This window comes from Ischnura elegans, chromosome 6, assembly GCF_921293095.1.
Source record: "Ischnura elegans chromosome 6, ioIscEleg1.1, whole genome shotgun sequence".
NCBI classification, from domain to species: Eukaryota; Metazoa; Arthropoda; class Insecta; order Odonata; family Coenagrionidae; genus Ischnura; species Ischnura elegans.
The window spans coordinates 5,052,123-5,196,301 of record NC_060251.1 but is presented as its reverse complement, the minus strand read 5'-3'; the positions used below and the strand labels follow the sequence as shown (position 1 = coordinate 5,196,301).

The following is a 144,179-nucleotide window of genomic DNA, read 5'->3' as shown; positions in this document are numbered from 1 at the left end:
GTGAGTTTATGAGCACGGCGAGTATAAGCTCACACTTCACAGTTGGTTCATAAATTTTTGGCCAATTCCCTGATGCCACGTAATGGTTAACGGTAAAATAGTAATATTTAGAAGATTCTAACGGCTTTGGAATCCGTATTTAACATGCAACGAGTTTGGCAAGGGGTCACTTGAAATTGCGGGAGGTTGAATCCTGTGATCTCCATCCCGATGGCTATGGCCTTCATATCTAACCAAGCATTTAAAAGTACGTCTGGCGATGGAAATAATATCCAGGTCAATCTTCATGTAAATTAATATAAAAATAAAAAATGTAAATCTACATCAATTCAGTACCTATCGTATTGTGCGTTCAGGTAAAGATAACTTATTTATTGCTACTTCTTCATTTTAAAATTACCGCTTTTCACCATATAATTTCATACTTGGACACATTTTGAGACTTTCGCCTCGTTTTAGGGTTTCTGACTCAGTCGTTAACAAATACGTAATTACAAATTTTAATTCGGCCCGTGCTGAATACAATTTTTCTCTTTTCTTTACACTTGGAGTGCTGGAGTGCAAAAACAAAATTACAAAGAAGTATGCAAAAACTCTGTAAATTTGAGCAACCAATTTTTTTTACTGACTTAGTGAACACATTGGCAATTTTGTGCATTATTTGTGAATTTTCAATGCTTTTTCCACCCCGAGTGCAAATAATCTATTTCAAATGAGTGGATCGTTCTCTGATTTCTTCGCCGCGATGCGGTCAATTCTGAAAGGCGATTGAAAAACGGGCGAGGTGGCAGTTGCACTAAATCAAGGTTTCTCCGTTGGATTACTATTACTTATGCCATGTCTTTTTTGTAACGAAGCGACCCGGGTTTCAGCTTCACACACCAGTCCCCAGATTATCATTCATTCAACGCTCACTTTTCTTCCGCCTCCCCTCACTTCTTAATTCCCTTCCTCCGGGTATTTATTCCCTATCCCTTTTTAATTTAATCCCTTTTCCCTATCCCCGAAAGTCTTTCCTAACCTGGCTCCATCTTACCTCTCTGATCATCAATAGCAACACCTCCCATTTCTTACGAATGCTACAATTTTCTTCAGCTTTATGTACTTGTTAATTTCGAGGTTTTGATTCTCGTTATATTTTATGTACTTTATTCTCGGCATATTTTAGGTATATTTGATTCCCGTTGCATTATATGTATTTTGTTTCTTGTTATATAGTATTTATTATCTTGTTATTACGCCACTGTAAATTGGAAATAATTGATGTGTGTGGGCTTTTGAAATAATCATTATCAACAGGTGTGAATTATTATGTTTTTTATCGTAACCTTAGTTACGTAACAGAAGAAGAGATGAATTTTTAATAGCCAGGAAAACAGTCTCAGGAACGAATATACCCATCTCTTTCCTCTATTCTGGCATCCGCTTCAACACTTAGCACTTGGCCATTTCGGCTGGCGTTGGCCATTTTAAGAGCTTTCAAATCGCTTAACGGTTGCATCCTGCATCTAAATTTATGGTTAAAATTTTATAAATCTAAGGATGTCCATTTTGAAAGACAGGTTTTGTAGATTCATAGGTTTTATAACTAAAGAGGTTAAATTGGTTATTTCAGGTGTGACTCTATGAAATCTACTTGGCATGATGAACATTAAAGTAAACTTTGTAATTCCACATAAATATTTAATTTACAGCCGAGGTTTGGACGTGGCGGGTCATCACCTGGTGTTGACGTACCACGTGCTTTCCCGCCATTATTCATTAAATGTTTATGCGGAATTACAAAGTTTTCTTTACTTCTCAATAAGTTAAAGAGATAATAAGTTACGCCTCGTGATTATGATCATTCAATGAAACACGGTTCGCTTTATTATAAAAATCGAGTGGCATTTTGAAGTTCTCTCAAGTGACACTATATGCTATTGTTATTGTGAATTACCTACGTAGTGAATCTTGATAATGATTGTATATAAGTAATCGATAATCACCTTCTTCATTACGAAAATTTTAAATGGGATCCGCAAAGATTCACGATTTCACTCACGATGTAGCGGTTCCACCATATCTAATCTTAAACGACTAATTTATATTAAGGAACTTAAAAACATTCTGGGCACTAATGTGATTTGAGTTTTCGAATAAGGCCTAAGTTATGGTTATCCAATGATTTTGTGAATTTTCATTGGCCATGTTGGGAGCTTTAAACTTGCAAAATGATTTTTCCTGAATCTAATTCTGTGGTTAATAAATGCATGTTACAGTTATCCAAATATTTAACTATCCATTAGTCGGTGACTTTCGAGGGCAAAGCAAGCTTCTAAGAAGACGGTGATGGCCCTCCTCTGAGTGTGGTCCCCAATCTTTCCCCCAACCGCTCTCTCGCGTCTATAATTATTCGTTTCGGGAGGCACGCGAGCAATGAATGTGCCGTATATAAGGCGCGCGCGTGCATCTCTGGGTGGGCTGCGCTCTGCAACTGCTTCTTTCCCCGCAACGGCCTTGCCCCCCTCCTCTTCTCCGTTCACTCTCTAAGCTTCCCCCCCACTCTGGCTGCTGCTGCTGCTGCCTCTCTGTTCTGGCTGAGGGATGGGGAGGGGAGGGTGAGGGTGAGAACAGACTTCGTGATGGCTACGTGACTCGCGGCACGCAGCTGTCACACTCTGAGAAATCCCTGGGAATCGGAAGCCAATCGAAAGTTGAAAAAAAGGGCGTCAATTACTTGGCGATACGGTAACTTGCTTACATTTGCAGATTTTTAAAACTGGCATTGGCTATTTTAAGAGCTTTAACATCGCAAAATGATATTTCCTTCATCTAAATTTATGGTAAAAAATGGTATGTATAAGGACGTCTATTTTGAATGAAAAACCGTGCTCGTAGATTTTATAGATTTATCAGCACCGGTTAAAAACATGAAAAATTCATAATAAAAAACCTGAATAGGTTTTTGGAAGAATGAAATATGTAATCATTTGAAGATTCCACTGAAGTAGCACTCGACGCATTTTGAAGTTCTCTCTAGTGACACTATGTTATTCTTATTGTAAATTACTTACGAAGTGACTCTTGATAATGATGTGATATGATCGATTCTCACCTTCTTCATTACGAAATTTTTAAATTGGATCCGCAAAGATGATTTCACCCCCTGTGGAGCGGTTCCACCATATCTAAACTGAAACGACTAGTTTATTTTGAGGAATTTTAAGTATACCGGGACTAGCCACGGTGATAACTTTTACGTGAGTCACCCGCAATGCGCAAATCCTGCGAAAAATCCGCAGAGAAAAGAATCATTCGCCTTAACTAGGATTCGAACCCAGACCCCTCTCCTAGCACCTAGTCTGGTTGTATCCACAAATACACCCTGAGAGAAATGACGCCTCAGTAGACGCCTTAACTGGCTAAAGCACTGAAACGGAAATCAGAAGGTCCGGATTCGAATCCTGGTCAAGGCGAATGCTTTTTTCTCTGTGGATTTTTCGCACAATGTATTTAAGGAATAAAAAAAATCAAGGAGCTAATGTGATTTGAACTTTCGAATAAAGCCCTAGTTATAGTTTTCCCATGATTTTTTGAATTTGTATTGGCAATGTTGGGAGTTTTAAAATCGCAAAATGATTTTTCCTGAAGCTAATTCGGTGGTTAAAAAAATACACGTTTATTAATGTATATTTTGACTAATAAACCGTGCTCGTAGATTTAGTATATTGATCAGTACTTGTTAAAAACATTAAAAATTAACATTCAAGGGAAAGGGTTTTGGAAGAATAAATGGTTCGAATTTTCAAATGAAATCTATATTATCCAGTCTACTAGTTTTGAAGTTCTTTCATCATTGTCAAGTGCACTATATGCTATTCTTGTTGTAAGTTTAGTATAGTGAGTCGTTGAGTTAAGTTTCAAAGTTTCGTAGTTACATAAATCTTGATATTAATGGCCATGGAAAAAACAACACCACCGGGAGTTGCACCATGGACCTTGGGCTTTCCTGACCGGATCTTTTTTTCAGAAAGCCGTAGACACATGAGTGCCGAAGTCTCTTCAACCCTATTTATTCTAAGCTACAGTTTGGACTCCAGTTTGAAATAGACATTTTCCAAAATGTCCATTTTTCCGATTTTTACCTTAACCTGACTTATCCGCCCATCCTTTCGTAGATACTTAAAAAAATAGGAAATTTAAATGAAATTATCGTGTAAAAATGTTGCCGACATGAGGTTAAAGATAATTGCCATGGAAAAAATTACATCACCGGGAGTTGCACCACGGATCCTGGGCTTCCGTGACCGCGGTTTTTTCGGAAATCTTTCGTTAAGTGATAGTGTGAATACCGCAATCAGTTTGCATGTCGGACCAATGAGCGTCGCTGAATTTGAAGGTCCTTATCTCGGAAACTGCAATCAATCGCGGAATCCTTATTTCTTACTTCACTGATTTCGCAGCTGCGTGGTTATTTCCGCCCTCGAAATCACAAAATTAGTCAACAGGCCCACGGATCGTAATTTATGGTTCTCGCAACGTGCTGCGGAATTAATTGAAGCAAGTAGGAAGGTTACTTGGCATTATATGGTCAGTAATCACATTTTCGCAATCTTTTGGTCACTTGAAAATGCCATACAGCTTCTTTTAATGATGAGGAATGGCGAAATTTTGGGATAATAATTTTCTGCATAAATTTATCTGGGTACATTTTGAAAATATTGCATTGCATAAATAGCTGCGTGATAATAATAGGCTTCCTACTTAACTAATCAGCTCTAATGACTCATTCACTAGGGATAAATTATAAAACCTAATTCATCACAATAAATTGTAGTAAAGCTAGGAATTAATGATTTCATATGATAATCTTTTGCATAGAAGAACCGTTTTTGCATCTCCAAAGTTTAGTTTCTTCTATTTTTACCAATTCGCCAATTTCCAATTCAAGCCAGGATGATTGTACATCAGTTGCTATGACGATCAATATGTGGAGCGTTTTTCTGCAATTCAAAGAGATTCTAAAAAATAACTATTGTACTACCCATGCTAATGAAAAGGAAATCTTCGAAAAATTTAATCCCCATTTGAATGTGATCCTTAAACTGAAAAAGTGAATTTGAAAGGATTTGTGAAGATCTTAACTCCTTACTGAAATGTTTTCGAGGTGTTGGAGCTTAATTGCTACGCATAAAGTCGACTCACGTTATTCATATAAAAATGGTCTTGCAGTATGCTAATAAATCTCGAAAATAACATTAGTTAAAAAATAATAAGATCAGTGGTTTATTTCATTTTGCTTTGTAACATTTGTGGGTGCAATGCAATGTCATCGGAACGCATTTTCGCTAAATACTCTTCAAAGTCTTCGACTTGTTTGCGTTTGCCTTCAATACACGTGTTATTTTCATTTGATTGTTGGAGAACTCGTTTTTAAATAGGCTGAATATATCATTTTTAAATTTCACCTCTTGGGCAGAATAAGTATAAATTCATTATGCTTTCCACAAATCAATGGATTTAACTTTTTTTAATGAAATTCAGGTGGATTCTTGAGTTGATTTTCTTTGGCCGTTCATGAAGAAATATTTTGCTGAACCGTTGAGTATGTGCTTTATTTAAATTTTTTCCAGGAGATCCAGTTACCGTAAGATGCCCCTCATATTTTTTTTCAGTTTCTCAAAAGTTGGGTGGGTTGTTCGTTTCACGCTGTCATTAAAGCTTGCTCATTTGGTATGGCTGTTATATAGCACACTATAAATGAACTATGAGGACAAATCCCTTATTATCATGGGCTAGTCACCATCATAGGTAAATCAGGAGTTATCGCTTAACTTTGTGTGTTTATTCTTGCTATTTAAAACACGGTAAAATTTGGAGTAAATCTTAAGCTTGCGTAAATAGGATGGCTAGGAAGGTTTTACGTTGATCACTGAAAACAGTTCCATGGATCTCAACGGGTATTCATTTTCACGATCGAATAAATGAGTTTTATTTTCATAGTTTTTTTACATTTTTCATTGTAATTTCCTTTGGGGACACTTTGAGAAATAATCTGATCTCAACAGAGAGCATTAGCGCCCGCGATAAGTGATTCCACCGACCCTTCCCAAAATCCGTGATTCGTATCATAATGTTTAGCATTTCTTTATTTATATTTTCTTGATCGTTTGATTATAGTATAAAAATACCTTAACAAGGTTTCTATTTGTATTTTAATCATCTCCGGGCTTGATAGGGATACTTTGAGCCTGGGTGTGTTCTGCAGATGATGTCACAAAAGCACTTTTAAATTCTGTTGGACGCAAACTTAAGTAAGATAAAAAAAGCTAAAAAAAACAGCCCAACTAGGGAGACGTTACATTCATTGTTACAGAGGTTTAAAGCTTCGATATGTTAGGCCCCTTGCACACACACCGATTTTGGACGGCCGGTAAAATATCGGCCGATGCTTGCACACACGCCGAATTTTTGCCGGTCAAACGATAAGTTGCTATGTTTTTGAGCCGGCGCCGACGATCCACAGTGGCAATGGCCGGCAGCTAACCGGCATTTTGCCGGTGCCGGCGCGTGATCGGTGTGTGTGCAAGCTCCAATGCTCTCCCATTGGAATATTACTATTGGAATGTGGACGGCCAATATTTTACCGGCTGTCCAAAATCGGTGTGTGTGCATGGGGCCTTAGTGTTTAGTTGTAGCTATATTTTTAAAGCCTTAATATTTATATGTAATTGTTTCATTGTTAATTTGAGGCCACTGATGTTTGTCGTATGCCATATTAGAATCGTTTCAGGTTGTCACAGCTTCTTCTCGTGCAATTTTCCTAGAATAGCACTTTTGCATGTTGCATCCTTGCATAAATGCCTACTTTTTGGTGCTCTCTTGGATGTGAAGAGGTGAATATTTTCCAAAAGGGCTATCGATGGCTAAGTTCTAACGACACGCATCTCAAAAATAGGAACTTTTCGAAAGAGCAAAAAAAACGATTAATTTTTTCTAAATGTACGCTAAAATTAAAAACCAAAAATTTATGAGACTGAAAAAGAAGCACTTACCAACAAAGAGTGATTTTTTTGCTTTAATTTTATTTTTTAATGTTATCACACTTTGTTTAAGATACGTGTGTTAAACCGGCCAAATTTTGAGATACGTGTTGTTAGAACTTAGCCATCGATACATGATTTTTGATTTGAGGAAACTAAGGAAAATTCTTAGCTTTTTATAAGATAACTTCTCATAATATCATAGTGGGTTATTAATGAATTCAGCTTTTAACACTTTCAGCCCGAAGGTAAAAGTTTTAACTTTGACCAGATCTGAAAATTTTGCCGAGCGAAGCCTGTCTCAAAGGTGATGTTTCACCCCCTAAATCTTTTCAACCCCAGTGAAGTTTGTCTCTCTCTTGACCCTAATAGCCTTAAAACGTCAGTTTTTTTCAATCAGACGTAGATAACATTAGTAAAAGTCCCTTGAAAAGCGATAAGTTTAGATAAGGGGTTGTTTTCCCCAATTTAGGGGTTGCGTAAAAATGGAGAGTGATAGAAAAAAACGGAGGTCATTTTCGGATTCAGCGACCCAAAATTAGCCAGAAACACCCTAAATTGTAAACAGTGTTATAGTTATATACTGTGTTGTTACAGCTGTTCAATTTTACGTAATTGAAAACGCAAATTTAGATATTCTATGGCTCAATTACTCCATAGTTACACTGAAATAGCCGACAATTGCCGAGTTGTCTCAAGAGACGACAATCTTGCAAGAAGTAATTTTAATTTACTGATTTCTTTTAAAATTATTAATTTGTAATCGTAATCGATCGCTTTTTTACGAAGTAATCGTTATTGAGTCCAGTTGTGTTATTATTCTAAGTGCATTCACCGACCCCGAATTTATGGAACTCGGACTTAATAGTTGTTCACAGCCAACAAATTAAGGCCTAACCTCGTAAGAAACCCTAGGTGCTGTCTGATTTCCCATTATCCGTACGTTGCTGATATTTAAACATTTTCAGTATCCATTTTTAAAATGCGCTCCACGAGGCTAAGCAAATCAATCCACGGTCCTTTTCTTTGTGGTTCATGCCCCTCGTTCATCGTTTTGAAAATCCACTTTCGTCAGCTCACTGTGTTGACTCAGGGCTGCCCTAATTCCTCCTCAAATGAATATAGCCACCTCGGCGATCACGAATCGTCTTCGGGAGCCGTGAAACTAGCGTGGCGAATTCCTCGGCGATAGGGATAGTCCGATAGAGATAAAACTCCGACTCGAAGCGCGGGCAAGCATGGATTTCTACCCGTCAGCTCATTCTCTCCGCGTGATTATGGCCCTTTTCAATCCTTCCGTCGCACCCGAGGAGGAGAACTGGCGAACACTACAGAAGGTTTTTTCATTGGCGGCTCGTGTGCAGAGAATAAGAAATGTGTTCCTCTACTCTACTCACTCCTACTTTCTCTATAAAATGTGGAAATTAAACCCGTATTGCACGATCATTCATTTTTCCGTTCATTAGCGTCAGCTTATCTCCAGCAATAGAACTCCAGTCACCAAACAACTGATAACTCGACTATACAACTGATAATGAAAAAATCGATTTCGCCTAAAATCGAGTTTAAGTAGTCAATGCTCTAGGAAATAGAGATCGAGTCATTATCTAATTAATTCGATCTTAACTCGATTTTTTATTTACATTTAGTTTGATTTCCGCATCGTCCCTACCAGTTTTTCGAATTTTTGGATAATCAAGCCGTCGATCATCAAGAAAGCATCGAAAGCAGTTGATCTTCCTCAAACATTGTAGTGAGGCCGAATCCCAAAACTTGAATGTGATTTCATTTATAAATGTTTACTCCTTACAATAGAAGAGTATCTTCTCATTAAATTTTTCTCAAATGTGGATTTTGAGTGCAATTGGAATGAATAATTACCATGTTTTTCTACAAACAGTTTTTTTTAAAGAACCATCGAATCTTTTCGAATAATTGATTTTTTTGTTCAAATTTCGATTTTTCTGGCAAAGTCGAGCTTTTCTTTTCGATCAAGTATCGATGGCTTAAAAAATCGATTTCGACACACATTTCCCATATCGGTACACTCGACCGGTCTTTTTCTGAATCGCATAATGTCATTCCCCCATAATGTCATAATGTCATGTCCCTTTGTCCATCGCTTTCTCCCTCACTTTCCGTGTTTACAACCGTGATTCTATTAAAAGCCAAGCGTGGCGTTACAATCGCTGTAGGCACACGAGCGTTCTGATTGGCTGAAAGACGACAGTTTCAGCGATTGGAAAAGGGACTCTCCGAAAAAGGGATGAGATTGCCATCTATGGAGCCATCGCAAAAAATGTTCGCGTGAAATGATAATTTTGCGATCGCTGGATAAAAGGGCTGAAACAATGATCGTGATTATTCAGGCTTTAGTGCAGTGCTTGGTTAAATCATTGAGTAAGTGAAGCTGTCCTCAAAAGTATGCCTTAAAAATGTTTTCACAAAGCAGATAGTCCGAGTCCAGGAAGGGTTTGACCTTTAGGGTCTCAGAGTTTTATCAAAATTTTTGAATGGGTGCATATTCTCCTGAGAATAAATACTCTAAGATGGTTTCGTGAATGAGAATTGTATGATTTGAAGAGTGCACGCTTTAATATTCCATGCTCATGGCTCCATGAAGCGTTTTATAAGATTTCCCCACCACCTGATAATTTAAAGTAATACACCGGGACTAGCCACGGTGAAAACTTCACGGATTCACCCGCAACCCGCATAAATTGCGCGGAATTCGAAACCTAATGAATGTCAACGGAGGGGAAAGACGCTTGGATACGAGTGGTTTACCTGGATAAAGCACTCGACCGGAATCTGGGAAATCCGGGTTCGAATCCCGGTCCCAGCGAATGTTTTTTTTTTACCCTGTAGAATTTTTGTACAACTTGATCAATATTTGTTTTCCACCGCCCAATCTAGTTTTGGGGTAAAATTATCCCTCACACGCTTAAAATCGTTCAATTTATTAATAATCGCTCATGTTATTAGTAATCGTTCACGTATAATCTCCACATGCAAGATGCACTACCGAATATCTTCGTTTCTCCTTCTCGTGAAAGTTATTATTTTTTATTTTCTCGTATTAACATCCATTCTATTGGCCGTTATCCATCTGGATAATTTATGGAGGTCATTTTTAAGGGTACATCAGTCATAACTGTTTTTGATACTTCGGTAGATTACGCAATAGTCTGCAAAAAGGCGTATGTTGGAGTAAATTCCCTCGAATGTCATATCATTAGAAATAATAGAGGATCCGAAATGCTTCCTAAAGGGATGCCCGATGTTACGACCCATAATTTAATCCTAGCATCTATTTGTAGTCTATTTACATTCTCTATCAATTCAGTTTGTGGTACCGTATCAAAAGCTTTTTGATGGCAATTATCGCCGTATCATTCTTACTACATTCGTACCTTGGGTCACGACTTCCGCAACAATTGCGATGACCCCAGTAACTGGGTCTCTCAAGAAAAGCCTCCTCTGAAGCCATGTTTATATGTGGATAGAAAGTTTTTTTAATCCCATAATTTGCACAAATAACTAACTTTTTAATTAATTTGCACAGTGCGGACTTAAGGCTTACTGGTCTATAATTATCTACTTAAGTTTTGAAAGTGGGTACGAGCATGCGACGAACCATATTTAAATTTCATTTCCTTTAGAACAAATTCCTCTCATATCTATCTGAAATTAATTTAAAACGATCTAGTTAGGCCAAAACTAAGCTGCGGTGTGTTCTGTTGGGTTGAAGCCTATTATAACTCCATTATTGTGCTATAAAAAAGAATTTTCAAGCGTGATCCTGAAAAACCTAGCAAGTTTCTTACCTTAATTTTGCTGGTTAGGTTCATTCTCATTTCAACAACTCTTTGTTTAAATAACTCGATATTTCTCATTCACGCTACCTTCATTAAGTACCAAATTCGAGTCTGGCAACCGTACTTCGACTATTTAAAATGACCAGTCTCAGTTGTTTTCCAGACTTAACAGCTTACTTTTGAATTAACTAGGGCGTTATAAATGCGTGTCTTGCATTCCCAGAAAGTCAAAACAAACTAAATTATCTAGCCGACGTGGGATGAAACTAAACATTTTCAATACCTACACTCGAGCGAAGTTCTCGGAATGGCATTCAAAAGTGACTGAGGAGAAGACGAAATGGTTTGCTGCATCCGTCAAAAGAGATAACGGCGATTGTTTAGAATGGCGAATGATGTTTCCAGCAGGCGCATGCAGGTTTATGTTTTTTATTTTTAATGGACTTCCTTCACTTCGAACCCTTTCCTTTGAGGGGGTATTCGTAGAGAGTGACTCACCAGCATTTCGAACTGTAGAGTAATAACATTCGTCGCCGCCGCTGATAACACCGTTGCTAAGCAATACCCCCCCTAACCCCCCTTCTGCCTTGGTGTGGTTTAGGGGTGGCTCATGCTAAATACGTACGCACTAAACGTCGGTGGAGTCCAGTCCCGCAGAAGAATTCGTCGGAGAAACATCTCCTAGTGATTCCTTGTGGTCTCTCCCTCGTTGAACAGCAGTGAACCCGTTGCATCGGTCAAGATCATCTGTGAGCCCAGCCAGTCTCATCTGCTCTCTAGGTTAGCTATTTATTTAAATATTTTGCTTTCTCAACTTCAAGTGAGCTCCTTTTTCCTTTTACTTTGTTACATCCCACCGCTCTGCATCGTGTGGAGGCGTTTTCTTATCATTAGTCTTATCGTTGTAGTGATTCGATCTTCTTCGTAAGTTTTGCGGATTGTCATGCTTTTGGCGTGTCACGTGTTTAATAATTGTATCTTGCCTACTTATTGATTGACTTCTGTGTTATGGAAATCCATTTTGGTTGACTTGAATAATTCAAAATGTCGTTTTGATTATGTTCGTGTTTGCAGTGTGAATTTATTTGGTGGACTACAATTTCATCGTATCTGATCGTGAAATATCCTAAGTTTCTTCAGTTTTCCGTGCAATGTGCCTTATTTTCAAGTTAGTTAAGGGACACGTGCTGAAAATGTTCGTGCCTTTGTGGTGATTCGATTCGATTATGTACCTCGAATTTAGAAGATAGCACTCTATTATCACTATTTATTGAAAACCATTCGCATTTTACAATTGTGAGCCTCATATTCCTTTATTTATTTTGATTTGCAGTTCAAATTGTGTTTTGCTAATTCTATTCCGATAACTCTGTGATAACTCTTTCACGACAGGAGATGTTTGCTTGTCACTTGTTTCCCATTTGCTATCGCCGGAAATTTCCAAAGAGTAGGAAGTATCTCGTGTTTCATATGTTCATGCTCAATGTGTGATTTTATTCTGTGAATATTAGTTCATATTACTATGAATATTCCAAATCATTCCAATTCTCTTCAGATTTCCATTTTTTATTTCTAATCATCTAACTAGTGTTGTGACACGTGTGAAATATTTCCGTGCTCTGGAAGTGAAATCGATGATTAATTTAGGCAAACTTTTTTGCACGTGAACTATTCCGAAATAATTTAATACTTATCGATAATATTGATTGAAACTTCTATAAATTGAGCATTATAAATAGAATTATCTTCATTCAGAGCTTGCCTTTATGCCTTGGAGTATTTTGTGAAATAATTCAATATTTTTAACTTTGCATATTAATTTTAAGGTATTTGAGCTTTCTTCCTTACTATGCTATGTGATTTAATTCCGTTAGGAGGTGTATATTACTTGTACGAAAATTCCACAGCAAAAATTATTCGCCTTGACCGTGATTCGAACCCGGATCCCCCGATTTCCGGTCGAGTGCATCCCCTTGCTCTGCTTCGCGAGGAAACATTTGGCTATCATATTTCCATGATTTTCTTTTACATCATTGCTGATTGTCATACTTTTGGTGTGCCGCGTGTTTCATAATATTGTACCCAATTATTAATTGTGTTAATTAATTATTGTGCTGTAGAGATTCGATTCGATTACGTACCTCGAATTTAGAAGATAGCATTCTATTATTGCTATTTATTGAAAATCATTCGCATTTTATAATTGCGAGCCTCATGTTTATTAATTTTGATTTATCTATGGTTATCTGCGTACCATTCATTCTTTTTTTTACTATTATGGTTAACTTGAGCCATGCATTTTGATTATGTTCGTGTTTGTAGCGTGAATTTATTTGGTGAAGCGCAAGTTCATCGTGACTGAGAGTGAAATATCCAAACTCCAAAAAATTTCGCAAAGGGAATGGATGCCTCGTTTTTTTCTCTGTGAAATTTACGCAAAATTTGTGTGACTAGGTAAAGTAATCACCGTGGCTAGACCGGGTATACTCATATTACGTATTTGACTATCATTTTTCAGCCATTTTGTGCATCATCATCGAAGAATCACTCGATTTTGACGAGTAGCGCTTTAGAGCCTAATTCGTGATTTAATTCCGTGATATTGCAGTTTCATCGTGCTATCTTTCGGTGTCCAAAAATTCCCGTTTTTCAAATTCATGTGCTTCTTTATCAAGTGATCTTTTACAGTGATTTGCCATCTGAACTAAAAAAAGTGGAATGATTTTGCAATGCACCTTTGCACTGCATTCCTAAAACTATGCAACGCAAGCGGGAGTGATTGAACCCAATTTGGAATTACAAAAAACACTATTTATGTGAAAGATAAGTGCAATTTTTGGCGAAAAAATGTCGTTTGAGATCCAAGAAATGATAGGCCTGATATTTCACGTTCTCATTGAGGTTCTTTTCAAGAAGAGCAGATGCTCAATTTCTTCACCTCACTTATCATCATTCCATTGTTTTGAGTTCAGCGGAAGCGACTCATTTTGAATATATTCGTTCCGGGAAATTTGTGGAATCCGTCAACCTTTTACGTAGGTACATGAAATGTTTTGAACTGATGCAATGGCAATAGATTACATTTATTGAGGTGCTTACTTGACTCTCTGTGCACCATTCATTCTTTGTTTTTTTCAAGTAATTGGAAACTTATTTATAATTTCATAGCAATGGGCATTGAATGCTTTTATCCATACGAATTTATCAAATGGAGGAATTAGAGCTTAATTAGGCGTTGGCTATTAAAAACTGTTAAAATTTGTTATTGTTCATTGAGAACAATCCTCGTACATTAATAGTTAGTGATTCATCTCTTTACACTTTACTTTCATATTCAAGTAAATAAAAATTATTATTACCTCCATAGTCCTAAAAATAACTCATTTTGATAAAGTACTAATGTAGTGTGCGCGTGAAGTGACGTTTACAGTTACAGGCCATCCATCCCAGGAAGTGACTCATGCTGATAATTTTCGTATTTGTGATGGGAATTAATTCGGCGTTTAATCATGTTTACACGTGGAGATTTCCAAATCGATTCAATGCGTAACGTCAAATCGTCTCATTTTATCCAAAGAATGAAGTCACGTGTGTTGAATATTTTTCTGCCTCTTGGCAATTTTTCCCGACTTCTCCAAGTCGAGTCTCCCTTTTTTGTTTTCAATATTGTGGTCGTTCGCTATTTTTTTTGTCGTGATAGATTTTTGAAAATAAAGAGACTCATATATTTCCCATTTTTAAATCCTTAGCCTACTCCTTAAGATTTTCGCGATATTTACGAAAAGTTGATAGCTTGAACCCTTTCATAGGTAAGGTGATGACGTCGCACGGGTAGCTTCTTCTCTCCATTTCCATGAGACTGATTTGAGGACCTGGTTGTTTCCAATGAGTTATTTGCGGGGGCGAAAATTGCGACGCCACATTTTTTGAAGAACTAATCAGCTAAGAAAGATGTTTGATGTGTTATTTTTGAGTTACCTTTTTTCAACTACCCGAAAGTTCTTCCTAAATATTGGTTTTTATACTTGCACTTATATTTATTTCGAGAAAAGAGGTGTTTTTATAAAGGAAACGCTCATTTAATTCTGAACCACAGGGAACCACGTGAGGATAATGCACGATACTGAGAAGCGGTGACCCGCACCGCAAGAGTCGGTGACGTCATCAAATTATCTGCGGCAGGGTTAAGGCAGTTGATTTCTCGTCGCCAATGCCTCAAGAAGTTGGTGACGCAACGGAACTGATATCGGAATCCTAAGGCGTTTCTTTTTTCGGCTCCGCCAATCAGCGTGTTCCAATCCGTTTAGGGTGCATGAACACTTTCACACTCTTTTTTACCATTCCTCGCGATACGAGCGTCATTGTTATTAGCGACAGAGTTGCAAGCTATCAAAATTGAGGAGCGGAATCCGGTGGCGGACCGATGGCCAAATGCAGTTTTTTCTTGTTGGAAATAAAAAAAAACGTTTAATACTGCGAAAATTCCACAGAGAAAAAAATCATTCCCCTTGACTGGGATTCGAACCCGTACCTTCCGATTTCCTTTCGTACGTTGAGCTATTATGACAACCAACGTGTCGAATCATATATTCAAAGGTAATCAGCTACGCAAATCACAGATCCGTATTGTTAATTTTTTGACCTCCGAGGGTCATAACGTGGGGCCAAAGGCCAAAGAGGTATGTTTTGAATTATGAGAGAAACAGTGATACAATCACCATGGTTATAATGGTGATTAAATGCTACAAAGGATTAACTACGGTGTAATAACGTAGTAAATTACGACGTAGTAAAATAAAGAAAAAATTGACTTAAAATGTTTAGCTGCCACGCGTTCTTGTGTATCTTGTAAGTTGATAGTAATATTCATTTTTTCCAGGATTTTCTTGCTACATCTTCGGGAAGAAGAAGGCGTCTTGTTTTGATTGCGATCGTCGACTACGCTGTGGGAAGGCCATGGCTCCCAATTCGTCGTCGTCGCGCTCCCGCCCTCACAAGGTCCGCTTCACCTTTAATGTTGATGGGAGGCCCAGGAAATCGGAGTCCCAGAGGACAACTGCGCCCGTGGCCCCAAGGTCCGAGGAAAGGTAGGCGTATCCATCAAATCATTAGCATTATTCCGTTTGATGATTGGACTTATATGGATAAATAGCTCTCTTTCGCCCCATCATCATCGTTGGTCAACAATCCTAAGATTGGTTTGACGCAGCTCTCCATTCCTCTCTCCTACCCGCTAACCTTTTCATAGCGACGTATTTCTTCTCATTTAGGTACATCCTTTATAACCCTTTGTCCTATGCAACTCATTCGGGGCCGTCCCTTGCCAATTCTTCCCTTCCACCTGTCCTTCTGCGATTGTTTTCATTGCCTCTAAATGTGGTCAACTAAGTTTTCTCGTCTTCTGCTATGACCACTTTTCTCCCACTATTCTGAGAACATCCTCATTTACGTGTGTATAAATCCTCAGATTATTTATATATGTTTACAGTTAAATATGCAAACATGAAACTTGGTCATTTATATCGCACCTTAACGGTATGTTTACGTGGCCAACTGGGGTAACTTTGGTCCAGAGACGTAAAAAGATTCATATTTCTCTATTTTGCCATTTGCATTGAGTTATCAACTTGCATCAGTCGAAAGGTGATAGAAACGATTCTTCTTGTGATTAAGGTTAGGAAGGAAATTTGAAAATTAACTGGTTATGAATACCTCATTGATATCTTATATGATTTTTCCGAAAAGAAATGTTGTTTTTCTTATTTTTACCTGAATTACCGGAATTTATAGGTTAAACTCAAGAAACACGGAAGTTTTATATGCACATATTTTGTACGGGATTCTTGCTCTTATCTTTGCTCCCACTCACGGTTTAGAGCTAGATTTGTAAGTTAGTTTAGACAAATGTTACCCCAATTCATTGTAAACTTGGCCCGATTGTTTGAAAAAAAAATCCTGGTTTGTAAAATACTTTAAAATAAGAGGCTCAGAAACAGCCTAAATTTAAGGTACATGATATGCCAATAATTTAAACCTCTTATTACTTATTAATTTTAAAATGTCCATCAGATCATTCAAGAGGCAGCATCGAAAATCCATCTTCTGAATCCCTTTTTTTCTTTTTTTCTTTCCTTTTTATAGTTTATATTTGTTAAAGCTGCAGATTTTATGTATTCTATCCATTGTAAATTCCGTTTTGGCTGTTTTTTAATAATTCAACAAATAAATTAATGAATTAGATCGGTTTGTTTCCAGGAAATCGTGAAAAGTTGGGCCAAAGTTGACGGTGATCATTTTCTCGCATTGTGGTTTCCAGGGCAAGCGGTCGCAGGGGAGGCAATCATGCGACTTGTAGCGGTGGTCACCGCGCCCACTCGTGCGGGAACTCGAGGAGGACCCCCACCCCCTCCGCCACCCCCGAGAGGCCAATTGGGGGGGGTCGCCCACCCCGTCTCGTCTGTCTCGACCCAGAGGCCTTCTTCACCACGCAGTCTGCAGCATGGTACGAGCCCACGGTACTCCTGGAGATATCCGACATGATCTCCTCCACGGGGAGGTCGAGGGTTTACCAGGAGCTGTACACCCCGGTGGTGCCCATGAGCCCCCTCCCCCAGTGCCAGTACCCCTGCCCCGAGGTCACCATCTTCTTCTACTTGCCCGGCGGGCGCTACTTCCTGCCCGTCTACTCCTTGTCCGATGGCCTCGAGATGTGTGGCTACGTGTACCAACGCAGCCACACCCCACCCCGCGCCCGCATGTATCCCGCCGGGGGGCAAACCGGGTCCCAAGATTACCGCTACCACTGGCAGCCGATTCCTTGCAGCCCCCGTGATGGGGTGCCTGATGGGGCCCCGGGACACATGGAAGACGCGCACTATCAGGCGGCTCAGGAAGAGTACTACGCGCATCACAACGTCCAGCAACTGATCCTGACACCAGCTACCGTATTGAACGGAATCAAATACTTCTATTTCGCCTAAATTTTGTCAATCGGTATTGGTTAAAATGATTCTTATGATGTTTGCTGAAGAAAAAAGTTAGTTTTGAATAGGTGTAGTCAGAGGTTTTATATTATCTGAGTTTCTTCTTCTATCCTTCCAATCCTATCATACTACATTCCCCAATTTTCGGCTAACTTTCGTTTACAATTAACATTCCTATCGGTGAAAATGTTCTCCTGAATTGGACGACGTAATTTAAATCCACCCAATCTGTTTCCGCTGGCTTTGATTGCTATTCAATGGCTTCATATCGTAATGTTTTTTGGTCAATACGATTCACAATTGTTCTCGAACATTCCCAAGTTTTCCATTAATTTACAAACAGCACTAACGTTTCTACCGGCGGAAACTTAACATTTATTTTTCCTAATTTTGTCAATAGACATTAATAAAAGAAAATGCTTATGCCGAGTGGAGAAAAATGGTTCAAATTAGGTGAATAGTTTATGCCTTCATTAAATTTTCTCCTTCTCATCCGTTATCTTCTTTGTTTTCTCTCTGGTTTATTCATGGTTGTTTAGAATAGATAGAGTAGTAGTAATGATATTTTCAGTTGTTGTTCAATTACGACTAACTTTCACTGATGTAAACCCCCTGAATTGGGAAGAGGCAATTTGGAATCACATAAATCTGCTTTTGCTTGTTTGAATTACATTTTAATAATTTGGAAATATGAGCATCAAGCAATGCTATTAAAAACATGTATGTAGTGATTAACCTTTATGTCATACCAAATTACCTATCTTTTAAACAATTTCCAATTAGTATTAATGTTTTTACCTGTGTTAAATCCATCTCCTGAAAAGAGAACATTTTTTCATTATCTCTAGTATTGAATTCATTTTTTTAAATGGTTTTGCTTCCATTATATTTTGCTGAGGTTACACATTCCCAAGAGTTTTTAAATATCTAATTGTACTCATCTTAATGAAATGTTGATCTCTATATTCCTCTTCTAAATGTTTCAATGCATTTTTCTACGCTTGATTTTCTTAAAAAAATTCATTTTCTTTTAGATTGTTTTGTGATTTGAACTGCACCCAGATGTGTTAGATTTACTCAGGTTTTCATTTATTTTCCAACTAGTCATGTTTTCAATAAATTCGCAAAATTATATGTTCCTTTTTCACACTTTTTGTTTATAGTTGCTAACGGTAGAGTATACTATTTACATTAGAGTTAATATTTACAATTTTCTTTACACTCTGGTGATGTTTATTGACGTAGAGAATGTAGGATATTATTTTTTTAAGATTCTTTGAGGTTTTCTACTGGTTTCAACTCAAGTAAGTCAACCTTGCAGCCTTACTCTTTTTTCCCTATTTTCTTCAGTAAGCTAATCTTCTTTCTATGAGGTTGATTTGAATTCTTGTTTATGGTTTTGCTTCCATTTCATTTTTTACCCCTGGCCACCATAACCATCTGTTTTCTTCTCTGACATTCCTGAAACACGGCGTTTCATATGCCACATTACCATTTTCTTTTTGTCTGGCTTTGAGGTTACTTCACAGCCCATAAAGTTTTCTCTGCAATTTGTGATTTCATCCATATTTTATAAGATTATAAATAATACCTTTTTCATATAGGACTTTCTGTAATGGTTGAAAGAACTGGTTGATGTCGAAAACCTTTTTTTTTATTTGACATGGGTCTTTAATTCTGCATGGATCTAATCCTGCTCTATTTCTGGAAGCCTAATATGTTTCCCCGTGCATTCAAACAATAATATCTAGCGCTTATTTGCATGCTCCTAATTTTTACCACTATGTAAGCAATGAGAAAACACATTCTTGTGAAAATTGCTATACATAAGGCCAAAATTTATGTCAACATATTGGCCTTTTGAGAGAATGTAAAATAGTGAGGAAATTTATTTTGCCCTTATTGTTTTCATCTTTTTTAGCCATTATTTCGATGCAGGAAACGGTTCTCCGTTTTTTTTGGAACCTCCTTTTCCTTTCTAAAATTCGTTGCATTTGCTGATGCAATTTGCTCAGGTTATTTGTTATGGAAATTTGGAAATTCACTCAAAAATAATATCCTACATTGCTATTCAACACTAAGGTAGACTTCTATTCCTTCAAGTGCAATAGCCTTATTCTCATTTCATCTCTTTAATTGCCTACTTCCAGTTACTACAGTTCCACTTATGATATTTCTTATTTCAATGTAGTTTTTGTTTGTTTTTGTATTGTAGTATACAGTTGATGTATCTTCTGTCATTTGTACTAAACCATTAAGTGGAAGTTACCGGACAGGAACTTTTCATATCGATATTATAAATCAGTATTGTGTATTGTATTTTGTAGTTTTTTGATATTAATACCTGAATATAAGGCAAATATTGCCTATCTTAAGCATCTATTTTTAGCCGATGTCTTGTAAAGCAATGGAGACAAAAATTGAAAATAATTTCACATGATATTAATTATTTTAAATGAAATTCAATTTGACTTTTTTGAACTAACATTTTTGTGTAATTTCACGGCATTGTAATTTTGGAGGTTTTTTGTCGTTGTAGGTAATATATTTTGTAGTGTTTGTTGCATTCCAATTTCGCGAACATGTTTGGCTTTTTATTTAATTGTCCATTATTGATATTTTAATGTTATTACCTCCAGTGTTGGTGTTGATACATTTTTAAAACTGCTCCATTGTTCATGAGTTGCTCATTACTGATCTCCTAATTGCATATTGCTTCAATTTGACTGATTTCATTTGTGATATTTTGTTTTTTACAATAGAACTTTTTCATTAACATGTGGCAATTTTTGGCATTTTATGCCTTTGTATTATGTTTAGTTTTTAGTTCATAGAGTTATAGTTTTAGTCAGAGAGTGACAATTACTAAAGATAGTATATTTTTCTCTCCACCTATTCCATTTGTATTTTTTCGGAGAAATAAAACTTAACTGTTAACTGCTCTAAATGTTGATTTCTTAAATATTTTACCTTTCCTGATTTATTTCCATTTCCTTAGCTTACCTTTGATGTTGGTCAAGGTGACACCACAGTTTGAAAAAGTAGTTTCCATTTTAAATTATCTGAAATAAGCTAGTTCTATTAATCTAAATAAGCTCTTAAATCATCCACTCAGTTCCCATGCTCAGTGGTTTTAGTATGTACCAAGATTAATATTAAATTTCAGTAAAAACGTCACTATTACGAGGTTAATAATGTTTTTTAATGAATTTTTACTTTAGTTTTGAGACAGGAAGGGCGTCACCCTCAGGTGACGTTGGGCATTTAGCTTTATATTTTTAATGAAATGAAATATGAGAGTGGATTTTTAAGATTTATATTGATTTTTATGACAAATATTTCAAAAAACCATTCATTTCTAATTATTTTTAACCAACACTTTTTGTAAAATTCTTAAAATTCACGAATGATAAGTCAAGAGCTTATTGAACTAAAAAACCGAAAGAATTATAGTTTCCTGAAATAATATTCTCTCATGGAAGAAGCAATGAATATGAAGGCCAACTTAACATTTTGTGCACATAATCCTTGTCCTCTGGTGGTATTTAAGCACAAAGACATTGATAACAATGTTGTCTGACATGACCAAATCAACACAAAGCCGATCTTCATGGGAAAATTCTTCGGCCACAGCTCCTCTAGCAGTACTTTGTGAGGGTGGATTATAGTATTAGTATAGTCCACAGTATTTCTTCTTGCTAAAGTCACGGTACTAAGTCAAGTAATGGAATACTCCATTTAATGAGGTGCTCTGTGCATAATGTTTTAATTGCATTGACTGTATATTTTGCCTGCGGTGATTTATTGTTTCGGCACCATTGTTCAGAAAATATGCTTTTGGTAATATATTCTTCTGCTGCATTTTCTTTGAGCACTTTTTCACATACCGGTCCAAAATGTTGGAAAATTGTTTATGTATTCCTCCTCCGCCTAACTTTTAGCAACTTACGCGGTGAGGCTTAGAGCGGTTTCATCTGCATCTTCACCCATCACCCAAATAATTGAGTGATGTATTTAGAAATTTTGGATAGATCATGCTGCTTATACCTATTTTTCGATATTATGTTTTTATGCTATTTTTACTGAAAATCCTAGAATTCATTTTATTCATTCATTTTATTACGACTTTTAACTTTAGAAGGACACTTTTTGAGAACGAAATTTCTGAAGCGAGAAAATATTAGTGATTAAAATCTTGGCTATTATTATTTATTCTTACGATCATCGTGGTGGAGTGGGAAGTAGTTTCTGATTTAGAGGTCCTGGGACCCGACCCAGCCTGAAGCAAAATTCTGCGAGCGGTAAATGGAACTCTGGCGTATTTGGTGAACATAGAGAATTAATAGAAATTAATTCATGAATATTCAAACTATTTTTCATCGTTCCAACTAATGTCTCTTGATTTTATTATTTAGAAATTTTCAACGGCATTATGTCTTATTTTTCAAAGAATAAGTCAACCGTTGTATATAAATGCGTTTAAAAATTAATGCTTTGTGTGAATTGTAATGAGGAAATTCATTTTTGACCTCAGCACGATACTCCATTTTATGATATACCCTATGTTTAATGTTTTAATTGCATTGGCCGTATGTTTTGCCTGCGGTGATGTATTGTTTCGGCACCATTGTTAAAAAAAAATGCTTTCGGTAATGTATTTTTGCTTTATAGTTATTCGGAATCACAAGCCGTGTTAGCGTCTAAAGCATGAGTTATTGTATTGTCTCTATTTGCAATGTCAGATTTGGAGAATATTAGTTTGTGTTTTGAAACTGATATAACCTGAAGTAATGTGTACCTTTTTTACGCTATCTGTACGTATATAGAAGTACGCTATATTATTTTCACGCTGATTATTTATCTATTAAGCTCTAATATTGAAGCTCCAATAGTATTCCGTAGAAGCAATGATTTGGAAATATATTAAGAAAGGAGAAAAAAAATATGAGTCGCAAGTAATGTAATGAATAATGCACATATATTATTATATTCGTATACATTTCTCGCCAATCTTTACTCGCCATTCTATAAACGCTATTGCTGTTAGAAATTTTTTAATTGAACAATACCGGTGCGATTCGGAGAGATTTCTGGATTAGCTTCTGCTCTTTACCGACCTCTGCGGTGAAAATGTTGAACTACGTGGTGTTGAAATCAAATTTACCCGCCAGGAGTTCTTTCCTTTCATATTTCATTCCCAATTTCTAACTTTAAAGTTTAAACCAGGTAGGTATAAACCTGAGTAATATAGATGTCTTATTTTACGGAAGTTCTTCACCTCATAAGTGGAGCTATTCTTGCACTGGCCTATTAAATATTGGATTTGTACGTAATATTGAAAATTCTCATTTCAACAGGTTAGCGTAGATTCATGGACTGATTCAAGCCATGGAAATAAGTCTGTAACGAATACGAAAGGATATCTAAGACATTTTTTCCATAAGATAAAATTGATTTTATTATTGTTTTAAGTTAGCATCTTCCTTTAATTTGAATTCGGAATACTCTTCAAGTAAACCTAAAGATTAAAAGTTGGTCTTTCTATTGCAGATCATCTCTCACAGGTGCATAAACATTTTAAAACACATATGACATATGCGCTAGATATGAGTAAATATTTCACTAATGCGTGAAAATCATGAATGATGTTTCCAACGGGTCAATCCGTGATAACTTTACTGAGAATAGCAACAAATACTCATATGAAATATCTCAATGAAGTAAGAAATGAATACACGTGTACAACTCATGAAACATTTTCTCCTTACTTTTTAGGAGGGGAGCAAGATAAATATAATTTAATGGTAAGTTATTTTTAATAAGTACATCATATAATATTTACATAAAATGTAAGTGTGAAATTAAAAAAAAAATACGATGCTGATGAAGAGTTGATGGTACTCAGTTATTTATTAACGACGAGTGGTTGACAGTCTAAACGTAAAAGATTTTCTTCGTATTTGGGAAGACTCTTTTTAAACGCCTCAAAATAGAAGTTTTATGCATTTGCCACTCTCCTGTAGCTCAACAAGGAGGCAAAATTCCGAACAAACAATTTCTAATGAACAGCTTGAGTAGGGTCCTTTTTTACCGAGTCTCTGGCCCATCGTATGTGTTTGGAGAAGTAGTGGATGGGTGAAGAGAGGGACGGACGGATGATGGTGTTCTTTCGCTTCAGTGACTAATATCCACGTTTTCTCTCTCCAGCGGCAAGATAAGATTCAAGGGCTCCGCACACCGTTCACGCCTTTTGAAAAACGAGAATTTTACCCTCAATTCTGCCGGCATGAAACGCATTTTTTAACGAGGAAGAATAAGTAGCGTAATTCAGAATACTTTGTTGAAACGCGTAATAAATTTTAAGTAGCCAACGCTTCCGCAACCAATAACAAAGCAAACTTTTTTTCACTATTTATTACAGCCCATTTTATCCACAAAAATGATATAGGTGGGATCAGGAGAGCAGCCAAGTCAAGGTGAGACAACTTCTTGCTTCTGAGGAGAATACATTATTGAGCATTATTGTATAGATATTTTATCAAGGTTGGTTGCTGTCTTAATTTTAATTGAATTATTTAAATTTATTATGTAGCTTTTAAGGCTTTTTTATTGTGTAGTTTTTTTATGAACCAAAGTGCTCTAAAAGAAAGTGCTCGTAAGAGAGACTTTCAAAATTATGGAGCCTAGAATATAAATTAAGGATGGGTCGTCATTCCACTGGCTAGGTCACTTGGTAAGCTTAGTTTTCGAAGCTTTAACAGTGGAAAGTGTGGCATAAATTAATGAATTCACTCAAAAAAATTGTGTTATATGGTATTGGTTCGCCGAAGAGTGAGAGTGGAAATGAATTTTGAAATGAATATTTCAATTCTCAGTTTTGATTAAGTTGTTCAGGATTCACCGGGTGTAATTGAAAGCACTGCATGCAACTATTATACTTAGAGCGCAGTCACGCGCAAAGTTATAAACACCAAGGATGTAGTTCGCCATGAATTCCGGCTAAGCCAAATATTTTTTCATCGCGATAGGTGAAGTAATGAAGCCCGTGAAATAAGTTTTGGCTCAGCCAAAGTAAAAAAGTGAAACACGGTTTAAAATATTTTTTTAGAAGTTTTCCACCGCAGGTTATGCTATTTTTTAGGAAATTAAAAATGTTGAAGACTAACGGAACTAATCATTCATGCTTAATTTTGTGCCTCCTATAGAATGCTTATAAAATCAATTATCTAGAAGAAAATACTCTTCCCTGACTGAATGGCTTTTGAAAAAAACTTCTGGAGTTCCCGATTGGGTTTGATATATTTTTACCCCCGAAGTTTTCGGGCTATGAGTCATTTCTAAAAATTAAGGCGACTAATTGTCACTCGTCAGTCACTAAGTTTCACTGATGATGAAAAACAATCGGGGCTCTAAACGTTGGCAGAGACACAATTTGTGGCTCATTGTGAGTTGAAGAAGCCAGATGGATTTTTATTCATCGTATAACTAACCAAGCACTTAATTACGATGAAGAGTTTTTTTAAATTTTCCATTGTGTAGACTGAAGCATATTTGCATACAAATGAGAATTAAAACGCAATTGAAATTCAGTGAAGGTTTTTTAAATCCATATTTGGTTTATGAATCCATTAAGACCATGCAGTAAAGCTTTGCCCCGTATTGTTTGTAAAGTACGAGGTTTGCTCAGAAAATAACAATTCAGCGGAGTTTTTTACATGGAAAATAATTTTAGTACAGCAATTGTAATTCTCTGTTGCCTGTTCCTGAACATTCCTCATTATAAGATAGTGATTAGTGATTAGGATTCCAAATCCAAGTAATTTTTTAAAAATTTATTCACTTTTATATCCTACATTTTTTCGAAATTATCTATCATTTGCCATACCATGGCTTACCAAAATTTCATACCAATTCCCAGAAAAAAAATCAGACCCGACCGAAGGCACATACCAGACCGTGGTAAGACAAATGGTACCTGAAATCGGTCAGGTCTGATTTTTTCTGGTAACTGGTATTTCAGAGCAAGCAGAGTAAATTGTGATCAAATATTCCCTTTGCCTCCAACGCGAGAGTTTTTTCTCCTAATTATTTTCTCAGATGTACGAGGTATGCTCAGAAATTACCGGGACTTTTAGTTTTTTGAACAAAATATTTATTTTTCCGTCTGCATTAATTTTGTCCACGTTAAAATAGAACCCATTACATATTCGTTGGATATACTATACTGATAATAAACATTTATTTAACTTATTCCACGTTTTCATCGTTTATTGATGTGCTGGGGCGTCTGGTGTGGACCTTTGGACATTTTCAACGTATTCACGGCCACCTTGGAAACATTCATACCACTCGTACATTCTTTTTTTTTCTTGGGGATTGTACTTTATTTGCTGAACATTCTTTGCTTTGCTGGAAAATTTAAAATGGTCTCAATCCCGGATCCCCTGATATGCGGTCGAGTTACTCGGGTAAGCCTCTGTTGGCTGTTGCACTCTGCCAGAAATTGGGGGTTCCGGTTTCGAAGCCCGGTCACAGCGAATGATTTTTTTCCTCTGTAGGATTTTCACGCACTTTGCGGGTGACTCCAAAAAGTTATCACTGTATACTTGAAGTCGTTCACATTGTAAAAATTTGTATTGGGATCAATGAGACTGGAAAACATAGCGGTCTGTGAATGTGCTAGAAAGCCAAAGGTTCGATTCCTGTTCGGGAAACTTTTCCTATTGCATTGAATGTGAGTTTTATCGCCGTTTACACATTAAATTCAAATTTGCAGCAATTTTTCTATAAGACTTACGAGTCCATTAGTTTTAAAAATGTATAGACTGACTTAATTGACTGTCTTACATCCGATATCGTACGTCTTTTGGATTGACTTTCAACAAGATTTTTCGCGGCATATATTCTATGGAAACCATCTTCTAAGCTCAAATTCTACTATCATTGTGATGTTAATGATATGTACGTTGGCTCATTTTACACAGTGTTGCTCTCGTTGGCAAAAAATAAGAAAAGATAGTAAAAACATGAAAAAAGATATAAATAAAATTGATTCTTGCGATACAAAGAAGTAATTAAAATTTACTTGATTTAAAAACTGTACAAAATAATAGAAAGTGCAAAGTTTTTATAATCAATCCTGACACACACACTCCCTCGCTTCGCAACTCTTCCATCCTGGTGGACATAATGCTCCTCTGGAAGATCTAGATCCTAGCAACCCATCGTCGATCGGCTTTTATCCTGTCCATCAGGGAATAGAGTTTCATTTAGTTAAAAAGGTCAATAAAATACAAACAACGCACTATCCATACGACACAAACAAACGCATAGTAATTGCTCTGGTAACTGGCTGATTGTGGTAAACTTGTTGTACCGGTACAGCGGAAAGGCGACTGCGGCGCGACAAGTCATGGCAGTCTCAGTTCAGTGTTTTTGTATGATAATGAATAAGGTAGTTCCGCAGTTGGGCTCCAGGGAAATTTTTCCCATCTCAATCAGTTTGAGGGTAACTATTTTTATTATCTGCCCAAACAATGTAGCAGTATCCGGAAATTTTGCACTATATTTTCTGCAAATAGTAATTTCCACAATTAAATATAAAATTCCACTGCCAACCATCGATCGGCATTCTAGGTCAGTAGCTTAATCATTTGTTTATCATTTGTAATTTATATTTTACCGTGGATAGTCTTAAGAAGGGTCATTTGGTTGACCGATAGCCTATCGTCCGTAGTCGGGCAGTGGGGGAGGGGGAACAGACATCACCGGTCGACCTCGCCCTCCTTTCCGTGAGGTGGCGCTCCGCAGAGAACTCAACACACTCATCCTCTTCACCCACACCCCCTCTCCTCCCCTCTCACCCCCCAAAAAACCCTCCCTCCCCTCTCACACATCTCTTCGCATTCTTACGCACGCTCCCACAGCAACGAGACGCAAAATCCTCACACGCTTCCCTCGCTTCGCAACGCATCCTTCCTGGTGGGCATAGCATCCTCCTCTGGAACATCCAGCTCCGGAGTATCCTAGCAACCCATCGTCGATCGGCTTTTATCCTGTCCATCAGGGAAAAGAGCGCCCGCTACTACCTCTGGTGAGAGAAAATTTAAAGAAACACTCTAGTTCGTCCAATGGGATGAGTTTTAAAAAAGGCGGGAATTTGGGTTTGAACAGATGCACTCAAACCATTCGATTTTTTAAGTTACTGTGTTGTCCTCCAGCTTTCTCGTCTTTCGTGGATGTTCTAATTTCTAGCGGGGATTTCAAGAGGGTATGAGTAGTCTGTGCTAAATAATTTTTCTTCAGTCCCATGTTTTACATGGAATATATCTGTATTTTCTTTTCGCGCGGTTATTTTAAATTTTGTTTGTATTTGACCGGGTGAAACTCTCGATCTCTCTTAATTTGTTGATTTATTCTTCGATACATAGGCAATATATCGTATGAAACGAGAGCAGAGCCGATAACACCTTAGCGTGCATTTTCGGGGGAACAGTGTTCGAATCCCGATCAAAAGGTATGGTTTTCTTCTAGTGAAAAGTGAGAGATGAGAGTAAGCTAATCATCAGGGTTGTATGATGACTTTCTGGTCATCAGACTGCCTTAATGGCGATGAGTAGAACGATGGGTGAAGAAGAAAAAACCAAAAATCAGAGAGCAATACAACAGACGTATCTACAGGAAAACTTAAATATAATATGCTTTTTGATAAATATGTTGAGGGGTCTCTATAATATTAGTCCCTCCAGCCAAATTTTGCTCTTGTATCGCCCGATTTTAACCGGATAGATTTAATTACTGTGGAATCGAGTGAATGTAACAACAATTGCATGAATTTACAAATTTTTTGACCAATTTTTAATTTTCTAACTTGATGGGAAAAACTGAGGCGCAGCATACGTTTTTTAATAAATATTAAAAATGCCTTGACAGATTAGGAAAAGTAAGGAAAATTATTTTAGTGAAAACGATACTCATTAACTTATATACCTGCTATAAAGCCTAATTTTCCTTGTCAAAATCGAATCATTTAACATGAAATTGTTATTTTCGGTACATTAGTTTTTGGGTAGAACTTTTATTAATTATTTCATGGAAAAGTCGTTTAACACATTCGGTCTTTGCACATTTATCACACACAATATCATTTTATTGCATATTATGTTTGTCAGTAGATATCATCTTCGAGAGTGCTAATTCAACCAGTATACCGTTCCTTATCTTAGGAACACGGTCATTTGAGTTAACTGTTATATCGAGGATATTAAACAGAATTCTTTAGGAATAGACGTATTACTCTGATAATTTATCCTTCGTTTATGTATTGAATTGATTTTTATGCTATCAAGTTCGTGAAATGCTATCATTAGGTGTTTAGGTGTAGTCGTCATGGATCAACGAGGTAGAACATAAATTATCTCGATTAATAAAAAGCTATGATGTATCACTTAATTTCTAGATGAGTCCTGAATGTCTGCGTAGCGGTAGCGATATGTGTTAGTTGTCAGACTCGGTTTTAATTTTTTGATGGATCTAAGTTTTGGGGAGGCAAATGTGATCTGTTTGAGGCCCATCTCTTTGAAGGCCATATGGGGAATAAAATTAATGCTACAAGTGAAGAAAAGTTGAACTAAATATTACGAAAATTGTTTTAAATGCGTGCCCATATTTATGTAGACATTTTAGATGATGAAACTAATGCTAGGATATAAAAGAATAATTAGCTTGTCTCAAGGCTTTTCAAAGGAATAAAAAATAATTCACTCCGTCCAATTTCCTTTGACATTTATACCCGTCATGGAGGTGAGCAACGACTTAGAATATAAATTATCTCGGTAAAAACCCCTGATATATATGACTTTATTTACCCCGGTCGTAAGGTTAAGATTTCAGATCCCCCCTTGTATATGCCAGATGGTGATCCGGATGCTCCGCAACGCGTAAACTTAAAAAATTATATACTTTAGTCTGCAATAGTTAATTAATTACAATACGCTACAACTATTAATATATTTCATGCGCGAGGGCGTGGCCATGTCTTGCAATGCAACTCCGTTGTTGAAATAGAGACATAAAATATCACGGGGTGAATGAAAGAGATGTAGCCGATGGCCCCTTTCAGATCGAAATGAGGATCTGCCATAAATTTATTAATATTCAGTCTATTCAGCCAGTGACTAACGGTCCACATGCTGAAATTTATTAATTAATTAATGAAACTATTTGAGTCGACAGGTTCGGAAAAAACATTAACTGTAACTAATTCTGTTTTCGTTTACACCGTGTTCAAACTCCTTTTTTAAACTTGAAGACTTTTTTTTACTTTTTAAAGTCTGGGACACCTTTATGATGACTGTGCAATACAGTTTTTTAAACGCCTATACATATTACATATACATTGTTCACAAAGAAGCATTTTAATAATTTTCTTTTTAAATTTTGAATGGAGTGGCATATTATTTCAAGGGAGGAGGAAGAATGGGTTATTTAATCTATGATCCGTTTCATATGTAAGCGGAATCTGCCGATCAAAATTTAAAAGGACAAAATTTAAAATTATTACGCGCTGCCTTTTAGAAGATCCATTTTTTTTGTCGTTTGTTCCCGTCAGGTAGACTATCTCGATAAAAAAACTTTTATGTACAAATGTTTTGCTAGATCAGCCAACCAGCCAAAAAGTTTTATGCTGTGTGAATACAAACATGCTCTTCAAAGTCGACCTTAGAGCTTCAATAGTAGAAAGATTTCGATGGAGTTGCAAGCCTCGTCCTTCCACTTGACGTTGTGCCTTAAAAGGCGAAATTGCCGCCGCCGCTGTGGGTGTGTGGAGCCTCCAGGAGCGAGAGACCGGGTTTCGTCTTACATCTTGGTCGACCAGCTCATCGATACGCAACGCGCATCCTGTTGCGAAAGGTTTAAATTTAGGGAAGCACCAGTTGGGGGCGCGCGAGGCACATCTCGCGGCGGAATAGTGCGCAAACATCTCGTCGTTTTAGAGAGTCGATCGCACGCTATCTGCAAACATTCGCAAACAGAATCGTTCTCTCCTTATATATACAGAACTTCCGAGTTCTGTTCTGAATTGGCCACGTGTTGGGAGTGTGAAGAATTGCTCTGAATAGAAGTGATATAATCTCCGCCAACTGCGACTCAAAGATGCTATTTGCCTTCTAATGCGGAGGAATGGACTTAACGTGATAATTCCCTTGGGACTAGATTGCCATTATTATAATAATTTGGAAGTAATTATTTATGCTCATAATTTCCATTTTGAAGTAATGCCACAATGAATGCAATGAACTAAGTATTATTTTTAAGTTTTGTTCGTTACTTTGGGGATTTCAGTGCTAATTATTAGAATTACTGGATTTGGTGTTTCAAGTAAATTCCTGCTTTCTTTATTATATATGTAAAACATTTTTTAAATTAAAGCTTTTCTTCAATCTTCTCGTACCTAAACTTATCTTTTGACCACTTCGACATTTGCTCTTGTTTCAAAAATCATTTTAATACAATGGTTTATGGTTATATTTTTATACAATGGTTATTATGGAGAATTAGAATTATGAATTAATATGTTAGATTCAGAATATGCTAGATTCAGTGAAAGCATCATAGCAGTACCCCCATTCCTCGATTTTATTGCGTTAAACTTGATCTAAGAATGTAAATCAGCGTAGTAAGTGAACTATTCCAAAATGGTTCTTAGATGATTTATTTTAAATGATTATTGCCTTTTTATGTGCTCGAGGATCGCACATTTGATTACGAATTATTTTATGATGCTGTTTGACAGTTACAGTTTTATTTTATTCTCCTTAAATATATTCACTTGAGCAATGTTCTCGACCGAAAAACTTTCGTGTAACTTGATTGAGGTATATTTTGGCGAGAAGATCCATTACTTAATCGTCGGTTTTGTCGAGTAAATTCCGTAATGCGTCTGCTATTCGTCTCTAATCATTTTTTATGCCTCACAGTCGAAGGAAGGCTTGAACATTAGCCATGCGATGTACGATGTACGATTTCTTTTCTAATTTCATACTTTTTTCTGGATGGCATTTATTTTTTCTTGTTAATCTGTCTGAATATGACTATGAATATTTAGGTTTGTCCAATTTGTTTATTAGAAACTCATTTTGGATGTCAATGTAACTTTATTCATAAGAACTGCAAACTCAGCTTTACCTTTCTAAGTCAGTCAGTTTATGATATGCACGCATGAAACCGGAATTGATATTCTACCTCGTTGATCACTTCCATGACGGGCACAAATGGCAAAAAAATTGGTTGGCGCGAAATAATTTAAAATTGTTATCTTTAAAATTTTGGCCGGAAGAATTTAGTTTGCCTCAGATATTACGATGGCCATTGGAACTTTAACGTACACTTTTTGTGGTAAGAATTAATGAACTAGTTCATGGTCTTTCAAGCTGTGAAAAATGATGAATTTGGATTGGTTTGAGCAATGCTAGAAACTGGATAAGGCATTAGAGAAGGATATGAGGAAAATGGCCTTATTCTTGGGAAACTCTGAGTAAACTATTTATTTACCTTGCTTCAGATGCGATCTTAAAAGCGCCCGCTATCATCTCTAAAATAAGCCGTAAACACGTCAACTGAATGGGCTTCCATTGCTCTAAGCAATTCCGTAAGTGATCCTGTCCAGGTGCGGCTGGATATTGAACATATATGTAAGTGGAATAACTTGGAAGCGTTCTTTTGGCTGCATTAATTCATTATTTATTTTTACGATTCCGTGATATAAATTAAATTAGAAATATAAAGTAAATTCTTTCATGATAGTCATCATATCCATCATTTCCATCATAAATATAATTTCCAAATCCGGGTCGCGCTATGTAAAAAAGAAGTGATATAATTAATTGTGTAATATCCAAGCAAACTAATAATGGAATACCACAAAGTTAGAGAATTTTCTTCTTCTGTAAGCCCGAATAAATTGCCTTCTAACTTCAACACTTATATTCCCAGCTATTGAGAGCCTCAATTTTTCTGAAGATGCCTCCTCTTGGCTTCGGCTTCGACGAACTATTTTGTGTTCCATTTCGTAATTCAAAGCTGGGATTCGTCGTTCCCGGAATGATTACCGCTTTTTTTTGTTTTGTATGCCGACATTTCTCCTGATTTTTAAAGTGGCTTGTGGCACGCGCCGAGGCTAAAAAAAAACTTAAAATGAGACGTTTTCTTTTCTCTTTCGGATTGTTCTCGTTCTACTTCACAGAAATCGCTGGCCGAAGTTCCTGGAAGAGAAGTGTTAACCTGATTTCATGTCAGTCTCGCGACTGAAGTTTTTAATAGCCATTGTGTGAGGAACTCCAAACCTGGAAAACAGGAGAGGATTAGTTATTAGGAACTCCAGGACTCGAATAATGAATAGATAATTCAATGAATTTAAAAGGCTCTTCGCCCTCAGGAAAACTGAAAAAACAATGGCAATTTCCACACCAAAGTTTAAAAAGATTACTGAAATTAAAAAAACTCAAGTACACAGCTGTGAAAAAGGATGAATTGGGATTGATTTGAGTAATAATTGAAACTGAATAAGGCACGAGAGAAGGAAATGAGGAAAAATGGCCTTATTCTTGGGAAACTCTGAGTAAACTTCTTCGGATGCGATCTTAATAGCGCCCGCTATCATCTCTAAAATTTACTTGGAAAGGTGCCACATGAAATGTTCATATTTAACAGGTGATTTTGCGTAACAGGTACGTATCCACATTCAAAAGGGGTTCTTTTTTCTTGGTCGGTTTCTATTGATTTTTTTATAAAATTGCTGTGATTAACCATTGTCGTTAACACTATTCTACCACAAAAATGAATCAATTTAAAAGAGTATTGCCATCCACTAAATTTGACTTTTTGGCAATTTAGCTCATGCTGGCTATTGAAATTTGGCTTATAGATTTGTATGCTTTCCACTTCAAAAATCACACCATAAATTACTCCAGAAAACCAAATGACGATTCAAATACAAATTCCGATAAAAACATTAAAAATCGAAATTGTATACCAAACGGTCCTGCGTGAAAAGTTTGGCTAAGTGCTCTTTTCGATCTTTTCGTATTTTGTTCTCTGCCTTTTCATTCGAGAAATTATTCTTATTTAATGCCGTGCAGGGTAAATATAGTTCCCTATTTCAAATCTTCCTCTGTGGAATTGTGAAACTTTTTATTTTCATTTATCATTCTGCCGATAATAATCTCATTATTTACTGAAATACGTGACATAGAAAAGTAGAAAGCGAAGGATAGTGTTATTATTTAGCTGTGGATAGTTTTATTATTATTTCAATGATTTTTTTTCTGTTGAGGCTTAAGTATGGGGATTTGAGTATCTGCATGTCTCATTTTATGCAGTACAGTACTTGACAACGATTGAGTTGGACACATGACTCGTGCTAATGAGTGAGCCATCGCTTTTCTCATATTAGGCACGTGCTCCAAGTGGAACGCGAATATTTCAAAATGTCCACCTGGGACATTATAGAAATTCGCGTGGGATATTTTTGGCAGCCGAGAAAAAGACGAGATACGACGGGCGATTTAAATTTAGACGCTTCGTCTTTTCGACAGGCGAGTGGAGACATTTTTCATTTCTTCTATATGCCCCCTTTACACTCACACTCCACTGTTCTGACTTCTAAATTCTTACATACTTTTAAATTTATTAATAATAATAATATGATTTATCGTTCTTGTACTTGCCCAGTGAGAGCATAAAAGACAACTAAAATTTATATGGGGAAAATAATAGGCGAGTAATATCTAGTGAAAATAGCACGGGGGTATTAAAGATGCAAAAACAGAACCTTCGAGTGTTTGTTTACAGCGAAAAATAATCTTTGTTTAAAAATAGAAAAAACATCCTTTACGTCCTAAGGGACACTGTTCTATAATCGTAGTGCGATGACAGAGAAAGATTTTTCATAATTGGTCGTTCCGTATCGGGGGGTAAAAATTAAAAGCCATTCTAGTCAAAATATTGGACATATTAATTATTTTTGTCAGTAAAAATTGCTTCTAGTAACGAGGTTGTCCATTTTTGAAAATACAGTAGAATTATAATTTATAAATTTTATATACCAAGCAATATTTTTTCTTGGTGTTTGCCTTCAACCATGCCTACGATCGTCCTTATTTACGTTGAAAATAAACATAATTTACGTATTTGATAGACGTTGAAGTATTCAGTTATGTTTATTCACTGTCAAAAGATCGTAATATCCATATAGTAGTCTGGTCAATGAATAAAGTAATTAAAATAAAAAAAATAGTCAGGAGCATTTTCTCTTGAGTGAAATTTCTGTTCACATTCATTTCATCACCTTTGGAAAAATATATTCTGGACTAGAAATGGATTAAGGGATCATTGGCGCTCCTAACACGCCATGACCTTGGTTATAATTTATATGGTAAGGGAACGTGTAATAACGCGTAGTGGAGACCTGAAAACAAAGGTCCGTGGTTCGATTCTTGGTCCAAGGAAATCGGAATTTTCCTCATTACAATGAGAATGAATTTTCTCGCAACTTACACGGAGAGGTGCCACATGGAATGTCCACATTTAAGACACTTAGAAGTGATTTTGATAAGATACATTTCTATATATGAGAAAAATCGATTTGAATTCACCAAAAGCTCTGATAATAGATAAAAAGTAACGCGAGAAAAAGACAAAATTGTTTCCTTCCGAAATGAAAGAATAATCTACAATTCCACAGATTTTTCCGTAGATAAGTGCGGAATTTTGCTCGTATGTTTATGCGGACAAATGGCATCAATTACGCATTGATATTTTCTCTATTAATGCCATAAAGTTTTGATGCTAATTTTTCATTAGGTGATGAATGAATAGAATCTAATATGATGCTAATTTAATATGATGCTAATTTGTTTCTATAAACCCGGCAATTGCTCAGGTAGGGGGTGATTTGGATTTCTGAGCGGTTAAGAGAGGCAGGAAGTGGCAAGGGGCCCGTCCCCCCTGAATAGTCGGTCGGAATGCGCGGAGAGAGAGAGAGAGAGGTGGCTCTAGTACGCACGCTCTCTTGGTTATTTTGGTTCTCCTCCCACGCATATCACTTAAGGAAGCACTGGAGTGGTCGGGGAGGGCGTAGGCACTGCTACCACTAAAGAGATGCTGCACTCACTCACGCGACTCGAGAGATCCTGAGACAGTGGGTCAAAGGTCACGAAACCTTTCTCACATCTATCCTCATTAGCCAATGAATCGTTACGAATGAAAGCAGGGCCGGAAAGTGGAACGAAACGAAAGCAAAAACCAGTAAAAATTCAATAGTTTCGTTCTCGGAAACGAAGTGTAGAAACGATACGAAATGGATTCAAACCCGGAGAGCAAAAATTAGCGCCGAAATACTAAGAGGGATCTTTCTTCGTTAAAACTTTCGCGGGTGCTCGTCGTTATGATTAAAAACTTTTGGGCCATGTCGCCGCGTCAATTCTTGGGTGGTCCCATCGTTTCCCGACTGATTCTGGTCGCTTTCTCAATGGATTCTGATTGGGGCCACCCAAGAATTGACGCGGCGACATGGCCCAAAAGTTTATATTCATAGTATTCCCCTTCATTTCCCCCTCCACTCAACGTCTGGGATCGAACCTAAACAGCGGCGTTTCGATCAATTTGGTTTCCTTCCCAGGAGTTAAGTTTCGTCCCTGGTCGAAACTAAACTACTTGGTGATTTTTATTTCGTGCATGAGAGAGAGATGCCTCGCATTTTCGTTTCGCTCCTGGTCGAAACGAAACATTTTCATTCCGTTTCCCTCGCCATCCCTGCGTAAGAGGTTTTCTTATTGTTATTTTCCGCTGCTCCTCGTTCCATTTTTGTATTTTACGTTACGTACACTACGCTACGTTACAATCAAAAAGACATTTCGACGCTTATTTCGCAACGGCTGTATTTGCGCTCATTTCTTCCCTTTTTACGACTTTTTCCCTATTTTATGATCCCTAGCTTATGGACACACGTGAAACAACTACTTCTCTTTTCCAATTATAACCAAAATTGAATAATTCAAGCGCTAATATACTCGCTACGAATATTTTTACATGCTTTGTAAATTTATCCTTAGAATTTGATTTTTTCATCTCCCTCTATTTTCCAAGTGGTTTTAAAATGAGGTTTCTAGTCTTTGTACAGAAAAATCGTATAAATACTAGGTCAGCCCAGAAAACTGGCTCAAAAATGTAATTTGTTTGCAGCAACATTTAAATTTGTTTTTCATCTTTCACTATGCAAAAATTCTTGTATTAAGCATGAAACTGCTGTTATTTTATTTCAAAAAGTTTTACTCTCTTGATAATGCCCATGAATACGTTCGTAAAACGTGATTTTTAATTACGAGGAAAGCTTATTTCCTATAAATATCCTAATTTCGCTTTAACCTACACCCAAAAAGGAGTGAACAGATGCATCGTCGAAATGCATGCAATGCAATGTGTCGTCCCAATATTAAGTTTACGATCCAATTTTTATATTTATTATTCACTGTCAAAAGTAATTAAAAGTATTCTGTCCAATTATTATTATGAAGTTCTTAAATTATTAGCCTTTGTCAAAACGTTTTCTCACTTAACTGAAGAAATCAACTTAAACACCTTTTTGGAGGTGATTTATTCGCTAATCAATCCCCTTCTTGCCCTAGACGTTTGTTTTAAGAATCTCTTCTTTGGGAAATGATTATATTCTGCATTTCCAATTCTCTCGCGAAGTCATCGCTTACTGTTGAGCGTTAGATTTTGAATAAATGAATTCTAAGCCGAATCTTAGATGAATAAAAGGATGGAACTGAAACACTTCAATTGTTTATAATGCACACTAATGCTGAAATGTGTAATATATGCCTTGAATAAATTGGATGTCTACCCCGCTTTCATTTTCCATCAGGCAACTTAAGGTTATTCAACTGTCCTTCTCTTCCAAAATCTGTTGTGCAATACTTGAATTGCCTCCAAGATCATTAAGCTCTTGAAAGAAGCTGCTCTCCAAAACATGCTTAAGCTGAAGTTTACGAGGATGTAAACTTAAATTATTCGATTGTAACAGATTACACCTTGGATATGACCAATTTCAGAAGGAATAGATTCCCCGAAAAACCACATGCTTTACGGCTGTGGATCCCATACCCACCAGTTTATACCGTTGTTTTCAGCGGTTATTTCAGACGCTTTCGTGATTTAACCGTTAGGGTGTCATAACAGGGTCCTCATTTAGAGAATGAAAAAGAACTTTTGTCTCTAATCAGCGCTTGAAACATCGGAGCACGACCTTTTTGCACTCTGACTCAATAACCTTTACTAATGTAGTGAGGCCTAAAATTACAATTTTTCCTGAGTATATAAGGATATGTCCAGTTATGAACATGATTTGATCATGTACAGTTCCAATACCTCCGTCTTTTACCTTCTTGAAAATAGTGTAACCCTTGTTCCCTTTAATAATAACCCCCTTTTTAAAGACCTACCTCATTTACTCATCCTTTATTTTCTATCGCTAGGATTTTTAGGGATTTACAACTAGTTTATAATATTTTTGGAGCGAAATTTATGGATAGCTTTGTTGTTTTTTGCTCATTTCTCGCAAGGTTTGCGCATTCCTTCAACCCAGCATTTTGAATCTGGACTATTTTTGTCGTAAGTTAGTTATATCGTACTGGTTCTGGATTCTTGATAATAAATCATTTAGCTTTTTCTGGAGAGCTGGAATTGCAAAACTATCCTTTGGGTAATTTCTCCCCTCAACCAAGCCTGTAAATTTTACGTTCATGGGACTGAGTTACTGGGTTTCATTTCGCAATGGGTACCACCTACCTACCTTCCGCTGAGTGCACCATTTACCAACATCTCGTCATTTTCGCCGAGTCCAGCTGTGACAGCTCCTTTCTGGCTCGTGTCCCGTCTTCACTAATTCCATTTCATTACTCACTTATGGCTAATTTCTCTCTTTGGCCGAAACTGAGATTCGGATTTTACGAGGCGGTAATACCAAGCTTCGAAACCATGACTCCCAAAGCAAGACAAAGGACCTAAATTTCACGGTTCATAACAGCCGTCCGAATAAATTCCTCTGGAAAAATTGCTGTGCTGCATTATGTGTCAATGGGAAAGAACGTCGTTTTTATGATCCTGTTCCATTTGAAATCATGTAGTTTTACTACGAAAACACCTTGTCACTTACAGTGGAAGTTTCTCAGCTTGATGACATTAGTCATAACTATTCCTACGAAGGCTGTCGTGTAAAGTGGATGTTGGGTAAATAGGGTGGGGAGGGAGGCGAACAGGATTTATGAATATCATGAACAGAATCCCAAGAAATGAGAAAGTACCGAGGTAAGATTTTCAAAATATCAGTTAGGTACTACGAAAATTAAAAATTTCGTTATTCAGCGTATTCTCTTGCAGTTTAAAAGTAAGAAAACGGAGAACTCACCGCCCACTTTTCATGAGTCGGTGACGTCATTAGAGTTCTGGTTCACAAACTCGTTTACGTAGAACTTTCATTTCATTAAGAATGTAAATGCTTAAGAAATAAATCCAATTCGAGATGGGTTGTACAAACCTAATGGGTCGTGATGAGTCGTGAGATGGGTCCTTCAAAACTAATTTGAAATATAATTAATGAAACTAATAGATGTAGTGCAAAAAGTACTCCTTGTTTATTATGATGATGTTATCATCTAATCAAACCTTGAGTGATAGCATTTTAAAATACATTGTACTTACCATGAAAATGAAGCATCACAATCATCCAGTCATAAACAACCAGTTGGCACCTCTTGATGGTTGGTGTTGCTGCAGCGCTGAATTTAAGGAAATATGTTGCAAATATTAATTTTATAATGTAGATCAAATGATGAGCTTCAAAAGACGAATGCATTCCTCTCGACCGACGATATTTTTTCTTTTTTTTTTAAATTGCCAATTTCACTATTCAAATTTTCAGGGTGGAATTTTGTCAAACAGTTTCCTATATCCAATGCGTAAAAAATTACTTGCCAATAAGGAAAAACAACAAATAAAATTTACAACTTTGTGGTGAATTTTTGTTTTTTGCGTTTCCACATTTGCCATTTCCACGTTTATTTCTTTAAGTGAAGGCAGTCAAATTTTGTAGAGTTGAACTCAGTCTACTTTATCCAACCATTATTCATGGTAATAGCTTACGTTTGAAGCGAGTTTTCTGATGGATGTTCAGCGAAAACTCGGTAAACCTCAAAGGTAGATGGCAATTTTTTTCCGTGTGATAGGCTACATAAAACAAAAGTTTGTATTTTCCACAGATAATCATTCTCCGGCCAAGGTTTCGATAAACGATTCCAATTTATTTTCCTTGAAAATGAATGAAAACTATATAACAACTATAGCATTAAAATAAGAATTTGACTTAACATGAATTGCAAAAATATAATTTCATGGCACACTTTAAAATAATCATTTTTCATCAAATAATATATCGTTCTTTTTAATGTCTTTTTTCGATACACCGCGTTCTAACATTTCAATCCTTTTGTTTGAACATCAATGAAACCACTATTTTGTTCTTGAAAGCATATCCCAAATATTCATGCATGATTGACTTTTTTATTATTTTTTGAAGATTATTATGTTATAATTTTATTTTGTTCTTATATTATACAATAATTTGCTGTCCACCTTCCTTTTTTTACCCTCTTGTAGTTAAAAGTTAGAAAACGGCGAACTCACCGCCCACTTTTGTCGGTAGGTGACGGTATTAGAGTTCTTGTTCACACACTCGTTTACGTAGAACTTTAATTTCATTTAGAAAACAAATATGTAATTTATATGAATTGCCATTTCCACGTTTATTTGTTTAAGTGAAGGCAGTCAAATTTTTAACTACCGAACAGACATTATTGCGTTTACATGTAATTGCTGATGGAAGTAATTTCTCAGGAGAGTCTTACCAGTACAAGTCAGCTTTATATGCAGAAGCTATTCGAAAGCCTCGTGGTCTAAGATCGTAATGGTGGTACTTTCAAAGCTTCCACCTATTCCACAAACTTATTCCTCTTCTGCCACTCTTAGCTTTTATTTCAAAACTGGATTGATTTAAGAGATTTTATTTTTTGTGCCAAATTTAATTTTTACTCCAATGACAATAAAAATATTACTAAAATTAAAAAGTAGATGATACCATCAACCTTATATTGATTTATACCTTTAAATTTTGTGAGTTTCTGCTGAAAGTTCTGACTTCTATAACAAACCTTCAGTTTTGTTTTTCCACCACAACTTTAGCTTCTAAATTAATGTCACTTCGACCCTTGAATGACCATTAAAATTTTCAGAAAAGTACGTGTTTTGAAATTCTGAATACGTTCCCAAGAAATATCTTTTTACGAGATAAGACGAAAATCTAGCATTTCGATAAACGTCTCGATTGGCAACGAGCACAAGGTGAGAGAGAAGAACGACAAAGTTTCAGTTCCTTTCGCGATATCTCCCGACTCCTTTTGAGTGAAACCTCAAGCGACCTTGCTCTCGCCTGCGTTTAATTGCCCTCGCGAGGAAAGGCACTGAAGAGTTGATTGGAAAAGACGATTCTCTCGAGTACACGCTCTCACCTGACCACGCGGTTGGCATCTGATTGTGAGTCATGGGAGTAGAAATGACGAGAAGCATTCCTGTTTTTTGGTAAAATGATTTGGTTAATCGCAATTCGTCAATTCGGTGATGGAAGAGAAAGAAGGAAAGAAAAGAATAAAATACTGATGTTAGGTACTACGAGAATTAAAAAAAATTCGTTATTCTTTTGCAGTTTAAAAGTAAGAAAACGGAGAACTCACCGCCCACTTTTCATGAGTCGGTGACTTCATTAGAGTTCTGGTTCACAAACTCGTTTACGTAGAGCTTTCATTTCATCAATAAAGTAAATATGTAATTTATATGGATTGTCTTTCTCAAGTTTTTTCTTTAAGTGAAGGAAGTCAAATTTCAACTAACGAATTGCCAAATGCAGATGGAAATATTCAGGAAAGTGCGTACCAAAAATAATATAACAAAATAATATTTTTTCTATAAAAAACGTTTTCTTCAGAAACTAAAATATTAAACTCAATTTTTATCAGCTTAAATAAATTTCTTCATATACAACAAAATATGCTGGACGCATGTTCCGCTATAATTACGTTTTAATTAATGGGGTGCTCAACGTTTTTTGTTGCATTCGAAGCAACTCATTTACGAACTTCGTCAGGCTAATAGAAAATTTAATTTCATCTTTTTAGTTCGCGAGAAAAAAATTGTTTTGTGCAAAACAGGTTTTTATTTTTTGATTCTATTTTTATTCTCTTTAGATTTAGATAAAAATATTTTAATCGATCAATATCTTATACGCAGAGCCACAGTACAATAATTCAAAATCTTTTGATGATTGAAGCAGAAATTTCAGTGCGACAAACAGACTCCTTCCTTCGAACTATCGGAGCGCCGCAGTCGAATTTTTGTGGTCATTTTTTTAAATTTATATACGCCTGTATTTAGTCATAAATTCTGAGTAAAATCGAGATACTCTTCCAATCATTGTAAAAGTGTTAGAATATTGCATTTTCATCTGATTCTAGGTAATTATGAAAATTTTAGCTCGATCGCTTTTATCGGAAAGTTCGTGGAAATTGAGTGCAAGATTTAACCCGGACAATACGACTAACGAACAACGAAGCGAGTAAAGAAAACGTTATAATGCAGACGGCCAAAGAATAGTAGCTGAAACGGAAAGGTACGCTTGGTATGAATTCATGTCACGTGATCAACTTATCTGTGAAAGGCTTATCTCCTTGATTTTTCAAACGCGTTTTTTTATAATCGGTATTAAGATGAAATTGTTGAACTGGAGTGCACGCACAGGTATTATTTCGATAAAACACGCCAAAACACAACGAAAGATGTCGCACTCTTGTTGAAATTCATGCAAATTGATCAGCTGCTGGTTGGTTGGTTCAACTTAGTCACTTTGAGCCGAAAACGCAGATCGTTTAAAAAAATTCGGATACACGTCAATCGGGAGTGATTCTCTACGTCAGATTGTGAGCAATGTGGGAGCAACTTGAGAATGTTGCATATTGCAGCGTACTCAGCTGCTTAAACGCGGCATTGGGCTTTTGTGAAAATATGCCGTATTTGATTGGATGCTGTTTTGGCGTTAAAGCAATTCTTGTTGCTGATAAAAATGGATAGGGTGGGATGCTTTGTTTGTATTTGTCTCGAATTAAGTAATCGTGATGTATCTACAAAAATTGTTCCTAAGTAATATGAATCTGATGTACTAAGTCTACATCTATGTAAATTATATATTATGGCTATTTTCCCCAAAAGTAATGAATAACGTAGCATCTCATGGATTTTGCTCCTTTTATGAGTAATGAGTTTTTTTAACTTTCAAAATATATCTGTATCTTCGAATCGTTGATGCGTCTTTTTTATAATTTGCGAGGAAACCCCAGATTTTTGCTTCGTAGAAATTTATTTGTAATTCTCACATTAATATTTAATTGCTTACGAACGGGTAAGGAAAGAATTGAAACGTCAATTTTTTGCGGCGAATAGCTCGAAAAGGAGGCGAAAAATCTTGAAACGGAAAAATTTGGGTCTCTTTTGATAATTGAAGCAGAAATTGCAGTGCGACACTTATTTCGCGCGAACCCTTTCAACTATCGGAGCGCCGCCATCGAATTTTTGTGGTCATTTTTAAAAATTTTTTATTTATAAATTTATTATTAAATGCTTTACCAAATCCTCTCTTCTATTAAATTTAAAAAATAAACAAAATAAAAGTAGGAAAAATATAAAAAGCAAGGGTTTTGAATTCATTGAAATTTTAAAGAATTTTCAGTTGGAAAGAACAATACTAACCTCACTACAATAATACTGCCGTCACTCATTTCCCGGGACTCAAATTTTGAGTAGGTATTTCTAGAAAGGAATAACCATTATTTTTTACTACTGGAATTAAAATAAATCAGTGATAGTAACTAAAAAATTTTATATTGTGTTAAAAGATTATATATGCTAGGTTCTTCCTCTATTTGAATTGTGAAGGCAGATTTTGGTATTGACAGAGATTTTCCAAATTGTGTTCTAAGTTAGTGAGAAAACAACGGATGCTTTCTTCTGAAACTACGAATGTCTTTCATGAGTAGTTAATAAATTGCTTTATAGCTTGGACCGCGGTCATTTAGATTTTATAGCATAGAGTGAAGCTGTAATAATGCTGACCACCTCGAAGCATCAATCAAGTGAAACTTTGGCCTTGAAACTTTCGCCTGAGTAATTCGTCCGACCTCTCCGCAGCCTCTACTAGATCGTTATGGGTCGCTGTCATTCCTCTTTCATGGCCAAAGGCTCCGCTCCTCCGCTCGCTGCGGTTCCTTATAAGGCTCTCTGACCCACTGACGCACGAACCCTCATCTCGACGCATGATCGACTCCACTGCCGATTTCGGACGATGGAAAGCTAACAGAATGCATACCACTCGCCGTTATTTTGTCATCTTTAGTGACTGCTCATTTCAAACTAACGCATTCATCGTGAAATTTTCAAGGTGCATAAAGTAGGCTTTTGTACTTACTTGATTATCATTCAATTACTCGCTTTCGCTCTCTTTGTCCTGCGGTCTTTCATGCTAAATCAGCCAGATCATTCCATTTTTGTCTGACATTTGTTACTTAGGGATCTTTCTTTTTTAAGTGACTAGAATTCTACTTTCACTAGTGAAACGAGCGTCAACACAATATGAAAATTAATAATAATGTAAAAATTTTAAAATTACTATGTGGAAATAATTTTTTATTGGATTAAAAAGTTTTTCAAGGGAACTGAAAAAAATATAACGAGCCTGAGAATCTCTCTAAATTATTTGCTTCACATAAAACGATAAACGTTGTGCGCCAGGTTCCACTATGACATTGAACACTATAACGCTCACTTTTTACTTAACCTCATAGCATAGTGAAACGACGAAATGTAATGAAGTACAATTGATAACATTTTAATTAATGTTACGTTTAAATTGAGGAATATAGTGGAAAATGCGCCGAGGAACAATCTGAGAATAAAAAGAAACAGAAAATTTAGTGATTGATTCTTAAGGTTTCAGACGATTTTAGAAGGGGGACGATTCTGTCGTTCTTGTTCACCCAAAACACTTGTATAAGTTAATGAGTTTGAAAATTTCACGATGAATGCATAATTTTGAAATGAGAAGTACGTTACCAAAGTCGTAAGTGTGTAATATATGGAGTACATGTATAGATTTTTTTATTACATCCCACTCGACAGGAAGTTTCTTGTCTTTTTCATCGCGTTTTACCTCTTTCAAATTTAAGTTTTCATGCTTGAATATTCAGTTTTTAAAGAACCATTCCGAAATGTATCCGTAGTTAAATTATATCAAAAACAAAATGATGTTGAAATTGTGTATGTAGGCAAATAATTGAAGGGGGGCATATTATGGGCCATGAAAATTTTAAGTGGTTTGCTTGGGGTTTGAACTTGAACTTTGCTTAAGCTTGGTCACCCCCAATTTTTAATGGAAATACAGTGTTCGGGTGGGAGTGATGAGTTCTCTAAATGTCGAGGAAAGCATTAAGTCACGTCATTTTCCTATTGAATTGACAAATAAAGGATCATTGTAGAGATATACTTTTTGTTGTGAATTAATGGCCAATGAATTAATACCTTTAAATTTGAGGTCAACGCTTTCTTCCGAAGTAATGAGCCCCGTTGAAAGAATTACCACTCTAGCACGATGGAAACGATATCTGACGAATTACTATCTCAGTGATTCAACCCAAAGTTTGATTACGTGAGGTGAGGATAAAGCTCAACCCAACCTAAGCCAGGGAATTGCATTCAAAATTCAGGTTAGTGATGTCGCTTCATTCCCTCATCCGCCTCATATTTCAAGGATTATTGTTTGGAGAGTCCGATTTAGGGTTTAGACGGGAGACCTTTCGCTCAAAAGCCCACCGCTCAAGCTACGATGGCCCCCAAATTTCCCGAAATTATTTGGAATTTATCCTATCAGTTTGAGTGGAGTGTTGGTTGTCAACATTAGCATGTGTGTTAAATGTAAGAATTTTACCTCGGCGTTTTCTTTGCAAGAAAATTTTTACGTTTGCGATACAGATTATTTTTGATTAAGTTCTACCTGCTATGAAACTTGAAACTACCAAGATGAATGTGTAAGTTTGAAACGAGGAAAACACCAGAATGAAGTAAAAAGTTCGTCATGTCGAACGGAGACAGATGGTTGTAAGTTACAACAGTGATTGACGCACCCCTTCACCAATATTTTAATTCATAGGAAGACGGCCACAACGAGAAGATCTAGGAAGTTATTTTTTAAAGTATTGATGCATTAAGTGGCGAAATTCGTAAGAAATAGGTCAAGGAATCATTGTCATATTGTAGTACTCATCAATATATCCTCACCTATATTGGGTAAATTGAATACTTGCCCTCCTTTTTCCCTTGGCATATATGGTGACACTGACACATGTTGCTGAGGCCAAATATGGTGGTCGGGATGCCAGTTAATTTAATGGTTGGTAACCCCCAATAGAAATCTGTGTAGTTTGACAAATTGGTTCCGAGAATTAAGGATGGATTCAGTGACTACCAATTTCGATAATACTGTCAGTGTCTCTAATAATGAATATTTTACATATTGCTAAAATATATCTTTACGTCATTTCGATTTGAAAAAAATCAACCAAAACTTTCGCTCTTTATATACTGTGTACAACGCAGTTGATAGCGTTCTTTTATACTGTGTTATACAATAGCAATCGGAATCTATGGCGGCATTGTGGCCTGGTTGTAGCAGCGTGCAGGCACGTAGCCAAGAATTTGTATCGGGGATGGCTTGTGTGGTACGTGGGTTGCCTATGTTGGTAATTTTCTGACATATCTAGATTTGTATTATCTATTCCATTAAATAAGCTCTAAATTTCGTGCATATTTTAAAGTGAAAGTTTACTTCACATTTTTTTGTACTGGAATGATTGTAGTAATTGGTCTCCATAGGTATTTAAACTTTTCAAACCCAGAACTGTTTCTGGGAGAAATCAAATTTCAAGATTTTTCATTTTGAAATTTTTTCACTCAGTCATAATGTATGTGGCAGCTAAGTATTTCGTCATTACAATTTACACCTCAAAATAAAGCATAGTTTACATATTTCCTAAATATAGCAGAAAATTCATACATTTCTTATGTTACTTGTTAGAAGCATCATTGGGTTATAATGGGTTAATCCCAAAATCCACCTGCCTTCTAGAAAACTTTTGGTGTTAGGAGGCAGTCGATAATGATATGTTTTATTCTTTGCGTGTTTTAAGCTTAATAAAAACCCCCGTATTAGAATGAAAGATATTTTAAGTGAATCCTCCTCGATCATATTCAGGAGAGATTCCTTAAAACATTTTGGAAAGTTTTTTTAGAATTTTGAAATTTCATGACCTGGCCTTGGAGATAATGGTAATGGCGAATCCATCTTATTCTTCCACTTGAACTAACGAGGCATCTTTTCCCTCTTTGGAAGATCTGGATTCGAATATCGGTCAAAGCAAATGAATTTTTATCCGAAAAATTTGCGAATGGTAAAGGTTAATTTTGTTGATTTTGAACAGCGAATATTTTAAAGTGAAATTTAACGAATCTAAAAATGGAAAAATACAAGAAAATGGAGCGGGTTTCAACTTCTATTTATCAACCTCTATTACAATAAGACGGTGGTGGATGGAAATAGCTCAGTAATGATTTAAATATCACTTTTTAAACCCGGTAAATCATCGAATTCAAACCAACTTTTAAATATTTAATAAATTTTACATTTATAGTGAATGCAACTTGCAAAATTTTGACATTTTGACTAAATGTTATTTTTACATTTTGACTAAAACAAGGTTTAGTCCGGTTGATCAGCGGGTAGGTGAGGTTGTCGTCGCCTGAGCGTATGTATCGCGGGCAGTCGCCAATGCAGGGGAAAGATTTCGGTTGGGGCTGAAACACGATAACAGAGAGACATCAGCGTTCCGCCGTGACGTCACGAGTCCCAGGTGGACGGAGAGAGGAGCGAAGACTGCCGTTGAGAGCGTCGGCTTGCGAGCAATGTGTAAGAAACCCAAATGATACCTTAACCCGAAACAGGCGATTTCCCTTATTCTGAGGTGGCATTAAAATGATGATGACATTATATCCCGTAGCGTAGCCAAGATTTTGAATTTGGGGGTTTACTAGGGGTCCTGCCGGGGTGTATGGAAAACACCCCTGGGTGAAGGGAGTCCGGAAAAATTTGGGACTTTAATGTTGAAAATGTGAGTGATTTTTAGGACTCAAAATTGTACCAGTATTTATACAAATAGAGTATGTTTTTGTTTATTGAGGCCATCTTACTCGTTGTTGGCACCTCTTTTAGAGAATCAAGGGGCGGGGGTTAATTATGCCTCTCTAATTAAGGGGGGTTAAAGTTATAAATCATTATTGTTTCGACTGGACCTTCGACGAAAAATCTACTTCGCGCAGAAACGGCTTATTTCCAAAAGCATTCGAAACCTCGAAAATGTCATCGAAACCAAGTAGTAAATAGTTTACGTATTAGAAGTAGTTAGAACATAAAAGTCATATGGCTTTGACTTCCTTCACAGAGGGAAGTAAAAGTCATATGCATTACTCTTATGAATAACTCCCTTACTTTTTCAGCATCGCTGAATTATACGATCATATAATACGTAAGAACAAACTCTTACACATGCACGAGATTAGGATAAAACTGGCTGGCTCTCGGTGGTCATGGCTGAAATCCCTAATTGTAAGTCCTCTGGCTACCTCCCTGGCTGTGACGTCGCATTTTATCTAATCCCATTAACGGGAGTGGGTTACTTTGCACGGTCATTTTAAATATCGATTCAAAAGTTTGTCACAGCTACTTTTTAGAATATGTCACTGTATTGGTAATAATATTAATTTTTTTTGCTGTCGATTGTGATAGAGTTTGAGAATTACATAGACCCAATGAATTTCTAGATTCACTGCCAATCCATTCATCTATTTGCGGTGAAAAATCTTCGGTTTATAACCTTTCCAGTTCGAAAAATTCTTGATGAAAAAATCATTTCCCTTGACCGGGATTCGAACCCAGATCTCCCGCATTTACTCTGAAAAGGGAAAAGATGCCTCGTTAGTTCAATTGGAAGGGATAACATGGATTCGATAGATCTGAGTTTAAATCCCGATCGAGGAAGATAATTTTTTCTCTGTAGAATTTTCGCAATTGAAGTTACACCTGCAGGTGACCTTTTCTGATAAGTTACACTGCTGGCTTTCGACGATTATTTCCTTGAATACGGCCATTTCATACAAAAGTTGATCATTGCATAACATTCGCAAAGTATTCCAGCCAAGTAGACCGCGCTTCTTTGGTACCCCTCTCCTCCTTGCATCGGCCTCGTGCTTTTTGCTATTGTTTGTACTCGGGTAAGCCATTTCTTATCCCAATGATCAGCGGTCCCTAAGTGAGTAAATGAACCAGAATTTTGTAACTTGAATGACGTCACCAACTCATGAAAAAGGGGCGGTGGAAACACACACATTTTTTAAAACTTTGTCTTTGATAATGTCTCAATGAAGAATTATAAGAAGTATTTTCTCCACACAAATCACATTTCCCTTAATGGTTCTGAGCGTGGGCATGCCCAGAGAAGGGTTGAAGGAGTTTCCCATCTTCCCACAGCTAAAAGTGTATACAAGGATGCCGACTTACAAAAAATATTGGGGGGGGGCCCAAACTGGGGACCTTGCTCCGGGAAATTTTATAAGTAGTGAGTTTTTAGATTTTTAAGCATTTCAAAAGAGTCATATGATCAACATTGGAACCCTGATAACTCGAATCTCGATATCTGGACACTCCGGGGAAAATTGACAAGCCTGGCACGTTTTTTCCTCACACCTGTAACAAAATTCTGAGGGGGCTCAGGCCCCCTCAAGCCTCATGGAGTCGGTGCTACTGAGTGTATAAAATGGTAAAAACATGAATGATCCTGAGTGCCTTAAAACAAGGCTGCTTTGGAACGTAATTATGGTCTTGTTCACTCTCACCATTTTTCCCAATGTGATGCAATATTCACGGCCCTTACTCTTTATGAACAATAACTCTTCCTATAAATAATGCTTTAATTATCCAACAGAACCCATTAAGCTGCCCTTGAAGTTTCGCGTGCCATAGCAGCTATACTTGTAGTGGCTCCAATATATGATCTATACTCACTTTTGCTTGTTGGGGGGGCTTCCACCCCCGAAAAAGGCCTGTGGCCTCTTATGGTCACTATGGAAGGTCTTAAACTTTTGTCATAAATTGATATATATTTAACCCTTTTGCTGCAGTGAACGTACTTTCCCTGAGAGCACAAAGTTAGCAGAATACCATATGTAAACCAGATGTAGACATCTATAACTGGTATACTACAAACCTAATGGTTTGCCGTATCTATCAAACCTTGGTCTACGTTAGGGGCAAATGTCTCCCATTTTTAGTCTACTGGTAACTCATAATGGTAGGTATAATTTTGTTCTACGGTTATACCAAATGTAGGCATAATTTCTTTTACAAGAACATATATTTTATTCTGATAATCTTGTAGCAATGTGTGTGATTTTCAACTTAAATGAATATATGGCAATTTTGATGATTACCTTCGAAGAATTATCAATTATATCTATTATTAACATAGGATGCAATGCCTTACTGCTTACGAGCTGTTCTGTTGAATTTGTTAACGCCGCATTAGCCGAGAAGGTATTCCTATCCCTCCAAAAATGCTAAAAACTTATCATGAATACTTAGCTGGAGAGCATTAATCACAGACAAAAACACTGAACTCCTATGAAATAACAAATAATCGGTTGATCTGCATTCTTTTGGTGTATACAGCGGGGTTTGGAAAGCAATAACGCCAATTCAGGGAGCACAAGAAAAGCACTTTCTAAAGTAAAGAAAAATAACTTCAGGCATTTATGAAAAGCAATAGAGAGTTAAAGAAACACAAGACATGCACTCATTGTAGAAAGAAACTTTTATTTCATGATAATGTGACAAAGCTTCACCATTTCCTTGGTTTCACGAATACGAATTCACTGCAAGTGTATGCACACAATTCACATCTGAGATCGTGAATCGGTTCCACTGCCAACACACACTCACACAAGCAACAAGGTATTTCAATAATATAGGTCAATCCACAAACGATATAATAGCCCACACCATAATAACATAGTGAGAAATAGGCAAATATAATCATAAAAAACTGGAAGTCACTACCATACTTATATTAATCACGTACAACTTACAATCACAGAGCTTGTAATGATGAAAAATACTATATATTCACGGATTTTGAGACTTAATTAGCAAGTGGCACTGCTATTTGTTGATATATTAGAAAAATAAACTTCACACACAGCTTTGATCTTGATAGCTTGATCGTGATATGTCATGCCCACGGTGAACAACGGAGGTGAACACGCCACTGACATTTACATTACTGTCCATTTATCGATAGCATAGTAGCACTGTTTACAATTCAATTACGATGGAAATCTCAAAATACAACTCATGGCGGATGTTTTTCAACCTTGTCAAACTTAAGTTTGACAAGGTTGAAAAACATTAGTGCATAACCACTGGCACTGTGATTGCCAGCAGCTAGTAGATTAATGAGAGTTGCCAAGATGAAAATAACACTATTTTGGCACAAAAAATGTTTTAGTAAAATTCGAAAATCTCCAAGCATAGCGAACTAAGTTGCATTCTCTGGTGTTCACCTTATAATACAAGCACAAGCAGTCCTTAACGACGAATTTTCTAGTACCTATGAAGAAATGGATGAAATTATTGAATATCAAAGCATAGCGGGCATAAGAAAATATCAAAATTGTTCTAATTACATAAATGGATGAGGTGCTGTCGATAACATCAACTTACAATCAACATATCCACCTCCAACGGCCGGGGCTCATTGTCAAACTGCTACAACAATGCTACTGACTTTTTGGTTTAACCACTGTTCCAGTTAATATTTTATGCGCTAACTCAGATATTAATATTGTAAATAATACAAAATATGAGAGCTTCCAAGCCTCTATCGTCAGATATTTTGCTTTATATTGGAAATAACCAACGCGTATCGCAAACGAAGCTCTCACAACTGCTCTCAACTCATAAACAATCATAACAATACACAAACGTGGTCTGCAGACGACCAACTGTGTTACCATCTCCAGTATACGGTATTATTAAGAAGGCATTGGTAGATTACATCGCGTATATTTATAGACTATATATACTAGAAATATCCCAAATGTATTCCCCTTCAATTTTTCGTGTATTATACGTCGCGAATATTTATAATTAGCTTTTTCAGGTGTCACTTTATGGAATCTTCTTGACATAATGAAAATACATGGCATGATATTTATGTTGAATAACTATTGTTTTCTTTACTTTTAATCACGCGTATACTTATGGTCTACAGATAACTTCCATCGGTTAAGTTACCATGTAGACTTGAAAAATCCCAATCGGTAGTAGTACATCACTTATGTTTATGGTCTACAGGTAACTTCCATCGGTTAAGTTACCTGTAGACTAGGAATATCCCAAACGTATCCCAATTTTTCGTGTGCTCTCAGGGTTTACATCCTCCCTGTCATGCACTCAGCACTTTTGCCACATGTGGCGGCGGGTAGGTTTTCAGAGGGTGGGTCACAGCGAAAGGGTTAATCCTCAAAGGAATAAATGACAAATTGTGGGTCATACAGCTGACCACTCTATCATCACTGTTGTTTTCTCGCTGTAAGACATGCAGGATTGATTGGGAAGTTATTAAAATACCTCTCCTCCTAAATATAAATAAATCTCCTCCATATCAAATGTATACCACATCAACTAAACATTATTTTACATATAACACAGCAATTATTCGAAATTTAGCAGGAAGTTAAAATATTACGAGACTCAATAATGTAAAACTTTGTCTGGTAGTTGCCTCATATGGTCATAGGCAGATCTGGGGGGCAGATTATGACCCATAAAAGCCCTCCAGACCCTTAAGAAATATGGAAGATTTTAATATGGTCCCATTATCATCGCGTTTGTTTTGTATTAAGAGGTATCCTTGTGCCCCCCCATAACAAAATCCTGGACACGGCCTTTCTTGTGCCCCCCCCAGAGAGAAATCTTGGGTCCGCCCCTGATGCTTGTGGCTAACTTCAGCAAAGTTAGATGTCCTTTAATATCTATTATTCACGCATGCATCAATTCGCTGACTTTTTAACGGCCAATTAATCTAACTCATTTATACAATTACATATCAAGAGTTAAACTGAAATTTGAATCATTACTATGCTATCTCCACCATTTCCAACCCAATGGTTCTAGTTTCTAGTGGTAGATGTTGTTGTACCCCTGCTGCTAATGCTGCTAATGTACCAAAAGATAGGATAGGAGTTTTTTATTATTAATTCACTTCGGTGAAACTCACTGGGCACCTTGCTTCTATAAATATCTGTGCAAGTGGTACAATTCAGGGGAATAGAATAGAAAATTGTCCTCTCAAGATAAAGTTAATGATGAAGAAGGAAGAAAGAAGTACCTGTTGCTTTGAAAGTTATGATAATGTTCTATTTTTCAGGTGAAAAGATTATTGTGTTGTCTCTATTGCAACAAACTATGAAAAAATTTCCGTCGTTGCTACAATAAGATGATCAAGAGATAAGAAAAGCAAGATTTCTGTAGCTGAGCCAACAGTTTTCTCAGCCTAGGGATGGGAGGAGTTGATCAAATGGACCAGTTTATTGCTTAATATAGGTCCAAAATAAGACAGAATAAATGGCGGTGGCTAAAATAAGCCAAATGTTTTGATGCTGCTGTCCTAAATGCGTGGCTTCTTTATCGAAAAATAACTGAACAGAAAAAACTCTCTTTAGAAATATTGAAGGTCACTTGCCTTGATTATGCTAAAAATGTTTGAAAGTCATCTATCCAAGGAAATCAAACTCATTTTCCCATTAATTCTGTTAGATTTGATCGCCTAAACCTATGGCCACAATTTATTGTTTCCTAAAGACGAAGAGTTAAGTAAAGGGGGAGCAAAATTCTTTTGTAATGAATGTTGGCCTTCATCCAAAATATTTCTACAAATGTCATGTAAAAGTGTCATAATACTTATATAATTTTTCTAGTTTATATGCTCTTTATGTATCGTATTTTAACATCAAACCACTGCCATGATTATTGTACTAATTTATTAAATAATTTTAGCAAAACTTCTATAGGAATGCCCTACTGCCCCCTGTGCATGACGTCCGATATATCGGATGGGCTGTAATATTTAAACTGTTGGTTGTAAAAATTTAAAAATTACATTAATTAGTTAAAATGAACCTTAAAAGCCAGAATAATAACTTTTTAAATAAATATTTGAAAAAAATAACTTTATGCACTAATGGGTTAAGTGATCTTGTGCCCTGGAAATCAAATCATAGGTTCTTGTAATTTAATCAGATTTTGCTTTACATTTTGTAATGTTTAATTTGTAGTTTTATGTATACATTACCTAGTGTGTGCCTAAGTGACATTCTTATTTTTTCAGATTTCTATCTTCTTCGGCTTGACTTTAAACTTCAGAGAAGATGCCTGGACCTGGAAGACCACTGTGGCAGGTAAGCGATAATAAATGGCTTTTAACGCTCATAGGGTAATGCAATTATCATCACTGGCCAACAATCCTAAAATTGGCTTGACTTAGCTTACCATGTTTGAGCACCTTTCATTGTCTTTTTCATTTCCATGCCCTCATCTAACTGACATCATGCATCCTACCAAATAGGTTGTTACATCTTCTTCTTGAGGTTGAATAGAACTATTATTACTTTGGAAAATTTCATTGAAACTTAGTTTGGCACCCTGGTTACCATGAGTTATTTAATTGCCACTGCCACCATGTTGAATTCATTAATTTTGTACTTTTTTCTCTTTGATTTGAAGTAGTGTATTAAAGGTTAGTTCAAGAAGCCATTGCTATGCTCTTTTTTCCTCTGCAAATTTACAATATCCTATGAAATTTTCTAAACTGACCTTTGTAAAGCGACACCCATCTTTCAAATTTTAGTCCTTGCACCTTCTCAATCTTGGTGAATCCTAATTTATTCAGAACTCTATTATGATTGCTTAGCTTATTAAGCGTTTGGAATCCAATACTCCAATTACTTTTCCAAATGCATGGAGCTGTTGAAGCTGCTTTCTAAGTGCCCCATAAGTATGAGGAATCAGTATAGGTATCTGAGGATCAATATTGTGGAATTTTAGGTGTCAATAATTGTCAGTAGAGTGAAGGATTTCCAAAATTAAAAGATGATCAATTAATTTAACATAATGAAATGTAATAAACTTACTCGTCAATTCCATGATTTCACGCCTAATTATGCTAATTAATTTGATCACTGGGACCTTCAACTGTGGGGAACGTCTATCTAGGATTGTACCGTTGGCTTCAGGAAAAACTATTTTAAATGTTCGACCACATCATGACCCACATTGTCTCTCCTAGACCTCCTCATATTAATAGCCCCAAATCTTTCCGTCTTATATAGTGTATAAATTCAGCAACCCTTCTTTCTTACCCAAACGAGTCCCTCCCTCCCTTGTTAGTGATTCATTTCTTTCCCTTGAGTCTGCCTGCTCTTATACAGGGCTTATTATCTCACTCTTCTTGTAATTGTAATGCAATATGTTAGATATTTATATTAGGAGGCTTTAACAAATATGATTAAATAATTTCCAATATCTTTAGTATCAAAGTAAGCAGAAAATTATGATCACTCCATTTAATATGTGAGCAAATCTGACCCTTATTGGCTGGGATCCCTAGCACTGGCCCTCAGGAATAGGGTCCGATGAGGATTACAAGGGTCTTTAACCTGCCCTACCCATCCAGGCAGAAAAAGCCTGTGGTCTTCTTGGAATACACACAAAGTCGTAGACATGCATTATACCAACTGCAGTTGAAGCTAAAGCACAAGCATCAGTGTCTGTCGTTGATCGTTGATGGTGGTGGTTGCAATCAACACTTGAATATAAGTTTGCTGCCATGTAGCAATGAAAAAATAACTCTTCCTACTTTCCTTAAACTAAAAGTTGATCTCTCATAAGGACTTCCTCTTGAGCTTGAATATGTGAAGCTGAGTGACTAATTGATTTTAAAACATGAGCCATATCTGAGTACATTTATACTAAGTAATTAAAATTGTTAACCTTGCCATGCCAACCTTGGGAAGAACATTTGGCATATGTCCATATGTCCATAAGGTTCTAACCGACATTTTTGCAAAATTTGGTGTTTTCACTCAGGATAACTAAGTTTATGTTTCTCTATGTGTTGCACTGGTTTTTATTCCTCTATGTAAAATAATAACAGATTTAGAACAGTGACAAAGTTCCAACTGCAAGGAGAAAAAACTAATATTTGGTGTGACAAGGTTCTAACTGCATTTTACTTATTTTATTACTCATATCAACATGTAAAAAAATAAAATAAATAACATATTTTCTTAAAGTAATAATTACTAGTGTATCTAGTGGATCGCTAGTGTATGTGCCAAAAATCAAAAATAAATTCCTACTAATAACAGAAATAGAGCAGTTTAAAACTTTGACAAGATTTTTCTCAAAACCAGCTGAAGGTCAGTTAGAACCTAGTCAAACCAAGGTAGCGATTTGGCATCAGAGAAAAATTTTAGGGAAATTCCAAATTTGGGGACTCCGCATGAGAGCATCTTAAGAAATTAAAATATTTTTTCCAGTTAATATTTGTTAACATTTTAGAGGTGGTGAACAATAATTTGTAATCCTGTATATTTTTACCAAATGGTTAAAACAATTTAACCTCAGTTCCAGTATACATCCACAGTTCAGAAGTGAATTTTGCTGAGATTTGACTGTATTCCATAGGTTGCTGCTGTGCAATGATTGGTCTATTAATATCATATCATCATATCATATCTGATTATTTGAGCATGAGTGAAATTGTTGTCACCAGTAGCCATGACATAGTGTATGATAAGGTACAGAGCATCATCTGCATTAATGGGGACGGCTGGGGTCATTTGACCCATTTTTAGAATAGGGTACGTAGTTTCCTTCATCAAAGAAAATGAAAGGCATTGATTGCGATTCGTTACCCACCATTACTGTATTCATAATGTACATAGCATTTAGTTTTAGAAGTACCGGTTTAGACGAATGGCATTTTTATCATCATTTGAAAAGGGCGCCCATGCGATGCCACTCCATGTGACGTCACAGCAACCTAGTTTCTATACGAGAAGATACGAGTTATAAATCGTCTGAGGTTACCAATGCATGCATGAGGTGCAGAGCTCAGGGAAACATGTCTTAATAATCACTTATTAAAACTGGCTAAGGTCGGAAAGTTTTCTTCGTTTGATAAGGTATTAATAACCCTTATTTAAGCCAAGCACTACCAGCCAGCAGAGTACTCAGCTACCCGCTAGCAGCCTGCGTCGCATCAGCGCTAAGCCTCACCTCAAGGTCACCTCACAGGGCAGCAGCGGGGACCAGAAATACGTCACACGGAGAGATTTCCCGGCATTCATACTTACCTGTCACGTTTTCGCACGCTTGAAAATTTTCACTTTTCATTTAATCGCAAAAAATAGATATCGTCATTTAAAAATCTAAAAGCGTGCAATACGTACTCCAGGAGTAATAATCTTTCAATTTAGGCAATAAAAAATAATAGGAAACCACCCTATTGAAATTAATATTGCTCGTATCAATATATTTTTTTTAATTTTGAAACTTTTTCACTCTCTTCATTTTGGTCTATATTTTGATAGATTAGTGTAAATTCAACTATAATTTTTTGTTTTTAATTTTTATGACAGGTCATACCTAGAAGGACGGCTGGGGTCAGTTGACCCACAGCTTTTTTTCGTTCTATATTCTACTCTCTGATTATCCTTGGGCTCTTTTGCGCTATGTAAACCAGCAAGATGCTAGTGTTTTAGATGATTTGCTTGATTTTGAACCAGCAAGCAATGCCAGTTTTGTCCCATGGGCTCCTACTAGTATTCGAAAACTTAGGCTTAGTGACTTGTTGTACTCAATCTTTCCATATTTTACAGGCAGCACAGGGAAATAAAATGTCCTCAATCTCTGTTTTGTGTGGAATTCATGCAATTATGATATTTTTATTTTGTATTTCTTTTATTGTTCAATGATTATTGTATTACCCACACCAGAAAATAACACGTATCCCATGAGTGTTGTCCTTCAGCCAAGATTCTTAGATATATTATTTTTCATCAACTCCACGTCAGGTTTACGAATAACTGTTTCATTTTTCCGGCCTGATGATATTGTCACTCAGCCTTACCCCTTTTCTGGGTGTCTCGCCGTAGTGCTGCCTAATCCTGTAGGGGTGTGGGGTGGGAGGACTGATAGGGCAAAATCCAGACTCCTTTTGAGAGAGCGGAGGAATTGGGTGGACTGTAAAATTCTATTGTATATCATACCCTTGGAATCCACGCGTAGGACTACAAGTTCTTGGAAGACACAAATCAGTGCTACACGGTTGGGTCCCTGCTATTCAAATGGCAATTAGCATTACATCTGAAATTTTTTATCATTTTGTATGCATTTCAAGTGATATCCGGCTCTCTATACCTCCAATGCAACCGGAGAAGATTCTACCACAATGAACTTTTATGTGTAGATTTTTTTCCTATGCATGTCAGTAGCGAGTTGAGGAAGAAAGTAAGAAGTCGAGAAAGGTATCAAGGTAAGAGAGCCATCGCCATTCAAATAGTTGTTAGGGTAAATCGTACACCAGAGAGATGGTTTTTGCTGTTTTGTGGGAGATCGAAGAAGATCAGTCTGGAAGTAAATCAGAAACATCAGTTCAAAGACCATCTAACCAATTTATCATCATCTGCATGTGATGGAAGAGACAATTTCAGTTACGAGGTCCAAGATAGTTCATGCGATGGTAACTTCAGCATAACGGCAAATGCACCACTCTATCCAATAAAATGCAGCTGCCCTTTTACCCTGCATATAATAAACCAGACAAATTTGGAATTAAGAACTGGGTTTTGACAGATATGAAATGGAAATACAGCCTAAAACAATTTCCATATTGTGGCAAAGATGAAGATTGGACATCAAATCATGCATTTGGGAAATAAATAGTTACTAAAGTGATACAAGAATTATTCTCATACAAGAATTCAGGAATAAATGTAACTTGTACTTATCATTTTCCATCTATCAAGCTGACAGAAAATTAGAAAAAAATGGAATATTTTTCTTGTAGGGAAGATCAGAAAAAACCGGCGTGACGCATGTATATTGTAATCCATTCCATGCAAGTGTTCAAAAATACCTTAGGCCATACTTTTACTTAGTATCAGGCAAAATAGAACAAGAATGTACTTTTACTCAGCAGCATGATCTCAGACGACATTATTTCCGAAACGAATGAAAGAAAACCAGAGACCATCCTATTGCATCGTAAAAACAAAGTGGGAGTAGACATGCTGTGTGGATAGCATGTATCAATTTATTTACATGTCTCCACGGGCACAAAAAAGAGAAAGGTGCCAAATATCATCGAATTGCACCAATTTCCTTTCCATTTTTTAAATTACTTTTCATGTGCAAATGGCTGGTTACCTAACAACCCCTGCCTTTTAGGTGGCTTTCGGGGTAGTGTGTAGATGTAGATGAATAAATTGTCCAATGTCCAATTATTCAATGCAAAAAAATATTTTGTGGAAAGAGTGATGAAAAAATTAGTCTGTCCGAGATTTACAACAAATTAATAATTTTTTCAATGTATATTTTTTAAGCCCAGTGAGCCTATTGTTTAAATATAAAACACAAATTTTGAATTGAGTATTATCATGATTAGATTTGCAATCGATTACCAAATTCGGTTTAATTCATGTTTTTTTTAAATAATTGTTATTAAATTTTGACCATGGAAATAATATTTAATTATGTTAAAAAGTATTTTTAATGAACGGATTCAGCAAATTATACGACAAAACTGAATATTGGATGAAATTGAGGCGTTTTATTCCAAAATACATTTTAGGGGTCAAATGACCCCTAGCCATTCTTCCAGGTAGGGCAGAACTCCCATCCTCCCAGTGTTAACTATCCAGTAAAACCGGTGTACTTGGTATATAATTTTAGCTTGGACAATGATTGGGTAGTTGTGTGTATATGAGGGGCTGTATTCATTCTTGGTTTGCAGAGGAATACCAAGATATCGGGGATGGGAGAGTCTTGGAGATTTTGTTTTCTCTTATCTGAGTAATGAGAAACAAGCTTCATTTAATAAATTTTCATAAGCAGTGCTTTACAGTACTGGGACTGCTTGAATGAGTGCAGCTCACTTATATCAGGTGAAGGTTAATGAAACAAAATTTTGGGAAATAGCTCAATGTATTTTCTCCAAAAATTGAGGTTAATTATAAATTTTCTCCTTTGGAAAGAACTTCATCCCACACACGTGTGATAGTCTGAAAAAGCACCTTTTTCTGAGAAACATGCAGTTGCAACTACAAGTTTAGTGAAAAATAGAGAAAGATTAAAAAAATGAAATATTTCATGTTAGCTCATTTGCTGATACAGATGTTCTTCCTTTCTTTCTCGTAATTCAATAATACTTCCACAGCAGTAAAGCTTCAACTTCTTTGGCATCACTCCTATAAATGTTGTCATCATTTCTTGATGTAAATTTGGCATTTACATGTGCCTTGTGTTGCCAAATCCTCCATGGCCTGATTGTGAGGCACCCTTGTTGTAGCCCATTTGCAAGTTGAGGTGAGCCTCGTGCGCACGCAATTGCTCCTCCGAGAACTCTCTCTTGTTTTCATCAGCCATCTTGGGTCCCAGCCGTGGGCCAGTATACTCTGGGTGCTTCTGCGTCTGAAAGACAAGTAGAATAACCCTTAGACTGCGAGAATATTTTTGTACCTTTTGCATGCTGGCTGTGGGAAAAAAGTTTTTAAACGTTTGGCCATCGCTCAGCTACCAGCTGCAGTTTCTCAACATTTTATTGCAATGGGGTACTTTCCCTCACTCTAAGGATTGCTAAATGGCCTAACTCTCTTGGGCTAGACCTCATGACAGGGGGTGCCTCCTGGAATAGCCTACAGTCCTGCCCATTTCGTATTTTATCCTTCCCACTCCATGCTGATTATGTACCAATGACAAGTTTCCAAATGTGGGCCCATTCCTTCGTAAGAAAGAAGGAAGGGTCAACCTGGATTATAAGGGTTCCCCTGCGAGACACTTGGCCAGGATAGAGGACTCCTGCACAGGCTGGTAGCTGAAATCACGTATTCCCACAGTCCAAACGATAATAATATTTACCCACTGATGAAGTTTAGTTGCTCATTGATTTGTCTAAATATACTCCAACACATTTTGTGCAAAAGTAAAAATATAATTCAGAAAAGTTGGGCTGAAAGGAAATTAAACTTGGTTTTTAAATAAGCAATTATTCAAGGGCGGGAAAAAATGTTTCACTATGAATGCAGGGGAATAATTTAAATATCAGCATGATTGTGCTTGCTCTTATACATTTCATGTGATATTTTTAGAGCTTAAAAAAACAGCTCTTTGGTGCCCTGTGCAGCCATGAACTTTGCATAAACTGGCCATGTTAGAAAAAACGACCAGTCAGGAAAATAACGTAAAACTCTAATGCAATGGAAATTAGCAGAAACATGAAACATTGGCTATGCCTCCTGATCATTATAATATCTAAAAGCTCTCAGTCCACAAATTATCATATCTCTTGTCCTTTTTCTTCCAAAATTTATAGTTTTCACTGAAATTTTAATTTGTAAATGCATAAATCTGACTCTGCAATGCATCATCAAAACCTAATTCATGCTCAATAAATTCATGTGGAATTTCTTAGTTTGGTAATCCATCTAAGAGAGAATTACATTCTGCTTTAATTGTATAATATTCTCAGGCCTTATGTGGGAATCAAGCATTATGTTTTAAGTTTAAACATGCCACATCATCTTTCATTTTTCGGTGCACAAGTCCAATATTGACAGCATGCCCATGTGATTGTAATAAAAATAGGGAAAGATAATACAACGTGTCTGGATTCCTACCTTGTGAATCAGTCCTAAAAATAATATACCACCAAGTAGAAAATAAAATTTCATGCAGATAAATTGTGGCAGCATTCAATTTCTTTATATACTTTTTCCCCCAAGTTTTCCCCCAGTAGATTGTGAGAATTTGGAGTCAATATCGTGTTTTAGTTTTCTGATGTATGTAATTTTCCATATTAAACTTCCCAGAAAAATTTCCTTACTAAGCATCAAGTTTTATTCTCTTTAGGCCCAATTCTTTAAAAAACTATGTTACATACTTGGTATTTCTTAATGCCATTATTTTAGCTAGCTAATTGTATCATTTTTCTGCTCATTTGAGATCATCTTATCGGTGAAAAAAGTATCTCCAAAGGTATATAATGGCATGACTTCCTTCAGATTTGATTACAACAACTGTATCAAAAGCGCATCTCAAATTCCAATACATATTGCAACTCATCAATTCTTACCCAAGCCGGGATCATGCAATATGTAATTCTTTTACGCAGAAATAATAAATAAGAAGTATAGTAAATGCTCACTCCATCCATTATCCATTCTGTAGAAATTTCACACTGTTAATATGCACTGATTCCCTGAAATGCTATTGGTAGAAGGCCATTTAAAATGATACCCAGTCATTATTTTAGCCTGAAGTGTTTTTCCATTGAAACATATCAAATGTGATGAAAACCAAATGAAACTTATTATATAATAAAAAATAATCATACAACCTTTTAAAAGTAATTTTCATATCTGAAATTGGACAATATGTAAACTTTTATGCAGTAATGCATGATATGAGTAAACAAGAAATTAGCAGAAATGGAGGTTTAGCTCATTAGCTTAGTTGAGGGAAACAGTTGAGAACCTTTTAGGAAATTAGAAGAAACACAGCACCGGTTTTCATTGTACCCACGAGATCTGAAACTTCACTTCCCTCCCTTTTAAGATCTGATCAGATTTAATTCCGGTAGCTCAGAAAAAATGTCTTCAGGAGAAGCGGGAGAGCAAAATTCCTCTCTTCAGGAGAAGAGGGAAAATGTAAATACATAAATGTGAAGAGAGAAACTCACAATTCTTCCAAGAGAGTAGAGGCAAAGGGTGACTTGAGGGATGTTCCTCCTCTCAAACAGATCAGCAGTCTGGAATATCTCCTCCTCTGGAACTCCGTATTTCTTAATGGCAGCTTGGAATCTAGATGATTACCATGAAAGAAACAAGTGGTGTTTATTAGATCCGGGTCACAAATGGCATCTCTCCAACCTTAAAAGAACCAAATTCAAAGACTCAGTCACATTAGTGAGAGCTCAAGGAAAAAGGAACTATGTAAGAAGGAATTCTAGCATCGTAAGAAAGTGACTCTGTGAGGCTTCTTCTCTTTAAAGCCATAGCAAGAGTAAAAAATTAAGAACTTGCAGTCTGAATAAGAATCACTATCAATGGCATGGTATGTAGTGATACTCCATTTATTTACCATAATTATTATTATTATTCATGTATAATGAAATATCAGATGATATGCTTGTTTAAAATAAGATAATCTAGCATTGCATTGGGAAGCAGTACTGTTATGAATCGATTACCCAAAGTTTTTGCAAAGCAGGATAAGTGTGAGACATATCCTTACATAGGCTTCTCCAACGATTCGAAATTACAAAAATATTTCTTTTTAATTTGTGTCCTGACAAGAGAGATGGCTCTCATAGAGTGTATGTACTCTGTAATCAAAGTCAAACAATGCTCAGAGTTGATAGTCCAAATTGGAGGTCCCTTTCTGAGGTTAGTGAAGAAATAAGCAACTCTCCCGACGATTCCTGTATGTATTATTGTCTAATGGCTACCTAGCAGTAGCTGTGAATAACCATCAGCAATGAAAGAACTGTACTAAATGCCCAGAAGTAAACGCACCTCTGAATGTTTTCCATGAGCTGGAAGTTGGTCCCTTTAGTTTGAATTTTCTTCACGGAGTCAGGTGCAATCTTGTTGATGAGTTTGCACAGGACTATGCCATCCTTCAAGATGTCTTCGTAGCTGCCTCCCGGAAGCTTCTCCCCCAACACTTGCTCAATCCATTGCAGAACCTCTGCCTCTTGTTCCTTATTTCTGGCCTGCAAATTATAACCAACAAAGTAAGCAAAGAAAATTTTCAAAGCCGTAAAGAGATACAATTCACCAGTCAAACCAAAGCGTATAAAAATTGTATTTTTATTCATCTAATTTAATTAAAAGAGAGATTTTTCATTGTTAATTTCAACCATTTTATCTCATTTCAACAGAGTCTTAAATTTGGGCGGGTGGATATATCTTCAGGTTTTAGACAAATTATTATTCATCTTTCTCCATTGAGATCTCAAAGACGTAAATCTCTTCTTCCTGTTATAATGTGCTTTAGAGACCCAAGGGGGCTTCTAGTTTCAAATCATTTGTTTTAAAGAATTTTTTTGGCTATATCAGATCTCACATTGCTTCTTTGAGGAGAGATGTTTAGTTCATTTCATAGGAAGGGTGGAGAGAAAACCAGCGATGGTACATGTTAGCCTGCTCTTAACGAAAGGCACTGATGAGACCATGGTCAAACATCCTTTCTGGCAAACAATGGGCTGTACTCAAGGTACCCTCAACACGGCAGGGGTTGAAAAATTTCCGCCACTGCAGGGATTTGAACCCAGATCCACAACTGTGGAGGACAGAACTTGATACCAGTCATATTCTGTTAAGAGCATGCTAATGGCTACTTGGGATTCCTCTCATTAATTCCACCCTGACTTCTCAAGGCCAAAGCAGAATATTTTAGGGAACGATGGGGTGTACTTAAAGAGGGGCTTGAGGAGGAATGGAGAGGAATGTATTTGTGGTGGTTATTGGTGGTTATCTAGGAGCCTCACTCACAAATTTTATGGGATTTGAACCCCTTAATTAGGAACAGTTTAGGGGGTAGACTATATTGAAAGGTGACCGAAAATGAGATTGTTTGAAATGTTAAGTAGTGTTGGGTAGGTTGGCTATGCAAAAGTTATTAGTAATTGGAACGAATAAGTTTCTTTTCATTCCTAAATTTGTACAAATCACTTAGGTTTAGTGTGAAACTAGTTTCGTTAACCTTCCGTCGGGCGCAATAGATCTGAGAGGCCCAGCATGATTTTTTTTTCATTTCTCCACACCGCTATGCAGCATAGACCCTTGCATAGGCTCATGGTAGCTTCATGTTTTGACACACTCCTTGCAGCCTTTCACTTTTCGCATTTATGCCAACAGATCAGACGTGGATTATTCAGGATAATTGAGCAAAATAGTGGCACAATTAATGCGTTAGAAGAAAAGAAGCAAAATAAAAGCGTTATTAGATAAATAAAATAGAAAGTAAAAATAAACTGGCTTTATAGAATTCACTTGCTAAAATACATTACATATAGCATAAAAACATCCCAGGTTGGGCAGAAGCACAGGACACAAAAAGATAAAATAAACAATCACAGAACTAAATTTTTGGTGGTATACATCCACCTTCCTCAGAGTTAGGTAGGAGACTGTAGGAAAAGGAGGAAAGATAGCTGAGGGAAGGGAAATAGTGGGGAGGTAGGGTCCAAAGGGGGGGATAGAGTGTGCTGTGGCAATTAAGAGATTATCGGTTAATATTTAAGCCAGGAGGAAGAAATGTTTTATATAAAGCCAGGTTAAATATATGTTAAGTATGTAATACGTGATATACTTAAAAGCCTAAAGAGCCTAAATGCTTAATCGCACTTTGCTGGATTGGTTAGGGGCTGTACGATGGCATCTAAAGGGTCCATGCGTAGCACGGATGACATCATGCAAGTGTTCGACTACACTAATAATGGTGCTTTAAACTTTAAAGTTGGACCACAGCCATGCTAATAGTTAAAAATGTTTTTTCACATTTGTGCCTGTCAGGCACACTGCGCCTGAACTCAGCAGTTCCAATATGGCGCCTGACGGAAGGTTAAAAACAAAATTTACGTTGATAACAAAATGTGGTCCCCCTTCAATCTCTTGGCGAATAGAAAAGATAGTAATCACTCATATGGCTCTTTAATACGAAGTTTTTTATCTCACCAGCTCAACAAGCAATGTTTAGATGTAATTTGGAAATATCTAAAAAAAATGCCGGAAGAGAAGCGAAATTGCAAAGCGGATTGCATACCATCAGGGCGCCGCGGAAGGAAGTGAACCACCCCTATCCCCACAAAGCAAAGAATCTTCCCTACGCACATTCTATTCCTGCCCCTGCGCAGCCTAGCTGAGCTGATGCCGGATCGTGCGAGAAAGATGTGAAACTAAATTTGTGAAATTGACCATCTGGTTGTTTATTTAAGGAGGATTTATGTTTTAGCTGAAGTTTTGAATTAGTGTGTTGGCAAGATTTTATGTAATCTTTATGGGGGTTTCTTTTTTCTCCTGAAAAATCTCCGTCCGCGACAGAACTTGCTCATTTTAACAGAAAAAGAATATATCCTATGTCGACGTTTATTATTTCTGCCGCTGTTCGCTGTCTCTGACCCCACCTGAAGCTTTCGTAAGATACAATCTCATTAGGATTGTATTCAGGTGGCACAACTATATTTTCCTTTTCATTTTATCCCTTCCAAGTAAGCGCTTCCCATCTCCCCGAAAAATATTTCAAGCTACGATGCTGGATTTTTGACAAACATTCTCCAGAACTCTTCATTTTCGTTCTAGCTTTCTAACGCTTCGAATGTTTACAATTTAAATGTTCAACGTGAATACGATAGACAATTATCAATATTTCCTGTATCTTAAATATCTTACTTTCCTCTACAATCCTACTTTACTTTACGGTCCATCTTACTTTAAAATTTTTCCCGAGGTAAAATACATGATATACAGACATTGGATATACACAAAGAGATGCTGGTAAATATTTACCATGCTCTCCGCTTTATCGCCGATGCTAACTAAAGTTTGAAAAAGTAATGAGTCCGATAATCGAGAAGAAATAACGTACCGGTCACCCATCACGTATCATCGATGAGATGATACGGGTAAGACGCTTGCTGATTGGCTGTGACCGCGCCCTCAGATTTTCTCAGAATAGGCAGACGTCTATTCTGAGAAATTACTGAGGGAACGCCCACTATTTCGTCACCATAGAGATCCAGCTGAAAGTCCTGTATAGAGCTGGTCCATTTGGTTCCATCGCTTGTGCTCAGGATTATTTTATTCGGGATAGGATTGGTCTTCGTAAACTCATTGAGCAGCAGTTCTGTTTTTTCATGGAAAAGTTAGGTCACCAACAAAAAATGTACCTTTTGCAAAATTGCATTGCAATATGAAAAATACAAGTATGAGTAATTCAATATTCATGTCGTTTCTATTCTGAGGAAAAACGCTATCTAACTTTACGCGCAAAAGAAAGGCTCAGGTGTAACCTACGTAAATAATATAATTAACAAGGTTAATTAATGGAATATAGATTTAATTTTATAGTATACTGGTGATTTGTTGTATTGATAACAATTTTAATGACATCTTCACCGCTTGAGCCTATACCGATCATTTTGATTGTATATCATTTTGTATTATTTAATTAGAATTTCGTGTAAAGACGTTACAGTTTATTGAAGTTGAGTCTGAGAAGGTACATTTTCAAATGAAATACAAAATTGAAAAGCAGAAATTTCTTTGAAATTGATTTCAATTACTTCATTTAAATAGGATTTTCCAAAGTATTTCTAATTTTGACAATTTTGTGATTTAAAAAATTTATTTAATAATTTTATTATAATGGTATCGATATGAATTTTTATTTTTGATGAAACTAGTTTCAGAGTCTCAGAGTTTCTGACTTAATGATTTGTTTGGATTTAGAAATGAAAAAAAACCTCATCTACTCCATTTCACCGTTTACCAACCTATCCAACTGTCATTGTTTCAAATGATCTCATTTTTCGTTCATCTTAGTCTTCGGTCTTAGTCTTAGCCTGCCGGCCTTTCGAAAGAACGCAAGGCGAGGGTCGCGAGTTTACTTGAAAAAAAAAAAAAAAATTCGTTGAGAAAGTGATGATTGTTCAGTTTCAGTGGTCCACCGTTAAGGGTGCCAGGGACTGACCTATTTTCAATCTCAGGGACTGACCTAAACCGATCTCGCTAACGTAAACTATACCCTCGCCTTCCCTCCATGACGCAAGAAATACGTCCTCAGTAGTCGATATCGATGAGATTTTTAAGAGCTGAGCATTACTGAGGGTAAATAAAAGCTTCGAGTGAGAAATCACTTGGGAAGTACCAGAATTGATGCAACCAGAACCAGATAATCATCTAATTAGGAGATGAAAGAGCGGTAAAATATGATTAAATATATAACTCCATGTATTTAATATATGCGAATGGTAATGTACCGTAAACCGTCAACCGAATTGTCCATTCGAGGTAATATTTCCTATCAACTCGAGTTGAAAATTTCGTATTCGTATTCGAGCTTAATGTGATTGTTTTGATTTTTGCCTTACATGAGAAATTCAATTCAGGATCAAAATGATTCTTTTAGTATTGTTTTCCATTGGTATCTTATTGATAGTTAAGATAGTTAAGGTGTACATGAAAAATCAGCAAAAGAAAAGAATATGAACCATTTTATTCAATTATTATACCTACATGACTTCTCACAGATATTAGCTGAACCAAATACCCTGTACTCAAACAGCTGTTTCATTCCCTGTTATTTTTTAAATTTTATAATGCAGAAACCTGTATGACGTATGGAATTATTAAGATGACACCTGTACAGTTATATGAACGGTACTTAACTAATTTTAATAACTAATAAATAATTTTTATTTTTATTAAGGTTTCTCTAGTTTTAGTGTTGATTCTTTAATTAGTACTTACAGTTAACCAAGCTATTATTTGTTTTCAACTGACATTGTTCACCAGCAAATGTAGTATCACGGATAGGATTTGGGGGAGGTGAATTTGGGAGTGGAAGTGGATGTGAGTGTTTTGAGAATCCTTTTTTTGGAGCGATAGCATCGGTAGAGCGGTTCCGGCGTGTAAGATATTGAAAATGTTCTATTTTCTCTCGTAAGCAGTCGGAAATGACGCCATAAAACCGCGGAGTCGTCTCTCGTAAATAGGCGGCAAATAAAACGGCTGGCCTTCATAGCTACGTTAATGAGTTCCGACTGTGGACGAATATAAACCCTCACCCCACGCAAAACGTTTTCAAATTCTTTCATATTTTGTGAACGCCGCTTGGTCCTTAGGACGAATGATTCTTTTAAGCAATAAAATCATCATTTCAAATCATTTCAAAATTTACTCTATTTGCACGTTATAAATTTTCTGCTTGAATTATTTACTGAAGCAAAAGAGCGGAAGAAAAGCTCGCTTAATGAATGACTCTGGTTACGTGTGCATGTTTTAGTTTCTGATTATTTTCGTAGGCATTTTATTGATACGTCGTAACTTCATTCCACACATTGAAAATTTTATTCCAACTCAAGTTACGATTATCCAACGATCTTTCTCAAGGTAGAGATAAATATTGCGATTTTATATTAAGTGAGTTTTTTTCCATATCTGTAACAAAACTTTCAAGTTCTTACGTCTTTATAAATAAATTTTATCGGACATATTCTTGTTTTGAAATATTTTTTGGCATCAAAATTTTCGGAATGAGATCCTCCCTTATTTTCATAAATTGCATTTCATATTTTCCTATCCATTTTTCTATTTCAACCATTCACCGCCGCGAAATTTTGTAAGAGTTTGCTATTTATGAAACTAGGGCAGTGGCCTGCCTGTGCACCGAAGTCAAGTATTAGTTAAGAGAATGAGAAAAACTAGCCACTTGGGCTACGAATAATAATTAATCACTAATCATTGGGCAAAAAAATATATTATGTGCTGCTGGCTGTGCTTGTAGTTTTACGGATGAGTATTTTTGCAAATTTTAATCAGTAAAGCTTATATGCTAGCAAACTATTTTCTAAACTCGTTAAATGCTCAATATTATCGATGTTGGAGTCATGTCATTAAAATACAATTAGTAAAATTTAACGATTCTCAAAAATGTGGTGGTTGCAGTTTTCAGTAAAAACAAATGCTGCTTAAAATATATATTGCATGAAAAATTGCATATTTTAATTTTTGTTGTCTCGGATATACGATTTACACGACAAGCATGACGATTTTAATGTGGGATTGGTATATTTTGCATTTTCAAAGGTACCAATTTTATCCTTTACCTTTTGAAGGTGCGTACATATTGAAGCTACGCTACCTGTGTATTACCTTGTTTTTCACCCATTCAAGGTCCACATTCAAGCATCCATTTAAAAATCGTATTTTTCGACCATGTATATTTCGCCACGAGAATGCGGTAAGAAAATATTTTCTTTGCGAAGAGTACATTTGTGACGGAGACTAAGCGAGTCATTAGCACCCCCTGAAATCTGATCCCTTGTTTAGCGATGAGTCGGGCAGGCATCCAAGATTGCAATTTGTTTGACCGCGCAAATTGACAGCTAACGTCGGGAATTCTGTTTCCACTTCTTTTTTGAAGGCCGATGGAAAACATATCCATTGGAAATTTACTACAGCCCAATATTGGCAATTCTGTGGTCCCTTCTGTTGAGCTGTTATCTGGACAATGTTGTTGTTTTCATCCGTAATGACATAATAATGTTTGATGGAATTAAAACAGATACGTTTGGTGATTTTTTCATTATAATTTCAGAAAATCCATTGAAAAGAGTGGGTTAAAACTTTTAAAATACCGCTTTCATAGTCGATAAAATATAATTAAAATATCAATGCAAAAATTTTTTTTCTCCATTAATTGTGTAGTCATAGATAAAATTTACTTATGATTGGATGCACATTGGACTTAGAATAAAGAAAATAACAACAGCTTAAGTCATTGCCAAAGTTGAATTCTTAATTGGGAGCATGATGCATCAATTTCAAAAGAAATCTAGGAAATCCGCAGAAAATCATATCCTAAAAATTCTAAGATTCGACCGGTCGTCTGCGTAATAAACCGTAATAAAATTAATAGTAGGTACATTTAATTATCCGCCTACTGCGAGTTTAGTTAATTGAGGTGGAAAGCCAAGGAAGGAATAAACGAAATAAAACCGAAAGAATTGGTTGAGAGAACGTTGTCTCGGAGGGAAATCTACCGTAGCGCGTGCGTGCGCCTTTTCGTCTTTCGTTTGTTTTTTTCGATCCATTAAAAAAGAGCAAAACTCGGGAAAGGGGCCAAGTTTCGCGCCGACCCCCTTCCCACCTCCTCTACGCTCCTGCCAACAAACGTATCCCCTCTTTTCAACCTCATAGCAGCAGGAGTCTCCTGCCTTTTTCTAAATCGCTTTCGTGTTTATTTACCAAAAATCTCCATCCCCCCCCCCAGCCAACCGCGTCTCGCTCCGAAATGCACATGCCCACGGCAAAGATTTGCGAGTCTGTATTTAGCTTCCGTTACCGGCGCGCCAATCACGGACGAGGGTGATGTGCGTGAAACCCGTCAAAGCCATAAAGGCAGTCATGGGAGATGGTGTTCTTTCTTCTTCTTCTTCTCCTTTTATTCTTGTTTAAGCGTTTTCGAGACTTCAATAAAGCTCCCGATGTCCCAAAAAAGCTCTTCAAAATGTTATCCGTGCGTCTGCTGTTCTCGTGCATTTGTTTCCTACGAGTACTAGTATTGATAATTGAGTGCATAAAACTTGCCGCAAAAAAAGGAGTTAAGACGTTAAAGAGGAGCCGCAAAGAAAGTGTTTCGAACATAACTCGTGAAATCGAGGGACGATATCATCGCTGAGAAGTCAACCAAAATTGGAATTAGAAAGACGAGAAAAGTGTAGTCAACGGTACCATCTTTCATTGTCGAGTTTTTCTAATACTAGTCAATAAATTCGCACAGAATCTATTGAACGGTGATAGAGTAAGTGGCAATTCATATTTACGGTGAATTTCGTGAAAAAATAACCTCGGCTTCGAAATGGATTCCACCTTATTTGAATTTGCTGAAAGCGCAGCACGAAAAACATTTCACCGTTATTAATATTGTAACTGACGACCTATGAAAATGACGAGTGAAAATAGAGTTTTTTTGGAATTTATTTTTAAGTGAAACTTTTTGTTATTATAAAAATGGAATTAGGAGCACTCACCGTTTTTTGTGAGGGAAAGAATTTTCTGGGACGGGAGGAATCGTGGGTTTGTTTTCACCGTACTATTGACGGGCGGAGAAATGCTAGAATTCTTGGAAGAGGGAGTTTTGTAGCAAACAACATTCGATGATAGACTTGTTAAGAAGATAGTGCCATGTCAAACTTATGAAAAAAAATTCTTGAAGAATTGAGGAAGTATTGAGGTTTTGGATGCTTGAGATTTCATTTTAAAAATATATTATTTTATGATTATTTGATTTAGTGAGCCGCGTTTAATTTTTAGCTTTCATTTTTAAAAATATTATTTTATGATTACTTGATTCAGTGACCCGCACTTAATTTTGAACCTCATCGGTAGATAAAATGAACTTGAAACTAATATTAATTGAATCTATAAAAAATTAAAATGACGACTACAAATCCATACTTATATACTTACCCTATTTGAGCTAATAAGGAGTTGAATGGATCGAGTACGGGAAGGGGAGGTAAAAATCGTGCAAGAGAGAATGCTTAGTGGGCGGGGAAGGGGAGGAAGAGAATTAGATTCATGGAAATATGGTAAGGGAATTTACTTTATTATATACTATACTTTATTGTGAAATTAAGCGAAAAGTCCATGATGAGAGGGTAGACGGCCGGAATAATTCTAAAAAAAACTCTATGCCAATCAACCTTGGCCGGTAGAACACCTAAATATTAATAACATAGCTTTTTCATGTGTCACCATTAAGAAATAAGATTTTAAATGCAAAAGGAAATCATAACGAAACGTCCTCTTATAATTGAGAGCAGCTGCTCTCCGGTGGGTACTTGTGGGCAGTGCACGCATAACCGCGGATGCTATTTACGTCATTGAGGGAGTTTTGGAGCGAGTTCTCATTCGTAAATCTCTGCAGTTTTTTTTTACTTTTTTAAGTCATCGCTTTCTTCCTCCCCGATGATGAAAGCTCCGAGTCTGCCAGCAAGATTTTAAATCTATGGATGACGCCTAAAATATTTATCGCCGCGTTTCAAAATTTGGCGTCCTGCTGTGGTTTTCTTTGGATGAACAAATTTTAACCCACGGTGATTGACGGGAATAGATCGCACTCCATTTCACCGAAATAAAAAAGGGTTAAAAAAATGAGCTGTTGTTTAATGGTTTCTATAAATACTTTCTTTATGACGTTAGCTGCCTTTTTCATAATCTCATTAATCCGTAAGAACTTTTCAAGATCTTTCACTGCCTTCCCTTATTCCTTGTTCGCGAACTTAAAAGTTTTTGAGGCATTGGTCATAAATTTCAAAGTTGCAGTTTTATTTTTTGCTACTCATTTCCCTTCAGATATTATTTGACTGTTTAAAAAAATATTCTTTATTCAGGAAAACTTTTTTTGGAATTTTTCGCACCTACTTTATTGTATCTGTCAGCTTGTTTTAACTTGTGTAAGATTTTAGGAAAATTTATTTTGATAAATCTACAATTATACAAATCTGCAATAACAGGATAAGTTTGCTTTGTGATGATATAATTCTAATTCCTTATAATCCAATTGCTTATTGATGTAATATTTTAGATGAACAGAAAGATTACTGCGATGCTTGAATTTATTGAAAATCAGGCAAATGTGAAAGAAATACCATAAGGTAGTACAATTAATATTTTTGTAGCTCATCAAAATCGGGTATGGTAAGTTTTCCTCCTTATTATATTGTCTGTACCTGTATAATTATAATTGTATAAGTAAGTTAGGCAGAGCGCTAAATTTAGACTGATCGGGAAAATAAATGTGAAAAAGATGAATTACAGCGTAAATATAATGAGGAATTTTTAAGTTTTAAGGAGAATAGGTATTTTAAGAGGATTCTGAATAGATAATGTTCCCAAAAATGTTCGTACCCATAATTTTTTCACGGTTTTGTGGCATGCTATTTTGTCCACGAGATGCTACTTAAAATTGAGTTCCATTTGCATATTATGTAGGTTAAAAAGGAGATGAAATGCTAAAATATTATGAACTATTTATAGAATCAACTTTTTCTATTCGAAATGTAATTTATAGTAATCTTTCCACGTCCATTTGTACCAGGTGGTAGGTAATTATTATTTTGCTTTGGGCGGGTAAAAATGAGACCGAAAATATGTTGGGATTCGTGAAAAGATTTATTTTATCTTGTCATTCCGATGAGTTCCAGTTCCTCCACCCAATTCATCCGATGAAATAAAATATTTCTGGTTTCGGTGCCTGTGGTCGTGGACTTCCATCGGTAGACTCTCATCGCCGCTGTCTGCGTGCGGGCCGGATAAATCATAGCTATGACGTGAGAGCAGGGAATCGTCTCAAGGCAATGATATGTGCGGAATTTGAGGCTTTCGGTCGTGCTTTGCCGGATTCCTGCGAGGCCTGAAGGCATATTTCCTCCGATCTTCTCAGCAGTAGCGTTGTTAAGTCTGGTTTTAAAAGGGATTTGGACGGTTCCAAAGGATCGCAGGGTGATGCCTCAGGATCTATTCCCTTTATCAGCATTATTTGTGGCTAGGATTTATTTTTCAGAGTGATGGGGAATAAAAGAGAATACGTCATGTAAACCATGTCATTCTTAAATTCCACGTGTCAAATTTTGGATGGTAAAGTTCCTGGAGAAAAGGCTCGTTGTGTATGAAGGTATCGGTTTTGTTCACATACTCTTTTAGCCTGTAAATCAGTGATCTTTTCCAATCCATTATTATATTACATAACTAATTTTAACCCACTCTCCGAATAATCCTGGCCTACTTCCAGATTATTGTCATCTGAACAATACTTTAAAAATGTTTATAAAAGAACAACGTTTCGCAAACTAAATGGAGTAAAAATATTTTTTATGAGCCTGCTGTCTCTAAATAAATATTAAATGAAAAACGTTAGGCACTATAGCAGCCAATTTATATTTTTCATAATTAAAATGTAATTATTGTGGAGCGTGCCCATTACGTTTTTCGTTGCATTTGAAGTAATTAATTTAGAAACTCTTAGGCAGGCTAAGTAATGTATTTTATTCGTTTTAGTTGGCAAAAAAACGTAGTTCTTTTATAAAAAAATATTTAAAAATCCATCAAATGTGCGTGTGTAATTACTTAACTCATATTTCATCCTTTAGGAGCATCACATTAGTTTATTGGCGAAATTCTCATTTGCCAGCGAGGTTGGCTTTCGCGACCGAAATATGCGCGGCGCGCGATAATTAGCAAGATTCAATCCCGGACAAAAAGAAGAGCGCGTGTCAGGAGAGAAGAAAGGGCACTTCTCAATTTCCACGCCCCCTTGAGCATGACTGCAGTCATAGAAGCGAAGGATGTGTTAAGACTAGAGGAGCCTCAACCGCTGTGTTCCCTCCACTCCAGAAAATACAATTCCCTTCTCTCCTCCAAGTGTTCCTTCGGTTGTTGGGGAGGGAGGGCTCGGAAGGAAGCAAAGTCAGCGCTTCGACTGCAGTGGCGATGACGCTTGTGTTTTGAGTGCCAAGTGGGGTCGGTTCCTTAAGAGGCACCCCACCACAACTTACGTAGAAACCTCTCACTGGTCCTTAGCATAGGGAGAAAGAGAAAACGAAGCTTGCTATATCTTGTCGAATGTTATAAATGTAACGAATGTCTATGTAAACTACCATGTACCATATTTCTTGAATATCAACTTTAGCATAATTCATCACCATCATTAAGTAAAAAATCCGAAGATCGGTTTGTCGCAGCTCTCCTTTCCTCTCTCCTATCAAGCGTTTTCATAGCGACGTATTTCTCCTTTGCCTATGTAAATCATTCGGAGCCGTCCCTTGTCCTCCTCCTTCTATCCTGCTTTTTCTATTCCACTTGCCCTCCTACGATTGTTTTCACCAGGCCATCATGCCTCATTATGTGGCCCACTAAGTTGTCCGGTCCTCTCCGTAAGGTTTTTTGGAATTGATAAACTTAATCAAACCGCCCACACCCTTAATTTATTCTTGATGAAAGTGTAATTCAACTCAATTTCAATGCAGGAAAATATTCTAGGTTTTCTTACAAAGTAAATGCAATTGGTAATAACTGAATTTTATGAATTTATATAATACTTTAAAGGTAATGAATTAAATTCCGGAAAAATGCAAAGATTATGATGCACGATCTGTTATAAATGGACCCAAAATTCATTTTCTGGCTATCACGACAGCGAGCGTAACGGTGCTTATTTTATCACGTGACAACCAAGTGGGAAGTCGCTAGAGGCAATCAGATTATATTCAGGACGAGCGAACTCCTTAAGAAGGGAAGGAAGAGATTTTGAGACCCAGTGAAATGTATCCAATGTTTTTAAATAATAATGGCGTTGAGATAAAATGGAACATATTACGCATGAAGTTCGTAAGTAAAGACTGTCACCTATAATGAGTAAACATAATTAAGATGTCTTTATTTCAGGACGTGCGAATTAGTGGCACAAGATTTTCTGTTGGAAATAAGATAATTTTTATTTAAAAATAATAATAAATAAACAAAATAATTCACTCGTGAATGACAGATGGGCTACAGGTGGCGTGCCTTGTCAAAAGAGAAATGGGCTTTACATCTTAGAATAGATTTTTAATTTCGAGCGAAATAGTATGGAAAGATAATACTTAGCATCCGTGGAAAATTTTAAAAACCTTAAGAATATCAGGACTCAAGTAACACCTTACCTTAATACCATAGGAAGTGCGTAACGCAGGTCTTTAATAACATTTCAACATGCTACGATGTTATACATCTTTACCATATTAGCATGAGTTATGATAGTGTTAATTGATTATTCCCTGAACTTTTTAATGCCTTGCTTTCATATGATGAGAAATCAAAGAAAATGGAAGTGAAGAGTCTGATCTCGATTGCCTCGCATCGTGGTGCAGAAACGTGGACACTTTGTAAAGAGTGAAGAGAGAAGAGACTGGAGGTATGGGTGTGGCGAAGAATGGAGAAGGTAGATTGGACGGAGAGTAGGAAGAACTACGAGGTGCTGGATATGGTGGGTGAGGAGCGGCAGCCTGTGCATGAGATACGGAGGAGAAAGACGGCAAAGAGCATACTTAGCTGGGAGGGCATGTTGAAAATAGTGTTGCAGGGTAAACAAGGAAGGAAGGATAGGGTAGGAGTGAAATTAGATGGAATGAAATTGATTAGTGTTTATAGTGAATGGAGGGAGGACAGAATGATTTTAAAAATGCCCCTTGCTACTTAAATACTGAAATTAATACATACTTAAATAAAATTCTGTTTTGATGTCTATAAAGTTATATACTTCATTCCAGTTGAGTCTCAGAGTACTGTAAGGGATGCACCGTACCGTACAAAAAATGCATCGTCATTTCACGATAGTGATATATATTATCCGTCCTCCGTCCCCCTGTGTTTGGGGGATTTGGATTTTGGAAATTTCTTGGCCGCGTCTTTCGTTTCCTCCCGAAGAGCTCACACGCAGACGTTTCGAGAAATGGGTGTCGCTCCAAGAGGATTGGGAATGTTTCTCTCCACCCCCTTGTGGGGGTGCAGGGTGCGTGGGTGATAGTCGTTAAGGGGCATTAAGAGGTGACGCAGGGATCGAAGGGAAGAGGGGAGAGAAGGCATATTTCCAGAAAGATCTCCCCCCCCTCTCTCTAGTACCTCCCTCTGTAGGACGTTTCTCTCGAGGGGGAGGGAGCAACCATCGCTCACCACCGAGAATACCGCAGAGGCAGATGCAAGCCAGAAATACCTCCCGCCCTCTCTACACTCTCACTCGTCTCGAGATGGCAGTGGTGGTGGGTGGAGGGGGGGAGGGGGGAGTCGCTTGCTGGGTAGTAAGGAAAGAGCCGGCAGTCGGAAGAATGAAAGAGGAACCGGGGCGAGAAAATCGAATACAAGAGAGCGTGACAACTGTTCGATTGAAGGTGTTGAGAGCCGCTTTTTTGGAAAAGGGTTGCTATTCTCTCAAGCAAAGATCACATGGGAAATGTCTGTGACTTTGATTCATTTCATTGTTATTTTCCTGCAAAAAAAGTGAAAGTGGGTTAACAAGCACATTATTATTATCTTCTTTTTCTCTCTCGCTATCTTACAAGGTTTGTTCGTAATGAACGTACCATGTCAAGCTCAATTATGTTCGGTCCAGTTATTCGATGGCTAATATGCGAATAATAAAATTATCTTCGGGCAATATGACAGGTGTCCAGGATGACAGATTTTTTAAAATTTTTGGTGGTATGCTTTCCAGGTATAGTTTTTTTTATTGATGCAGCACTTCACACGGTATGATTCCTGTTGCTTTTATTACTATTGAGCATACATCCAATGATTTGATGACTGTATTTTCCGCATGGATTTAATCTCTGTAGCAAGTTCTGCATATGTTTTTAATTTTGGACTAGTGTGCTTTCTGCACATTTTGGTTTAATGGTTTATGATTAAACCCCTCTGACAGCTGAGATAAGAGATGCGAAAAGATTTCAAAGATTCCTTGGCGAAATAATGGCAATTTTTGTTTTTTTTTCAATCCAAACTCTCCAAAGTATTTAATTTTATTTATTCCATTTACCATTCGCTCATAGTGTAGGATCAGTTTATTTGCCATTATAATTAGCTAAAAATCGTACTAGATTATACCCTAATTTAAGTAGCAATACTCATCTCATTAAGGGTATTAATATGTTATTGTGAAAATTGAATCAGCATCAAATATTAATTAATTTGCCATTAAGCAGCTATTTTGGGGTTTTGAAATCATAAATCTCATTTTTTAAATGGTAATTCGTGTCATAAATCATCTTAACTAAGTACTTCCTCGCGAAATTATACTATTTAAAAATTAAAAAAAAGTAAATTCCCACTACAATTAATTTTTAGGACGCTGAGTGACACTTATTTTCCCTTTCAAGTTTCCTTCGCGCGTGAATACCTATAGTGTTTTCAAAATTCCTTAGGGTTGGGAAGAAAGAGCCGTGGAAATGTTTCAGAGGCCAGTCGGTTAATTAGCACAATGTTGCATGAGCTTAGTGAAGGAAGTCTTCAGAGGAAATTTAAATCGGTAGGAGCGTAAATAGGGTGACAATGAGAGGAGCAGACACAGGTAAGAGTGAAGGGACCCACGACCAGTAGAGCAGGAAGGAAGGACGCGATAATTCACAGTGCGCGGGGTCCTTTGGTCGCCCCCATGATTAATCATTGCGTCCGCAAACAGCTGTGGTTGTTTATCGCCGCGCCCTCTCTACCAAATAAACTGAGAAAGTGTACCGCCAGGTGTGTTGCAGCAGAGTATAAGTGTTACATCATGATGATCCAACCTAGATTCATAATGAACCCTTGGTTTTGAAAAATGAGTTTCTTGAACATTTTCATTTGCTCTGTAAAAGCTTTCACCGAAAGTCTCTTTCGATTCCTGCAAAAAACTCATATTATTATTATCATCTTACAAATTATTACACTTATATGTATGTCACTCGTTCACATTAAGAATACCGTGAACATTTTCAAATAGATCAATCAAAGTGACATTACTATCAAACGAAATCGATTAAAGGAATTACTGTCAAACAAGTAACAATAGATATTCTCAAATAGGATCGTTTATAAGCAGGGAATGGTTTTAATTTTGAAATTCTTTGTTCCCTTAAATAAAAAGATAGCCAACATCAAATATACATTTACAATTATTAACTCTGAATTCAACATTTACCCAGTCATACAATCAAATGCATTAAGCTGATTTCTGAGTGAAATCGTTCGCAATAAATACTATCGCTGACGTAGACGCGAACAATTATCCCTCGCATTCGTGTCAAAGCATTCTGCTGCCTACCCTGCGCTTTTTCAAAATTGTCTCTGAAGCCAGCAATGAATATTAATATTAGAAGGTGGATTGGTAACAGACGGACACTGTTATGTATTCCAATACTGAAACCCGAAAGTTGCGGGCTGGCATCATTCTGTCTATCAAGACAGGCAGAACAGGAACTGATGTTTCTATCTAACATTAAATAACTGAGTGAAACTCGCTGAATTTCTTGAAAATTTATTCTTTCACTGCTGAATTTTATATCACTTTAGTCCGACGCGGAATTTCATGGTAATTATTTATACTTCAACCTGAACTCAAGCGTTCAAAATTAATCAATAATTCTTCGATGTTGAACTAAGAGGAGTAAAAAGAAGAATTAAGCGTTACAAATTACCTACCTTTAAGTAATGTTCAGTTAACTGTTAACTATTATTCTTGTTTTTGAACTGCTTATTGTAGGAGGATTTGTAAAACCACACATTTTCTCTTGTTCACTTGTTTTGCACCTAGTGAAGAATTTAAAATTGGATCCTGAAGACCTGGTTACACGATACGTTAACACGTGCCTGCGAGTTAATGTCTAAATGCATGAACTCGAGAATGAACGCCAAAATGCAACGTATTACCCCCAACTTGTGCGAATGTATGTACAAAAAATATAACCTGTTCTAATTCGGTTAATGCATTCGTACTTGTTCCGTTCCGGTCCACCAAAATCATTCACGCAAACGTAAATTAACTTGTACGTATTAATGTATCTCCTTGTAACTCATTTCCCATGTTAGGTAGTGTAGGTCATATTTTACGTAGCTAGTGTAGTCTGGCAGAACTCAGTCATCATTCGTATTGCTACTAACCTCTCACTAAGCACGCCAGCGCATTTTTTTATCGCTTCTCTTCAACTCTTTCTTAAATTAGCCATCGCGTCCGCGGCATTTAAATGTCATTGGTCTCAGAGTAAAAAGTTTGACGGCGTCCATTCAGTATTGAGTCCATCCAATTCGGTTGTCTCCCTTAGAGGATGCAAATAAGTGTTGCATTGAAAGTAAAAGTGTGAGTGAATTTTAACAGTAGGAAGTATTCTTTGCGTGAAGTAAAATTATTCCAGATTCTTCCTTTCTTCCGAGCAGTTTGGTAATTCGCATAAAATTTTTAAGCTGTTATTATTTTACGTGAGCCTGTATCGTATTCTTTGGGATAGCATTTTCTTTATTCTAAAATTCCTCTTTTTTATTATTCCTTTATTTGTTCCACGTTTGTCTAATAAAATTATATGTACTGTTATGTAAAATATATATTTATACAATTACCATCTCTGATTTCAAATTTGATGGTTTGAGGAGTGTATTGGTGAAATTTCTATAATTTAAACTCAAAAACTTTGTACATTTCACATGTGATTTTACTAACGTCCAGTTTAATGAACATCTTTGTCATTTCCATTTCCAATTTTTTCAAATGTTTTTAATATCTTAAATTTTTCTCCAGCAGCCCTCTGAAGTCGCGATTGAATTTATTTCGTTCAGGAGTTGGTTTGGTAAACTAACAAATCTCCATCTTGGCAGTTCACTCTCCATAATGTTTTTATTTAGTGTTAGGAAATTAATGCTCAGTATGCCTTTAGTAAAAATTATATTTTTTTAAATTATATTTATCATAATTATTTCATATGTTATTTTTTTAAACTTTCACCACATTAGGCTCAGTAAGATATTATAAGACTTCAATAATAGGAGATTTTCAAGCATTTCAGTATATAAAGTATAAGATTAATATAAACATTTCAGGCACACTCGACATGAGTATGGAGATAGATTCTAAACTAATCAAAAACAATTTCTTATTTCTCACAGAAATTCAATTTTAAGTACTGAACTCTGAAATGGCGTATTTTTACAACTAATATCAAATCCTACCGCGATTCAGCGCAAGAATCCGCTATCTGTGTGAGATACAAAGGATAGATAACGCAGCTTTTACAAGAATAAGGCTGAGAGCCGCTAGAGACAAGCATTTTTGCTGATTTAAACAGAGGTACCGAAGACGGCGACGTCATTCGCCAGATGGAGAAGACCTTTTGGTTTTCCCATTCAGTCAACAATAGTTGAGGGTGGAAGGAATGGGTTTTATGACTCCTCTCAAACCTTTCTGAAAATCTTTACTAGAAGCAGGAGCCGGCAAGGGTATGTGTACAAATTTAAGCTATTCAAAAATTCCTCGAAAACATTGGCCATCGTTTAGTCCTCGGATCACCCACCGCTTCTTTCGTCTGTGGGAAGATAGTAAGTAGACCGCTGACGCCCGGACCGCTCCCAGGCCTTCCCCCGAGCGCTTGCCGGCAGAGACGCCTCGCTGCCGGCCCGTAGTGAGGGGCCCCTCGCCTCAAAAAGGGTGGCCGGCGCGCAACTTTGGATGCAGATATCTCGGCTCACAGGGCTTAAGGGCACGGGAAATTTTGCAAATTCCCATTAATTATGGAACACTACCATCCCACCAAATTTGAACGAAATCGGCGGAGGACACTTCGTGAATGTTCCTTGTTAGAGGCTGCGTGCCAGGCTTAGATTGTCTGAACAATTGAGAATAAATGTCATTCAGAGCGACACGGAGAACATCGCGACATGTTTCTAGTGGCGTTAAAAGCGGTAAAACATGAGAAATATTCCGCCGAACAGATCGGTGTAGGAATTCGTTTTTCAACTGAAAAATAAGAGACTCAATAAAGTTCAGGTCAGAAATGGAAGCACTCTGTCACGCACCTTGTATCATCTCGGCCAATGCCTTTTGCCAAGGACTGGTGCCTGAAGACCTAGCGCCTATTGGGATGTCGCACGAGGATGTAGAATTGATTCATGTGGCTAAGTTGGTTCGCATGGAGAATTTTTTGTTCATTATTGAACGATTTGGAAGAACATTTCTTCGCCATGACCCACATCGCATGACTCGAATCATCCAAATGAATCGAAAACCCAACGAGATCTGGAGTAAATCTCGTTGCGTCCGAAAAGCCCATCTCTTGGATGATCTGGAGGGTTAAGGACGTAACGGGGATGACGGAAAGAGATTGTTAGGAGGAAGGGGTGCTCTTTACAAAGGCGCCAATTTGTTGGGCGCGAAACCCCTTCTCTCCTCCAGCGGCCAACGCGTGGGCGTTGTCTTCTCACGCACTCTTCACCCGTGGGATTTCCCAGAGGAAACACTACGGCAGAAATAGAGCGCGCACTCCCACCATATGAAACTCATTCAGGATTCACGCCAAGCTACCGTTCGCGGCGCCGTCCGACAAATATTTTCTTCTTTTTCTGTTTCTATTATTTTAGAGTTTCAGTCGACTACAATAAATAACATCCCGTCAACGTGTGTCAGTTGAGAATAATATAGTGCATAGTAGTATGGCATAAGTGTTTAGGCTGACGCGGCGTCACATTTTATTGAAATCTTCTGGGCTCATCACTCGGTGTTATACATTTTATATATTTTAACAGAGGCATTATACATGTATTTTAACAGTGATATTTTGATTTCGTTATGACAATAAAAAAATTCAAGCATTCAACATCTTTACAGCAAACAGTGACGGCCAATATACATAAAATAGTTGAAGTAGTAAATTCTTCTCGGGATTTCATGAGGGTAAACTCCTCCATCCTAATCGCTGACGACGTTTCGATAGAATTCTTTTCAAGGCTTTGCGATGGATATCAAGGAGCTTACCCGGAAGAAATCCCGAGAAGAATTCACTGCCACCATTCAAGTAGAGAAAGAAATATTAATAGATAAAAGAATCCTAGTAGGGTGGATATTTGTTTGACATTACCCGTCATCGAGTGTTGGTTGCGAGGCATATAAATCAGAGGACGAACTCAAGCGCCAAAATCCTGAGGGTAAATTATCGCGACTAATTGGCGATTGAATAAATGAAATATCAAGTTAACAATCCCAACCATTCCAAAATTCCATCCACTAAAAAAATAATCGAAAACGTATTTTTACGGTATTATTTTCATAATGTAAAGCTGAAGTTAATTTCTTAGAAATACTCAAAGCTGTAACTATTTCAGCCACGAGTTTAAAAGTGCAATAATTGTTCTGAATAATTGCAGATGCTACTACTATTTTTATTAAACCACTCGAAATCAAGAGCCAGCAATTGGATTGTGGACAAAAAGCGATTCTATATCAAGTGTTCAGGGTTTACTTGGTGGAACCACATATCTAGAGTACGAAATAACTCACTTTTTAACGTTCCACAAAAGTTTAGTGGCGCAGTTATTTCGCTCTATAAACAAGTGATTCCCCAATATCATCACTCTTTTTGTTATTTTTTTAGATGGAATCACTATAGTGAGAATTTATGTCAATACGGCAAAGTTTTTTTTGTCCATTACTTGGGTAATGTCTTCTTAAAACCTCCACTTCCCAATGAAGTTTTATATATAAACTTACGCCTTCTCGAGGTAAGGCTCATTCCTTCGGCCAAATGATATAAATGCTCACTGGTCCTGAATGACACATCACTTGTCGCACGACTACACTCCTGTACATGAAATTTCGATATGTGAACAGCTATTCATTCCAACGGTATTCTAAGTCGAACAGCTTCAACTTCGCTATTCAAGATCAACACACACCCTCGATCCACTCGAACTCTTTTCGCATTGCTTGAATAGCCAGACCTTTCTTGGTCTTTCCTTTGCTCGGGGCGGTTGATTGACTCCCTTCATACCACGATTGTGACCTCGTGTTCCGTCACAATTTGTAAACCTGAGATATATTTATATATATTGAAAATTTCAAGATGATAGCTATAAGTTTTCAGAGAGTATTCTGTTAACAGAACCAGACTGCTCGAGTAGGCGGTATTCGTCCTCTTAATAGTTAATTCTCCATCTTCGTGACTGTGAAAGTTCTTTTGGATAAAATTTACAATTGAAATATGAACAAAGAATATCATCGAAATCACACCATTGACCCATTGAGGAGAACGTGATATATTGGATTTTCTCTCTTCAAATTTAATTGCAAAAAAGCCGAAAATCGCCCTTGTTTGTGTCTCTGAGGCTCAATGACTATACCGACAGACTCATCTGTACTGCCGCCAAGGAGAGTGAGGCCGGATGTTCATACGATAATGAAATTTCACGAAAATTTGGGACTGGTGGGAATGGGTTTGTTTACCAACGCTTCGCTTTTGTTCCGCTGCATGACTCGTACGGCAGCGAAGCGTTGACATTCTTAGCGCGGAAGTGGGCGTTGTCGCCAATACGCTTCATTGGATTGTTGACAATGCTCCGGTCAGTTAGATTGGGCGCGGAGCTGATCCTCACTGTCGCCATCTGTCCTATCCATGGAGACAGTTTTCGGTCAAGGGCGCGTGGTATTTATTTTCAATCCATGAAATAAAGCTGTTTCCAGATTTTAATTGTACCCATCACTTCTACTCCACCGGGTTAATTATGCAAAGCATTTATTATAATTTTAACTTAAGCTACTACATTTCAACGCTCATTACATTTCAATGGTATATTGACTAGATAGAAGTGTGTAAGTCGCATCCCAGATACTGGAATGAAATTTCCATTCATGATATTCATCTATTTTATGAGACCCGAAAATTTCAAGGTCATTGTAAAGTGAGGAGTTGTATCGATGTTGAATCTGTATAAGCGTGGTCTATCTATGGTCAATAAAACACCCATTGGCACAATTTCCACGTTTTAGCAACCAGTCCGACCATAATTTCGTGTTTTGTGCTAAAACCATGGTTAGCGAGATGTGGCAATTAAAATCTTGTAATCTTGTCCCACTGATTATTTTATTTATTTTGGGACATATCGTTGGATTAAAAAAAGTGATCTGCCATAAAATTCAGAAAAAGTAGAAACGGTCGAACTAGAATTTTGCGTTCTCTAAATGAATTGGCCCACAAAATCCCGGCTAATTTCGACCGAGCTCCCGGGGTAGAATTGTCGACCTAGGATGGAATTAATTTCGATCAACGGACAGGAAAGACGGCGCTTGCTATGAGATGCTCGTGTTAAGATAGGATTAAAATCGGAAATAATGAGGAAGGCTCAAGCAACGGCGTATGTCTTCTTGTTCAACAGAAGGCCAAGAACAACGGTTTTTTGGGATTCCACTCCACTACGATGGCCACGGTTAGATTAACACGTTGCGATGGCTACGGCAGCTACGGGGATTTTTTCCGCAGCGCGCCCCAATAAATATCTAGGCAGGAAAACTGTAATTCCTTTTGCGATAAGCTTGCGTGCGTGATAATGCGTTAGAGATAATCAGTGCTGAACAGATGCTCCTGTGGTCAACTCCCAAGACAGTGCTATCGTTCAAAAATATTTCTTTTCTGTTTAAATGGGAAACAAGGGCATAGTTCAAATAAATAAGCAACTTTGACGCAAGCTTTCGAGTAGTAAATCATTCAAAGTTGTGATAGTTACAATTTATCCTGTCGAAAATTTAGCTAATACTTGAGAAAAATTGCCTTGCCATATGGATAATCCAACGATTTTTTTTCATTTGGTGAGCTGCTTCAATTATGCTAGCCAGCTACAATGCATCTGATTCCACTTTTTTTGCTGTTTTTATTATTACCCCTATTTTCACGATATGGAATCCAAGCGCAGCATCCACGTACGAAAGCAGCGGAGTTTTCGAAGCTTAAGTTTTAGCATCAGCAGGCAGAGCATTTCTAAGACTCAAAAACTTTCTCTTTTTTCTATTCATTCGTTATTTAGGCATCCTCAAATCTGCCACCGAAGCTCAAAGAATCATTTCTAAATTAAAGAAGGAGGTTGTAGTCGTCTTAAATCGTTATGAACCTTTTTCCCTTGATTGTGATAATGATCGATCGATAAAATGATATGGATTAATGAATGAGATAATGAAGTTTTTTGGGTCTTAATTTTACGCATCGGTTCTCCACGATCTGATAATTATTATCAGTTTAGTTTTTATTTTTATTTTTTATCTGGAGGTCATATTTTTCCGTAAGGATATTTATACTCTACTTATATCAACGCTTGAAATTTTCAATTGAGATGCAGATTGGGTGTCTGTGTTTACCGCTGGCAATTAATTATTGTAGCGTTAAGATGTCTAACTAATGATTATGGTAATTTTTTAAAAGAAATAAATTGCGTAACAATGTCCGCTAAAAGGCTTATTCGCCACGCATCACTGCCGATCTGCGAGTAATCTTAACCGCGGAGTAGCCCTCAATAGAGATAAGGCTAAATCAATCAAGCCTTCTGATTAAAAGGCATCATTTTAGACACATAATGAAGAGCGCCCTTTCCATCGACAGATAAAAGGTAATAGCTCGGATCAAAGGTATCAGTAAGCCGCTTCATCGGGAGCTGGTGCTATGCAAGTTTAGAGCAAAACCTTTCAGAGCAGTTATTGTCTTCTGAAATGGGAAACAGAAATCTTGAATTTGTTTAATGTTATTAAAAATGCAAAATTTGACCTTTTAAAATATATGTATTTATATGCTCTTTGAAATTTCTTTTATTGGAGTACTCCATTTGTAGTGGTGGATGAATCCCATTCTATCAAATCTCATTTTTTTAATATTGCTAACATTTCAACAAGTTGTTTTATTTGGAGGAGTTATTGGTTTTTTATTTTATAAACTGCCTAAATTTAAAGAAGATTTATAGTTCTATTTCCAGTAGCTGAAAGTGTAAACCAAATTTAAAACCCTAGGGAAGAAGCATCAAAACATATTCATAACATCCATTCAAACTTTTTATTCTACCATGATTTTGGGATATTTAAATCTCCCGCATAGGTTTACAAATAATATTGCATAGCACCGGCTTCCGAAGCAGAGACCAACTATGCCGCTGATGAAGAGGCTATTTGGGAGAATCTAAACTTAGAAGGTTCACGTTTGATTGTTGATTGAAAGTTCATTGAAAAAAAATAAATTCATCCTCCTTTTAAGGATAAATTTTAAAATCTTATGTGCATTACTAATGTGCCTATTTTGATTCGAAGTAGCAAAATAAATCCTTAAAATGTATATTGTAAATCTACTTTGACTGTTAGAATGCTTTAATTGCAATTTAATGCTTAGTATTAACTGATACGCATCTATTTCCATGCCCGCAATAAAGAAATTAGTGTCCTCGCCCTTTTAATTTGAATCCATGAGGAATTCATTCATGGTCATGGTGGAAGCTTCTTTGTGACCTGTGGCTCGGGCTAAAGGGGGCGTGGCCTTGTTCCCCTCCGTTGATCGCCGCAAACGATATCACACACGCATCGGAACTATAGCGTCTAAAAAAGCGCGGAAAAGGGTCAGCGTAATACTAACTGATAATGGTTTTACGTGTACGTATTTTAAACACGGATGTGAATACGGTTTCCATGTATGTGCTCATGATTAATAGTCGTCTATCATTTTATTGGAAGTGTTGTTGAAATTTTTAAAAAATGTTCTCCATAAACGCTCTCTCTTCATTTCTTCGAAAAAATTTCATTGTATACATCACCATGGAGACCTTTTTTCTCGTGGTGTCACATTGCGGTATTTGTGATAATTGCGTATTTTGTGGCTCTTTTTTTGCAAACTGTTCCTAAAAGTTAGTTGCATGAGTTTCATCTTATTGAGGTTTAAATTTACGTCGTTTTATCTTACTTTAAGTATGAAATTCATTACCTAAATATAAAGAAGATTTATAGTTCTATTTTTAGTAGCTGAAAGTGTAAACCAGAGTTAAAATCCTAGGGAAGTAGCATTAAAACATTTTCATATAATCCATTCAAACTTTTTAGTCAACCATGATTTTGGGACATTAAAATCTCCCGACTAGGTGTACAAATAAAATTGCATAGCACCGACTTCCGAAGCAGAGACCAACTCTGCTTCTAATCCTTGTTTAAGTTGCTTGATGCTTGATTTTACTTCATAAACGGTTTCTTAAGGTCTTCAAAATATTGTTAACATGTCCGTCATATATTTTAGTAAGATATACTTTATGGATTTCAATATTTTACTTCCATTAACTCTGGGTCAATTTATTTATTTTTCAATAATTCCACAATTTCTTGAATTAATGCTTCTTTTGCAAGCTGAAACTTTCTTCGCTCCTATTTCCCCATTCGCAAACCCCACGGAACATTTATATCGAGTTGGGTGAACAATTCTAGCTTGTCCTTCACTCTTTATATTTTTGAATGCATGGTGGGTGCGCGGCAGAAAAGCGGTCTTCTGCCAAAATTACGTCCACGATGAGGCGTGGGGTCGGACATCGTGCGGATCGCCGTGCTCTGGTAAATATTGCAGGGAACGCACTGTATTTATACAAACGGGCGGCGAGCGGTGTCTTCGCTATCTTGCGAAAACACGCCCTGCCCTCCTGAAATAGCTTTGGCTTTTAAAGAGCTCTCGAGTTGAACGGCGAAGTAATGCTATTAGCGAGAGCGCGTGTCTGGAGGCAACTTTATACGAGCATAAAATGGCTCGAGAGCATCGATTTCGTGAGTGGAGTCGTGTTTTGGGCGTTGGCCTCCACAAGTCTACAGCTGTCATCCATTACTTGCGTCCACACCTACATTAAAGCTTTCCCGTATCACACGTTCTTTGTGTGCTACTTGCAGTGATTGAGACAGGTATTCCGCAGTAAAAGGTATAAATAGAATCGTTTTCGTAGTCTAAAAATTTAAGCTACCAAATTGTGTAGTGAACTTTTCACAATGAGCTGTGTTCATAACTTATTAAAGAAATCATCTGCAAAACTGCTTCTGGAATCCTTCAAAAAGGATCTACAATAAATGTAAAAAGTAACTTAGCGCTCAAATTATCAAAAATCAAAGCAAAGTCTTATGGATTTCAATCATGTATATACTTTTTTTTGCCGTAATTGCCGTAAATCAGCCCTGAAAAGAATCGTTTTCCAAATATAATTCAAATGAAAAACTGTACTGAAAAAGTATTGCTCTTAGTTTATTTCATGATAAAACTTAACACTCTTCGCGGCTTTCACATCTAATATGTCGCATGAATAACATTACTACCAAAACTGCTTTAATATCACTAAGTCGCACAATTTGCGATTTGTAAATTTAACTCAATAATCAGATAATTAGTTGATATCATACTGATTTCAGTAGTTTCCGTTTCTAACCTTATTTCCTCACTATTATTTCATACTAGAATCCATCATATGCTTTTGCTTATTCAATTGAAATAAAAACAGTTTTTAGTGGAATCACTTAGGTTCAAAGCAATGACTACGCAAACAGTGAACTATGCCGATATCCTAAGTTTTAAGCAACATAAGGTGATGTTTTTCATAGTACGTGAGAGAACATTATTGGTTCACTTAGACTTTGAAATTCAGACGGGAGTCTCAGCTCCATTAAGTTCACATTATCCCGTGACATTTCACAAATTACCGTGGCAACTCTAGCAATAATGACATACATTTCATAAATTAGCGTGTTTTTTTTCAACTCCAGTTCAGGCTCATTTATTAAGTTCAATTACAATTTTCATTTCCATGAAGACTTATAAAGTGCATGAACATGGAAATGAAGATAAGAAGTAACAATAGTAAAAGGTTTAATAAAAAAATTTGTAGTTTCAATATGGGACGCTTAACTATCTAATTTCGTTGAAAAATTTAATTTTGTTTACTTTATCGTTTAAAAATTATTTCATATCATCCATATTATCCAACAACACCGTAAAAATGCAAGTATAGATCACAATTTATAATGCACCTTAAATAAGGCACATAATACGCGCTTATTTCGTGTGACTGATAGTGTTGAAGTTATCGTTTGATATTTATCACATGGACACTTGATGAAGCACTCAAGTTTATCTGTCAAAACATTCTCAAAATGCATTTCACCGTTTCATAGTTCATATATACTCACGCGCCAAGACGTAAGGCAAGGCGGGATTCTTTTTGGATTTGAAAACAGAGGAATGATATCAGGTACACTACACTGGTACACTATCATCCCTATGCCTATAATCCCTCTGATTCCTTTGAAATTGAATAGATCAAAGATGAGGGAATTTAGAAACATGAGATGCAAGCAGTGCGATACAAGCAAGGATAAGTAAGTGTCAGGACGAGCGAAGGCAAATCTGGATAGAGCCCACCACAGGTGAGGGAAACAGGGATCTTATGCCAATTCCTTGGCGTAATATTTTTGAGCTAGAAGTTCAAGGCCTATTTCCTTGAAAGTTCTTTGTGAAGGCTGTACTGTGAAATCATGTCTATTTATCGCCGACGCTGATAATGCATATTTTACCTTGTATCGAGAAGATGACAGCAAGTGACATCGAAAAATAATTTCTTTCAGCGACAAAATATTTTTTAGCTTGCTAATGGTGCAAAGTAAATATGATAATGCTTTAAATTATCATTACCAATCCTAGGTTGTAGAAAAAACATTTAAGCGAAACCAATACTAATCTCTTACGGCAGTATTGAATGAAATTTAACATATTTAGCGGGTCTCAGAAGAGACTTTGAATGAAATGCTATTGATCACAAAGGATCGTTGTAGTCAAATTATAATTATTTAAAGCAGGACTTTCCAATGGCTTATCTGAGGAAGTTGATTTTTGCCGAATATTATATTCCCAGAAAAATCATATCGACTGTTGCAGGAAAACGAATTTTTCATTTTATTCAATATTTTCAAACAAAATTAAAAATTTCGATGTCACATATAATGTTAAAAGTTTCGAAGGTATAATGGCGTAGTTAAAGTTAGATTCTGAAAATTTTGCCTTCGATCCTCATGCGGAAGAGGTTCTGGGACTCATTTGATGAAATAAACACATCATTTGGGTGGAAGAATAATAATGACCTTGCATTGATACCTTATGAATCGGAGACTGTCAACTACGGTAATCATCCAACTGTGGTAAGCAATGAAATTAATTAACAAGTACTGAGCCTTAGGTGGTTGCAAATTTTATCGATTCCCGGTTAAATTTTAAGTAAACTTTTGGCTAAAATGTAGCAATAAGAATGAAATAATATTGATGCCGCAATAATTAAAAGATGCATCTGGATGGTGTTGAGCGGATAGCAGTTATTAATTTACAAGAAATATTGTCGTCTTGGCTATGACTTAAAAACTGGGAATCCCATTTACCCTGTTCTCTTGCTCAACAACCTTCCAAATATACCTCATTAGAAAATTTTAAAAGAGATGAGCGTTGGCCTTGGTGGAATATACTGAGGGATATGCATGTTCGCACAATAGCGCTCTTACCGGCATTTTGTCCTCTTGAAAGTGTGCGAAACTTTGTGGACGGATGAGATTTCACGACCTCTTCGATGAAGGGCAATTTTGTTGCTGGAGCGGAGAATCCTTCAGGAGCGACCCGGCTTCGAAGTGTTCGGCGCACGAATGAGCGGAAGACGTTACCGCTGAGGGAGAGACGAGCGGAAACTGCACCCGGTGCTGGAGAGCGGGGCGGAACTTATAGAGGACGGAGGGGAGGAAGAGGAGAGGGGGAGGAGAGGGAGAGGAGAGGGAGAGGGGAAGGTCGTCATCAAAGAGGGGTTGAGTTACGCCAATGGAATGAATGAATGAATGAAACGGAGGGGGAAAAAAAAGTGAGGAGGGATGGAAATACATTCGCGATATCAAAGGAACGAGTTCAATGATTTGAGAAAATAAGAGACAATACTATTTTTATGTGCGAATTTGAAGATATCCCACACGATTTTCAATTATATTTCTAAATACCCTATGGCTGTCAGGTGAATGCATCTGAATCTAATTTCAAAAGAAAAACCATGAGAAATACAGCGAAATATTTTCATTGGCTTTTTCAAGACAATGCATTCAAATACATTATAGAAATTCTCAGTGTTAATTGGCCAAATCAACTGCAGTTGCATTTATTTCTCCAGTTACATCAATGCAGAAACTTGAAATGCGCCCAAGTGCTAAATAAGTGGCAACGTTGAAAATAATGTTTCAAAATTATGAAGAGTGAATTCACTACAACAGAATTTTTCCTAATGATGATTGTAATCATATCGCGTATTTTCTTCCAAAAATTATTTTACTTCTAAATTATCTAAAAAATTTACTTAAGGTATGATGTCTTCAGTTCTATGTTAGATTAAGATTCGATACGGTATTTTTCTTACTCATTCTCTCATGTAAAAATTCTCCTCTATATCATATTTAATTGGATTAAAACGCATAAATGTAAATGTCTTCCATAGGATATGATTCAGTTGAGTGCAGGGGCCGAGTTTTTAAAATATAGAGAGAAAAAAAAAATTGCAGGGATTATGAGCATATTTTCGCGATACCAAGACATGACATTCGAGAAAGGAATTCGATGACTCCAGAATCTGGTGATGTTTGAAAACTATTTTCACCGTATACTTTATATAATTGGCTTCATATCCAGCGCATCATATTAAATTCTTGGCATCAACATGTAGGTCTTAAAAATTTTCCATTTTCATTGAAATATTATATATAACTTTCCTACACTTGACAACAGGCACACATCAATGAGATGAGATTTAAGATAGTGGAAATTATAGTGTAAAAATAAACTTAGCAAGAAATCAATCTCAGGTCTCCCTCCTACCGTTAGATGTGTTAGCAAGTGTTAAAACATTCTTTTATGTATAGGTTTAATTAATCGACATTTAAGTATATTCGATTATGCAATTCAATTTTCCCTCTTGGAAAAAATTGGTTCATTTTTTAGAACTTAGTAGCGGAAATTACGTACTGTCATTTTTTATCACTATTTCCGTACTCAACTAAAATCACTTTATACCATCCTCACAGTCTTAGGATTTGCCTTTCCTTAAATAAATATTTCATCTCTACCTCTTCAATTGACCTAAATTAGTGCACTATAAACGTCAAATTTCGTCGCCTAGCGTCGTAGGGCCAAATGAGTAAAATTGAGGGGTAAAAATAACAAGACTGTTGTGAAAATATATTCCCAAAGCTACGACAAGTTGTTCAGAGGACGAGTTCGATGACTCGAGAATCAGAAAAGTTTGTTATAAACTATATTTATCTCTCAGAATTTATTTTCGGGTTTCATAGTAAGAAAAATAGGTATGTTAAAAATATATAGGTAGCTAATTTTATATTCTGAACAACAATAAGAATGTGGTTAAAATATTTTAGAAATCTTGGGATTACTTCAATATAATGGCTGCGAAAAAATTTCCGAGGTAAAACTTAAGACAAAATTGATCGAAATGATTACTGAATTTTTTTCCTGATATTGAACAGGTGATTGAAATTATTTTTCCTGGGATAAAAGCGTTTTCTATCATTCCTTCATTTTATTTATCAAGTGTTGAGTTGATCATCTTAGATCAAGATGTTTCTTTTAAGTCAATATAATACCATGCAATTCAAATTTTGCAATATAGCAATATAATAATCATAATTGTTCTAGAAATTAAACCTTATTCCTTCGTTCCTACAAAGAGATTTGAAAATCACGGCAAATTTTAATTTTCTAAGTTATTTTAAGTTTCTAATTTTCTTAGGTTTCGTACTAGATTTAGCGCAGGTCTTTCCTGATTTGTGTTTAAGCTTGTTTTGCTGTTGTATTATCTTGTTTGGCAGCCAAATTAGGCGTTACTGTAACTAAACGTAAAATAAAAACGTATTCTTTTCTTGCATTACCGAAACATATAATAATGTAAGAGAAAATAAAACTCTCGGAAAAATAATGCATCTCCAAAATTCGCTGAAGCAGAAATTTTCCTAATAATTTATCAATGAGTGTAATCAAAATCTTTAAACTACGATTTTTAAACTGATTTCGAGGTTTGATTTTTACCACTTCAGCGGCTTCTCTTTAAATAACTTCAATTCTATTAATTTATTACATTTATGTTTTGATTGTCTCGTAATATACGAAAAGTTCGCTTTAAGGTAGTGTCCTCGTGATTCATGTGATGTTCTCTTGAAACCGAAGTCGCTTATATTTATGCATGACGTAGCCGTATTTTTTTTATCATCGCTCAAAAATACGACTTTTTGGCTTACAATCCGTAGCTTGGTAAACGTGACATACACTTTGGCACGAGAGAGAGAGAAAGGCACCGGTGTAGAAATTGGTTTTCCCTGCAGTTATTCCACGTTAAGCCCAGAAGTTGTAATAATGTTCGCCACAGCCACGAGTTATTCATTTTTAAGTATTTGCTTATGTTTTCTAGGAAAGAGTATTCTCAACGAATTGTCACATGCTATTACCATGAAGTACTTCAATTCCGTTACCTGCCGTCATTCCGGTGCTTTTCCGTTTCATTTAAGGAGAGTGTTTTTTTAGCAAGGAGTAATGAAAAAAACATGAACTATTAATTGAAATTATTAGCAGGAAGAATCGCTGTCTCTTTTCTAATACTTGAGAGTAAAATTACACAGCTTATTTTTTAATTCTCCATTTAATATTTTAGTGTTTGGTTAACTGTACCGAAGCCTCTGGGTTTAAGTCAGTTTTTTAGGACGAGCAATTGAAAAGTATCATAAAAAGATAAAGCAATTACGTGAGAGACTCGGTGAGGGGAAAATTTTCCGGAAAATTCCTCCGAGGAAGACCTAGGTATAAGTTGTATTCGGGATAGATGAAGAAGGAAATAAGGAAAAACCAAATCAAGGCACCGAAGGGATAGACCAAATAGAGGGCTGTCGTATTCCAAACTTAGGATTATTGACAACGATTTCTGCGAATTTAATGGACGTGAGCCTAGCGATGGTTCTTCATGCAAGTCAGTGGTAAACTTTCAAGTTCAAGGGCAGCAAGTGATGTAAGACGTTCACCTTACTCTCGCTTGTTCCGGATTCCCTCCCTCGCCAGAGAAGTCGTCACTTCCTTCCTCGCAGTCACAGCACTCCCCCCCCCCAAATACTATTTATGTCAAAGTGATCATGTCTGCGCCTCCGCGTGCTATCCGATCCATTTGCCGCTCCCTCCCATCGTCTGACGGCAGAGTTCGCAGGGACATCGGAAGCAGCAGCCGCGAAACATCCCAGGGAAACATCCCAGCAACGGCGAAGGAATTCCCAAACGCTCCGATCAAGTGCTGTAATCCGCCGTAAATACCCGTGCTCTGCCATCGCATTTTGTGTTTTCCCGTTTACTTTTTGGAAGTGAAGTATTTTTGTAAACGTCTTTTTAGAAATTTCTGAGTGCAAAAAATGAAGTGATCAAAATATCGTTCAATTATTTATTGAACGCCAAGTCATATTGTTTGGAAATTAGAGGAATTCGCGACTCATAAATACTCGTAACTATTGTTTTGCGAGAAAAACCATTGTATTCAACCTTTACTTCGATTAAAAAACAATTTTCGCATGTGTTATTTGTAGTGGCTTATATCAAACATAACAGAACAAACATAACAAACATCGTTATGTCGCTAACATAAGATCAAATAAATATGAGATGAAATATCCAGGTACTTCATCCTTGCATAAATCTCATGAGGTATGTTTTTTCAGGATATTAATAATAAATTCACATTGCACACATTAAACACATTCCGGTTGTTTGTACCAATTCTCCAAGAAGAGAGCCCAATGGAATGGAGGAATCACATCGACATTTCCCTCGTTACTTAGGACAAAAAGCCATTTGAACGGGCCACATTTATATGTCTTTAATGCAAGTACATTGGTATTTAAGGAACGTAGTTAGCCAATATTTGCAATTATGTGAAGACAAAAACTGATTTAGCATATTTTCCCTTGCCATTTATCACTTGAAGACGTGCAATTTTTGAAGATTTTAATTCATTCCCGCCATTCCTCCGTAACGTACATATTCAGTATTTTCGTCCTTATATTCCTTTTAGGAGTAAGTTTTCTTGATATGATCATTTAAATTGTTGACGCTTGAGTTTCTATCAAGAAAGAGACTGTGCTAAAGAAAGAGACTTAATCTGTTTGACCCTGAAATGAATTTGTACGTCTTTGGGTGAACTACGCGGATCAACGAGGAATGTGCTTAGTAGATGTGCTTGGTATATAAGGGACCATCGCGCAGGAATAAATTAAAACTGTATACAACTCAAAACACCGCACTATAGTGATGATCTCATTTTCCTCTCAACGTATATCACTATCAAGCTGGAGAGCATTGAAATAAATATCTAAGATAACTTTCATCTCTTCAAAGTAAATGATGTATGATAAAATGATTATGTGATAGCGTTTTTATGCACAGTTTCCAGCTCCAACCGCTGAATTAGTTTTAAGATATACCTGGGTTATATTATCAGGCTAAACACTCTTTTTCTACTTCCAAGAGTGACTTCGAATTGCAAATCTTTTGGGAAAATTTCTTCTTTAAAGCCTGAGATATTCTCTGTAATTTCAGCTCTTCCGGCAATTTCATTTTTATTAATCTTTTAAGTATTTTAATTCTTATATTCCTTTTGAGAGTGAGCTTTCTAAAACACGTACGCATTGCATTCATTACTCTAACCTTGTGGTTTGAGAATTTATGAATAAAAAGAATCTTGTTAGTTGAATGAAATAAGCCGTATTATTTGATATTACTTTTATAAATTTCTGCTCGTGAAAAAATTAAGTGATCAAATATTCGTTCAATTATTTATTGAACGCCAAGTCGTATCGTTTGGAAACAAAACAGGTGTTACGGGCTCTGTAAGCATAATTACAAAAATTGTATTTCTCGGCGTTCTTCAGTGAGTTTGAATCCCTACTCCAATTGAAGATACTCCATTTCATTTTATTTTACAGAGGTTTCTGTGAATATTTAATCCGTATTTCAGTGTCGGAGAGATTTCGAAATCTGAGAGATTTTTACTGACGTAAAAAACTTCAATTTTTGTGCTTGCCTCAACTTCAATTTGAGGGAACAGTTATTTTCGTTTCAGCGAAATTTTTTCACGCATTAGTTCACTGTAGTTCATGTACGTACCCGTGCGTTATCAAAAAATTCATATTTACTCATCGTATCAGGAAAGTTATAAATTTAATTTATTATCAACCGTATCGTAACGTATCACGGCATTGATCGAACACTTCCTTTATTCTGAAACGTTTCATTTTATTCTTTTTCGTTAACTCAAGAAGGATTTTTTAATGCTGGGCTAAGGGGGCATATGAAAGACATAAATAAAATAATATTCTTCCGCTCAAATTTCACCACCCATATATCATCCAACATAGCACTCTACTCCTGTGTATTCCTCTCCCCAAATTTTCAAAAATAGAGATCACCCCGAGTCTATATTTTTTGGGCTACATCACGTGCAGCTCTGCCGTAGACTACAGGTTCGTTCTTCAAATCCTTTGTCGCCTTTTCTGTTTATCTGTTCGGTAGTTTGTTTCCTCTCTGAGTGCTCTCTTCTATGATTGGTTGAGAGGATACCTTCCCTCTCGGTTCATGTTGTTCTGTATTTTAGCAATCTTCTCGTATCTACCGGAGGTAGTAGGTTTTCTCTCAAACATAAGTAAGATTTCCGCCTCCTTGAAGGTAATGATGTTGAATATTTTCCTTTCCCAATATTTCATTTTTTTCAGAAAGTTATAATTTAGGATTTATAAGTAAGAATAAGCGCCATCTATATAGAAAAATTATAACTTTTGTTCTTTTGTTCTACCAAATTTAAAAAAAAATTTGTTTCATTGAATTTCATTTTAGTCATTCATAGCTTTTAACTTAGGAACAGCAAAAACATTATCACTTTTAGCAACACTTTAACATTCCGCGAAAACTCCTCTGGAAGAATCTTCCTCCTTCGTACAATCCGTTTGAAATTTTCTCATCTTAGGTTTCCATCAATTAAGGTATCCGAAAATACCTATAAGTTCTTTGGAATACCTATTTTATGCATTCTTTACGTCTCTTGTAGCTTTCCTTATTCCATTTAATATACTGCGCCAAAAAATACTACTCTTTTTAAGAATTTCCTTGCCTGCAAACTATTCGGTATTTCCAAAACTGCTCCCAACACAGCAGTGATGCCTTCTGCTGATATACTTTACTACACCAACACCCATTTCTTCTTATCCAAAATTTAAAAAAACCATGCTTTCCGTCGTATCTTCTTGATCGTCCCAATTCGTCCCGTTCATCTGATTAAAATCGTCATATTTTTGGCCAATTGGCCATTAAATTATCCGTTCCAATTTTTACGCATAGCTGAGAAAAATGAGCTGTTTACTCTGAATTTCATGTAAAGTTTCTCTGTCTATAATTTTCAGTATTGCGCCATATCTTGATTTACTTTTTTCTTCGCGTTCTTATCAGAAGGGCGGCCAAAACAGATTTACTTCCTTATATTGGGATGCGGGTAAATTTTCTGTATGCTTGTATCCTGTTTAAATCAGCTTTTTTTCCTTTTTCGATCAAACCTTTTCAAAGTTTTTCTTCAAAATCATTTTTTTACTCTCCCTGCCCTCCCTTCCTTTCTTACTCTCTCGAAAGCAAAGGAAAGCCGCGTGTGTGATGTTGAGCCAAGGTATATGCGGCCCCCTGCCAACTTCTATGAGGAACGCTCCAGTCCTTCGCCTACTCCACATATGCACTCCGTGATTGCAAGTGAAATCGAGACACCCTAATTACGTACGCTCCAGCTGTATCCACTCCGGCTAATTTGGAAACATCGAATCGACGCGTTGTTCATATCTGCTTGGACCTGGAAATAGCAACCGCATCATCCAGATAGCCATATTTACGTACCAGCTCACGATATACGATCTCGATATCTTGTGCATCTGTTTATTTGTGCATTTATTCGTTAAGCTTTTACGTTGATAGTAGGAGAATGCCCTGGTGGCACGTAAGTAAGCACGTATAGAAAGTACGAGGAAAGTTGGTAAAAATATTATATCACACAATCATACTGACGAACAAAAAATAAACACACGTACTACCGAAACAAAATACACACTCGCCCTTCTTTAAAACCATGAGCAAGCTCCACAAGATTAACTCGCAAACAATTGATGATTTAATTGATGCACTACTAGAAAAAAATATCCACTCCAACCAAAATCAAAATATCAGGAAAAAATGAAATTTACAAAGAAAAGAAAGGGGTTTTCTAATGGAGAAGAATTCACCGCAAAAGATGGCTTCCAATAAAAAAGGCCTTGTAAATGTCGCTGATCAATGAATCCCACCCCACAATTACTAGAGTTAAGAACCACTGCCATCCCCTGCAAATATCTGTTACACAAGACTGCCTGTCTTCAGTTGTAGGTAAGACTGACGTTTTTCGCTGATTGATGCTCGATTTCTTTGTTATATGCGCCTTAACAAGCTTATCAAACTTAACTTTGCGGAAGTCCAGTTTATTTTCTCTCAGCAAGTATTAGCGAGTTTATAAGCAATGGTAACATATGTTGTTGTAGAATATCGTACCTTTCCGATCATGGTACCTGATTTTCAGAACCTGGCGCTAATATCATGGTGTATATGAGCCAAAAGCTCAATATCTTATGCCACTTTATTTCAGTTTTTGGCTGAAATTTATGCTCGTGAATTTTGTTTAGAAATACATATTCATGTAGGAAGTTATCAAAAACTCAATAAATCATAATTACATAAATACATTCATCATTCCTTCTTTTAAAAATGGGAGTTTTATACGCATTAATATTTTTAAATATCAATTTTATCACTCTTTTATCGGAATAAGAATGTAGGCATTGTCTTGATTCTCTTCTTTCATAAATTGTGATGTAAATTACCTTTTCTACATTTGAGACAGTGAAATTTCTCCATTTCGCCTGAAAACGTGATGGTATGTGATGAATATATAAACATTCATTTCCTGCGAAAAATATCAATAAGAATTATAAAAGCTTGTATTTTTCAGATATTATTCATTCTTTGGCATACGCATTGGCATATTCAATTACAAGTGTTTATTTGTATTGTTTTAGTAAATTATTGAAATAGTGTTGACTCCTTGAATATTGTTATCATTTTGATTCACTACGTTCATTCAATAATCTGCAATGGAAGACAATCGGCTTGCGAGCCTTAAAACTTATGAAAACATCCCAATGAGTAAAATTTGATTTGTTCCCTCATTCCACCAAACAAGAAGACCAAAACATTTATCTTTATAACCAGTGCCCGCTGAGTGTACGTGTATCAAAATCCTTCTGAATTTAACTTTCTCATTAGAATCGTCCTTATTACTTCATAGCAATTCTTGTTGCTCTATGAGAATATTTCATTTTTCTGCGCACCAGTTAAATTTTGAGGAAACATTAACAGTTAAATCCTTCAAATCCAACGAAATACAGAAGTAAACATGTGTCTATAAACAGCTATGGCGGTGTTTATGCTGAGTTTTCTGAGATCGACCTAGTTTTTCGATCTTGTTTGATTTGGAGGGAACTATTTATGCCCTATTCTCGAATCTGTGCTTCTGTGGCAAAGGAATGGAAACGGCAGCGTAAAAGATCGCGCGTTATATCTGATTCGACCATCCTGCCATCTATGGGGTGCAACGCCAAATCATTCCAACTCCTCTCGCTCCGCGATGCTCGTTTTTTTCCATTTCCCCATTGCGTGGGAGGCCTCTTGCTGTCTTCAAACTTTCGGAATGTATTCTTTTTTTCCTTCTCTCCGTCTCGATCGTTCTCAAAATTCGAGCCAATAGAATTTGAATGAGGATGGACTGGGGAAAACCCAGTTAGACTGGGCAAATGTTGCGCTCCAAACATAGACTTAAAGGAGAGAAGCCACCTCACGCCAGCTCAAGCCGTTCCGCGCACGAAAAAATTAACACTCGACCGCACCATTCATTCAAATATCGAGCATCTCAAATAACGCATTACAGTCGGACGTCAATGACATTCGTTTTCATTGAAGCATGTTCTGTAAATTCTGAAGTAGGGTGACCTGACTCACTTAATTTTTAAATAAATCCTTGTGTAAAAATAATGAAACTGTTCTAATTGTTCAAAAGGGTAGAAATAATTTTTTGGATTGATATAATTTTTTGAGTGTTTTTAAACTAAAGAAAAACTAAAAAGGAAATGAAACAGAATTGAGAAAAACGTTTATTTTTTTAATATATCCTGTCACCATTCTGCTAAGAGAACTATCGGACACTAACTACTACTAACTTGAGATTTTGTACACAGTGTGTTGACTACCTTATTAGTGAGACCCATTACTTAATAGTCAAATATTTTTCACGTCCCCACCCAACCCTGACTGCAAAACTGCAAAACAAAGGCCCATGCTTGAAATATTCTGCCACTATATTTACTAACAAGAAACTTTTTTTCTAGAAAAAAATCGATTGTGAGTAGATTTTTATGTACGTATTTTTATTTTTCTTTTTTTTTTAGATATTTATAAGCAATGGAAATGGAACATTGGCTCGTATCACCTGCTTAAAAAAAGTACTTTCCTTTCGGTTACGATCTATGTCGCAAATAGTCTATTTTATTTCCTTTTGAAAATACATTAAAAAATGCATTCCAATGAATGTGGTGATGGTTCTATCTTTTCAGGTTGCCGGCAAGCGTGACCCAGAGCAGGAGAGGGAGGCACAGCAATGGATCGAGGCTGTGACCGGAGAACGTTTCCCTCCTGGTAATAACATCAAAATCATAATTATTGAGGGATATCGTGTTTCTATTTGAACCTACTTTTCAAAAAATACATAAATTTACAGAAGGAATTGCAGTTTCAGGCTTAACCCGGTGAAATTTTACAATATTAGTTCCTGGAATTTTCCGTAAATTCATTGATTTCACTTCACGATCATATTTTGTATTGTCTTAAGGTGTAGGTACTAAAATTGACGATCGCTCGAAGGTTATACATTGGAATAGCATTGAAACCGATCGTGAAGAGAACTTTAAGTAGCTATGGAAAATTTCTATTAACGCTTAACTTCCTTATACTTTGTTTATTCTTCTCATATATATTGTTTGATAAATTCTACTTTCAAACGTGAAATCCATTAACATTCGTGACACATGACTTCGATTCGGGCGATGGTCTTCGGAAATAGGATTAAATTGATGAAATTCACACGCCTATGACTTTATCCGGGGTGAGCTCTATCCTCGCATATACATATCAGCGAGTTGTAACATTTAGAGAGGTCGGATACATTGTAAAAGGTATTTCCCCTCATTTTTCTTGTTTTGTATGTTTTTTCGGTTCCTTAGTCGACTGATTTATATTTTACTAATTTGACTCAAGTAAGTTAACCTGCAGAACAATCGCCATTTGAGGTGCTTATGTTTTATTTTCTCATGACTTTTATATTATCTTCATTATCACCTCAATGTCAAATCGTCCTTGATTATCTGCATTTTCTGTTAGACAACCAACATCTTAAGAGTTCATTGAAATGTTGCGTTGAGTAACGGTAGGGTATCGGTTATAGGAAAAAGGAAAATATGAAGGTGCATTAAGGTGCATGATTAAATGAATTTTATTTTGATGCTGTGGTACTGAGAATCATGGCTTTATGTTAAAAACTGATTTTTTCCATTTTTTTTACTGCCTAGGCTACAGCTTTGAAGATGGCCTCCGAGACGGGATCCTCCTGTGCAAACTGATGAACAGACTCCAGCCAGGAATCATCTCCAAAGTCAATCTCTCTGGCGGAGACTACAAAATGATGGATAACATCAGCCAGTAAGCTCCTGAAGAATTCTATGCAGAAAATCTTTGATTGCGAGAAAGTCGGCAATGTGACAAAAAATGATATTTTAAGGGAGAAATTTTCTGTAACGATTCAAACTTTTAAAAAAAATTTAGCAAGAAAACGGTCATGCCCAAATAAATTGGGAAAACGTTGTTAGCAGGGAATGTTGACCAGCATGTCAACATTTTGAGACAGTGAAATAGCTTAACCATCTAACGGACTCCGTTGACTCAGAGAGCGTATATTGCCATTATTTTGTGATATTGTTGTTACGCAGTGTGCATGGATCTAGCCATTGAAATTTTTTATATTTATTACTTACACTGGTATTATATTTTTCTGTGAAAAACAGGCCCATTGGAGACTTGTCCTTGTAATGCGCAAGCGCTTTTTTTCACTGTTAACCTTTAATGGCCTATAAAATTGTATTCATTAGAACACCATCTCGACCCTTTTTTGTCCTGCTGGCCCAGTTTTCTCTATAAGTTCAGATAGTAATACTTTTTCAGCACCAAGATTTCAGCTACAGCAATTAAAATACGATTCCTATGAAAATGGATTTCAGACTTATGTTTTCAGCTGCTTAGTCAATTCTTTCAGACAGTATCTTTCAGACATTGTCTTAGCTTTTTATCCATGACTGTGCGAATTTAGTATTCCATGAAAAAGGCCCTTCCATAGTCTTCATATGTTCTCGGCATTCGTATTTTCAGTTAAACATATTGCATTCAAGTAATTTGAAATTCATAATGAATGTTTTTTCCCTCGCGTTATTTCCGTGGTCTCGTAAAAGAAGAAATTGCTTCTTTATAATGCAAACTGCGTTTCAGCCATTAGGTTATTGGGTGTGGTATCCTATTTTATGTGGCGATACTGCTATACTGATTGACTCTAGATGAAGCAATTATACAAATAAAAATCATGTGTCTAAAATATTGTTTGCTCATGAATTACTAGAGTGAGGAAGCATTTTTCTAGTTTAAGGGTGGTAGGCTATGTTATGTTAAATGTTAATATATCGTTATTCGATATTTGCCTCAGAGTTACATGAATATAGATCATGTTTCAGACATGAAACGAATATCTTGAGGATGTTCTATGGAAATCTCCCATTTTATCTACTTACTTGGGCTTTTTTACTTGCAAATACGTTTGAGAGTACTATTCCACCTTGTACAAATTTTTGCTTCGACTGGCGTTTCAAATTTTAATTTTATACCCTTAAATATCCTACGTGTTCCGAATTTCATAAGATATAAAACAATTCACGTAGATAATAAAAACACATAAAATCACTGCGAAAGACTCTCTAAAAAGGTTTCGCATGTTTTCGACCTCATGTCGGTAGCCCTTGAATGCAATGCATTGAATTAAAAATAAAACGTGTAACTTTCACATCCTTAACCAATTTATTGCTCACATTTTGTATGATAAATTTTGGAACTTAAATTATTTACCATTTTATGAGTTTTCATAGATTGTGGGGGAGAATGTTTTGGAGAATGATTTAGAAAATTTGTCTTGTCGGACCCTCCATCATCTCTGCTTTGTTTTTCAGGTTTCAGAAAGCCTGCGTTAAGTATGGAGTGCCTGATGTAGACCTCTTCCAAACTGTCGACTTATGGGACAAAAAGAACATCGCTAATGTCACCACGACGATATTCGCCGTTGGAAGAACCGTACGTATCTTACACGCCATCGCAAAGGCTGTTTACACATTTTTCATTGAAATAAACTTTCCAGAATCAAAGAATATTTTGTTTCATTGAGTTGTAAACTGAATTTCCTTTGCTAAACGATCATGATCAAAGAATAAATATGCATTGGATTGCGTGCTAACTTTGTGGAACCTTAAATTCATACCTTTTTTGATAACTTGACCGAAATTTTGCAAATTTCTCAAAACTTTTCATCTACATCACATACTACCCCGCAATCCGATCAAAAGCTTGTTTTGCAGGGGGTATTAGGACACGAGCAAATTGCACAAATAAAGGAAATACCTGAATTACGCTTACGGCCGGTTTTATAATGTCTAGTTAGCGTTAACCAGAACATGATACTGTCGCAACGTTAACTTATAAAGTTATTATAAAAGGTATTATAAAGTTAAAGCAGTGAAAAGTAGTTCAGAATAACGGTTCGTTTAGCAAGTGACTTCAACTGGAAGCTATCGTTAACTCTGACTTATATGCTCCTAAATTAATTAACCAGACATAATAACACCAGCCCTTAGCATTGATTTAGCATTGATTTAGCATTGACTGATTGATTTCGAATTTTTATCATCTCAGAAGTAAAACAACGAATTTTATAAGAATTTTAAATACTATGCGTCATTTCGCATTTTCACATATTTTAGTTTAACTAAGAATTGCATTAGAAATATAAATTCGAGGCATCATTACGTATTTTTATCTTATTTTAGTTTTACCACAAATTGCATTAGAATTTTAAATTCATGGCATAATTTCGCATTTTAATCATCTAAGAATTAAATCAACGATTTTAACAGGTATATAAAATTCATAGAATCACATCGCATTTTTATCACCTCAGAAGTAACATTACAAATTGAATAAGAATTTTAAATTTTAGACGTCATCGAGCAATTTTATCATCTCAGAAGTAAAAATACAAATAGTATAAGAATATTTAATTCTAGGTGTAATTTGGCATTTTTATCATCTCATAAGTAAAACAACGAATTCTATAAGAATTTTTAAAACTATGCATAATTTCGCATTTTTATCATATTTTTGGTTATCCACGAAATGCTTAAGAATTTTAAATTCAAAGCTTCATTTCGCAAATTTATCATCCAGTAATTAATTTACGAATATTATTAGTACTTTAAATGCTAGGCATCATTTCGCATTTTCATCATCTCAGAAGTAAAATTACAAATTTTATAAGAAATTTTACAAACTATGCATCATTTCGCATTTTTATCATATTAAAGTTTATCCAATAATTGCAAAAAAAAATTTTAATTCTAGGCATTTCGCATTTTTATTATGTAAGAAGTAAAGCAATGAATTGTATAGGAAAATCAAATTCATAGAATCACATCGCATTTTTTTCATCTCAGAAGTAAAACTACAAATTCTATAAGAATTTTAAATTCTAAACTTTATCTCACAATTTTACCATATCAGAAGTAATAATACGAATAGTATAAGAATGTTTAATTCTAGGCGTAATTATGGCATTTGTATCATCTCATAGGTAAAACAACGAATTTTATAAGTATATTAAAAACGATGCATTATTTCGCATTTTTATCATATTTAAGGTTTTCCATGGATTGCATTAGATATTTAATTTCAAAGCATCATTTCGCAAACTTATCATCCCAGAAGTAATATTATGAATATTATTAGAATTATTAATGCTAGGCATCATTTCGAATTTTCATCATCTCAGAAGTAAAAGTATGAATTTTATAATGATTTTAAAAAGTATGCGTCATTTCGCATTTTTATCATAATTTAGTTTAATTGCATTAGAATTTTATATTCAAGGCAGCATTTCGCATATATATCATCTCACAAGTAAAATTACGAATTTTATTAGAATTTTTATTTCTAGGCGTCATTTCGCCTTTTCTCATCTCAGAAGTGAAAGTACGAATGGTAGTACAAGTTTCATTTCTATGCGTCATTTTGCATTTTTATCATCTCAGAAGTAAAGCAACGAATTGTTAGGAATTTGAAATTCCACGAGTCATCTCTCCGTTATATCATCTAAGAAGAAAAATTACGAATTTTATTAGAATTATAAACTCTAGGCGTCATTTCGTATTTTTATCATCTCAAAAGTAAAGCAACGATTTGTATAGTAATTTTAAATTCCAAAAGTCATTGCGCATTTTTATAATCTCAGAAGTAAAACTAAGAATTTTATTAGAATTTCAATTTCTAAGCGTATTTTCGCATTTTTGTCATCTCAGAAAAAAACCGTTGAACGGTAAAGAATTTTAAATTCTCTGCGTCATTTCCCATTTCAATAATAACTGAAATAAAGCAATGAATTGTATAGGAATATTTAATTCCATGAGTCATATGTTATTTATATCATCTAAGAAGTAAGATTGCAAATTTTATTAGAATTTTAAATTCTATGCGTCATTTCGCATTTTGAACATCTCAGAAGTAAAATTACGTATTTTATTAGAATTTTAAAATTAAAGCGTTATTTCCCCTTCATATCATTTCAGAAGTAAAACTTCTAATTTTATAGGAGTTTTAAAAACTATGCGTCATTTCGCATTTTTATCATTTTTTATTTTAACCACGAATTGCATTAGAATTTAAAATTAAAGGCATCATTTCGCATTTTTATCTTCTATTAAGTAAAATTACGAATTTTAATAGAATTTTAATTTCTAGGCGTCATTTCCCATTTTTCTCATCTCAGAAGTAAAGCAACGAATTGTATAGGAAATTTTAAATTCCAAAAGTTATCTCTCACTTTTATCATCAAAGAAGTAAGTTTGCAAATTTTATTATAATTTTAAATTCTGGGCGTCATTTCGCATTTTGAACATCTCAGAAGTAAAATAACGTAGTTTATTATAATTTTAAATTTTAGGCATCATTTCGTATTCTTATCATTTCAGAAGTAAAACTACAAATTTTATAAGAATTTTATAAACTATTCGTCATTTCACATTTTTATCATATTTTAGTTTAACCACGAATTGCATTAGAATTTAAAATTCAAGGGATCATTTCGCATTTTTTTTATCTCCGAAATAAAATTACGAAAAAATTTATAAAATTAAGCGTCATTTCGCATTTTTATTATCTTAGAAATAAAACTACGGATGGTACATGAATTTTAAATTCTATGCGTCATTTTGCATTTTTATCATCACAGAAGTAAAGCAACGAAATGAATAGGAATTTTAAATTCCAAGTGTCATCTCGCATAATCTCAAAATTATTATTACGAATTTTATTAGAATTTTGAATTCAAGGCGTATATTCGAAATTAATCATCTCAGAAGTAACACTACGAATTTTAAAAACTATGCGTAATTTTTCATTTTTATAAAATTTTAGTTTAACCACGAATTGCATAAGAATTTTAAATTCAACTCATTATTTCGAATTTATATCATTTCAGAAGTAAAATTAAGAATTTTATCAGGATTCTAAATTCCATACGTAATTTCGCATTTTTTTATTTCAGAAGTAAAGCAACGTATTGTTTAGGAATTTTAAATGCCAATAGTTACCTCGCATTGTTATCATCTCAGAAGTATAACTACCAATTATATAAAAATTTTAAATTCTAGGCGTCATTTTGCATTTTTATCATATCAGAAGTATACCTGCGAGTTTTTTAAGAATTTTCAAAAATCATGTATTATCATTTTTATCATATTTTAGTATAACCACAAATTGCATTAGAAATTTAAATTTAAGGAATTTTTCGCATTTTTATTATCTCAGAAGTAAAATTACGAATTTTATTAGAATTTTAAATTCTAGGCGTCATTTTGTACTTTTATCATATCATAAGTAAAGGTACGAATTTTATAAGAATTTTAAAATTCTGTCATCATTACACATTTTTATCTTCTCAGAAGTAAAACAAAGAGTCGCATACCAATGTTACGAATTCCAGGCTTCATTTTAGTTTTTTATCATCGTAGAAGTATTTCCATGAATTTTATAAGAATTTTTAATTTTAGGCGTTATTTCTTATTTCTATCATCTAGGATGTAAGTCTACGCATCCTATAAGAATTTTAAATTTAAAATGTCATTTCGAATTATTATCATCCAAGAAGTAAAAGTGCAAATTTTATTAGAATTATTAATTCTAGGAGTATTTCGAATTTTTTTTCTCAGAAGTAAAACTGCGATCACTATAGGAATATTAAATTCTAGATGTCATTTCACAATTTTATCATATCAGAAGTAAATCTTCGAATTTTATAAAAATTTTAAATTCTAGGCGTCATTTCGCATTTTTATTATCTCAGAATTAAACTTCGAATTGAATAAAAATTAAAATTCAAGGAGTCATCTTGCATATTTATTATCTCAGATGTAAAACTATGAATTGTAAAAGAAATTTAAATTCTTAGCGTCATTTCATATTTTAATGATCTCAGAAGTTAAGCAACGTATTGCAAAAGAATTAAAAGTCCTAAGCGTCACCTCGCGTTTATATCATTTCAGAAGTAAAACTACGAAGTGTTTAAGATTTTTAAAGTCTAGTCGTCTTTTGGCATTTTTATCATCTCAGAAGAAATAAACGAATTGTATAAATTTTTAAATTGTAGGCGTCATTTCGCATTTGATTACATCAGAAGTAAAACTACGATCATTATATGAACTTTAAATTCTAGGCGTCATTTCGAATTTATTTCACCTCAGAAGGAAAACAACGAATTGCTCAAGAATTTGGAATTCAAGGAATACTTTTTCATTTTTAATGCCTCAGAAGTAAAACTACGAATTGTATACGAGCATTAAATTCCTGGCGTCATTTTTGCATTATTTTCATCTCAGAAATGAAACTATGAATTGTATAAGAATTTTAAACTCTAGCCGTCATTTCACAATTTTATCCTCTCGTAAGTAAAACTAGGCATTGTATAAGAATATTTCTTCCAGGTGACATTTCGCATTTTTATCACGTCAGAAGTAAAACTACGAATTCAATAAGAATTTTTAAATACAGGCGTCCTTTCGCATTTCTCTATCATCAGAAGTAAAACTTAGAAAATTATAAGAATTTTAAGTTCCGGGCGTCATTTCGCATTTTCATCAATTCAGAAGTAAAACAACGAATTGTATAAGAGTTTTACATTCTAGCCATAATTTCGTAAAATTACATATTGTTTTAAAATTTCAAATTATTGCCGTTATTTTGCATAATTTTCTCAGAAAAAAACTACGGATAGTGTAAAAATTTTAAATACTAGTCATCAATTTGTATTTTTATTATCTCAGAAGTAAAGCAACTTATTGTAAAAGAATTTAAATCCCTAAGCGTCACCTCGCGTGTTTATCATCTCAGAAGTAATATAACGAATTGTTTAAGAATTTTAAATTCTAGGCTTCATTTCGCATTTTTATTTCCTCAGAAATAAAACTACGAATTGTATTTGAATTTTAAATTCAATGCGTAATTTCGCATTTTATCTTATCAGAACGTAAACTACGAATTATATAAGATTTTTAAATTCAAGACGTCATTTCGAATTTTTATCACATCAGAAGTACAACAAAGAATTGTATGAGAATTTTAAATTTTAGGCATCATTTTGAATTTTTTTATCTCAGAAGTAAAACTATGAATTGTATAAGATTTTTAAATTCTAGACGTCATTTCGAATTTTTATCACATCAGAAGTATAACAAAGAATTGTATGTGAATTTTAAATTTTAGGCATCATTTTGAATTTTTTTATCTCAGAAGTAAAACTATGAATTGTATAAGAATTTTAAATTTTTAAGCACTTCCCATTATTATCATTTCAGAAATGAAACTACGATTGGTGTAAGAATTTTAAATTTTATGCGTCATTTAGCATTTATACACTTGGAAGTAAAACTACGAAATGCATAAGAATGTTTAAATATATGCGATATTTCGCATTTTTATCATCTCAGAAATAAAACTATAAATTGTATTATTGAATTGAATTTTAAATTAAAGACGTAATTTCGCATTTTTATAGTCTTGTAATTAAAAATATGAAATTTATATAAATTAATTTTAATTCCAGGCGGCTTATCGCATATTTAACATGTCAGAAAGAAAACCATGAATTGTATTAGAATTTTTATAAATCTGGGCGTCATTTTGCTATTTTATCATATCATAAGTAAAATTACGAATCGTATAAAAATTAAAATTCTAGGCGTTATTTAGCATTTTACTCATCTAAGAAGTAAAACTTCGAATAGCATAAGAATTTTATGTTCTAGGAGATACTTTGCTTTTTTATGATCTATGACATAAAACAACGATTTCTTTTATAATTTTAAATGTAGGAGTCATTTTATTTTTTATTATAATCTAAGCAGTAAAACTACTAATTGCATATAAAATTTAACTGCAGCGTTAATTCGCATTTTTATTTTCCCTGCAGTAAACAATGAATAGTTTTAGAATTTTAAAATATAGGCTACATTTCGTAATTTTATTATCTTAGCTTTAAAACTAGGTATTTTGCAAGAAGTTAAAATTCTAGACGTCATTCTGCATTTTTATCACCTCAGATGTAAAATACGAATGGTATAAGTATTTAAAATTCATGGTGTCATTTCACATACTGAATACCTCAGAAGTAAAACTACGAATTTTATAAGAATTTTAAATTTTGGATCATTTCGCATTTTTATCTTCTCAGAGGTAAAACTACGAATGGTATAAAAATTTTAAATGCTAGGCTTCATTTTAATTTTTTATCATCGTAGAAGTAATTCCACGAATTTTATAAGAATTTTTAATTTTAGGCGTCATTTCGTATTTTTAGCATCTAGGATGTAAGTTTACGCGTTCTATAAGAATTTTAAATTTTAAGCATCATATCGTATTTCTATCGTCTCAGAAGTAAAGGTACGAATTTTATTAGAATTATTAATTCTAGGAGTCCTTTCGAATTTTTTTTCTCAGAAGTAAAACAACGAATACTATAGGAATATGTAATTCTTTGTGTCATTTCGCATTTTTATCATCTCCGAAGGAAAACAACTAATTGTATAAGAATTTGAAGTTCTAGGCGTCATTTCTCTTTTTTTCTCAGCAGTTGCGTAAAAATTTTAAATTCTATCCGTCAATACGCATTTTTCTTATATCAACAGTAAAACTACGAATTGTATAAAATTTAAAATTCTAGGCATCATGTCGCATTTTTTCTATCTCAGTAGTAAAACAACGAATTGTATAAGAAATTTAAATTCTTGGCGTCATTTCGTATTTTAATCATCTCAGAAGTTAAGCAACGTATTGTAAAAGAATTTAAAGTCCTAAGCGTCACCTCGCTTTTTCATCTTCTCAGAAGTAAAACTGGGAATTGTATAAGAATTTTAAGTATAAGGCCTCATTTCGCACTTTTAACATCTCAGAAGTAAAACTACGTACCTATTTTATAAGAATATTAAATTTAAAGAGTCATTTCGCATTTGCATCATCTCAGAAGTAAATCAACGAATCGTACAAGAATTTTAAGCCCTAGGCGTCGTTTCGCATCTTTATCATTACAGAATAAATACGTACATTGAATTGTATAAGAATTTCAAATTCTAGGCGTCATTCCGCATTTTTGTCATCTCAGAAGTAAAAATAAATATTGAATTAGAATTTAAAATTATAGGCCTAATTTTTTTTCTCAGAAATAAACTACGAATAGTATTAAAAAATTTAATTCTATGAGTCATTTCGCATTTTTAATATCTCAGAAGTAAAACTACGAATTGTATAATAATTTTTAATTCTAGGCGTCATTTCGCATTTTTAATTTTTTATTATATCTCATATTAGAATTTATATTCTAGTCGTCATATCGCATTTTTTAAATCTCATTGTCAGCAGTAAATCTACTAATTGTATTAGAATTTTAAATTCTAGTTGTTTTTTCGGAATTTTATTATCTCAGTTGTAAACTTACGTATTGTATAGGAAGTTGAAATTCATTGCTTTATTTTGAATTTTTTTCATATTAGCAGTAAATCTACGAACTGTATTAGAATATAAAAATCTCGACGTGTTTTCGGAATTTTATCATTTCATTTGTAAAACTTCTCATTTTATTAGAATTATAAATTCTAGGCGTCATTTCAAATATTTATCCTCTCAGCAGTAATTTTACGAATCGTATAAGAATAATTTATTTTATGCGTCATTTTGCATTTTTATTATCTCCCAAGTAAACATAAGTATTCTTAAATTCAAATGCTACAAAATTTTAAAGTCTGATGTTCATTTAATCCAATTTGATTACTATTGCCACTATACTCCTGCTGGTTAATATGTTTTTTTTTAATCACTGTTTTTCCCGGACTATTATCCCGCCCTAAGCTTATGGGGAAGTTGGAATTGAATTTGCGTTTATCCTCATAATAAGTGTTATACACTGAAAATAATACTGAAAATGCGAAAAGAGTTAAAAAAGTGGAGATTTAAGACTTTTGTTTTGCGCAAAGATGAGCCACGGTTCACCAAAAAATGTAATACCACGAAAACCAGCACTGTGGTGCGCAAATGCTGATTGAATGGATGGATTAATTTTTCTGATTGCAGGCGTACCGACACCCAGAGTGGCGTGGCCCGTGGCTGGGCCCTAGGCCCTCCGAGGAAAACAAGCGGGAGTGGAGCGATGAGCAGTTGAGGGCCGGAGAGACGGTCATCGGGCTGCAGGCCGGCACCAACAGGGGCGCCAACCAATCCGGACAGAACTTCGGCGCCACGCGAAAGATTCTGCTCGGAAAGTAGACGTCTTTATTGTAGCAACATCATAGCCATCTAGGTCCCAAGACGAGCAACAACTTTATTTATTTCCCACAAAAAACGTATCAAATCTTCTAGAGCTCACGGGAAGAACTGGGAGTTCATCGCAGAAATTGTGAATTGCTATGTGAGGAGCATTGTTGCTATTTCTTTACGACCCTGACTTCGTCAAAATGAAATTATCGTAATTAACGGCATGGCTAAGGCATACGTGAGCAACAATTCTATCTACAATGGCAGATTGGATTTTTGTATCGATTAATCCTTTTCCAATCGACTTTTCTTACTCGATTATATCAACATGTTTGTCCTTACCTCATTTCATTAAAAAATTACAGGGCTGTTGTTCATTAATTTACGATATTTAGTAAAAATATATAGATAACTTATTTCCGACTTATCTTTCTGTCGGGACTTGTTTAAAGTGATAATTATTTTTTATTATCTGTTTGCTAGATCTAAAATTTAAATGATTATCCCCTTATTCATTCTTAGCTATTCTCAATTTCGTATACTCCACAATTTTTCAAGCGTAAAATCCGCGAGACTTGTAAATGTTGATTTAATACAATTTTGCCATTTCTACAGCTTGTGATTAATATTTTTTTATATTAGCCGATCACTGTATTTTCACAGCAATGTCTCCCACACTGAGGTTACAAACAAGAAGATTTGCGATCTGAATGAGTGCAATATTTACACTGAAGCATACGAAATAAGTTCCGAAAAATGAACATTTAAACGCTTTGCGCGAAAATGAAACGCATTTGCATGAATAATGAATAAAAAATTCAATGATTATTTGTATTTAATATTTATTATGTAGATAAGGCTTATTGCATTAACTGCTTTTTTATTCTGTTCTGTGTAAAAATTTCTCTGGAATAAAATATGCAATAATTAACTTATGTTAAAGCATTTATTTTATTCTGTCTGAAATGGGATGTCAATTCAATCGTCTTTCTCTCCCTTTCACTGGTAAATTCAATCAAAGGCAATCGATCAATGAATGACATGGTTAAGCCATTGGTTAAGCTGTTTCACTGTCTCAAAATACTCTGGTTGGAAACATTTCCAGCTGACAAAGTGCTACAATTCCATTGAGTTTGTGGTGTAGGAGGATACTATGTGTCCGTTTTATTGCTAAATTAATGCCCTTGAAATCGTTTTTGCGATCCCAACAAACGGAAAAAATGTAGAATTCCTGGGATTTAAAGAGTTTGAAAAAAAACTTGTGGCGATCGACACAAACTGCTACACCATACAATAGTATACTATGGATATAACTGTGCGAAAACTCCACAGAGAAAAAAATCATTCGCCTTGACCGGGATTCGAACCCGGATCCCTCGATTTGCACTCGGCCGGAAATCGAGGGATCCGGGTTCGAATCCCGGTCAAGGCGAATGATTTTTTCTCTGTGGATTTTTCGCACAATTGCGCATTGCGGGTGACTCCCGTAAAAGTTATCACCGTGCCCAGTCCCGGTATACTTAAATTCATATGGATATAACTTTATCGAACTTCTCTCCCATAAAAGTTGAAAGACATTTGTCAAGATTCTGTAAGATTTTTGGACAGATATTCTCAGATATTTTTGCCATATTTATTTATTTTGCCATATACTGGAATATGGGCATTGACATGACACAGGCTTTCGTATATATAGCCATTTTTTCGACGAATGGCGTCAATTGAATAGTGATGCCTTTTACTGAGAACTTAGTGGTAACTTTTTCTTGAGTAGCTTCAGAATTTATTCGGGGTAAAAATCCCGGCTTAAAATTATATGGAACATATTTAAGCATGCCATGCTGAAAGTACCACACAAATCAAATTGTGATTTTTTTAAATCTCCCAGCAATTCCAGCCAGAATCTTGATAGATTTTTAAAGGGCATAAAAACTGGGCTATCATGTATCTCTAAATATTCCAACAAAAGGGAAACGGATACATTTAAAAAATGTAAATCCAAGCACTTATGTGGAGTAAATATGTAAATTTTTAATATTAATACAGTGATAAGGAATCCCTTTCTGTCAGGACTTACGTTTCAAATGAACATGAATTAAGAACATCATCGCAGATGTTCTTAATTCCCAGAACATCCCAGATGTTCACATCACAAACTTTCAAGTATCAAACCAATCACATAAATCATTCAAAACACATATAACATCGCTGCAAAAGAACTCTTTAAAACTTTTCGGATTATTTCGACCATCTTCTAGGTATCCTTCGAAAGAAAGCAAATACATACGATGATAAAATGCATAATTTTCGTATCCTCGCAACATCATTGTTCACATGAGGGCTAGCGCGTTTCGTTGAAACTTAATTTATTCACCCTTTTACATATGTTCAAATCTTTAAGGAGGTTACTGAGGTGGAATGGGGAAATCAGTGACACTATTAAGTTTGAGGACTTAAGTTTTTTATTGTTCTCCGTCATCGACCTCATTTCTCAATGGCGATTAAAAAACAATAGCCAAAGAAGAACACACATCAACAACAAGCAACAAAGAAAAAATCAACGGCGTAAAAGTGACGGTAAAACATATATAATCAATATTAAACAAATTTACACACAATTTAAACTCAGTTCAAAAAATTCAACAAATTTTTGTGAAACAATTATTTACATTGTGGAGGAAAACATCAAACAAAGCTCATAGCAACAAGCACACCAAAAAAACGAACGTATGCTCCAAAAAATTACATGACTGAACACGAAAGAATATGTGACAATAATTGAACAGAGGTATTTCTTTTTTTTGATAAAGAGAACACCACCAATGAGCTGAAGGCACAGCTGATGAGGATAGATTTTTTTGTTACACGCTGTCACATCCTACCCTGACTATGCATGATTTTTTGTCGATTCAGTAAGGCATGGTTATACAATGGTATTTTGAGAAGCTACTACTTCAATTGCGCTGGCAACAATGGAAGTACGGAGGCTTAAATATCGTACTTATCGCTTAAAACGAGACGCAAATACAATGTGTTATCTCAGGCGAAAATAAATACGCCTCCAAAACGGCTTTTACCTAATGGAAAGTGGGCTTCCTTACGATTAAATTACCTCATTCATTCCCAAGCCATTTTTTGGCAAAGGGAATTTTAAAGGAAAAAGTATATGAAAGAGGACCTCCACAGTCAAAGGCTTTGAATTTTTTCATTCCACTCTGCTACGCAAAGTAAAGAAATAGCCTATCACATGTAACCATCATTAAAACTGTTCTCACTCAGTCGTGCACTGAGCCATGGGGAAGTGACAACTTCTCAGGTCTTATTTTCACATGATATTTCTTGGATTTTGCGTGTTTTTCATTGTTCACTTTTTTTTACTAAGTTTTAACCGCGTTAGTCAGGTTTCCTTTAATTCTTTATTTGCATCATCGGAAAGGTGGATGATGTCAGTCATTCCGACGATGCCTAGCCTTGATCATTTCGGGTTGTGGGGAAAAATACTGAGAGAGGTCGATCGAAAATATATCGAGAGATCGACGGTAGGGATATCGATACTAAAGGTTACTGAAATTTCGTTTCGGTCGAAGTCCGCTTCAGGAGGCCCGTTCAAAGCTTCTTGCTATGTACTCTATGTCTATAGGAGGCCCGAAAAGAGTTGAACAGACAACCCGTAAGAAGAGCGCACGAAAGCACAAGCAGTGCCTGAATTGTGTTACGGTAACCAAAATAGGGAGTTGAATTAGTCTACACAGTCACCGTGGACTTTTTTTCGCTCACCGCCAACACGTAATCGGACAGTAACGGACTTTTGTGTCTCGCACTTTGGCTGGCAGGCTAAGAGATGCGGAATCACTCTCTATAGGAGAGGCTTTCCGGCGAGCCTACGCCGGAAGAGCGCGAAGAAAAGTCCAATTACTCCCCGACCCTCGCGACCGTCAATTGTTGACGCGACACTTAATCGGTGATTCGCACCTTGGCTGGTGGTCTGACAGATTGGACGCGCTCATATAGGCAGGAGCTTTCCATCCAGACTATTTAGACAGCAAGTGAGAAAAAAGGCCATTCATTTCCCGCTCCTAGATTCCGTCAATTCTCGAATCTTGGGTGACTCGCACCTAAGCTATTCTGCGAGCCTTGCTAGGAAAAGTCCTTTTCTCGACCCTCTCGACCACTCGTAACTTCTTGACGTGCCTCTTGACGGCTAATTTATCTCCCTCTCCAAGACCTCCGGAGTACTACAACGCTAATTACGGCTTTCCCCTTCACTGTTCGACCTAATCACAATTTTTAAAAGCAGGTTGCGTGTGACCTCTCTCACTAATTTCCCCCACGGTGGTGACCGATGAAGTTGGGGACGTTTACTCTGGTTCGTTGAGTCGCAAGCGGGCGAAGTCCTCGAAGACGATGTTGTCGTCATCGCCGTTGCCTCGTGGTCCATTGGCCTCGATGGCCTTGGCCTTCTTGTCAGCATCCGCCTTCATCTTCTCGGCGGTTCCTGAGCGGGCGATACAAAAGTACAAGTGAGTTTTCTCATTCTTTGGAGTTCAGGCACACTCGTGGCGAAAGTTTGCGGCGTTGTGATATAGAAGATTTTGGGACTTTTTTTTGGTTTAATGCCTTAAAGCCGGTCGTCGCAGGTGGGAGGATATCATCATGTCTTTCGATTTCCGTTTGTAATTTGTCAAATGAAATTTTTGGGAGCTCAAAATCCACCAAAATGTTTGTTGGTGATGGTCACACACTCAACATGTCCCCTCACCCAAACATCTCTTTGTCGCTGAGCCCTTGGCCTGCCAATTCACCCATTATAATCCATTGCTGCCTCTAAGTAATACAAAAAACGTATTTTAAAAATACCAATTTTCAGCTCGATTCATGACAAGCATGTTATTTGGTGTTGCGAAATATAATGGCGATATATGCAGCTGCAACATAATTAGGATTGAGTAGAAAATGAGAAATCTTGTCGTTTTATTTCCCCCAGAAGCACCTCCGGGCTAGAAAGGATGCATTTAACATACGAATGAATATAGGTACCTACAATGATGATGAGTGTACCGGGAAATATAAGAAAGGCAGCGTGGAGAGTGATCCAGAGAGTGAAAAATGGCGTTAGAGCGAAGAGACAGAGAAAGGCGAAAGGAGAGAAAAAGGGGTGTTCACAGTCGGTCTTTGGCTGCGGATTTGCCGGTCGAGGGCAAAATAGGGTTGCTTCGAAGAGGTTTTTAACAGCAGCCAAATTAGTTTGGAGAAACATCATTTTTACTTCTTGCTGCTTGCTATTTTTTGTTTATGCAATATTTGGTGTTATCTAGTTAGTTCATTAGTTATTGGTTTTCTTCTCGGGTCGCATCATGCGAGTTGTTCTTTCGATTATCGTTGGGAATTAGTCAAATGTCAGATATCAAGCAGGGAGTTTTTGCAAATAATGTCATCATCGACCCTAATGTTAGTCACCATTCGGTCACGCCACATTGGCGGTGGCATACTCACCGGGGGCAGGGTGGAGCAGCTTAAATGGCACATCGGTCTGCACCTCACCGCCGAGGGTGCCGCAGTTGAGCTTCACTCGCAGGGTGTACGAGATGACGATGCCCATGGCCTCGGATGGAGCCTTGCCCTCGGTCACCAGGGTGGACGAAGCCAAGTTCACGTCGTCGTCCTGAAAATCGGTCACCAAAAGCACGCGCATTGAATGGTGGGGAAGAAAGGGAGGAACACCACATTGTCAGAGGATTGTCTGGTGGATAGGCCATGTCATGTCATAACACAGTGATCACGTTAGAAATATAAATCAGGAGAAAATTGAGATTAAAGTCTCCAGTTCCCGAGGAAAATCAAAATTTCATTGCAAAGCTAGCCCTTTCGCTGCATCGTAAAACTAACTCAAAATATTAGAAACCATTATTTTAGATGGGATAAAACAGGGGGCTGATGAATCGGTACCTCGAGCATCGAACGGCTAAAAAGAAGAACACCCTCAGGAGCTGAGAGAACTGGCATGGAAATGTAGAAATGAAAAATAGCACATAGTAAAGATAGCATGGTGTCTGAGATTTTTCAGAGGCTGCCCGATCCCAGCTTGAGAACCTCGACGGGAGCACTCCGTCCTGTCGTATGAGACCAAACGGCCTTTGGCGCCTTTTGTTTGGAGGTAGGCTAATGCAGGTTGGACTATTACAAACGCAGTGGCGGATTAAGCAATTCCATCCAAATGTTAAAGATATTGAAAAATGGAAATCTTTAAGCCGACATTCTAATAAAAGTTTTCATTTCACCATCTTATTAAAACCATGATTAAGAATTATTTATGAAGTCCTTTAAACCACTACCGAATATAGTAATAACAATTTCGGCTGTTGTAGTTGAGCAATATTTAAAATCTTTAAGTTTTACACTCTTTTCATTACCTCCCAGTGATAATGCGTTTTAGGCTTTATTGGGTAGAAGGACCACCCCAAACTTGGAGGGGATTTACTGGGCGAAGTGCGCGGAAAATAGTTATTAAAGACCCTTCCTTTAACACTTTTCGTGCCATGGGCGTAATATTAAGCCACGTGAAACTCTTCGATGTTTTTACTTTTGACGTAATAATACGCAATTTGTCTTTTGTAAAATCGCAGTTTGCCATTTTTGAACAAAACGATAAATAATCAAATGAAAAAAATTGAAAGCAAAATTAATTCTTTAAAATGATGCCATTGACTCCATGGTCTCCAATTCACTAGGCCACAAGGGCCACATTCCTAGTTCCGAATCGCCCCACGGGCCGGATAGCAAATGCCGATGACTGAAGCATTCGATTCCAACGTCCACTGAAGTATCCGGTGGCGTATTTCTTATTTACGAACAGTTGAAAGCGACTTTGACGTGCAGTACAGCGCTGCAATGCTCCCAGCGGCGTCTCACAGAGCGAGAATCGCGCGCTACTTGAAACGAGTGCGTGGGCCGGATGAAAGCCCTCCGCGGGGTGGATCCAGCCCGCGAGCCGTATTTTGAAGACCACTGCCATAGACCATACTCGCATCCAAGATTGATTGTTGAGACAAAACACTTAGAATTGAAAACGGTGTACCGATCTACAATCTAACGATCTGATCGTTGGATTATTCTTCCTCATGGGATAATCCTCCAAATTTGTTAGAATAGCAATGGCTGATGCCTGGTTTCGCTGATGGCAGGACCCGCCCGCCTTTGTGACGGCGCGGAATTCCTCGTCCCATCCCTTCCCTTCCTTTCCTGTCCCGCCCCAGGAGGCGTCGTCGGGCTCCTATCGCGGCGGCGCCTCCTTCCTTTCTCCTTCCTGTCCTCCCCCTTCTGGGTGTAGAGGTGAAAAGCCCGCGCTCACAGACCCTGTCCCGGGAGTGTATCCTCGCGAGCCCGCCCTAGCAGTCTCGTTCCATCTGTACTGATCTACAATGCTATGATCAGTTCATTAAATATTATAATATTGGAATAAAATGATTGTTTAAAGAAGCAATAGCACATAGCGCGAACCCTGACTCCAACTCACCCTGAGGTGCCCGTCGAGTGCGATTCCATGCCTGTCCTTGTTGGATGAGGCGAGAGGCACGAGGTAGAAGGTCTTGTTGAGCGACGCCCCGGGCGTGATGGGGCAGCCCTCCCTCGTCTCCAGACCGGCCACGTGGCGAGAGAACTGATTGTTCACCATCGTCACCTCACAGTGCTGAACAATCATCACCTGATAGGAACACACGAAGGAAAAGAAATTAATTATCATTGAAAGCTTCTCGATATCCTTCAAATCTCTGTCAAATAGTAACTACGAGTATATCATCTTTTCATTTATTATAATAGGTCGTCGTCGTGTTGTTTTTTTATGGTTGTTCATTATATTTTTTGTGGGGAAGATTTTTGTCGTCGCAACGTATCTTTCCCTTACAGCTCCGGATTTTTATTATTGATATTTTTCATTATTAAATAAAATCCGAATATTAAAGCACGATAAAGAGGAATTTTTTCATGCTGAAAAATTCATATAAGGAAAAACTCAACTAAATTTTCATTAATAACAACGCTTGAATCTTTGGATTTTATTCTTAACGCTACAACGGTAGAACAAGTATTAAGTACACTTTTTTATTTCAAACGAGAGATTATTTAGAAATTTAATAAATATTACAATAAAAAAAGAATAGGATTTGATAAATGTCAATAAATTCAATGAAACGTCGACGTGATTCGCAAGTAAATATTTAACTGACGAGAGAGAACATAGCAAAAATATCGTCTTTATTTTCATCTATAACTTCATGCTACTCCGAAAGCCGTGTCAAAAAGGTTCTCGCAGAACGAGAAAGTGAAAAAGAACTCTGATGACGTCACGTACTCTTGAAAAGTGGGTGGTAACTTTCGAATTTTCCAATTCAAATGTACGACAGAATGAGGATGATTCTTTTTTATCATAATTAATCTTTTTCTTCTCCATACACGGAATTGTTTTGATGTATTTGAATGATCTGACTGAACTTTCTTATTAATAACATCAGTGCAATAGGGTGGTTTCCTATTATTTTTTATTGTCTAAATCGAAAGATTATTACTCCTGGAGTACGAATTTCACACTTTCAGATTTTTAAATGGTGATATCTATTTTTTTCGATTAAATGGAAAGTGAACATTTTCAAGCAAGCGAAAACGCGACGGCTAAGTATGAATGCTGGGAAAAGCCCGTGTGATGTCATTCTGGTTCTGGCTGCCGTATGAGGTCACCTTGGTGGGAGGCTATGAGCGCCGCAACGATGCAGGCTGCTAGCAGGTAGCACTTGGTTGAAATACGAATTATTAAGAAGGAAACTTTCCGACCATAAGCAATTTTAATAAGTGATTATTAAGAGATGTTTCCCTGAGCTGTGTGCCTCATGCATGCATTGGTAATCTCAGACGATGTAAAACTCATATATTATATATGAGTTTTAGAGGGCGTATAGAAACTATGTCCTGTGACGTCACGTGGAGCGGCATCGCATGGGCGCCAATCTGGCCTTTTTCAAATGAGGTTAAAATTGACCATTGCCATTCGTCTAAACTGGGATTTCTACAAACCAAATAATTAGTATATTATGAATACACTAATGGTGGGTAAGGAATCGCAATCAATGCCTTTTGTTTTCTTTGATGAAGGATTCCTATGCAATTCTCACCTTGATGTTCTTGACGGCCTTCCTGGAGTTGTTGCTGACGATCACGTTGGCGGTTACCTTCTCGCCGTGGTAGTAGATCTCCTTGTCCAGCGTCACCTCCAGGTTCAGCTTACCCTGAGAGAAGGTGAACCCCTTGGACACGAGGGAGCTGGGCAGACGCTGACCCCTGGTTGGGGGAGCATACTGGATCTGCAAACGGAAGAGGGTATTCAAGAGGGTATCTAGTTGTCAAGTTCTCAAGGGACGTTTACACGGTACATTTCAGGGGTCACATTTAAGGTGGATGTCATAAAAATGGTCGGGATTTCATTTCCATTGTCATGAAAAAATTGAATGGGACTACAGAAAAGGATAAGAAAAAATCGAAGACAGTCTGATCTGAAATTGTGCTGAAAACATAGAGGAAGAAAAGGTATTCAAATAAAGAATGAATTTGGTGTCGAAATAATCATAATTATTCGTCAAAATAATGCTAGCACTACTAGATAGGTTGAGCTTCTTGTGATTTCCACCATGAATGTGCTTCCACAAATGCAACTTCCACAAATGCAACTTCCACAATAACCTGATCATCACTTATGTAGGTTAGAGGTAATTCTTTGTTTAGCTCAGGGCGTACAAAATGTCTGAGGGTTTAGAAGCCTTGATCGTAAATCCGTAAGTAAGAATCTTGTCAGTCCAACATAATGATTCCTATTGATGATACGAATATGATATTATTAGTGTATTGATTGCAAATAAAATTTTGAAAATCAGATTTCCACCAACGCAATAAATGAAAGTGACGTCGGAAATAATTAAAATATCCGATTGTGAAAAATTTAAAAAGATGGCGTCAGGGTGAATCGTCGAGTTATAATTTATTTGCTAAACATATTTAAATAATAAATTTTAAATAAGGATTATTAATACCCTATCAAAAGAGGGAAAATTTCCGACCTTAGGCATACGCTTCAATAGCACACACTATGACCAATTTGAGAGTCTATTTCCCTATTGTAATGTTTGTATTCGATGAATTTTTCTTTGAGCCACTAATTCTAATCAAACTGACTTCGTGTTCTTTGGCTGATAGGTCAAATAACGATTCACAATGGGCTGAAATCGAAAACCGGCGGCCAAAATCCCTGTAGGTGACTGTAGTGGTGACAAATTAATGAATCTTCTTGCGATTTACTTTAAAGATGCAATTAAACGTATTGAGGATGATGCAGTCACAATATTGCTTATAATGCCAATAACGATTTCAAATGGGAAAACGTTATGATGTCATAGTTGTCAGGGGCGAGTCGGAATTTTGCTACGGGAACATCTGGGCAACTTTCTGGATGGTTTCATTAAGGATGGTTAAAACCGGCGTTGGTTTCAGGTAATTCTTTGTTAAGCGCTCCTTTCCCGTGCGGTGTATTGACGTTGATCACGTGGTCTGATGTACTCGTGAGGGTTCCTTTTATGATCTTAACTCATGAAGGTCAGAGCGTCGCGGGAAGCATGCGCGCCCCTTGCAGATCGACGAGTAAAATTCGAAGCTCCGCAAGTGTTCTTTCCCCATCTCAATGTATTTTACAAAGGGTTTGAGAGATTCAATGTGTTTAAATTAGCCAGCACCCTTTCCTATAAACAGATGACTTATAGGCTCGACGGATGGCAAGCTCAACTAAATAAGCGACACATAAATAGAGGGTAGATCCCCATAAAATACGTCATTCGAGCAGTCAACGACTTATAGCTGACATTTCATTCTGTTTGCGGCTTCATTAACTGTCACTCGTATAGCACTGGATTTACGGTGGAAATTTTTCGTGCCAACTACTTTCGCAAAAACTCTTGAAAGAATTTAACATAAGAGAAAATACTTCGGGAGTTAGTTGTAGTAGGTTGTAGCTTCCAAGAAACAATAGACTTCTAGTTTGAAAATTGACGCAGCTGAAAGCTTATGCTAGATGCCATAGATAAAAGTTAACTTTATCAAAATTGCTCTTGAAAAACCGGAATAATTCCGTACTGAGTTTCTATTTGTTCAGTGCCATCAATCATAATTTTTCATAAATATTATACATTTATCATAAATTTTATGTCAATTTATATCACACATATGGCTCAATATAAATACGATGGTGGTTGGCGTAACATGGTGAAACTCCTTCATGATGCACAAAGTTTAAGAAAAGACTTCGCTGTTTCACAAAATAAGCGACTTATTTTGTGAAACAGACTTTTGTCTATGAAGTATGAAGTTTGTATGAAGTCTTTTCTTCACCTTTGTGCAGCATGGCTCAATATGTTATAGTTTCGGATAATTATTCTGAAAATTTTATTCAACATCTTTTACTTTCTCATCTTTTGTAATTATTTCATAGCCAATAATGTAATCATATGTGTACTAGCATCAGAGTACCAATCCAGCACGCTGCATTCCACATTTCTCCGTCTTTAAATCGTGGCAATATATTTTCTTGACTCTGAATATATCAATTCGGCTTTTCGCTGCCTTTAACAATACCTGTAAACTACTTGGTAGGGCGAGAATGAAACGTGTCGCTGCCTTTGTACCAGTCGGTCTATCCATGACGCGTCTTTAAGAATTGAAATTGTCAACGTGGAATACCTTTTTTGCCCATGAATTTGATATGAATTTAATCAATTAGATACATTTCTTCATTAGAACTATAATTTTTTAGTTCATTTACTGTCTATTTCACTTACGTGCTGCTTAATTTACGCCATCATTTGTTTTTTTTCCACCACTCATGATATATCTCCTATTCGTTCACATATAATTTAAAATGTATAGTCTCAATCTGCTGGAATTCCAACATAAAGATGTAAATGAAACATTACTGGTAGTTCTAGCGAGGATATCATATTTTTCTTGCCGCAACATGTCTTTAACGTCGTGTATTCATGGTACAAGGCTTACAGGAAGAATGCCGAGGGAAAATTCGTCATTATTTCGTCATCTCCCAAGCTGAGAATTTTCGATAATCTAAGTATTAAGAAGCAAGAATATAGACGCCTCGGTCTGGGAGGTCACGAAAATCTTTTGCATGATCTGAGCATGCGCAAACTAAAATTGAAGTAACTTAGTTCAATATAAGCTTTGTTCACCTTCTTTACCGTCAAGCAAATTAGAAATCCCGTTTATTATATTCTCTTTTATTCATCAAATTGACTTTTGTAGTTTTCCACGGCTTTTATTTAATTGCACACAGGAAAAGGTTTATTTTTTTAAAATTGAGAGGCACCCACTTGATTTAAAATAGAACTAGTAGGCCACCCTTGGATGGATGCATAGAATAATTTCATGATATAAGCGGGGATCCCGCAGAAAATCATAATATATAAATTATGAATATTCCCGTGGCAATGACTTGTGTCCTATGTTTTTGAATTAATAAGTGAGACAGGCAGAATTTATTCCAAAACTAAAAAATGTTTATTAAAATCAGATAGTTTAAGGCCAACGACGCTAGTTGGTAGCAGTTATGACGTATTAAGATAAAATAGTCCCCTAAAATCTAGGGTGTCATCATTAATTTTAGCTTTAAAAAATATTTCATTATTAATTTATGAATAATTTATTTTTCGTTGTCTCCTTTCTGCACTTGAGTTAGTCACTTGAAAGTGGCATAAGCTGCCGTACAGTTCAATAAAAATTGTGTGAATGTGCTAAGTTAATAATATTAAAAATACTTCTCAAGCGGATTAGGGAAAATACGTGCCGCACATTTTCAAGGATGTCCACACCACCTGCTTTTTTACTCGGTGTGCATTTCTTTTAAGGAAAAGGAGGATTCTCGGAAGAATGTTTGTAAACAACCAAAAGCGATTGGTTTCGTAACTGCAAAACCGTAGTAGATCCGGTGAAAAATGAGAATTACGTCGGCGAAAACGATTTGCTTGAGCGGAGCGGGCACTAGTTTTGCTTCCCTCCCTCGCAATACCCTTAACAAACCCCGCGGTCGGCCAAGTGTGTCTTTCCCACCACGCTCCCACCAATGACCACCTCCTCGCCGCGGGAATCCTGTTTCAGCATTATTCAGGATTCGCAGAGCGGGAATTGGAAAACAAAGGACGAAGAAGGAAAATAGAAATGGAATCTATTTTCCCTCTCCGATTCACACACGTCCAGTTTCATCCTCGGAATACACTATTTATACTCCGGATTCCACTGGGCCAAAAGCTTATTCCGAGCCGAAAAAAGTCTGTGTTCCACGTTCTTTATATCGAGGAAGCTATTTATAGTATTTTTAATGTACGAATGTAAACATGGAAGTAAATTTAAGTAGTACAAGCCTAAACGCTTATGGATCAAAACTTCCTCACTGTTTGCAAGATTTAACGTATTTTGAGTGTCAGGAGGTCTGTAATTCCTTGGTAAAAAGATATAAAATGAACTTGTGCTATCCGAGAGGAAAATATATAAATGGTAACTGTTGGAAAATGTATATTTAGGTATTAAGAACTTAATGCGTCAATCGTATTTTTATTTGGTTCGTAAACACTGCCAAGTTTAGCGTCATAAATTGAAGAAGCAAGAAAATGAAAAACTAAATTACTCATTTTACACTACTCAAACAAATGTTTTTCTCTAGCGTTGAATATTTCTCTTTTTATGCTCCTGTACTAGTCAAATTATTAACTCGATCAAGGCACAAAATAAATAGTACTTAATTATTCTGTTGAGTTATTGTTTTGTAAATTTTAATCTACAATATAGTTCCTAAAACGGTTTGATGAAAACAAGATCATTTAAATTATGAAAATAATTGGAACTCATATACAGATGGGAATTATTTCTGCAAAACGCTTACGTCAAAGTTAAACTACATTATTAGAAATACATAAACCTATGTTTTGTGTCTGAAAAAATCGTTTGAATAAAATATTCAGTGAGGGACTTGACATTTGTTGTTTAACTTATTATGTCGATTTTTTCCTAAAAGTAGCGAAAGCGGATTTCAATTAAATGGGGAACTTGTATTATGGAATGTTACAATGTTTGCAATCTGTTAAGTAGTCTAGTGGCTCGTTAATTTTCCCTTATAACATTTTCATCTAGTCTGTTTACTCGGATTGCGTTGAAATTCTGTTTTTGTGCTCATAATAACCCAATATAGAAGGGCATATTTAAACTCGTACTTAGCTAGAAGTGGTTTTTTTTTAGTGGAGGCTTTTATTGGCAAGCAATGGCTTATATTTTTAGAAAAAAGTGATAAACCGGAATCGTGTTTCGCAGTAATTTGCTTTGCTCATTACGTTTTTACTCCAAGATGCAAAATAAATAGTACTTAACAAATGAAATGTGGAAAATTCTTTTGCAAATTTTAATGTACAGATTGTTTCTAAAACGGTTTCATGAAAACAAGATCATTAAATTATGAAAATAATTGGAACTCATGTACAGATGGGAATAATTTCTGCAAAACGCTTAAGTCAAAGTTAAAATACATTATAAATCAAAATACATTATTATTATATTAAATTATATTTTGTCTCTTTTAGGCCTGGAAAAATTATGATGATGAATTTGAAAAGGAACATTCCTGGGGGGTGAAAATTGGAAGAGGTAGACTTTAAATCGTATCTCAGCTAAATTTGCTGAAATGGGGCTGCACTAAGCAAAAAGGGTAGTAAACTTTCACTCCACAGTTAACTGCCCAAATAGGCAAATAGGCAAATGGTAGGAACGGGATTTCAAGTAAATAAGCTCATAAGAATCCAATAGCCATGCAAAATCCCCTGGACCTCGTGCTTGCTTTTGCGAAGTTTTAAAGATGATAAAAATGTCCACAAATCATCCGATCGAAGCATGATGCTTTATCCACTTCATCACCGGCATATTTGTGCCCTGAGTCAGTTTCAATTCCCAATATGTGGGCTGTGTTAACAGATGTCCCGAAGAGTGATAAAATTGGTATGCTCCTCAAGAAGCAAGAAAATGCCTGGACGCACTGATGAAAAACTAAATTACTCATTTTACACTTCTCAAACAAATGTTTTTCTCTAGCGTTGAATATATCTCCTTTTATGCTCCTGTACTAGTCAAATTATTAGTTCCATTCAAGGTGAGATGTGGACGAAGAAGTATGCTCCGGCGAATATGGGGGAAAATTTGTATTGCGTGGTCTATTACGTGCTATCACAATGAGACGGATATGATTAATTTCCGCAGTATAAGATATATATAGTTTATAAAATTCCCGCACGTAAGAGGGCACAGATCTGGCCGTTTTCAAGCGCCAATGAGCTTTTCATTAATACTTTGTACAGATAGGCGATAGTTACCTTCTTGATGGCGAGGGTGACGGAGGATCGCTTGTGGCTCTTGTCCTCAGAGTGGTCGCCGACGTAAGTCTTGATGGCATACTCGACGCCGAGTGGCTTGCCGTTGTCATCGTCAGCGGCCTGCAGGGTTACCGAAGATGGGGAGTTGTCGGGGAAGTGGAAGGTGAAGGGAAAAGCATTTGCTCCGAACTTGGAGACGAGGCGCTCCTGCGAGGAAGCGTTTGGAAAGGGGAGGAGAATAATAAAGAGATTTCAGATTTAATGCTATAAGATACAGAACATATGATATAGGCTTAAGAGATTTTAATTAATGAGGAACGTGACATTCATTATTTCAACATAATAATAATTGATTAGAAATGGGCAGCATCACAGAGGATACAATCAAAATGGAATAGGGTCAAGGGCCCATTCATCAAATTTTTTATCTCTTTTATTTTTATCCCTAGTATTTTTCATACAATTTACGATCACATTTAGTCCGCTTAAACCAAATACAATATTTAATTTAAATATGCGCCGGTAAAATATGATGATTCTGTAACCAAACCTTCAACAGTCGAAAACAATAAAATAGCAATGGGTATCAAGTGTAAGTTATCCTATTTATTTATTTATTTAAGGTATTGTTATTCAAAATACCATTTTTTTCAATCAATTGATTGAATGAAGATTGACTTCACATGCGTACAATTACCGAAGTTTTCAATGCAATAATACCTGGATTTGAGTCAGCTGGGCCTTTTCGCTTGGTTTGGGTGCAATCTGCGCCTTGGCCAACACGAGCTCCTTGCTGAACTTCACTCCCATCACCTCATCCTCCTCCCGCCCGAAGCGGTAAGTTGCCGTCACCTAAAAACAAGCGAGCACATCATGAGGAATTTTCCCAAGTTCAAAACTAAGCTGATATCGTTAGCATAAAACGAGGCTCAATATTTCGTATTTGATGATCAGATTTACAAAATTGACTTTATTGGGGATAATAATTTACAAAGGAAAAAATTTATTCCGTGCTTGCTGCGATTCATTTTTCGATTTCCAAAATTACATAAATTTCAAAATTGGTGTGGTAAGATTTATCGAGAGAAAAATGGATTTCTAAACAGGTGCATTTGGTGTTATTCTTGGAAAAAAATTTGAACTAGTATTCACTTCAAAATAGCGGCACGTAATAGGCATTATTCTATCTTCCTCATTGAACTACAAGCCGAAATTAAATATTGTGGTTTATTCTTTAGAAAGTTTTTGGGTATATTTTATACAATGTTAAAAATGTATTTTAATATTTTCTAGCTATGATTTTAATTTTCTATCTGAATAAAATTTCAACCTGAACCTTGGTTGTAAGGAATTCTTCGCAGGAAAAATGTCACATTTTATTTATTTATTTAATAGACTTACTTACCACCTTGGCCTCTTAGTGTATTCAAACTATTTCTAGGAGTGTAATTTTTTATTTGCCTTCAATTAACCAGGCAAATACGTAATACCAATGTTTTGGAACTTTGATTTTCCATTATCTATTATTATAATTATATATTATTATTTCCATTTAATCCAAAGAGAGGTTTGTAGTTAGACCGTTACCAATAGTTATTGCATATTAACCGTAAATAACTCTCGGTATGAAAGCCTTGATAATGGAAAAATAAAGTTCCAAAAGGAAAGTTCCTTACATGTTTCCTTGATGAATTAACACTTAAAACTAACTCCAGGAAATAGTTAAGCTCTTAAGTAATTTATTCATAATTCATGCGTTTCCATGGTTCCTGTTGTTGTGGTACTCACCTGACCGAATACCTTGCGTCCCTTAAGGTAATCGCTCTCCACCACGATGACTCCGTCGATGGGGTCCACATGGTCGAGGTGGTCCACGAAATCGCGCTTGCTGAGGTACACTGTGAGTTTGCCTGCGAAGAAAAAAAAAACAAGGTCAACCTGAGTTTTAAAGAACTGCTGTATGTACTGTATGTTGCGCGGTATATATGAATGGCAAAGCTGTTCCATTTTTCCGGTAAAAAGTATGCTGCTTGATTTAAAAAAAAAAACTATTTTTATGTAGCCATTTATGCTGAGAAAACTTTATTTCTAGATTACAAGCTCAAAAAATCCTCCCTCATACAGTATTTATACTAATTTCCTTTAAAAAAAAAAACTAACACGTGCTTTGTTCGAGGAATCCAGTCAAAGGTCCACTGAGAAACTTTTTTCCACATCTTGGTATGCCCTCATTATTACGGGCACCAATTAGCAATCGCACCAATTAGCACACGAAAAGGTTTCCATAAATTTAAAATTTAGCCATTTATTTCGAAGTTGGTAGATGTTTCCGTCGTTTTCAACAGCTTTTTCCATTAAATATGTAAAAAAAATATATTTTTTCTGAAAAATTTAAGGTTTCATCTGTCTTTCGTCCATTAAAGTTATGTTGGAAGGTATGGGGATGAAAAAAAAGGTCATACCCCACGCTCCAAATGACATATAAATGGACCTGACTTGAATCAGGCGAGTGCTTTAATAATTATGTCATGCTTAAGAAATTGTAATTAGTACATGAAATATTTTCAAAGGATGTACCCTAAACAGTCTCTATTATGAAATATTTACTGAAATGAAAATGTTATGCAGCCTCTCAAACTCAAGTACAATGTTTTTTATGCAAAAAAGAGCGACTGATTGTCCGAGATGTTAACTCGGAAATGTTGTGTCGTTCGAGAAGAGAAGTAAATTGTTGAGGAAATTGGGGAGGGACGGACGGATGGTTTGGGTGGAGCGAGTAGGGAACAAGTTGAGCATTGGAGGGAAGAAAAGCGGAAATGAGGGCTCATTGAAAGAAAGAAATATTGAAAGGGAATTGGCCTTGAACGTGAAGTTTAAGGAAAAGTTGACTGTGGAAGAGAGGATTGTGTATTCTTAAATTAAGTGCTCAACGTTCGCGTACCTTAATCTATATGACACCCTAATTATAGCAAATTTTCCATTTTTTCGCTACTGAATAGCAATGTCTAAAACTGTAGCGGTATAGTTTTTGTGGTCGTATGAAATCGTTTCAGGCTTGAATCGGTGGAAATGCGATATATCCATGGTAATATATAAACAACAAATGGTAATTTCCACGATTTAATGTATAACTCCTCTACCGACAATGGTTTAGACACTCTATCACCCTAAGGTATTTTGAATGGCAATTGAAAATGACAAAAGGCGTCGATAACATGGTAGGTAGTGGTAGGAGTTGAATATTAAAGTGTGGAAATTGCCATTTTTTGTTTTTTATTTTACCATGGGTTTTATGGTCGTGCAACCTCGGATTTTTTGCGCAAGATATTAAAATTTAAATGCAATTGGCAGTCGTATACCCAGATCATTTTTCAAATTCTCCTCTGTCATACGCAAACTAAAGGTTCTGGCTCATAAGTCAAAATATAAATATTGATTATTCGTGGGCCTCTAAGTATGTGATGAATTGGACAGTTTCTCTGAATGTCCCAATCGAGTAATCCTTGACCTTCATCGATCTGCAGCAATTCTGCATGAGAGTCTGTAGAATACTGAGTGTGATTATTGAATGTAGTATGGAATATGAGTTCATCTGGCAGCCAAATATATAGAATTTTAGCTCTGCAGAGGGCTTTGATTTCTGTTTGCAAATAAAAATGTGTGCCATCACGACTTGGAGTTGGGAAATGTCGTGTGGGCGAATTCTCAGAGGGCGCCAGGCCGTTCGAAACCTCTTTGCTAGCGGTCGGCGCATTAGGGTAATGGGAAAATGAAACGCCTAAGGTAAAAAAGGACTTGAAAATTCAAGGTTTCTCTTACGTAATGCGATTGCTTCCTAAGCAAGACTGGTCGAATTTCTTTTCAGAATTTCCTGTTGGATTCAGTTTTATGGTTTTGGTATTTAACGTGGAGAATAAGAAAATTTTCGAATCCACGGCCACGCTTCTTATCCGGAAGTTATTTAAATCTTATGAATGAAATCAGCTGATCTAATTGAAATTAGGTTGTAGATAATGCTCACTACTATTATTTTTAATATTTATTACCTTAAAATAAAAATTATAAAATCTCACTGCAGGTGAAAACATTTGTTGGAAATATTGAATTTTTAACATTCATGGCATTGTATAAAGTTGAAGTAGCGTACATCATTTTATGTTTAGGATAAGAAGGCTTTTCTGGTAAGACACCTCTGTAGAAAATCCTAGCTTGCATCAGTAATTTTTGTCTTTACACCTATAAAAGAAGAGTCTTGAGAAGCCATTTCGTCAATGACTTGACGGCAACTAAAGGACAAAGTGTTGATTATCGATTAAAAGAAACCATTGCAACGAGCCGCATGAAAATAATTAAAGATCCACTGGTATTTAACGAATAAACAGTCAATGGAACGAAATATGTAGCAAATCACATCAATGGGTGTATTTTTTTCAAATTTTTTAATGTTTAGATATTACCATTTGCTTGAGGAAAAATTAAAGAAAGCTTTTTCGCAAACGCTAGAAGTAATTTCAAGGGAATCTAGAAAATGTAAAGTATAAATACTTGTGAAAATATTAAGTATGCCAGCAAACTTTTCTGGATCCACGAAAGATGGTCCGAGATGGAGTGGTGGTAAGGTACTGTGTCACACCGTAAGCCAGAGAAGAACTCGGTGAATAGGCCTCTCTGTGAGGCACACGGTAAGCATTTCTTCACAGCAGCAACATTTCTCAAATGAAGATCAAAAAGACTTGGGACCGGCCAATAATATTGCGGTGAGGAGGAAGAAAACCGAGTCGGCATTCAGACTCGGGGCAAGGCAATGGAGAAGGAACAATGGCAAACGATGTGACCATCAAAGCTGTAGCGCAATACTTTATCTCAGGCAGTGGAAAAATAATGACTTAAAATGTTAATAATTTTAAATATGATATTTTGTGAAGTTCTGCAAAAGGAATCAGGTTGAGTATAATCACTTGAATTTTTTTTATATCCGAATGGACTTACCATTTGGAGTTGTTTTCTTGAAGACCTTTACGGCAACCACGGCTACTAAGAACAAGAAAGGTATCATATCGTGGAGATAAGAAGTGTCCTGCGGACGCCGGAGGGATGAGAAAACGAAGTTAGACTCGCTTGGCAGCTGTCGCTCGACTGTAAGCAAATGTTGCGCAAACGTTGACTTGTCTTTGTTGTTCTTCGCCTACTGCTCCTCCTTTGTCTTCGCAGCTGTGAACACACCCTACGGTTGGAACTGGACACGCCGCGCTCCTTATATACCGCACCCTGAGAGCACATGTGCGGCTTTACTTTGTCACATGCTCAACAAACTCCCTTTCTCGGCCTTTCTGCACATTCCTTCCCCTTTTCACCCCTCAACCCCCTTAGCATTACGTGGCGGAGGAATTCCAACACTTAACCCTACTGCCGACTGAAAATCCGTGTCTCACACATGCTAACTGTAAAGCGTTTTCCTTTTCCTCTCCCCATCTTGTGTTGTTGTCGTTAAACACGCATCAGTAGCACTCGGTTGGAATGCGAGTAAAAAAAACTCTCATATTTCTCCTTCCAGGAACAATATCGATTGTGAATAGTTTCTTAAGGACTTCTAAGATTGAAGCTCAGACACAGCGTTCTGTGTGATTGATTGGAGGAACAGATGTGTTGGAATATTCAAATATATTTCAATGCACTATTTACCCTTTTTATGGACAAACAAAACAGCTCCCGCATGTGTCTGAGCTTTGAAGGCATGTTCACATTCAAGTTCATGCTGCAGTCAATCAATGAAATGAAGTTATTTAAATGTGTTAAAATATTTCTCTTCAATGAATTTGAAATGTTGAAAAATACTACACATAGTTAGGTACAGTCCCCTTGAAACTGTCATTGAAGTGATGTAAAGGTTGGGATCTGGAATTCATATGTAAGGGTACACTACATAAACAATGTCGATTTTTTTTACCTTCCAGGAAAAATGTGCCAATTAAAAGGATACATGCTGCGGATGGTGAGATTCAGTTCCTCTAAGACTATTGCCTTCTTTTAGTCTCTAGTTCCATATTTTTCTTCTTCTCGAATAACAATCCTTGTCTCACACATTTCCAAAGCGATTTTCCTTTCCTTATACGTATCGTTTTCTCCGCGAAGGGAATCATCTATTAGGATTGAGGGAATTCAAGGAAATATCTTAGGGATATAAATTTTGTTCCTTACCGGATACACTGTCGATTCAAAAAATTTAAGTATAGATACTTAACTTCCAAGATCAGCATTGAATAACAGTCCTAGAATTTTCTTTGATTGATCCGTGTAATTGAGATTCTGGAATGTTAAAAAATACTCATATACGGTAAAATTGATTCACTCCCACATCATGTTGCCAATCCAAATTGGTTTCGCATGGTTCAGAGCTCCGAAGCCAAGTTCACGATTCTTTTTATTGAATTAAAATAAAATAAACATAAAAAATGCGATCCCATTGTGCTGTTGATTTATAGAAAAAGTATCACTAAAAACCAAAACACGTTAAACATAAGTTGATATCATATTTGCTTTTGCCAAAACATATTAAACTTGATATCGAGTCCTAAAATTGTAATTGAAATTATGCATAGATTAGGCCCACGGATTTATCTTGCAAGTTATACCGTGTTTCTATTTTCTCCTCTTGATGAAATTAAATTTTTTTTAATGTGCCACGGAAACGGAAGGCCACTTAATTTTTTTCGAATTTCAAACAGACATACATGCTTCTTGTAGTGCTTTTCTTGGAGGTCTTTACTGTAAGCACGGCTATGGGGAAGAAGAACGGTATCATGAGATTATTGCAGTAATTACAAAAATGAAATAGATAAATTTTTGCATTCTGACGCGATCAAGGAGCGCTCAGATAGGGTAGCCTACAAGGCCTTTATAGGGATAAGGTGCATCTAGGCTAGACACAAGCCGTAAGTCATGAGGGTGAGAATCTTTTAAAAAGGCCTGTTGCAATGGTTTTCAATGACGCACATAACGTAAAATTAACTTCACAGCGAAATGATTATTAAAAATTATTCGGTAGAAATCTTTGCTATTCAACATAATTAAATTCCTTGCATATTTTCAAACTTATTCATTTCAACCCACCCAGGCTTCGGCACGTTCTACCATTTTCATGGTTTTTGCTTTTTTTCTGCTTACCAAATACTGGGTCGGTTGAAATAAGTAGGTAAGCCTGCACATAGACAAGGACTATGTTGAATAGAATTTTGGCTCCGTAAGGCTTATTTCCTATTGTACTGTAGGTCAGGCATATTATCGTCCTTGAAATCGTAGCCCCCAGTACCTCTAACCTTTCGGACGATTCGTTTCTGCTAACGGAGAATACTCCTTGCACCACGTGCACCGATTTTGTTCGGTCGGTGTAAAATCGCCCGTCCACATTCCAATTGTGAACCATTGGAGGGTATGTGAGGTTGCACAATGACCTACAACAACCTGGTACCGATAAAAAGTCGGTTGATCATGATAACCATTCAAGTGATCGTTTGACCGGTTAAAATTCGGCGTGTGTGCAAGCAGCGCTCCACCGCTAAAATATTGGCCTGTTTTTTTTTACCAGCCCTCCAAAATCGATGAGTGTGCAAGGAAACGGAGACCTGACTATAGCCCGCCGACCCTGAGTCATGATTCCAGTGGCTTTGATAAAAATATATCTTTTCAAATTACAATGGGAAAGTCTCATTCGCGCTAACGGTAACACTAAGTCGGCTAGCATGTAAAAGTCAGTTTTTCAGACTTTCTCTATTATTCTCAGAGTGATGGCCGCTGATTTTTTATGCGGAAACTCCACTTTGATCATTGTTGAAGGAGGAAGAGAGAAGAGATACCTCGAATTTTGAAAAGTGAGGGGCACCATGAAAAATTTGTGAATTTCAGTTGAACCCAACCATTGTCTCCGTTCAATTATCTTCAAGGGAAACGCTTGAAGAGAAGGAAAGGAGTTTCATGTCGTGAGGACGTTGAGAGGAAATCGGGAAGTAGGACTTGAATTCTAAACAGGATTTTCCTTTTCTCGCGTCTCTCCTGTTCCTCGTATTTGGTTTAAGGTCATTGTCATTCTCTGGAAGAAGGAGGTTCATTCGGAATTAGCTAATCTTACACCAAATAATTCTTTATGGATACTAATTAATTATGTCACAAAAGTTTTCTTTTCCCTGTTAACTGCTGAGAATTTTTTTATTTCTCATAAATAATACAACCCACTACTTATGTGATGTATAATGATTTTCTTAACCAATATACTCATATGATGATGAAGTACCATCACGATTGCCCCCTGAAACTTAATAATGGAATTTTCATGTTCTAAATAGGTATTCATTATTTTATAAGTAGACGCGTAAAATTCTTAATTCAATCTGTAAACGAATGACAGCTTGGGGGATTCACATTTTTTCAGGAGAGCAGGTGGGAAGTCAAGGGAAAATAGTGAAAGGGAAAATATTTACAGTCGCGTTTATGATATTGGATCTGAAATAGATGCAGAAATTTTTGGAAATTATTTATCTAGTTCAATTGAACTCGATAACTTTGTATTTTCCCGCTCGAGTAGATTCAGAGAACAATGCGTAGTCTGAGGGAACATTGTTGTGTCCGGTCCAAACACACTAAAAATGATCCGAGGAAAGGTTTTATTTTTTTACCAAACGATAGCTGGCTCCACCAAAAATTCATTTTTATTCAATTGATGAGATGAAAAATCAAGAAACAGTAATGAGCGGGAAAATATTATCTGTTAAGCTGAATGAGAATGATGTTTCGAATAATTTTGTTGCAACTATATACATGAACATCTACATGGCAGCGGGGTGTTATGTAGATGTAATTAAACACCCCTACTATACAACGCTTGATGGCTCGCCGCAGGATAACATGTAGATGCAATATTTCTAGTAGCTGAATGCACTTGAACTTTAGACCAGATGAATCGTGCATGCTTCGTAATAGCTTACCTCGGACCTAGCGTGTACAGAGAATATAATCATAGTCGCACATGAGGTAAGGCATTATGTAGTACAGTAAGATAAAAAAACTCCTGCGCAATACCTTTGAATTGGTTAAGTTACAATGCTCACAAATAGTTTAATTGGTCTATCATCCAGATTTAAAATCACGGAAGTAGGTCGATAAACAAGGATAAAATATCGCTGTACAAAACACTAAAAATTTACTTAGAGTTGATAACACAAAGGATTGCATCAAACTACGGCATATCATGATAAGCATAAAAATGTCTGAAATTTTATAGGAAATACCACTCGGTGATAAACCATTTCTCCCAAGATAAGTGACTTCGAGAGTAGTTAGCGCTGGAATATCCTGGTTTATAAATATTAACCACAAGATACGTCATATGAGATCGGTGATACCAAAGAACATGACATAAACCAGTCTGCGGCAACTTCAAGTTCAGATCAAAAAAATCGTTATACTTTCCCTTTGAAGATTTAACTTACCTCTTCAAGCCAAAGATACATCTTCGGCAGCCTCCGTGAAGTGGTCACACGATAGTGGAACAATAGTTATGGGCACAATGGAATCGTCTCCCCGGTGACGCCTACCTTGAACTTTTCAGAAGCATCCATTTACACACAAACCGGTGGCTAATGATAAGTAATTACAATCTGTAGGAATCTCCTTCACTACACTCAACTACTCCTATTGTTACGAGATTAAACAGAACTTTTGAAGCACGGCTCAGCAGCAGGAGGCTACATGTCAGCCGATAAACTTCAAGTATTCATACGGCATATTTCTTTTGAAACACGACACGGATGAAGCTCTCTTTCACTGCACTGTGTTCGAATTCACTAAAACGGAAAACTAACGCACACGCGCTATCCCGGGATAAGTTTAGCGTCGGAACAAAATGAAGCGATCGAGGGCCCGAGCTTCAAGCTGTTCCGATTCCAATGACACTTTGGTTTTTGTGGCTTAGGCTGAGTGGGCCGAACGCCCGGAGGTGGACCCCATTTTTTCTCAGCGAGGGTCTCCGGATTGGTTCCCGAAGAAGGACATTTCTCCCGTGGGGTTTTTAAAGAAAGTGGGTGGGGGAAAAGCTGGAGGTCGTCATCTACATCTACATAATACCCTGCGAGCCACCTCTAGGGTGTTTGGCAGGGGGGACAAATCACCAGCATGCAGCATGCAAGAGAACCGCCATATGCACACCGCACGGCCATAGAAATATTGCACACACTAGCAAAATATTCATGCTTATTCATAAAAACTTGCTGATGGTTAGTAATTCCTAGAGCAAATACATGCAAGGTTAGAACTATGAAATAAATGCAATGAGTGGTCCTAGCGAGGGACGATATTAATCCTATCAATTGAGACAACGTTGCTATCCTTAATAGTACGAGGGAAGAATGGCATTTTAAATCTCTCTGTTTTGCAGTCAATTTTTTTATTTTATTCTCATGATCGCGTCTAATATCGATGATGCAGTTTTTCGAATACGATGCGGGGCAAGTTTTCGCCATCGAAATCGTGCCCTTTGAATCATTTGGTGTTTACCGACACCGACTTCATGCCAAGTTATTTCTCGGATAGGCTTGACCCTACTGGGATCAATGTTGAAAACTGTTCCACTGAATCTAATTTAGATCAGTTAACTAAAAACATACGGCCACGGGGCACGTTTTCGCACGTGACTTACATCTACTTCTTTATATTTTTACTAACAAGTATATATATTTCATATGTTACAATAATTTATAATTGTATGTAATATACTACTAATTGTTATGGCACGCCTTCGGTAATTGTAAATACGCAGGGGAACAAAATCTATATATATACCTAAAAGAAAGTCGAAAATCGTGTTAGTTAGAACACTTATAACTCGAGAACGGCTGCACCGATTTTAGTGACATGAGGCTCTTTGGATTCGTCTCAGCCCCGGATAACATATAGGGCATTAAAAAATAGGAAAAGTTCACAAAAAAAATTCAACTTTATGTTAGAGATATGTTTTTAGGAGTTGATTGTTAAGACCGTCAAAAAAATAAGAATTTTTTTCGTTTTTACTTATGTATTGACTGATCTTTTTAACAATATTAAAAAAAATTAAATGTTCAAACATGTTAAAAATATTAAAGTAATATTAAAATAGTATTAAAATAATCGAATTAGAGGTAAGCACAGCTCGAATTGAGTTGTAGAAGGGTTCTTGGTTGTAGACAAACACATAACTACCGTGTGTGTAAACAAATCTCCAAGCAATTGTTGATTATCAGTAATGTCCGTGTACTCTGCATGAATTCAAATCTTTTAACTTTGTACGAAGTCACCAACTATCTATCTGAATATTTAAAGTCCTTGGACGCACCTGGCTTACCACGGCACGATTTACAGCTAAAGGTAGGCTCTGTGTTTATGATCTTTCGAAACCTAAACCAACCAAAACTATCCAACGGAACGTGTTTGGTTATTAAAAAACTGATAATGAAAGTGATTCACGCCACTATACTCAAAGGAAAATTCAAAGATGAGGAAGTTCCCGAAGATTCCATGGTCCCAACTTATTGGCTCTTATGAACGTATTCAATTTCCAATTCGTATTGCATTCGTGATAACGATTAACAAATCGCATGGTCAGTCTTTCAGTTTTTGTGATGTTTGTTCTCATGTGTCAGTGAAAACCCCCTCGCTGCGTCCCTGCTTCGCTTCGCTATTTTTATTTAGCTTCATTCGCTTTATCTTGCGCCTGATAACAAAACAAAAACTGTTGTTTATCAGAAGGCGCTTGACGCAAGACATTAAACCCGAATGTGTAGGGCACACCGTGGTGCGTTTACGCATGCAGCACGTTTACGCAGTGCATTTCCAAACAGAGATACTATAACTGGCGCGCCTAAAGTCATTTGATACGAATTCTGCAACTAAACTATAAGTTCATTGAATGTTAGGCGGTACGAAGTTCGCCGGGTCAGCTAGTAAAATATAAATACATTTAAAAACAATGCGAAAACCTGCCCCGGTCTCCCCTACTAGTAAATATGTAATATATACTGCTCATAAATAGGTAATCTGATTTTATACTATCCCCCCGTTATGACACTATCATACCTTAAAGTAATCTATTTGATAAGAATTCCTTTTCCAGATGTGCATTTCCTGTAAAATATGATCTTAAGGTAGGATTTTGTATAATGCCCAATACATAATTTAATGTACATACACCTAAATCTCTCTAGCATCTGCTGGATTCCGTTTTTTCAAAAGTGATTGAGGGGATGGTAGATTATTTTTCAAATAATTTTCTCTATACTTACTAGACTTGGAAAAATGCTTTCAATGAATTCTCTGTCAACAATTTTTGTGAAATAATCCACTTTTTTATATACCTCTCATTAATTAAAGACCACATTTCCCATTTAGAAGATTTTTTTTCCCGAATTCGCGGACTCTGTAAACCATGTGTTGCCACAGCATTGCAGCAATGTCTCGCTGCAACCTACTGGGAGTTGCTGCAATGTAATGACCATAGAGGTGGACGAGACCTAGCTACCGAAGCTGGAGTCAAACTCTAGGAACATAAGTCCAATCGGAAATAAGATTAGCCGATGGTATGTACTGAGGTAAATAACGTCCACGATCACGTAGGACTATCGGAGTGTTTTCTTTCGGACTCCGTGGCGAGGTATTTCCTATCTTTAGATTCATATTTTCACTCCCCGCGTATATCTTACTTATACGAGGCTCTGTGGCCGAGTTGGTCTACATTGTGCGTGGTTGTTGCGGAAAAGTTCTAGGAGGGTTGAATATGTAATTATTATACTTCTTTCACTTTCTAAAAGAGAAATCGTGAACGTTACATGATGCGAAAATTTACAACTGTCTTACTCCAATATGGACGTTAAATACTTCCGAAAAGTGAACCATTATACGCTTTTCTACGAGATATCAGAGCTACAAACTTCGTGTTTGAAGAAAAGTGAAAAACTCGAAAGAAGCCCATAGCACCAATGAAAATAACAATGCTGAGATTGTTACAAGTCAAAAAAAAAACACATTTTTATATTGATAATATTTTTTTTACACCCCTCAGTTTGCGAATTAGGATTAACAAGTGTTTTTATTTTTGAAATATAAATGAATCTAAAAAGATTCCATTTGCAATTCAAAACGTAATGTATATTAAGTATATTACTTGGAAGGAAACACGAGGAAGAATAATAAATATGGTGTTACAATTCTTCCGATTTCTATTGTGTACGGATTAAAAATTAATAAGCCACCCAGGGTCTGGGATAATTTGGGGCCCTCCGATGGATCTCATGATAATCAGGGGAGCTCTACGAAATGTCTCTTTAGAAAAATATTAGGAAATTTCATTCCTGGAAATGGATTTCGACGACTTTTTGACTGAAAAATTCCTAAAAAAAGTTCATAAAATTAGAATTTTCGAAATAATAAATTCTATGAAGAATGAGTATTCTTCATAAAATTTTATTATGTACTATGCCTCTATTATATATTTAGTGAATTTTTCCAGGAATTAAAATGGAAACAAACACTACAAATTATTCCCTTCGAATAACCCTTTCAAAATAATATCAGGTTCTCTTTTGCCATCTCACTCCTTTATTTACTTTTTTCTACAATATTTTTACATTGGGTACGATCTCAATATAGCAACGAATGAAAACTTAGAATTTTATATTGCAAAAAAACTTTCGTTCAAGTAACACGAGTCTTTTTTCTATTACACCTTTCGAATAGGCTTCACGATCGACGATACTACTGTTGGCGTCCGCTATGATCGGGGCCCTCGGCCATTGCATACCCAACCGCACCGTCCCCGATTCCACCCCTCTGCTAATAATTCACGGGATCAATTCCAAACACTCATTAATGATTAAATAAAAAGTATTCCAACAAGGAGTAAGAATTATACCCAATAAACTTATCCTTTTGTTGACACAATAAACTGTGAATTCATTGCGAAGTTAGCATTTTCATCCTTTAGTTCCATTAACGTATTCATAAAATATTCAATACATATAATCGGATGACAGGAAGTAATTTTACTGTTGAACTAATTATCCCAAATCAATATAAAATTTCCATGATATTCATTACAAGAAGGTACAAAATTGCAAATTTAGGTAATACGCATAATTACTCCATAAATTCCACATCCTCCTTCATAAGTTGTCATCGAAATTTAAGACGCTAAAGGGACAAACGTTAGTACCAGTTATGTCGAATGACCCATATTAATGAGGCGGAGTAGATTTATGACGATTTAAGGTATTAGGCTGGGATAGCCAGAGAATTGCCCGCCGTAAGTGCAATCACATGTGTCCATTGTTGGCGCTGCCATGGTTATTCTAGCTCTTCACAAGAGAAGCAATAATACGGAGCAGAGGGAATTGCTCTAACGTTTTAGAAGATTTTGACTACCATTTTAGTTGAAAAATATGGGAATTTTATTTGGTAAAGTGAGCTTTCGAGCTTCATTTAAATCCTTCTACGATGACATATCATTTATTGCTCATGGTTAATTTTCACAATTCGATCGAAACATACTAGGAATTGATTGAGTATAATGGCGGATTTATTC

The 144,179-nt window shown here is 36.2% G+C and overlaps 4 protein-coding genes across 5 annotated transcripts; 2 read left to right on the top strand and 2 right to left on the bottom strand.

Moving 5' to 3' along the window:
* Nucleotides 1–11,476: 11,476 nt before the first annotated feature.
* Nucleotides 11,477–20,773, top strand: LOC124160614. The gene is made up of 3 exons (XM_046536511.1): nucleotides 11,477–11,623; nucleotides 15,723–15,930; nucleotides 17,160–20,773. The coding sequence occupies exons 2-3, from the start codon at nucleotides 15,800–15,802 to the stop codon at nucleotides 17,821–17,823; spliced, it is 795 nt and encodes a 264-aa protein (XP_046392467.1). The 5' UTR covers nucleotides 11,477–11,623; nucleotides 15,723–15,799; the 3' UTR covers nucleotides 17,824–20,773.
* A 6,953-nt stretch (nucleotides 20,774–27,726) lies between these two features.
* On the top strand, nucleotides 27,727–115,063 carry LOC124160110 (muscle-specific protein 20-like). Of its 2 annotated transcripts, XM_046535858.1 has the most exons (6): nucleotides 27,727–27,919; nucleotides 54,534–54,603; nucleotides 102,530–102,611; nucleotides 103,541–103,670; nucleotides 105,239–105,359; nucleotides 113,949–115,063. In XM_046535858.1, the coding sequence occupies exons 2-6, from the start codon at nucleotides 54,574–54,576 to the stop codon at nucleotides 114,138–114,140; spliced, it is 555 nt and encodes a 184-aa protein (XP_046391814.1). In that variant the 5' UTR covers nucleotides 27,727–27,919; nucleotides 54,534–54,573; the 3' UTR covers nucleotides 114,141–115,063. The 2 variants fall into 2 exon arrangements, with proteins under 2 accessions (XP_046391814.1, XP_046391815.1); XM_046535859.1 differs by lacking the exons at nucleotides 27,727–27,919; nucleotides 54,534–54,603 and having other exon boundaries at nucleotides 102,485–102,611.
* On the bottom strand, nucleotides 60,394–92,484 carry LOC124160111 (muscle-specific protein 20). Its single transcript, XM_046535860.1, has 4 exons — nucleotides 92,288–92,484; nucleotides 64,000–64,199; nucleotides 63,165–63,285; nucleotides 60,394–60,898 (listed from the first exon to the last, which is right to left on the bottom strand). The coding sequence occupies exons 1-4, from the start codon at nucleotides 92,291–92,293 to the stop codon at nucleotides 60,716–60,718; spliced, it is 510 nt and encodes a 169-aa protein (XP_046391816.1). The 5' UTR covers nucleotides 92,294–92,484; the 3' UTR covers nucleotides 60,394–60,715.
* A 1,504-nt stretch (nucleotides 115,064–116,567) lies between the features above and the next one.
* On the bottom strand, nucleotides 116,568–134,812 carry LOC124160113 (arrestin homolog). Its single transcript, XM_046535861.1, has 8 exons — nucleotides 134,570–134,812; nucleotides 131,369–131,490; nucleotides 130,301–130,432; nucleotides 129,581–129,787; nucleotides 123,293–123,481; nucleotides 121,642–121,830; nucleotides 119,622–119,790; nucleotides 116,568–118,623 (listed from the first exon to the last, which is right to left on the bottom strand). The coding sequence occupies exons 1-8, from the start codon at nucleotides 134,634–134,636 to the stop codon at nucleotides 118,487–118,489; spliced, it is 1,212 nt and encodes a 403-aa protein (XP_046391817.1). The 5' UTR covers nucleotides 134,637–134,812; the 3' UTR covers nucleotides 116,568–118,486.
* Between the last annotated feature and the right edge of the window lie 9,367 nt (nucleotides 134,813–144,179).

What these genes read in the sequence shown, in the direction of transcription:
- LOC124160614 (XM_046536511.1), top strand. Translation starts at nt 15,800, where the DNA reads ATGGCTCCCAATTCGTCGTCGTCGCGCTCCCGCCCTCACAAGGTCCGC. An exon ending in GCCCCAAGGTCCGAGGAAAG is followed by an intron (nt 15,931 to 17,159) that starts GTAGGCGTATCC and finishes TGTGGTTTCCAG; the next exon opens with GGCAAGCGGTCGCAGGGGAG.
- LOC124160110 (XM_046535858.1), top strand. Translation starts at nt 54,574, where the DNA reads ATGCCTGGACCTGGAAGACCACTGTGGCAG. An exon ending in ATGATGGATAACATCAGCCA is followed by an intron (nt 103,671 to 105,238) that starts GTAAGCTCCTGA and finishes TTTGTTTTTCAG; the next exon opens with GTTTCAGAAAGCCTGCGTTA. An exon ending in TATTCGCCGTTGGAAGAACC is followed by an intron (nt 105,360 to 113,948) that starts GTACGTATCTTA and finishes TTCTGATTGCAG; the next exon opens with GCGTACCGACACCCAGAGTG.
- LOC124160111 (XM_046535860.1), bottom strand. An exon ending in CTCATGGAAAACATTCAGAG is followed by an intron (nt 63,286 to 63,999) that starts GTGCGTTTACTT and finishes GTAATCATCTAG; the next exon opens with ATTCCAAGCTGCCATTAAGA. An exon ending in TCTACTCTCTTGGAAGAATT is followed by an intron (nt 60,899 to 63,164) that starts GTGAGTTTCTCT and finishes CTTGTCTTTCAG; the next exon opens with ACGCAGAAGCACCCAGAGTA.
- LOC124160113 (XM_046535861.1), bottom strand. Translation starts at nt 134,636, where the DNA reads ATGATACCTTTCTTGTTCTTAGTAGCCGTGGTTGCCGTAAAGGTCTTC. An exon ending in CCCAGCTGACTCAAATCCAG is followed by an intron (nt 129,788 to 130,300) that starts GTATTATTGCAT and finishes GCTTCCTCGCAG; the next exon opens with GAGCGCCTCGTCTCCAAGTT. An exon ending in TCACCCTCGCCATCAAGAAG is followed by an intron (nt 123,482 to 129,580) that starts GTAACTATCGCC and finishes TTCCGTTTGCAG; the next exon opens with ATCCAGTATGCTCCCCCAAC.